The 144179-nt window shown below is 37.9% G+C and overlaps 13 protein-coding genes and 1 non-coding gene across 22 annotated transcripts; 1 reads left to right on the top strand and 13 right to left on the bottom strand.

Moving 5' to 3' along the window:
* Window positions 1–7768: 7768 nt before the first annotated feature.
* On the bottom strand, window positions 7769–26731 carry LOC128509498 (uncharacterized). 4 transcript variants are annotated; one of them, XM_053481260.1, is made up of 9 exons: window positions 26678–26731; window positions 25143–25218; window positions 9098–9445; window positions 8985–9017; window positions 8830–8865; window positions 8661–8696; window positions 8429–8539; window positions 8302–8324; window positions 7769–7867 (listed from the first exon to the last, which is right to left on the bottom strand). In XM_053481260.1, exons 2-9 carry the CDS (start codon window positions 25183–25185, stop codon window positions 7799–7801), a joined length of 699 nt encoding a protein of 232 aa, XP_053337235.1. In that variant the 5' UTR covers window positions 25186–25218; window positions 26678–26731; the 3' UTR covers window positions 7769–7798. The 4 variants fall into 4 exon arrangements, with proteins under 4 accessions (XP_053337235.1, XP_053337234.1, XP_053337233.1 ...); XM_053481259.1 differs by lacking the exon at window positions 26678–26731 and having other exon boundaries at window positions 25143–25267; XM_053481258.1 differs by lacking the exons at window positions 25143–25218; window positions 26678–26731 and adding an exon at window positions 9571–9628.
* A 362-nt stretch (window positions 26732–27093) lies between these two features.
* LOC128509443 (uncharacterized) lies at window positions 27094–28795 on the bottom strand. The gene is made up of 2 exons (XM_053481187.1): window positions 28183–28795; window positions 27094–28140 (listed from the first exon to the last, which is right to left on the bottom strand). Exon 1 carries the CDS (start codon window positions 28723–28725, stop codon window positions 28243–28245), a length of 483 nt encoding a protein of 160 aa, XP_053337162.1. The 5' UTR covers window positions 28726–28795; the 3' UTR covers window positions 27094–28140; window positions 28183–28242.
* Window positions 28796–38202: 9407 nt separating this feature from the next.
* On the bottom strand, window positions 38203–41761 carry LOC128509667 (uncharacterized). 2 transcript variants are annotated; one of them, XM_053481486.1, is made up of 8 exons: window positions 41677–41761; window positions 41115–41462; window positions 40999–41031; window positions 40863–40898; window positions 40710–40745; window positions 40475–40585; window positions 40366–40388; window positions 38203–39553 (listed from the first exon to the last, which is right to left on the bottom strand). In XM_053481486.1, the coding sequence occupies exons 1-8, from the start codon at window positions 41717–41719 to the stop codon at window positions 39452–39454; spliced, it is 732 nt and encodes a 243-aa protein (XP_053337461.1). In that variant the 5' UTR covers window positions 41720–41761; the 3' UTR covers window positions 38203–39451. The 2 variants fall into 2 exon arrangements, with proteins under 2 accessions (XP_053337461.1, XP_053337462.1); XM_053481487.1 differs by lacking the exons at window positions 40863–40898; window positions 40999–41031.
* Window positions 41762–47993: 6232 nt separating this feature from the next.
* Window positions 47994–50195, bottom strand: LOC128509469 (uncharacterized). Its single transcript, XM_053481225.1, has 2 exons — window positions 50031–50195; window positions 47994–48977 (listed from the first exon to the last, which is right to left on the bottom strand). Exon 2 carries the CDS (start codon window positions 48955–48957, stop codon window positions 48490–48492), a length of 468 nt encoding a protein of 155 aa, XP_053337200.1. The 5' UTR covers window positions 48958–48977; window positions 50031–50195; the 3' UTR covers window positions 47994–48489.
* A 3065-nt stretch (window positions 50196–53260) lies between these two features.
* LOC128509574 (uncharacterized) lies at window positions 53261–55150 on the bottom strand. Its single transcript, XM_053481350.1, has 2 exons — window positions 55021–55150; window positions 53261–54245 (listed from the first exon to the last, which is right to left on the bottom strand). The coding sequence occupies exon 2, from the start codon at window positions 54226–54228 to the stop codon at window positions 53752–53754; it is 477 nt and encodes a 158-aa protein (XP_053337325.1). The 5' UTR covers window positions 54229–54245; window positions 55021–55150; the 3' UTR covers window positions 53261–53751.
* A 4581-nt stretch (window positions 55151–59731) lies between these two features.
* Window positions 59732–61488, bottom strand: LOC128509576 (uncharacterized). Its single transcript, XM_053481353.1, has 2 exons — window positions 61340–61488; window positions 59732–60564 (listed from the first exon to the last, which is right to left on the bottom strand). The coding sequence occupies exon 2, from the start codon at window positions 60545–60547 to the stop codon at window positions 60071–60073; it is 477 nt and encodes a 158-aa protein (XP_053337328.1). The 5' UTR covers window positions 60548–60564; window positions 61340–61488; the 3' UTR covers window positions 59732–60070.
* Window positions 61489–70514: 9026 nt separating this feature from the next.
* LOC128509578 (uncharacterized) lies at window positions 70515–72396 on the bottom strand. The gene is made up of 2 exons (XM_053481355.1): window positions 72249–72396; window positions 70515–71430 (listed from the first exon to the last, which is right to left on the bottom strand). Exon 2 carries the CDS (start codon window positions 71411–71413, stop codon window positions 70937–70939), a length of 477 nt encoding a protein of 158 aa, XP_053337330.1. The 5' UTR covers window positions 71414–71430; window positions 72249–72396; the 3' UTR covers window positions 70515–70936.
* A 4248-nt stretch (window positions 72397–76644) lies between these two features.
* Window positions 76645–78215, bottom strand: LOC128509577 (uncharacterized). The gene is made up of 2 exons (XM_053481354.1): window positions 78068–78215; window positions 76645–77262 (listed from the first exon to the last, which is right to left on the bottom strand). Exon 2 carries the CDS (start codon window positions 77243–77245, stop codon window positions 76769–76771), a length of 477 nt encoding a protein of 158 aa, XP_053337329.1. The 5' UTR covers window positions 77246–77262; window positions 78068–78215; the 3' UTR covers window positions 76645–76768.
* Window positions 78216–85024: 6809 nt separating this feature from the next.
* Window positions 85025–86557, bottom strand: LOC128509575 (uncharacterized). The gene is made up of 2 exons (XM_053481351.1): window positions 86432–86557; window positions 85025–85692 (listed from the first exon to the last, which is right to left on the bottom strand). The coding sequence occupies exon 2, from the start codon at window positions 85673–85675 to the stop codon at window positions 85199–85201; it is 477 nt and encodes a 158-aa protein (XP_053337326.1). The 5' UTR covers window positions 85676–85692; window positions 86432–86557; the 3' UTR covers window positions 85025–85198.
* Window positions 86558–90650: 4093 nt separating this feature from the next.
* Window positions 90651–99818, bottom strand: LOC128509579 (uncharacterized). 3 transcript variants are annotated; one of them, XM_053481357.1, is made up of 3 exons: window positions 99515–99818; window positions 98943–99123; window positions 90651–91375 (listed from the first exon to the last, which is right to left on the bottom strand). In XM_053481357.1, the coding sequence occupies exon 3, from the start codon at window positions 91357–91359 to the stop codon at window positions 90883–90885; it is 477 nt and encodes a 158-aa protein (XP_053337332.1). In that variant the 5' UTR covers window positions 91360–91375; window positions 98943–99123; window positions 99515–99818; the 3' UTR covers window positions 90651–90882. The 3 variants fall into 3 exon arrangements, with proteins under 3 accessions (XP_053337332.1, XP_053337331.1, XP_053337333.1); XM_053481356.1 differs by having other exon boundaries at window positions 98988–99123; XM_053481358.1 differs by lacking the exons at window positions 98943–99123; window positions 99515–99818 and adding an exon at window positions 91728–91805.
* Window positions 99819–102733: 2915 nt separating this feature from the next.
* LOC128509248 (uncharacterized) lies at window positions 102734–103951 on the bottom strand. Its single transcript, XM_053480883.1, has 2 exons — window positions 103843–103951; window positions 102734–103476 (listed from the first exon to the last, which is right to left on the bottom strand). Exon 2 carries the CDS (start codon window positions 103458–103460, stop codon window positions 102984–102986), a length of 477 nt encoding a protein of 158 aa, XP_053336858.1. The 5' UTR covers window positions 103461–103476; window positions 103843–103951; the 3' UTR covers window positions 102734–102983.
* Window positions 103952–104596: 645 nt separating this feature from the next.
* Window positions 104597–108711, bottom strand: gatc (glutamyl-tRNA amidotransferase subunit C). The gene is made up of 5 exons (XM_053480882.1): window positions 108346–108711; window positions 106394–106444; window positions 105936–106105; window positions 105316–105419; window positions 104597–104824 (listed from the first exon to the last, which is right to left on the bottom strand). The coding sequence occupies exons 1-5, from the start codon at window positions 108604–108606 to the stop codon at window positions 104763–104765; spliced, it is 648 nt and encodes a 215-aa protein (XP_053336857.1). The 5' UTR covers window positions 108607–108711; the 3' UTR covers window positions 104597–104762.
* A 10-nt stretch (window positions 108712–108721) lies between these two features.
* trnak-uuu (transfer RNA lysine (anticodon UUU)) lies at window positions 108722–108794 on the top strand. Its single transcript has one exon. It is a non-coding gene; the product is annotated as a tRNA-Lys (tRNA).
* Window positions 108795–108857: 63 nt separating this feature from the next.
* sgsm1a (small G protein signaling modulator 1a) lies at window positions 108858–136752 on the bottom strand. Of its 3 annotated transcripts, XM_053480880.1 has the most exons (25): window positions 136494–136752; window positions 127857–127932; window positions 124992–125154; window positions 124677–124832; window positions 123857–123924; window positions 122869–123014; window positions 121620–121757; window positions 119908–120032; window positions 118981–119048; window positions 118351–118514; window positions 117407–117536; window positions 116863–116980; window positions 115802–115866; window positions 115498–115643; window positions 114780–114908; window positions 114488–114670; window positions 114258–114326; window positions 113038–114003; window positions 112661–112785; window positions 112368–112450; window positions 112182–112291; window positions 111994–112090; window positions 111393–111560; window positions 111214–111298; window positions 108858–110524 (listed from the first exon to the last, which is right to left on the bottom strand). In XM_053480880.1, exons 1-25 carry the CDS (start codon window positions 136566–136568, stop codon window positions 110506–110508), a joined length of 3672 nt encoding a protein of 1223 aa, XP_053336855.1. In that variant the 5' UTR covers window positions 136569–136752; the 3' UTR covers window positions 108858–110505. The 3 variants fall into 3 exon arrangements, 2 of the variants coding, with proteins under 2 accessions (XP_053336855.1, XP_053336856.1); XM_053480881.1 differs by having other exon boundaries at window positions 108859–111298; XR_008356024.1 differs by lacking the exons at window positions 108858–110524; window positions 111214–111298; window positions 111393–111560 and having other exon boundaries at window positions 111999–112090; window positions 112182–112289.
* Window positions 136753–144179: the final 7427 nt, after the last annotated feature.

Raw genomic sequence — 144179 nt, 5'->3', positions numbered from 1 at the left:
GGTCCATTAATTAGAACTAATTGTAATGATTTAAGTTAACAGTACTCAATATGTTTAATTACTTTGAGCATTAGGTTTTACAGTGTGGGATATGCTCCAGGCTCCATGAGATGTGATCATGACAGAAAGATCAGGATTGTCAGGAAGAGATTGCAGGTTGCTAATTTAAATTTTAATTTCTTATGTTTAGTGCAGAATATACTTTTGTGATAAAGACGTTATATATCCAGGAGTGGGTTGAGTGGAATATTTTGACCCAATATTTTTTTAGGGCTTTTGCAACTAGAGGACATGATTTCCTTCATGTACTGTCCTAGCCTTTTGTCTTCCCAGAATGACAGATAACGGAAAGGAGGCTCTTATCAGGTCTCCTCAAGGCCACACATTAGTAATAAGTTCAGATTTTTTTTTCCACTGTGTACATGCCATTTTTTCCTGCTATCTATTTGGTGTAGCAAACTTTAGGAACAAGGTTCAAGATGCCTTCACACAGTAATGGAGGTTTCTTGCATCTCTTGCATTCTAGTGAACGTAAAGAAATGCCTCAAGTATTACTCCAAAACAAACACTATGTTGAATTATTGTAATGCTATACTGTCTGACTGTTCAACTAGGTGCATAAACAAGCTTCAGTTAGTCCAGAATGCAGCAGCAAGAGTCCTCACTAGAACAAGAAGGTACAAGCACATCACCCCTATCTTATCCACACTGCACTGACTCCCAGTAAGATTTTGCATCAATTTACAGTAAAATACTAAAAGCACTAAATGGTCTCATGCCACAGTATCTGAGTGAACTAGTGTTTTATGACCCCCACCCCTACTTCTTGTTGTTCATGCTTGTCTATAATGCGTATTATGAAAACTACAGCAGGAGGCAGAGATTATAAGCAGGAGGAAGTCTTCCAATTAATATTCAGGACTCAGACAAAGTCTCAGTGTTTAAGTCTAGGCTAAAAACCAATCTATTAAGCCAAGCATTTTTGTAAATAGATTTATCTTAGGTAAAGGAGCAGATCTGCAGGACTCATGAATGTACTGTAGAATATTATGGAAAACTGGTACAGTATGTTTAGATGCTGTCTTCCTCACTCTCGTTGATCACGGTTTTTTGACAGTGGAGTGACTGGGTGCTTAACATCCCATGACCTGAATTTACTGAATGACCAAGTTATGATCCACACACATCTATGGATCTTTTTATTTTTTAACTCTCATGCTGTGTTTTGTTCAAGTCTGATTGATACAATTTTCTTTTTTATAAAGTGCAGTAAATTGTATTAATTTCCCAAGGGGTTTAATGACTTTATTCACACATGACATTTGAACACATAAAATAAATTGAAACATTTTATAAAAATGTGCTTGTTTTATGAAACTTGTATGCACTCATGGTGTCATTGAAAATGAACAGACAAGACTACAATTAGTGTATAAAACAGAGTTCAATCACATTTCTACTCTCCTCTCCCAAAAGTAGACAGTGAGGAGGGTTTAGAGGAGGAAGAGTTAGAGGTTGAGACCAATGCAAATTATAACCAGAGGAGAAAGACTCTGACACTGATGCGGAAGAAGACCCAGCTGAAGTTGTGGTCTGTGGTCAAACCCAATTCGCCATATCCCGAGTAGATGACACGAAGTCCTGTTTTCAACTTTTCCTCATAAATCCCATTGTAAATATTGTCAGGAACATGACAAACCTGGAGGGGAGAAGGTTTATGTAAAGACCTGGAATGAGGTCGACCAGGTGAATATTGAAGCCTATGTGGGTGTGTTGATTTTTTCTTGTGGTGTCTACAGATCCCACAACAAACCTGCATCCAGCTTATGGGTTGTGGACACACGGGTCAGGCAATTTTTCATGCTACAATGTCTGCAGACCTTCCAGATCTTGTTACGTGTGATTCGATTTAATGACCACTGTTGATGAGCATCTCGTCGGTTTTGATAAGGGTTTTTTGAACAGTATATACCAAACAAACCATCTAAGTATGGTGGAAAGATATGGGCAGCATGTAATTTGAAGATATGTTATACCTGGAACATGCAGGAAAACCGGCTGATAGACAGGAAGGAGGGGGGGGGGGTCAAGCATGATATTTGTATAATATTGCATTATAGTTTTCCCTGTGTACATTTGGCCTACTTTTGTTTTCAAAAAATAAATCCCGGGAACACATGCATTGTATTCAAAGTGACATTGATAGACATTTCAGTGAAGTACTTTGTGCTAAATAGTTAAATAGGTTTCATCTTAGTATTTGTTATAATTAAAATAATATCTTTCTAATGTTTTTTTTCCCCAAAAAACAATGAGTGGTATGAGCTCAGGTAAATGTGGCCTGCAGGACACACTGCAAATAGTTCAAAACTTGTAATGTTCACAAGCGCTAAAGTGGATAAAAATTTCTAATATAACATTAGATAATAATATATGTAAAAGTATAATAAAATAAAATGATTTGGTCAAAAGTGACAGGAACATTATGAGTGAGAGCCAAAAAGAAACGCAACATGAGAGTTAATGGCAGAGGCATATTCCAGGATTGTGAAAGAGCAGTTTTGGAAGCATGAGGAATCATTTTCACACATGAACTGGCCACCACATTGTGTGCTGTATACAAAGCTGAAGGTGGCTGAATGAAATCTCAGTGTGCAACATTTTTCCTTTGGCCAGGCCAGGCAGTGTATATATCGACTTTTTGATCATCATAGAAATCATGACTGATGTAAGCATGTTAAAAAGTATACAAGTTCAGTGTTTAAAAAAGCAGAATTGATCATGCAAAACATTTTTTTTTCCTGCTGTAGTTTATGCACATCTTCATCACTGGTCCAAAATGTTTTAAATTTTTCTACAAAGAACAGCAGCAGCATTCAGCTCTGGGTCCCATACACGAGCACTTATGGACATCACCATTTAAATCACATATCTATATTTTCTCGAATTTCTTTTTTAAATTATGAAATATGTTGTATGAACGTCCTTTTCTTACTATTTTCTTACTACTATTTTCCACTATTACTGTTACTGCCGTTCTTCTGCTGCTAAAACTGTTTTTTATTTGCAGAAATGTTTTTATATTGTGTATTTCACAATAAAAATACTAATAATAATAATAATCATAATATTTATAATATTATGTGAGGTGTGTTGTGTTCTGTGATGCTTTTCTGCTCACCGCAGTTGTAAAGAGCTATTTAGTTACTAAAGACTTCCTGTCAGCTCAGACCAGAGTGCTTAGTTTATTCTTAACATGGGTTCAGGCTGTTTTCTGTCTTAGCATCATTCTGTATAAACTCTAGAGACTGTTGTGTGTGAAATCCCAGGAGGTCAAATGAAACTCAAACCAGCAACAACAACCAGATCACAGGTAAAACTCACAGGGGTCACACTTCTCTCTCCCTGTTCTGAACATTAACTGAAAGAAATTCTATTTTACAGTTTTAGAACTGCAATTACTGTGAAATATATTTGAAAATCCTGCTTTTTATTGATGTATTTTACATTGATTTCTTTTTTTATTTCCATTTTATATATTATTATATTTATTTAACCTTTTTTAAAAACAATCATGTAAAAAATTACTTTTTTAACCTTTTCCAGATGTGTGTGTGTGTGTGTGTGTGTGTGTGTGTTTTACAGCCTGGAGAGTTCTGGGTAATTGAGTTCTCCCTCTCGACTCCTCTCCACTGCTGCCCCCTGCTGGCTGTCAGTGGTGTAGCGCGGGCTCCTACAACCTGACTGTTCCTGGATGAGTTACTGCTTAAGTGTCAAGTTTTTCAGGTCCGAGTTGGAAAGAGCAGTAGCTTCAACTGCCAAAAATTTTAATTACTTCATAAAATTACCCTTTTGTGTCTCCTCAAAAAACACTCTACTACATTTATCATAAAGAAATATATTGAGAATATTTGGAATGAATCGACAAAAAGACAGAATATTATTTAAAAAAATAATTTATGGAGTTATAAATGTTTTGCTTATTCTTTATTCATTAACATGGGAAAGGGTGCCCAGATAGCAAGGTGACATTGATTTAATGTTGAAATTTTATCAGAATCATAATTTTGGTTGAGGTTGATTATTCAATGCTAAATAATGTTGAATAAATGTTGAATGTTGATCAATGCAAGATCTTTGGTTTTGGAACCCATCCTCATTCAACAATGTAAGGCAAATTAAATTAACCAAGTGGATTTCTATAAAATGTGTATGCATGTGTTTCTGTATTTAAAACAGGTTCAAAAATTTACTGATTTACTGAAAAGAGATTTGCCATGCTTAAAAAAAAAAAAAAAATAATAATAATATATAAAAAAAAAAAATATATATATATATATATATATATATATATATATATATATATACTTGATATTGAGGAAAAAATTATTTGACGGTTAGTTTTGTGTATTTATCTTGCTGTCCAGTTTACTCACTTGAGAGCTTAATTCCTGTTTGCCGTTCGAATTTTGGCTTGCATTTAACATCAGAAGGTGACGGAGGGCGTTTTTACACTGTCGCCACGTCAGTATAATACACTCTACAGGCATGGGAATTTAATATGTTGTAGGCTGGAAGTGCCTGCCACTTACGGTGAAAGAATTTTGGCGATCGGACCTACGGTATTCTGTTGGGAAGCATTTGTTTAAGAGCTTAGTTCCTGTTTGCTGTTGTCTGTGTCTGACCCAGAGCAGTGTGCTTACCCCCCCCCCCCCTCCGCCACTGACAGGAGTTACTATAGTAACAAGTCTTCACAGCTGTTTATTGATAAACAGTCTCTCTTTTTCTCACTTAAATTTTAAAACTCAGCACTTTACTGTCTTTCGCATTTATCATGATGCTAATAAGCCACGTCCCTAGCAACCATTTAGAGCACCCTTCACAATTATGGACACAAGAGAAAGGCTGTGTGACTATTGGTTGTGTAACTGAAGATTGCACTGAGCAATATTGTGACACAGCCTGGAGATGGCCTGCACTTTCCAGAATTCTCCTGAGGTGAGTAACATTGGTTAATATTTTTACTTGCTACATGTAAAAACTAAATTTTTTAATTAATTGTAATGTACAAAACTCTGTAGACTACCCTTCCCATATATCAACAAAAGACAAAAATAAATAAAAATACGGCTGCATAACTATTGGTTGTGTACCTCAAGTTTTTGTGCTTCTGATTACCTCAGCAATATTGTGACACTGCCCGGAGACGGCCTGCACTTGCACTTCTGATTGGCTGAGCAATAGTGTGACCCTGCCCAGAAGTCTGCACTTTCCAGAATTTTCCTGAGGTGAGTGGTTTTTATTTACTTATTTTATTATTATTATATATTTATTCCTTTTTGATGTTGGTTTTCCCAAATATTTTTTCAGTGTTGTGTTCAGGTGATGAATATGTTTTCATTTGAATGATTCTCTTTTTTTTCCTCCTACAGTGTCCTGGAGCTCCAACACAAGGTTTTGATGGACAGAACAAACAACAAGAACAGAAACTGAGAAGGTCAGGGACAGAGGGGTTTTAGAGAAAAAATATTATTTGACGCTAAGTTTTGTGTATTTTTCTTGCTGTCCAGTTTACTAACATGCTTAGCTCATCATCACTGTTAATCGTAGTTTTACATTGCCATATCAATCATTACTGTTAATGTTGTGGTATTATTTATTAGTTTGCTGTTTACTTACTGTAGGTTTATTAATGCTAAATTATGTTTTAGGGGTTTATGAAGGTACTTTTAGTGCGAAACTATTAATAGGCCTTAGTAATTAATTCAGCATAATGAGAGAACGGGTATATTATTAATGTTGAACGCAATCATTAGCAAAGCCACCAACTTTATGTGCCCTTTACTGTATTTTAGACTGTAGAACCGGTACAAAAATTTCACACCTATCCTAATTTATAATGCACATAATTCATAATTGCTCATGTTTGCACTTATTTATTCTTTTATTCATGCAGTTCATTTAAATTTTAATTTATATTAATTCATATTCATATAATGTACAGTTTATGTTGTCATTTCTTTGCTCTCAAACTAAATGCAATGTAATAATAGGCCACATTAACAGTGCAGCATGCATCCAACTCTGGGTAAAAAGCTTATAATAAAATCATCAAAATAAGTCTTCATGTTAAGAATAAATACGCAAACAGTACGGTATCTGAGCATACGGATCGGAAATTCGTGGGTACGGTTTGTTTATCCGTGGCCACGATTTGTTCAACTGAGGGAAACGTTTAAGTATTTGTGAGTGCAGTCTATATCTATATCTTCTTTTATTTAATTTTTTTTGTCCTACAGATTTTTTGGGGGGTTTTTTTGCACATAATATAACAGACTACATTGTTACATTAAGTATATTTGTTTTCATAGCATTGAATATTTACATTGTAGGACAACATTTGCAGATTGTGAAATAACATGTATATTTAAAAAAAATCAAATGTGTGCATTGTACCTATGGAAGATTGTAGGAAATTTCAAAAATGTTGTATATCTGTACATTTATAAAAGTCACATTTCCAAAATTACCTTACCTTCTGTCATTCATAAACAACTACCACTTCAGGTTTTTAGAGCATTCTGCAGTTCTAACTTTTGGTTTGTTTTTCATTCTTTAGATGCCCTACAACAACAGCTGATTTGTTTGTCTTTGCTTCAACAGTTCAGAAATGGCTTCGTTATGCCCCAGAACAGCTGGGGGGAATTGCTTGTGGTGGAAAACCATAAGTTCAGACTTACTGCATGTCTTATCTGTTTTGCTAAGTAAATACATTTTAACTGTACTAATAATGTTTTAGTCATCTGTTGTGTTTCTGTCTTGATTGTTTCTATTTGCATTTGACTGCATTTTGCTGAGGCAGGTTGCAATTTTTATATGCAGTTAGATTCTGTTTTATAAATTTAGAATAAACAATCTCTTCTAATAGGTAAAGTCATTGTGGCATCCAGTTTATAATATTTTTGTTTGTAAGTTGTAGTGTGTTTTATTATATAGTTGTTTTATTTTAATTGTGATGTTACTTCCTGTTTAAATGGGTATGGAGCATAAATAAATAAATACGTTTACATGTAAACTGAAGGATGTTGAGTTACTGACTTTTTGTTTAGAAAAAAAGCTTTTCAGCCCTACATGGTCTCTGATGTAAAGAAATAAATCAAAACAGACATGATTTACTGTCATAGAATCTTGCTGTACATAAACCAAGACTAAACTATAATTGCTTCAATGTTAATTCAATGTAAAATAAGTGATTTAATTTAAGTTGAACAAACATTGATTTTATGCCCATTTTGATTTATTTTTCATCATTGAAATAACATTATTTCAAGGTGCAAACCTGATGAAAAATCAATGCTAAATTTCAACATTGATTTAATGACAAGTTGGTTGATGCCTAAATGTTGATTCAATGATGATTCAGTGTTGTTCTGCTATCTGGGTGAGGTTAAAAACTCTACTGAAAACAGCCACTAGAGGGCGGTAGATAAATGCTGATTTAACGTTTTTTCCCCTCCTGGCCCACGATGCTCACATTGCATTATATTATCTCCCTCACCCTGGAGGTGCAAGGCGACAGTGCTGTATTATGTTGTGTTGCGTTATGCTATGCTATGCTATGTTATGCTATGAATGTTAACTTGAATGTTATAAACTATTTAGTGCTTCCATTTATGGACATCTGTTCCAGTTATTTTTTATTTTTTTACTTTCTCTAAAGAATAAATAATATCTAACAATATCACATCATGTGCAGATATTTATTTATCCCACTGAAGAATCAGTTATCATGCTTTCATCATTTCCCTTTGTTTTTCTTTTTGGAGAAGAGAATTTCAGAATAATTCACCATGTCTGAGTCGGCAACCTGCAGGAACACAGAAGATACACAGAGAAAATGTATTTATTGAGCTGCTGTAATGTTTAATGGTACAACTGTAACTGTATTTCAGTAATGAACCTGGCATTTTAATAGCTGTGTTATATATATTGATAAAAAAATACTAATCACATCCCATATATGCAAATATAGAGAACTGTTAGAAATGTAAAGAATAATTCAAATAGATTTAGGACTGTTTTAGATAATGGAAATGTAAAATAATAATAATAATAATAAGAAGAAGAAGAATAACAATAATAATAATAATAATAAACAAATATGAACTGATACTTTTTTATATATACGTACAATATACATAACCTATATAACTTTCAATATTTCTACCCTTCTATAGAGTAAAACAGTGTGTGTGTGTGTGTGTGTGTGTGTATGTTTTTTTTAATTAGACTTAAATTTACCTTATTATCTTCTGCTTGAGCACCTAATGGAATGTTATTAAGATTAATTATTATTATTATTATTATTAGTAGTAGTAGTAGAAGTAGTAACAGTAGTTGTAGTAGTAGTGCGGGTGTAATAATTGACCTGTGTGAGTTTTTCTGTGCTTCAGTATGAGGATCAGGACACTGAGAAGAATTACACCCAGTGCACTAAACCCCACAATCAGCATGAAGGACACAGGAGGAGAGACTGAACCTCGGAGAGAAACATTAAAGAGAACATTTAAATAATTTAAACCGCATCATATTTTTATTTAATTAATTTTGATTAAATTTGACATATTATTTTAATTTGTGTGAGAACAGAAGTATTATACTTGTTGGTTTCTCCTCAGAAAGTGTCCTATTTGTGTCTTAAAAAAACAAAATAAATTTTCATTTTACAACCTGCTTTAAACCGGCATTATCTTTTCATTTAGTAAGTTATATTTCAACTAATGTGTTATGTAAATCTCTGTAAAAAAAAAAAAAAAAAAAAAATCATACTTATTTCTTTCCCCTTAGCAAATGTTTTTCTTTTGCCTTAAAAAAAAAAAAAAAAAACATTTTAAATTTACAACCTGCATTTATCCAGCATTATATTTCAATTTAAACATGGACAGTGCAGAAGTCTTTAGCAAAAAAATAAAAAATAAAAATACCTTTTGCTTCATCCACAGAAATTTGTATATTTCCTCCAGAAAAAAATAATAATAATTTAAAGTCAGTTAACTGAATAAACTTTTATATAATGACTGACTCTGTATAAATTTACCTTTGACTTGTAAAGAGGTCGAGGTGCCAAAGATCATTTTGTCCTGTTTCCTGAAGCTGCAGTAATAGAGTCCTGTATCAGAGACATTTACTGCAGTGATGGTGAGAGACGTGTTCTTGGCATAAACAGACATCACTATTCTCTCACTCTCAGTAAAGAATGTGCAGTTCTCTGATGGAGCCGATGGCAAAAACCGTTTGCACCCGATCAGAAGTGGGACTGAATCACACGTGTGTTTAAACCAGGAGATGTAGCCCGTATCAGCCAGGCCGTGTCGGCACCAAATACTGGCTTTATCTCCAACATCTGCCTTTAAAATTGAAGAGCACAGAGTCTCTGAGAGCAAACCTGCATCACAGAAACACACACACACACACACACACAAAGTCTATGTAAATAAAATAAATTTTTCATGCAAACAAGTAAGATAATACAAATTTGGTAAAGTGATCATTAAGCTCATTAAGACTTACCCATGACACAGAGAAACACAGGCAGAGCTTTAACCTGGTCCATTGTGTATCAGACGAATGACAAAGATGAAATGAATGTAAGTCTCTGGGCTAAACTAATGTTGGTTTATTTATATAAATGAGGGGTGGGGGTACATATTTACGCAGCCTGCAGAGGTTTGGAAAAAATGGCCCACAGAAACAAACTGCCCAAAATATATGTCCTTAGAATCTTTATAGTTTTTCTATGACAGCACATAGAGTCTATTTATCAGCTATTTTTTTAGAAACAATACAAAGACATCACACACACACACACACGCAAACACGTGTGCGCATATTACATTTCAAGTAGAAGGTTAGCTGACTTGATGATGGTAAATCAAATACACTGGCAAGTTTACTAAAAACACACTAATGAGAAATTAATAGATGCAGAGATATTTTTGAATGCATTATTATTACTATCTATATGTTATTTTTTTTTTAAGTACAATTATTTTATTACTTTATTTTATATGATAGCATTTTTAAGATCCTCTAGGTGCCAAGAATTTTATTTTCCAGTTGTTTTAGTTTTATAACAATAGGAATTATTTCAATCAACAATCAGACATTTAATTTTTTTATTGAACAGTGCCAAGTAATGCGTGTGTAAACCATTCAGGTGGTAAGAAGCTGAAGAACCACAGGTGAGTGTGTCAGTTCACACAGTTCTAACACGAGCATCATACATGCAAACATCCTGCATCTCAAGGCTGTGGTTGCGCAGCGTTCGAACGATAAAAATGGACTGTTGCTACTTACAGTATGATCGAGCTACAGCTTGTGGTTTTAGAGAGAGCGCTCCACATGACTACAAGACAGACCAAGAAAAAAACATAGCTGGTTATAAAAGAATGTTATTATTGTCTTCAAACATGAAACACGTTGAATGTATGTTTTGTCCATTAATCACTACAAAATATCCAATAACTAAAACTCTTATCTCTTCCATAATTATCCAGACCTTTGGGTCAGTCCTTCTCCCCCAATTGCTCAGTTTGGCCCGGCGGTCCAATCTAGTAGGAGTCTTGGTGGTTCCAAACTTCTTCCATTTCTGGATGATGGAGGCCACTGTGCTCATCGAGACCTCCAATGCTGCGGGATTTTTTTTTTATACCTTTCCCCAGATATGTGCCTTGATACAATCCCGGAGGCCTTTATACAATTTCTTGGACTTCATGGTTTGGTTTGTGCTCTGACATGCACTGTTAACTGTGGAACCTTATATAAACATGTGTGTGCATTTCCATGGACATCATGTCCAATCAACTGAATTTACCACTGGTGGCCTCCAATCAAGTTGTAGAAACATCTCAAGGATGATCAGGCAAAGGCCGTAAATACTTATGTACGTGTGATTTTTTTTGTTTGTTTTGTTTTTTATTTTGAATAAACTTATTTTACATTGTCATTATGGGGTATTGTTTGTAGAATTTAGAGGAAAATAATGAATTTAATCCATTTTGGAATAAGGCTGTAACATACGAAAATGTGGAAAAGGTGAAGTGCTGTGAATACTTACATCAGTAAGACAACATACATAAAAACAAGCCCAGATTAATTAATTAATTAATAGTAATAATCATACTAATAATACTAATTATTATTAATATTATTTTACTTTAATTATTATTATTATTATTATTATTATATAAAACGCTGTACAGAGATGTGGAAACATACACTTTTGATAAGAAAATGAACCAATTCAGACACACACATTAGAAATAAAAGTGATTTTAACATGCTTCTTAACAATATATCATATACATTAAACTACTGAATTGACCACTTACAATCAAACGTATGTTTTGGTCTTGGTATTAAACATAAGAGAACTTTATAATATCATAATAACACTTACTCACCCTTACTCATTTCTATACGGCTTTATCCTGTATTCAGGGTCGCAAGGGGCCTGAAAGCCTATCCCAGGAGACTTAGGGCATGAGGCAGGGTACACTCTGGATGGGGTGCCAATCCATCACAGGGCACACACACATACCCACACTTACACACTTATATCATAACAACAACAACAAAAAAATGATGAATATATAAAAAGATTTAAAGACTTTGGCCAAATACGTAAAAAAATTGCTTATGTAGAATTATGTAGAAAAAAAAATAAAAAAAAAAAATATATATATATATATATATATATATATATATATATATATGTATATATATATATTTATATATATAGGTTCATATATATAGGTTTTATATATATGCATAGAGGATTTCAGATTCTGCTCAGACTGTATCTAAATAGAAGGGTAAGCTGGCTGTATTCGAAGTGTCATTACTTGCACATTTAACATATTCTATATTTTACATATATAACATTGTATCCTATTGCGTTATGTAGCACAAAATGATAATGTAGGGAGGGTCACCAGTCCTGGCTGATCAACAGTTTTAGGAAGTGAAGAAGCAAGGCTCTTTCCTTAAAGTGAGGGGCGATTTTGTTGCAGTTTACGATCTTGTTAGTCTGCGACTTGTTTACAAGCTGCATTTTTCCAGTTATGTCTTTAATGACAAGCTCCAGCATATTCCTCACTTAATGACCTGTATGTAAAATAAAGTCAAAGATGATAGGAATTACATACATTTTATATTATACTGTATATTATATTATTATATTATATTATTATATAATACAATTATCAGCAATAAACCTGTTTCATCATCTTTTTACAAATGTGGCTAATAAGGAATTGAAACGTATATAGGAGCAATGTTTAGCATTATACAGTACAAATAGATGTGTATACAGATATCCATATTTGTTTTCTTTAGGCATTTTTAAAATTCATACGCTGAGTGCAGAGTTGCACAATCCAAAAAATGTGGAATTGGAAAGGGTTTTACCCGTCATGTCACCCAAGCCTTTGCTACCTAAAGTCATCACAAATAAAGTTTATTCATTTTCTCCAAAACTGAAATAGCTTGATAATAATAATAATTTTAAACTGTAATTAACCAATGTTGCATTTCCGGCACTATATTATATAAAATAACAGAGACTAATTGCTTTAGACAAATCATTAACCAGAATATTTTCTTTTGTATAATAATCAAGTTAAAGTCAGTAATTTTTACCTTTTTTTAGGTTTTACTTTGGATCAGTGACTTTCTAGTTTAGTGACAAACTAGAATATATCTAATATTTAACAGTACTTACTCACCCATCATCTTTATCCTGTGTACCGGGTAGCTGGGGGGCCTGGAGCCTATCCCAGGAGGCTGCATACACCCTGAAAAGGGTCTCAATTCATCGCAGGGCACACACTTACAGTCATAAGGTCATTCACACACATGGATAATTAGGAAATGGCAATTAGCTAAAAACATAAAAACATGCAGATTAGGAGGAAACCGGAGTACTTAGAGGAAACCCAAAGGCCTTCTAAAACCGATTTTCTACTCGTCTTTCTTTAAAAAAAAAACATTATATGCTTTCTTAGATAGATAGATAGATAGATAGATAGATAGATAGATAGATAGATAGATAGATAGATTTTTTTACATAAATGTTTTTATTTAATTATGTTTAATAAAGCAAATGATTTCCTCATATTTTATCCATCAACTCCACGCAGGCAGGAGATCATATGAATGGTGTCTCCAGGAATAATGTTGTAATCCTGCAGCTTCCTGCCACACTGGAGTTGCTGGCTATTGTGTATCAGCTGCTGCTGGTACTCCTTCTTGTTTACAGACCTTTGTTATCATCTGATCTACAGTTTCATCATCAGTGACATCATATGTTTTTATCTGTCCACTCAAATTATTTTACAAACTACTAAAATGGCACAGGATTCACAGAAATCAGCAACATCACTGTAGATCCTGCAGGCCATAATCACTCACGATCTTCTGGTCATTGTTAAGGATCTGCTCACTGCTGTCTGAAAGTTTCAGGCGTGATGCTCTTGACTCATAGTGAGGGGCAATGAGTTGCTTGAGGTCACTGATGGTGGCACTTGGCAACACACTCACAAGCTGTGTTCTTCCACTCATGTCTTTGATTGTGAGCTCCATCGGTTTAATAACCTGTGGGTGAAGACGATGAGAAGCAAATTCATGCAAATATTCTACCTCATGAAACGCTGTTTCTTAAAAAAAATAAGAGATAATTTGTCTCCACCTTCAACTGTGCACACAATCACTCACCAACACCACTTGCCGTTACAGGAACTCGGTTGGGAGTTATTGCCACATCCACTGTACAGTCCTGACCTTGCTCCAAGCCATTTCCACATGCTTGGGCCGTTAAAGGAGTTCCTGGGAGGCCAGCATTTCAGACTTAAGGCAGGCCGATCATGGCTCTAATGTACTGAGATTCTTCTTACATTGATGACATCCAAGCAGTAGTGAAATGCAGAGATAAGTGCATCAGTGTAACAGGGAATTATATTGAGAATGCCAGAAAAAGGTCATGTGGCCTGATGAGTCCAGATTAAGCCTATTCCAGCGCGAAGGAACATCAGGGTAATAAGGAAAGCACATGAAGCGGTAGAACCATCATGCATACTGGCCACTGTACAGAGTATTCCAGGGTATCTTCCAACATAGTGCAAATGAAACATTTAAAATAGAACATGTGACATAACAAAAACAATATTTTACTTAGAATCTAGGAACCTATGATTTAAACACATATCAAAACACATAAAAAATCTGTTTTAACAGCTAATATTTAACAGATTTTGCAGGATGCCAAGAACCATGCTTATCTTTCAACATAATGCAAAGCAAACTTAAAAAAATAATAATAACATGGAGTCCTACCCCAAGAACACGTAAAGCTACAGTGCCCTGCATGGGATAAACAGCTATGGTTGCTTATTTTTCTGGGGTGACGCCAATTGCAATAGTGACATCTAGTGATCAATACTACAGTAGTTACAGTCCCTTACATTTACAATCCGAAATTAAAAGCGAATTTACTCATCTGATAAGTAATAAAACTATATTTCATAAAGACAGTTCCCACATGAACAAGTTGACGAATAAGAGCTTAATGATGTACATTTTTTGCACAGACTATATTTTAGGCAGAAGAATCAGGACACTTAGCTCATGTGCAGGCTGATCCCGTGTCCCTACAGAATGATTCAGCTCATTGGCTGTCTCTTTATCTTGAATGAATGTTTATAGTTAGATAAACTGTGGCGTATCTGGCCTGTTGTGCATAAGCCAGGGCAAATCATATGAAATGTCTGAGCCAGATCTGGGCCAGTGTAGTTTTACTACTGTGCCTGATTTGGGTCAAGTTTAATAAAGTTAAAGGTTGAGCTGGCCCAGCTCTGGCACGCATTTAACTCTGATGAGCAGAACAGATCTGTGCCATATTTGTTCCGTTGTGCAAAATAGACTGGGCTAAATCTTGTTACCTGATCTGTAACAGATCTTGAGAAACATCTGGGCCAGAATAGTTTAGTTATCAAGTTCAAGTTTATTTGTCATATGAATGTCAACACACGGCCAACAATACAATGAAATGCTTGTTACAAGAAGGAACAGACATCATCTTCGCTGTATTGTTCACATCAAACCAAGCATAGTAGGTGTTAAGTTCACCTGGAAGTGTTGTGCTAAGTGGTGTCACATTTTTGCTTGCTCCTTTGTAATCAGTGATGCAGCACTCCACAGGCGTGACTATGGTGAGTGGACTCCACCCTCCCCTTGTACTCTCTCTTAGCAGCTCTGTTGGCTTTCCTGAGGTCCCACCTGGCAGCTTTGTATTTATCAGGAATTAAAGGCAGATGTCCATGCTCTTAGCTTAATGTGGATCACCTGATTCACCCACTGCTTTTGGTTGGGGTAGAAGCAGCCGGTGTATTTAGGAAAAAATGCCATCATTGCACTTACTGATACACCCTATAACAGAGTCAGAGTATTCATTGATGTTGCCATTGCCTGCATCCTCGAACATCTGCCAATCAGTTGTTTCAAAGCAGTCCATTAACGCCCTGTTACCTCAGTTTACCTTGTTTTAGCTTTTGTCTGTATGTTGGTAACAATAGAATTGAGCAGTGGTCTGATTTCCCAAAAATGGGCTGAAAGAGGGAAAGAGGTTTATAACAGTCTCTGTAAGGAGTGTAACAATGGTTAAGAGTATTCTCTCCTCTGGTGTGAACAGTAATGTACTGTTGATATTTTGGAAGCACCTCTTTTATATAAGCTCTGTTAAAGTCCCCCCCCCCCCAAAAAAAAAATAAAAGCAGCATCTGGGTGTGAGTTTTCAAGTCCGTTTATAACCTTATACATTTCCTCCAATGCTTGTGATTTATCAGCCTGTGGGTGGATGTAAACAGCTGTAAGGAGTACTGTGCTGAACTCTCTGGGGAGGAAGAATGGCCTGTAATGGACAGCAGCTTTAGGTTAGATAACCAGTGAGTTATTAACACACTAAAATTGTATTATATATATTGTATTAATATTGCCATCTCAGGGAGTTTTTTCTTGCCACTGTCACCGTCACCCTTCACTTACTCATCAAAGACATTTCATTCATCATTCATTCATTCATTTATCTCATTATTATCTAGACACATTCTTCTCACACATACACACTGTAATGGTTAACCCCTAGAGGGCGCCAAAGCGTCTAGTTTGTGTTCTTTTCTGTTAGTAGTTTTGTTTAGGTTGGACTTCGTGTCCCAGACTGCACCTCGGTCAGGTGACGTAAGGATTCACCTGAACCGAGGAAAGGCAATTAAGTTTATTATAAATAGCCTGACTGGAGCTCAGTCAGGCGTCTAGCTTTTGTTGCAATTGTTATATGATTTATGTCGGTGTGATTTTGTGTTGCTTAGTAAAAGCCATTATTAAAACGCCAGCTCGCCTCCTGCACTTATGCCACAACCACGCAGACACCGAATCAGGAATCGTGACACACACTTCCATAAATTTTCTTTTTTTAATTTTATTTTTATTTTTGTGAAGCTGCTTTGAGACAATGACAATTGTTAAAAGCGCTATATAAATAAAATTGAATTAAATTGAATAAAATGATCTGTTGGCCACGCAGATTTACCCATAAAGCACACTACGATGGAAAGTCAATCAATCAATCAACATTCATTTGTATAGCACCTCACAGCAACCTAAGTCGAACCAAGGTGCTTTACAGCATTAAAAGAAAATAACACACATAAAATTGTTTAAAAAAAACAAAACATGAAACTAAAAATATTAAAAGAAAAAACTAAATAGGTGCATAAAAAATGTTATTAAAGGGGTCATACAGGCCTACATGCACTATTTTAAGCTGTTTGGACTGAACTGTGTGTTAGGAGAGTGCGTACACAACCACTCTACGATGATAAAGAGCCGCCCAGTGGTTTCCTTTTTATTTATTACAATAACATGCCCCTTCTGAAATCAGGCCAATCGCAAATGTCTGTCGCCATATGACGCCACACCACAAGAGGCCGCTCCTACACTAGTTGATTGACACTGGTGTTTTAGCAAAGACCCGCCCCGAGTGAGAAGAAGCTGTCGGCCATTGTTTTTCGCCGCTGAAGCAATATGGCGCCTAAGCGAGTGTTGTGTACAGTTGTTGGGTGTAATAGCGAACACAGCAGTCGCCATTCACTACCTAGGGTTAGTGACCTAGGGTACCTACCTAGGGTTAGGTATCTGAGCCGCTGAGGACACAGTGGCTGAATTTAGTTTTTGAAGCTAACGTCCCCGCTGATTTACCTAAATGCGTTCATGTTTGCGCTAATCATTTTTCACCAGACTGCTTTATAAACGCGGGTCAATATGAAGCAGGTTTTACTAGAAAGCTGCTCCTAAAAAATGGATCTGTACTAACGCTTCATGTTCCTGATTCATCTTCACCAGGCTCAGTGAGTAATTTCTTTTTCTATGACTTTTTGCAGATCGCCTTTTCTAATAATCACGATGAATGCGGAGTGTAAGTTAACTTACACTCTCATAGAACATGGTTATGGCTTCTTCTCTATGTACATCCGTCTCTATATAATCCCTAATCGCCCGTTTATAATAAACAATGCATTAAGGTGATTGTCTAGTTGCAAACTGTGTACGTAGTCGGAAAACTATATTATGCTTACCTTTGTTACATTAGCTGGTTTATAACGATGTCTGTCGAAGATTAAGAAGTCATGTAAACACATCAGTAAACACATCGCGTCCGTATCTCTCTCGGTAAGTTTCTCCGCTTTATGTTGTTGTTGCTCGCGGCAGCGTTACAGCCTGTTAATTCATGCCCATGCAGTGATGAGAAAGACAAATCGAGTCGATGCATGTCCATTCTTTTAATTTCTGCGTTGTCAGGCGATATTACAAACTTCCGCGTAGGTTCCGTACTTAAATCAAACCAAAGAATACTTAAGAAAACAGGCTCAGGCTCTATATTCCAGCGTTTTCCAGTTTGGACTGCACTACCCACAAAGCACTGCGCTGTGGGCAATGCTTTGTGGGTAATGCAGTCCAAAGCATTGCCCGCACTGGACTACACTCCTGTGGCTATACCCCACGTGTGTTGTGAAGACACGCCCCACAGAACCGGGGGGGCGGGCTCAGCAGAGATCATAAGCATTTAAGGGAATATGCACTAAATAGGTTGCTGAGAACAGAGCTAGTTTTTACCAGTTAAAAGTAGTGGTTTTTTTACACAACCATTGAGAATTTTTAATTAAATATATTGCAAACTTTTCATTAGGACCCTAAAGATCATATTATCATTTACTGAAACATGTTTCTGGATGATCCCTTTAAATTAAGATAAATATATAGTGATGATAATAATTGTATAATATAGTAGTAAAAAAATGATAAAAAGGCATACTGTTATAAAATATCAAAAGCCATCCTGAATAAATGAGTCTTAAGTTTTGCTTTAAACAGAGGCAGGTCAGTAATACATCGTACTGTAGCTCAGGTGGAATGGTGTTCCAGAGTTTAGGACCAGCCACTACAAAAGAGCGATCAACCCACTGTTTGCACTTTGACCGAGGGACCACCAGTAGGTTTTGGTCAGCAGAATTAAAACTCTACTTTGTTGATAAAAGCTCACTGTCTTACACAAGTAAGAAGTGTACCTGAAGCCAGTAAATGGAAAACAGGATTGGTGTGATGTGATCATATTCACGAATATTAGTCAGCATACGAGCCGCAGCATTCTGCACAACTTGCAGGCGATGTAAACAAGCTTGAGTGACTCCAACATAAAGAGGATTGCAGTAGTCTAGCCGCGAACTAATAAAAGCATAAAATGGCTTTCTTCAGGTCACTCTGAATTGAAAAGGGCTTGACCTTTGCGAGGATGTGAAGATGGAAAAAGCCTGCCTTGACAGAGTCAATGTGGCTCAGAATCCTGGTGTTCACTGTCCTGAAGGCTCTCCTCACATCATGCTTAGACTTGATGAACACATTTCCCGTGTTGGCATCCTATTAGCATTAGCATTAGCTAAAATATAACGATTGACCTATAAAGCACTAAGTGGTATTACACCACATTACCTGCTAGTGTTTAATGATCTGCCACGCCTACTTCAATCAAAGAATGCAGGCTGCTTGTTAGTAACGCATATTATGAAAACTACAGCAGAAGGCAGAGCTTATGAGCAGGAGGAATAACCTTATAATTAATCTTCTGGACTCAGACCCAGTGTCAGTGTTTAAATAGGCTAAAACCCTATTTATTTATCCAAGTATTTTTGTGACTAGATGTGTCTTAGGTAAAGGAGCAGATCTGGGGAACTCATGGGGACATAGAGTATTAAACTGGTATGTTTAGAGGCTGTCTTCCCCACTCTCATTGATCACTCAGGTTTGTTGATGGAGAAGTGTTTGGTTGCTTTACATCCCACGACCTAAATGTACTAAATGACAGGTTATAATCCATACACATCTATGGATCTTTTTATTTCTTAATGCCACAGGCATATTCCAGCATTGTGAAGGAGTAGATTTAGAAGCAAAAGGAATAATTTTAGACATGAACTGGCGACCACATTGTGTTCTGTAAACAAAGCTGAATAATAATATTAATTAATTAATTATATACACACACAAATATGGAAAAGTGAAAAAAAAAATTATTTCCTTTTTTATTTAATTAATTAATTAATTTAAGAAATGACTGTTTAAACCTTCTCCATATATGCGTGTGTGTGTGTGTGTGTGTGTGTGTGTTTCTCGATAACGCACACTCTTAGCATGCTAAGAAGACTCATAAGATATATCTTAAGTTAAGTGATAATTTTTCTAAGTGTGTTCCCTGAACTGTCTCTTAGGAGTCTTCTTAAGTCGCTGCCTCTTACGTCCGACGTTACAAGGCGCTGTCTACAGTGAAGGCCTTGAATTAGCTGATATCGGTTGCTCAGGAATCGATTTTCCACTTATTTTGCATGACAACGTTAAGAGCGCTTTCTATGCAAATTAAACATGGCACTAAATTCTTCAAATAAATTTTTTTTCTACATGGGTTAACTTATCAATAGCATGCCACAAATATACAAATTAAATCACCAAACTGTCGCCAATATTTTCATGTAACCTGTAGTAGCAGTGAAACGAACCGAGTATACAATCATAGTTGATTGACAGACAGCTGACAACACTCTTCACCAGCTTCAGAAACAATGTGAAGCATGTCACGCGGAAAGATGGAAAGTAATCACAGCGCAAAAACTCGGGGGGAATCATGATAAACCCTACTTACGGCCATCGTGGGATAGGGGTATACCACCGCATAGGTGATATAGGGGTTTAAAGCATTATAATCACTCAGAAAAATGAATGGATGTGGGGTTTGAAACTCACAATCGACTTAATCAAATTTCATCATAAAATAAAACGTGTCTAAAGAAAAGTCCATCCAGTCATGGATGATGTCTAATGATCAATAAAACATATTTTAAACAAAAAGTGTAAGCTTGAGTTCTCTCCCTCATCTCCTATCCGCTGCTGCCCCCTGCTGGCTATCAGTGGTGTACCGCGGCCTCTTACAACAGATTGGAGATCAAAATAAGCAACAATACCAGGGAGAAAAATGCAATGAGCTCCCTGCTGAGAGTCTTTTAGAGAAATTTAACAATATGTGGTTGTTTGGCTGAGTTACTCTTAAGTGTCAAGAGCTTCAGGTCCGAGTTGGAAAGAACAGGAGCTTCTGTTAATTACTTCATAAACTTACCCTTTGGTTTATCCTCAAATAACACTTATGAGGTCCATTTATCATAAAGAAATATATTAAGAATATTAAGGATGCATCAACAAAAAGACAGAAAACTATTACCAAAAATAATTTATGGAGTTATTAAAACCGAACCCGGACCCTGTAGGTGCAAAGCGACAGTGCTAACCACTACACCACCGTGCCGCTTACATTATATTATATTATATTATATTATATTATATTATATTATATTATATTATATTATATTATATTATTTTATTTTATTATATAATATATTATTGTATATTATGCATTTTAATGTTATAAATGATTTAGGGCTTTTATTTATGGACATCTGTTCCAGTATTTTTAATTTTTTTTAGGTCTCTAAAGAGTAACTGATATCTGACAATGTCACATCACGCGCAGATAATTACTTATCCAACTGAAGAATACATAACTATGCTTTAATCATTTTCCTTTCTTTTCTTTTTGGAGAAGTGAAATGCAAAATAATTCACCATGTCTGAGTCAGCGACCTGCAGGAACACAGAAGATACACAGAGAAGATTTGAGTTGCTGTACTGTTTAATAAGGACTTTAAAAGGTTTAATGTTTAATAGAGACCTTAAAAATGTTAAAAGTGTATACTGTATCTGTATTTCAATAATGTGCCGGGCATTTTAATAGCTGTGTCATATGTTATAATAGCTGTTTATAAAAAAAAAAAAAAATTAAACCCGTACTAATGAGGTTACAGAGAACTGTAAGAAATGTGAAAAAATATAAAAATAGATTTAAGACTGTTTTAGATAATAAACACATAAAAATATAATAATAAAAAAAAAAAATAATAATAATAATAATCAAATTTAAACTGATACTATTTTAAAAAAGGATTATGTACAATACACATAACAAATATGCGTATTGTATGCGTATATATGTGTATATGTTGTTCAATGCAGTTTGAACAGAACAGAAAGTCATAACATTGCTGAGTTTAGATCTGACCACCTTAAGCAACCCAGAACATAACACAGTGGCAACTTTGTATGATGGGTGCATCGCTTCGTGTGCTTCCCTTCTTAACCTGACGCACCATATAACTTTTTTTTCACCTTGCTATTATTATTATTATTATAAGAGTAAAAATTGACCTGTGTGAGTTTTTCTCTGCTTCAGTATGATGAAGATCAGGACACTGAGTAGAATCACAGTCACTGCAATAAAGCCCACAGTCAGCATAAAGAACACAGCAGGATAATCTGAACCTTGGAAAGAAACATTAAAGAGAACATTTAGAGGATTTAACCACTCATTCAATTAAATTTGTTATCATTTTAGTTTGTGTAAGAACAGAAGTATTATACTTGTTGCTTTCTCCTCAGTAACTGTTCTATTTGTATCTAAAAAAAAGAAGAAGATTTTATTTACAACCTGCTTTAAACCCACATTATATTTTCATTAAAATGTACTGAAGTTTTTGTAAAAAAAATAATAAAAAAAAAAATATATATATATATATATATATAGTTGCTTTGTTCTCAGAAAACGTAAATAAAAAAAAAAATAAAATAAAAAAAAAAGTTTTAGTTTACAACCTGCATCAATCCAGCATCATATTTCAATTTAAACATGGACAGTGCAGAAGTCTTTGGCAGAACAAAGAAATACCTGTTGCTTCCTCTGCAGAAATTTTTATTTTGAAAAAACGAAACATCAATTTTATTTAAAGTCGGTTAACTGAATTAACTTTTATGTAATGACTGACTGTGTATATATGAGGTGCCATATAGGGCTTAAATTAAACTTCACTTATGCACACACATATGAAACACTTGCATAAACATATATGAAATAGTCACACATACATACACTTAACAAAAATATAAACGCAACACCTTTGTTTCTGCTTCTGCTTTGTTGTGGGCAGTATAAGGTACACCTGTGCACTACTCATGATGTCAGATCAGCATCTTGATGTGGCACAACTTTGAGGTGGGATGGATTATTAAGTGCTCACTATCACACATTTAGACTAATTTGTGAACAATGTTTGAGAGAAATGGTAATATTGTGTATCTGGAATGAATTTTAGATCTTTAAGTCCATCTCATGAAAAATCGGAGCAGAAACAAAGGTGTTGCGTTTATATTTTTGTTGAGTGTAATATACTACCAACTGCTCAAACAACTACATATGAAATGCGCACGCATACACGCATACATACTTTCCGCACATTCACACATACATACTTTCTGCACACACACACACACACACACATACATACTTTCCGCACACACACACTTAGAAGACGCGCGCGCACAAAGAAAACTGTATCGGTGTAGGGATCGAGTAAACAACAGATCTTTAGTTTAGCGGAAAAGGGAATGGATCATTTCCTATAAGTCGTTACATATCACTGGAGTGTGAAAAAAATTTAACTCGAAAAATAATTTATATTTTTATTATAATTATTATCGAGGACGACATCATATAAATAGGACACAAAAATTTACATTTTAATTTAATTAAGAAACCATTCGTATTATATAGGCTAGTAATCTGTAAAAATAAATAAATAAATAAATAAATCATGAAACTTAATCGAATAATTTATTTATAAACGTTTCAATATGTTATATATTTTTTAATGGTATCGGTTTTTGTTTCAATAAATATTCTATATCTAATGTAACAGCGACAGGTATCCGAGGTGCTTGTGTTACCATGGTAACGCAAGGAGGAAGTGATGTTGCATGGTGTTCTGAATGGTGGAATTTTGTAGAGTGAAGTTCCCTTATCAGACATTTCCTGCGCAGGGTGTAGGGAGTAGGGTGTAGGGAGTAGGGTGTAGGGAGTAGTAATTTCAATGTACAGTATATGAACTTCATTCTCCCTGATTAGTAGTAGCGTTTCTTAAATAGACCGTTAATGGACAGTTTAGAAGACAACGAGTGATTTATTTATCACCACAAAAGTGGGTGGTATGGAGGGTCGAAACAATGTTTGAATTTTCGATGAGTTAGTTATTGTTCATGTTAGCGAAGGCGAGGAAACACATTTCACAAAACAGTAATTGCTTCTGTTGTAGGATCCGACATATTAGCCACAGATTCCGTGCTTCAATTTTCTTTTTGCAAATCATCACCTGCGTTTTCTGCCGCTGCAATATTTAGACAATTATGTGGACAGTTTTGAATACGCCATGAGCAGTGATGATCATTATACTGTCCTACTCCGTCTTCTAAACTGTCCAACAGCAGACTGTTTACAAACCAGTACTACCGTTCAGGGAGAATGAAGCGAAAAGTCCGTCTACACTGAAATGACTTCCGGTTACACTGAGAATCTCATATGTGAATGTGCGTGAAGAGTTTGTATGTGTTCGCGGGAAGTATGTATCTGTGTGTGTGTGTGTGTGTGTGTGCGGAAAGTATGTGTGTGTGTGTGTGTGTGTGTGTGTGTGCGGAAAGTACAGTATGTGTGTGTGTGTGTGTGTGTGTGTGTGCGAAGAGTACAGTATGTATGTGTGTGCGTGTGTGTGCGCGCGCGCGCTCAGAGAGTATGTATGTATGTGTGTGTGTGTGTGTGCGCGCGGAAAGTATGTATGTGTGTGTGCGCAGAGAGTATGTGTGTGTGTGTGCGCGCGCGCATTTCATATGTAGTTGTTTGAGCAGTTAGTAGTATATACTGTATGTGTGAGTGTTTCATATGTGTGTGCATGAGTGAAGTTTGATTTAAGCCCTATACGGCACCTCGTACGATAAATTTACCTTTGACTTGTAAAGAGGTCGAGGTGCCAAAGATCATTTTGTCCTGTTTCCTGAAGCTGCAGTAATAGAGTCCTGTATCAGAGACATTTACTGCAGTGATGGTGAGAGACGTGTTCTTGGCATAAACAGACATCACTATTCTCTCACTCTCAGTAAAGAATGTGCAATTCTCTAATGGAGCCGATGGCAAAAACCGTTTGCACCCGATCAGAAGTGGGACTGAATCACACGTGTGTTTAAACCAGGAGATGTAGCCCGTATCAGCCAGGCCGTGTTGGCACCAAATACTGGCTTTATCTCCAACATCTGCCATTAAAATTAAAGAGCACAGCGTTTCTGAGAGCAAACCTGCATCACAGAAACACACACACACACACACACACACACAAATTATGTGTAAGTTAAAAGCAAGTGTGATATTTTTTTTTACTTTTAAATTTAACTTACTCATCTGTTTTAAAGTTGTGTACATTTAAAAAACAATTTTTTTTATTTGCCATTTTCAAAATAAATAAATAAATTTTTAATTGTATGATCACATAATAGATCTTGTATTCATATTACAGATATAATAAGAATTTAGTATCATGAGGATCATTAAGACTTACCCATGACACAGAGAACCACAGGCAGAGCTTTAACCTGGACCATTGTGTATCAGCCGAGAGACAAAGGTGAAATGAACTGCTGGGCGAAACTAATGCTGGTTTATTTATAAGAATTAGGAGGTGTATATTTATGCATCCTGGAGAGGTTTGAAGAAAAAAAAAAAAAAAGGCCCACAGAAACAAACTGCCTAAAATATGTGTCCCTATAATCTCTATAGTTTCTCTACACACACACAAACACACACACACGTGCACACGTACCATATTACATTTCAAGTAGAAGGTTAGCTGACCTGATGATAAATCAGATACACTGGCAAGTTTATTACAAACAAACTAATGTGGAATCAATTAATGCAGAGTGTACTTTTAATGCTTTATAATTATTATTAATATATTTAAAGGTACAATTGTTTTATTACTTTATTTTTATATAATAGCATTTGTATGTTAAGGGTGCCAAGAATTTTTTTTCAGTAATTTTAGTTTTATATGTAGCAATAGGAATTATTGCCATCAACATTTTAACATTAGTTTTTTTATTATTAAAGTAATTAAAGAGTGTGAAAAAGCGTCAGGTTATAAAAAGCTGAGGAAGCACAGCTGAGTGTGTCAGTTCCCACAGTTCAAACACAAGCATCATACAGTACGTGCAAACGTCCTGCATCTCAAGTCTCTGGTTGCACAGCGTTCGAATGATAAAAATGGACTGTTGCTACTTATGATCAAACTACAGCTTGTGGTTTTAGAGAGAGCGCTTCACATGACTATAAGACAGACCAAGAAAAAAACATAGCTGGTTATAAAAAATTTTATTATTGTCTTCAAACATGAATGTACACTGGGTTTTAAAGGAAAGCATTTCCTCATTTAAACAACATTAGATGTTAGTTTTGTCCATTAACATTCTATGTTGTCCACTACAAAAAACTCAATAATGACAAAATGATCCAAATAAGATTATCTAAATAATGTTATTCAGTTAATTATTCAGACCCTTGATTCAGTACTCTGTAGGAGGACATTTAGGACTTCGTTATAATATAGCTTATATATAACTGACATCTTTGTCTCTCTTTACACAGGCCTTACGGTTTTTGTAGTATATAATGTTTAATCTGTTATGTTTCTGCCTTGTTAAAACCTTGGGGGTTCCTCACAGTCTCTACTGCACTGAGCAGCACAGCTTATTAAACACTGGATTGGAGCAGCAGTGGGATGTCTGATGAGAATACTGTTGTGAAGTAGGGTTGTTCCGATTCCGATACTAGTATCGGAAATGCTGCCGATACCACAAAAAAATCTGGCATCGGTATTGGCGAGTATTTGAGTCCACGTACCGATCTGATACAATTTTCCTAAACATAACCTAGTTATTGCCATGCACACTCACGCTGCGCCGGCACTAGGACCCGAAAGTAGTACGGTCGCAATTCAGGACGCATAAAAGGAGACAAAATGGCGCATCACATTGCTCAGTCATTAAGTTACCCACGCTGGTTCCAACGCTCCGCATTGTATTCGTGAGTACTCACCTATTTTGGGTTTTTCATCCTCCCAAGTGTGTGTTTAAAACGCGGGTATATTTGTGTAAATACTTGCTTTTGCTCCAAGAGACTTCTAAGATTATTACACCTGGTTATCCTGCTGACTCGCGCTACTTCCGCGTTTGGGTTTACCGCTACACGGGCTAACTGCTAAGTCGTCTGTTTCACCCCGGTTAGTTCATGACAGTTATGCCTGCTAGCTTTGCTTAACGCTGCAAATCGAAAATTAATTGTTCAGTTATATAAATATGTAAAAAAAACTAAATACCTTTTTCAGTTTACAGTGTTAGAATTGTGGCTGCATTTGAAGTTTTTTTTCAGATGTTGAAGTGCAGTTTCTTTTTCAAAAATATGTAATACTGTTTAATGTATGTCAGATAATAAAAACACTCTAGTTCACTATATGTACTTGTTCATGTTTTATTAAGGGATAAATCTAAAGCACAGCATACAATAATTCTGTCAATTAATACAGGGCTAGTAGTATCCACAGCTGTTTATACGGATACACACTCGGGTATCGGATCAGTACTCGGTATCGGCCCATACCCTGAGCTCAAGTATCGGAATCGGTATTGGGAGAGGAAAAGTGGTATCGATACATCTCTATTGTGAAGGTCACAATGTTAACTACCACAAAAACCTCGGCTAGTGGAGTTGATTTGTTGAATTCCACAATATGCTGGGTTATTGAGGTTTCCAGGGTGACGTCCACAGAGTGATGTACTTTAGAGGTTACCATGTTGACCTCCACAGAGTGTTTGTCTAATGAAGTTACTAGTTTGACCTCCACAGGGAGCTGGGATAATGAGGTTGCCACACTGTGAATGGCAACATGCATCCTTATTAGCTGTAAAAAAAATCTTGAGCACCGTTGGATCCAGTGCTACTGCCATGTACATTATCTGTGACATTTAACATGTGGAGTAGACTAATAGATCTTTATGTCTATTTGAGTTATGTTGTGAGAGTATTTATTATCCAGCAGATGTCAGTGTGTGTGTGTTCAAATATAAATTGTTCAGTTTAAGTTTGAAAAAACAAACTTGCAGTTACACTTTTATGTATAAATTATGCATACAGTAGAAATCTATTTATTTTGATCAGTTATGATTTTATGTCATGTTTATGTTTAGAATTCTTAATAATGTGTTAACTGGGATCTAAACTAAACTATAATTTTTTTGTAGTTTTCTATATGTTAAATCTTATTAAAATAGGAGTAGTATTCAAGTTAGCAGCAAGAAAATACAAATAAAATCAACCCTAGATACAAATAAATAATGCATTACTATTATGTAGGGGAGTTTGTCAGGAAACATACAGCATGTACAGCAGACACTGAGAACATTACAGGGATTTTAAACAAAATTTTACATTAATAGAAAAAAATGAATAACAACCTAGAACAATATTTGGAAAAAATGACAAATTCAGATATAAATGTGTGTGTGTATATATATATATATATATATATATATATATATATATATATATATATTTGTTGTATTTTGCCATTTTGTTAAAGTGTTAAATAGGACAAAATAATGCCCTCATTTTTTTCCCCCAGAGCCTCCACGAAGACGGTAATTCTGGGAAATTGTGCTTCCTGGAAGAATATTGTAATCCTGCAGACTCCTTCCACGCTCAAGCCGCTGGTTGTTGTAGCTCAGCCACTGCTGGTCCTCTGGTGTTCGCTCTTTGTTGCGGACCTTTTTCATGAATTGATCGACGGTCTCTTCTTTAGTGATGTCATACGTTTTTATTTGTCCATTTAAATTCTTCATGAACACCTGATATGGTGCAGGGGGCGTGGAAATCAGCAGCATTACTGTAGATCCTGAGCTCAGGCCGTAGTCACTCACAGTCTTCTGGTCGTTTTCAAGGATCTGACCACTGCTTGCTGAAAGCTTCAGGCATGACGCTTTTGTCTCAAAGTGAGGGGCGATGCGTTGCTTGAGATCACTGATGGTAGCACTCGGCAACACACTGACAAGCTGTGTTTTTCCACTAATGTCTTTGATGACAAGCTCCATTGTAATACGCTATTATTGACCTGTGGGTGAAGATAAAATGTATGCAAATATTAGACACTTATTAGCAATGGCAACAAGCTTTAAAACAAAAGTAAGTAGCCCTTAAAAGACACCACTTTTTTAACCAGTTTTTTGTTTTGCAGGGTTTTTTTTAAATAAATAAATATAGGGCTCTGGATTGTGCAGTGTAGGGTGACATCCTTTTTTTTAGCACAGCCTAGGCAATATGATGAACTGAATTCTATTTCATTTTAACCAACTGTACAAACATGACTGAAGATAAAAAAAAATCCACATCAACTATTTTGTGTTGCTGGCACAGATCTGTGCTGCTTGTGTTTTAACAAGTAATGGAAGCTTACAAATATTGGTTATCATTCTATAAATAGTTCTGTACTATTATTATTATTATTATTATTATTATTATTATTATTAAGACATTTAATTATGACTCTATGAAATTAAAATTATTTTAAGCACATTTTAAGTGAGATATGTGACGCTTTTACTACTTTTATTATTTGTTAGTTACACAAATAGAAGAAGAAAAAATCACACACTAAATAACTGTAGTGTTAAATTTCAAATTTTTTTATCTACTTGCTTCAGAAAACCAATTAGATTTTACTGATAAAAATACAAAATTAGTCAGTCACTTTTATTTTATTTAATTTTAAGATTTTATTATGAATCAGTGACATTGTTACTTTGATACAAACCAAAATCTAGCTAATATTTAGCATTATATTTATTATTATTTATAAGTACACATTATTTCAAATAGAGCAAAACTTATTTTTTCGGTCCTCAGTATCTTTTTCCCAGAATCAAATGTGCCTGAACGTCCTTTCCAGCTGAACTGCAATATACTGTAAAACTTCACCATGGCTACACCCCTTTATTTACTGGATAACCAATGGGAGACGAGCATGAGAGATCGGAATAACTACAAGCCCCGCCTCCACAGTTAGGATTCATTTACTGTGTAGTACTCAGGAACTTTCTGTTTCCATTCAGCGCTCAGATGTGTTAGTAGAAACTTGAAAAGACCCTGCAGGGTGTGCTATTAAGCAAGACTTTTAACAAGACAGGGCTAATCGGACTGTTTCAGTTTTGGAAGGAAAAAAAACAACAGAAATTGGCATGACGCAAGAAAAATTAATGGTCTGGTCACGTGATGGGGAAAGCCCGCTCCTTACGTCACATCTTCTGAAAAGTTCAGTGTCATGGTGTACTTTGCATATTACACACTCAACCAGTAAATACTGTATACACACATAATAATTATTTTTCTAGGTTTAGTATGTGGTAATAGACTAAAATGGCTACATTTACCTCATTTTCAGATTCATTTTTATTTTGTTTGTTTACTTATTTGTTTGTCAAATGGCACTTTCAGTCATTTTTACTGCTTGTTGCAGCACAGCAACAGACTACACTTTCACACATTCAGTGAGAAGCTTCGTGTCCATATAAGTTTACATTAATGTAAAAAAAAAGTGTATGTATAATGCCTCAGTGGCAAAGACAAATATAGTTTTTTTGAGAGATGTGAGACATGAGCTCATGTTGGATATAAGATTCTATTGTTGGCTGTGTTAGCCTAAGCTCACCAAAAATTAAGATAACCTATATATGTATTGTTAAATGTTCCTAAAACGTTAAGACACTGTATTTTTTTTTTTTTTAAGTTAAGAGACTTTTTTCAGAATGATTTATCATAAATGTCACTTATTAACTTTATTTAACTGTATTTCGTTCTTGTTGAACATACTACAGGTATATTCTTTAAAAAAAATACTTTATTTAAACAGGAGATGCATTGTGTTTATCAGTTTTTATCATTATGATATGACATTTGGTTTGTTGTAATGTGCGTGTTTGATTATCTGGGACTAAACCTCTCCCCACTCCATGTGTAAATTATGCCTATTTCTTAGGTACAGCATCCTGGTTAAGTGAAGAAATGATTATGTAATGTTGAAAATGACTACACAGTAAAATAAGATCTGAATTGATCTAATTTATTCTGTTCATATGGTATAATACTCTACAGTGCCTACTGTACATACCTACAGGATTACACATTCAATATGACAATAATAAACATGCTATTTTTTGTTGTTGTTGTTGTTGTTGTTTCTTTTAGCATCATAAGGACTCAGATGTTTTGATTAACGCAATGCATTTACAGTAGCATGTCAGGCAGGGCTGGACTGGGACCAAAAAACGGCCCTGGCATTTTTGGCCAGCGCGGCCCACCATGATTATTTAAACAGTATGCTGAGGCACATGACACATCACAGGATATATGCGCTCACCGTTTTGTTTCAAACATTAAACCACACTAACCTGCATGGAAGCGAATAACCTTGGTAAAAAAATATTATTCATTATTATTATTGTTATTATACAGTCTTTTATTAGCGATCCCTTTTCTCTCTCTCCCTCTGTCTCTCTCTCACACACACACGTGAGTGACCTCCAACCCAGCAAGGATGAAGTTGTGCACAAAACTCATAGTCTACTATTAAATGTTTTTAAGTCTGACTGCAATAATTTGAGCATTTGCACAGTGTTAGCCTACAAATCCCCCAGATAGCTTACTATTTAGTGAAGATGTAGGCTACACTTAACAGTTTCATTGTTAATTCCATGGGCTATCATCATTCTGCGTGTGTGTGTGTGTGTGTGTGTGTAGGCCTATGTGTGTCTACCTAGAAATCCAAGGTCAGCCATGTCATTTAGATAACTCCAGGGGTTTATTTGTTGTACTGCGTGAAGATTGACAACAATTTCAATCAATCATGACAGACGTGAGACCACTCATTAATTTGATGTGGGTGGCAACGTAGCCTAGCCTTATTGGCAGACGGTTCATTTGCGAGTAGCAGCTAGGTAGGCTAGTGGTGCAGGTTGTCGACAAACACTCAAATGCATGAGTGACACACACACACACACATACCACAAAAAAGTCCTCTGTCTTTCCTACATAAATGTCCCTCCCTTCACCCTGCCAACATTTCGGCTACTTCTTACCGGACTCGTAGCTATTCTGAAGCCTTCTTCAATCTGTCCCTGCTGGGTCACGTCTCTCACCACCTCCTCCTCCGAATCAATTTTAATAGCTACTGCCTCTGCACTGTTGCTAGATGTTGATGGCCCTACACCAGCAGCTGCAATTGAACATGTGCACCCCTCTTGCTTTTTTCTGGTTTATCCATTGTTATAGACGGACTCATCTCAAACTCTGGTCGAACTCTAAATAGCAGATTTTGTCAAGGGGAGATGAGGGCGGGCCAGGACGGAGGCAGGGCGTGGCCTGAGATTTCATTGGACTAGCGCAATGTCCTTTAAGACAGTCAACCAACGGGCCGCGATTCGTGTCTTAGATACTCTATCGTTGCGGTAATAAATAAATTGGCCTAATAAACTTTTTAAAAAATATTAAATTATGACTGACAGCCCCAGACCAAAAATGTGCGTCGGCCCACTGGGCGGTGCCCGGTATGCCCTATGGTCAGTTGAGGCCTGGTGTCAGGTGATATTACACAGGTGTGATCACAGTTTGTGTTCCTGCTAAATAAAACCTCCTTTTTAAAAGCCCTGTTTAAAGTCAGAGTGCATTATCAGGGATACTAAGAGACCAGATAATTGTTCGTGGCATTGCTTTAGCCTTGTAAATTACAAATTGCCATTAACTTAGTGAATTATTAATGTGTAGTCAATTACTTGACATTCCTGCTTTGAGAGCTCTGAGTGATGTTTCCTGTGTGGAGACAAAAAAGGATAATCTTTACTCATAAGTATCAGTGGCAACAACAGGGCTAGTTTCTGTTTCGTTTTTATCACAGGTGTGCTGGAGAAAGGAAAGGGAGAGCAGGTATAACGGGAGAAGGGGAATTCCAGCCAAATCGCTTCACGTCACACAATCCTGAGTGAGCTGGGATTGGTGTCGTTGCATTTTCCGGGGCGTGAGAAGAGGAAGGTTGAATAATGCCAGTTGTCGGAGAATAGTCTGTGTGTTTATCACATTTAACACATTTTAGTAAATTGTTGTTGAAGCAAACATTTTATGTGCAACCAATGTCCATTATTATATTATATATTATATAATAATTTAATATATTATTATAATAATTCTTTTGACTATGTAAAGCTGCTTTGCGGCAATGAAAATTGCTAAAAGCGCTATACAAATAAAATTGAATTGAATTGAATTATTAAATTGAGTAAATCCAATGAGTAATTTTTTTCAGTGTTGGTTCATTTTAACTGAAATGTTGGGTTAATTATACCACACAAATAGGTTATTATTATTTCTTTATGTTTTACAGTGAATCTGTAAAAAAAAAAAATTCCCATGTCTATTAAACAGTTAAATTACTTTGATATACTGGTTTATTACAAAAAAAAACATACATATATGCAATAAACAACATTCTATTAAATGTTCATAGAAAAAAACTTTATTTTTCAAAATAAAATAAACATGGCTTTTGGGATAAAGCTCATATATATTAGTCAGACGAGTTTGTAAATAAATAACTACTTATATATTAGTGGTCTGCGTTGATTTTAAGCTAATTACTGAGGAAATGCATTGTCATAGCTGGGGTCATACTGGCACGTTACAATCACCCAAATATTAATACTTCCATCTAGTAGTTATCTGTACAGCTAACTGATAGAGTCACAAGCAACTTTGGTTAAAGAGGGCTACCTGGTTAGCTTACATGCAGCAGTCATATTTGCATACTTGCCAAAGGGGGAAAGGTGCAAGATATTGTTATAACTCGGGAGAGAGGCGGACGAGTTTTGACCGCGGAGTAAATTACTAGCTAGTGAAAAATGTCTCGCGTTACTTTGTTGTAACCCTGTTCCCTGAAAAGGCGAAAACGAGATGCTGCGTGAAAACGCTATGGGAATACTGTATCTTTTCGTGTTGCCGGTTGTGAAGCATGTGTGTACCAAACACGCCAAATTTTGGCTTATATAACCTCGGTCAGGTGACGTCATCTGATTAGATGCACCTGCAGGTTATAAATAGGAGTGAGCCGGCAACATTCCTCAGATTGATTGTCTGAACGGACGTCCGGTCACGTGGGCAGTGCGGCATTGGGACGCAGCATCTCGTTCCCGCCTTTTCAGGGAACAGGGTTACAACAAAGTAACCCCAGACGTTCCCTTTCAAAGGCTACACTCGATGCTGCGTGAAAACGCTATGGGAACGAGAGTACCAACGTCGCCGCACTGCGAGTGTCTGGACCCCGCATTGTGTAGCGTGTGCGCACAAAGCTGAGAGGTCTCAGAACTATGTCTGGGAAGCTGACTCGAGGACTCGTGAGCCCGGAGTGACAGGAACATCCAGACTATAAAATCTAATAAATGTGTGCGGAGAGGACCAGCCTGCCGCGTCACACACTTGTTGCAGGGGAATACCTCTTGCTAGTGCCATAGATGAAGCAATCCCCCTGGTTGAATGAGCCCTGATTCCTAGAGGCGAAGTGAGCCCACGCGCCTCATAGGAGAGAGCAATAGCATCTCTCACCCAATGTGACATGGTCTGCGTAGTAGCGGCCGCCCCCCGGTTGCGGCCTCCATAGCAAATAAAGAGCTGCTTTGATCTACGCCACTGGCAGGTGCGGTGGACGTAAATCCGAAAAGCCCGTACTGGACATAATAGGTGAAGTTTCTCCTGCTCCGAAGCTGTAAAAGGCGGAGGACAGAAGGCTTCAAGAACAACAGGGTGCATGTTTGAAAATGGAACTTTCGGAAGATAGTTCGGGTGAGGATGTAGAATGGCCTTGACTAGCCCAGGGGCAAAGTCCAGGCAGGATGGGGAGATTGACAAGGCGCGCAGATCCCCAATCCTCTTGAGAGAGGTAATGGCCATAAGAAAAACCATCTTAAGAGTCAGAAGCCTGTCAGGCGCTGACTCTAGCGGTTCGAAAGGAGTGTCAATTAGACCTTCGAGCACGATAGATAAATCCCATGACGGGGTCGTGGCTTTAGTGGGTGGCCTCAACCGTTTAGCTCCACGAATAAAACGGGCAACTAAAGGGTGTTTTCCCACAGTAATCGCCTCGATTGGAACGTGGCAGGCTGAGCTAGCGGCCACGTACGTCCTAAGGGTACTAGGGCACAAGCCCGAGGACAACTTATCTTGCAGGAACTTCAGCACTGAAACAATTTGGCAGTGGACTGGGTCTACCTGCTTTGTCATGCATCAACTTTCAAAAACATTCCATTTGAGGGCATAAGCTTTTCTAGTGGAGGGAGCTCTAGCGGCTAGAATAGTGTCAATAACGCTGGCTGGGAGACCAGCTTGACTTAGTTGGTCCCGTTCAGGGGCCAAACGTGAAGGTTCCAAAGCTCCGGTCGGGGATGAAATATTGTCCCCTGCGCCTGAGACAGAAGATCCCTCCTCACTGGAATCATCCAAGGTGAGCCATCGAGGAGAGATATTAGATCCGAGAACCATACTCTGGCCGGCCAACGGGGCGCTATCAGTAAGAGGCGCAAACCGTGTTGACGGACCATCGCCAGGACTCCCGGGAGCAGAGATATTGGCGGAAACGCATAAAGGCGTAAATTGGGCCACGTATGGGCCATCGCGTCTAGACCCAGGGGAGTTGGATGAGTCAGAGAGTAGTAGAGAGGACATTGTGCTGTCTCTTGGGAGGCAAAGAGGTCCACCTCTGCTGTAGAGAATCTTTCCCAGATTTGGCTGACTATGTCAGGGTGGAGTTTCCATTCCCCGTTTGTCACAGCTTGTCTGGACAGTAAATCTGCTCCCACATTCATGTGCCCTGGAATGTAAATCGCCCTGAGGGACAGGAACTTGTCCTGTGCCCAGAGCAGAACCTGATGCGCTAGCTCATTCAAGCAGCGCGAGTGCAGTCCGCCCTGGCGATTTATGTAGGAGACTACCGATGTATTGTCCACCCGCACTAGAACATGGTAGCCTCTCAGCTGCTGGAGGAAGTGCTGTAGGGCCAAAAATAAAGCCATCATTTCGAGGCAATTGATGTGCCATGCGAGAAGATGACCTCTCCAGCGCCCTTGGCCATCCAAGACCGCACCCCAGCCGGTAAGGGAAGCGTCTGTCGTTAGCATTTTGCGACGACAAGACGGACCTAGAGTGGGACCCAAGGTGAGAAACTGGGGTCTGAACCACAAAGAAAGGGTACGACGTCCTTCGAGCGTAACCCTTATTCGCCTTCGGGGATTGGCCCTTGTATGAAATCCCCTGGCTCTTAGCCACAACTGAAAAGCTCTCATGTGCAGGAGGCCCAAAGGTATCACCGTGGATGCAGCTGCCATGAGGCCTAAACATTTTTGGAAGTGATAAATAGTCACTTCCTGGTCTAGTCTGATTTCCTTGAGGGCGCTGAGGATGGATTCGACACGAGCGGGAGACAATTGTGCCCGCATAGTGATCGAATCCCATCTGACACCCAAGTATGTTGTCCTCTGAGCCGGAACGAGAACGCTTTTGGTAGCATTAAGTCTCAATCCCAGCGAATGGAGATGAGCTAGGACGACATCGCGATGTCGGAGCGCTAGCTGCTGAGACTGGGCCAGGATTAGCCAGTCGTCTATGTAATTGAGAATACGGATGCCCTGGAGTCGCAAGGCAGCCAGGACAGCATCCATACATTTTGTATATGTGCGGGGTGACAGAGCTAGACCGAATGGAAGGACCTGATACTAGTAAGCTTCTCCCCGGAAAGCGAACCTCAGGAACTTCCTGTGTTGTGGCAAAACTTTTATGTGGAAGTATGCGTCCTTTAAATCTATCGTCACGAACCAATCTTCTGGTTGGATTTGCGAGACAATCATATTGATGGTAACATCTTGAATCTGTACTTTTTGAGATTGGAAACCAGAAAGTAGCGACTGTAGTAGCCTGACTCCCTTTCTGGAGGAGGAACCTGATCTATGGCTCCCTTCTCCAGCAATGTCTGGAGTTCGGAGTTTAGCAGATGCGCTCTCTCCGGTATCACGGAAGTGTAGACCACGCCGTTAAACGCGGAGGGCGATGAGCAAGCTGAATCCTGTAGCCTTTCTCTACAGTCTTTACAGTCTCGGAACCGTCGCCAAATAGGCCGGAAGGTGAGACAGGGGCATCAAGGAGGAATCTTTTATCCTTGTCCTTGATGCCTGTCAGGTTTAACCACAGGTGCCTTTCAGCGGTCACCAAGGAGGCCATGGAACGGCCGATTGCACGGGCTGTCTGTTTAGTCGCACGCAGGGATAAATCAGTAGCCCGGCGTAATTCATTGAATGCGTCATGATTCAGTGTGCCGCTCGTGCTCAAATCTTTCAGCAGATCAGCTTGATACACCTGCAAAACCTGCTGCTTGGAATGCTTTCCCTACTAGGGTAGAAGAAGTTTTACATGGCTTGGAGGGAAGTGTTGGTTTCTTTAATGAGGATGATGTTCCAGGAGAGAGATAGCCCGCAAGCGTCTCTTCTATCTGGGGCATCACCACATAACCTCGTGCTTTTGCATCAACGATGTTTGAATAAAACGAAGTCGATGGTACAAAAATACGGGAAGAAAAAGGATTTCTCCAAGAACGAGATAACTCGTTGTGGAGGTCATCAAAAAATGGGAGAGAGCGGTGTTTTGGCTCCATCTCCTGGCCACCCGACAGAAATCTGTCATCTAATTTAGATTGTTTTGGGTGAGCCTGCTGCTGTGGCCAGTCAATATGCAGTCGTTCGACTGCACGCGTTATAACTTCAAGCAATTCCTCATATTCTCTTTCATCTTTTGAGGAGCGTTCTGAGGAAGCAACTTCCATTTCCACAGAAGCAGGAGAACGAGTCTCTTCAACACACCCGCGAGAAGCACCGGAGTGCGCTCGTGAAGTGGAAGGAGAGACATCGGGATCGGGGGAGAGGGCGAGAGAAAGGAGGGACTCCGTCTCTCGCTCCTCGGCCAGATCTGCTTGTGATCCCCATGAGTGCAGCGCGGCTCGTGGTTCCCTAAAGAACGCGAGACCCGCGCGAAGCAGCTTCATGGGGAGAAGATCACAGTGCTCACACTCTCCATTAAGCCCTTCGAGAGCGTGCTTTTCACCCAAACATTCGAAGCAGAATGTGTGCATATCGCCCTCCGAAAGGAAATTTTCACAAGGAGGGGGACATCTGGTTCTAAACTCCGCCATACTAACTGGTGAGTTTTATAGATTTAATTCTGCTTATTTTGTATTTTTGTTATGCTTGCTGACACACACACGCGCACAATGCGGTGAAGAAAAAGATCTGAGGAATGTTGCCGGCTCACTCCTATTTATAACCTGCAGGTGCATCTAATCAGATGATGTCACCTGACCGAGGTTATATAAGCCAAAATTTGGCGTGTTTGGTACACACATGCTTCACAACCGGCAACATGAAAAGATATTCCCATAGCGTTTTCACGCAGCATCGAGTGTAGCCTTTGAAAGGGAACCGGAGGGTTAGCAGGTCTGTATATTTGTGAGAGGGTCAGTGTTTTGTAACCCTAGCATTTTATTGTCTCAAACAGTGAGAATAATAAAGTTCTAATGTTAATGTGGTTGCTAACGCTAGCAACCTAACTAAATGCTAGCGTCATTCTTATACTACAGTTACAGTTTCGTACACCCTGCAAACATTCTACAGAGAAAGATAAAAAGCTCAGACATCTTATCCGTTTCGTTCATACACAGATGGGGTTCTTTGGCTAACTAGCAGCTATTGTCAGCTAAATTAATTTTACCTCAAACCAGCCTGAAAGTTTAAGTGTAACCTTAACACGGTAACAGTAATAAATCTCACATATAGTAATCATTTTTCAGTCATATGTGACTTATGTGAGTGAACATGTGTACACAGACCTTGTATTTAATGTCATTTTCCCTTAAATGAACCATCATCAGCGGTGTGGGAGCTCAAGAAAAACACAAAGCTCTGACTGACAGCCGCTGAATCCACCGGTGAACTTTGGGGGAGGAGCCAAGCAAACTTTAACCCAGCAGCTGGGTTACACAAAAACTACCCAACTCTCTGTAAATAACCCAGAAAAATGACCCAACAGAGGCAAACCAGCGCTTGGGTAGAAAAAACAACCCAGCGTTTTTTAGTGTGTATCCGCTGCTGCCCCTGCTGGCTGTCCAGTGGTTTACCGCGGCCTTTTACAACAAATTGGAGATCAAAATAGGCAACAATACCAGGAAGAAAAATGCAATGAGCTCCCTCCTGAGACTCTTTTAGAGGAATTTAACAATATGTGGTTGTTCCAGGCTGAGTTACTATTAAGTACCAATATCTTTAGGTCCGAGTTGGAAAGAGCAGGAGCTTCAACTGGCAAAACTGTTAATTACTTCATAAACTTACCCTTTTGTTTCTCCTTAAAAAACACTTATAAAGTCCATTTATCATAAAGAAATATATTAGGAATATTAAGCATGCATAAACAAAAAGACAGAACACTATTAACAAAAATAATTTAAAATAAACATGAACCAGCAACAGTGCTAACCACTACAGCACTGTGCTGCCTATATTATATTATATTATATTATATTATATTATATTATATTATATTATATTATATTATATTATGCATTTTAACTTTAATGTTATAAATGATTTAGTGCTTCTATTTATGGACATCTGTTCCAGTATATTTTTTTCTTTCTCTAAAGAGTAACTGATATCTTACAATATCACATCACGCGCAGATATTTACTTATCCAACTGAAGAATACATAACTATGCTTTCATCATTCCCCTTGCTTTTCCTTTTGGAGAAGTTAAATGCAAAATAATTCACCATGTCTGAGTCAGCAACCTGCAGGAACACAGAAGATACACTGAGAAGATTTGAGTTGCTGTACTGTTTAATAAGGACTTATGTTCAATAGAGACCCTAAAAATGTTAAAAATGTATACTGTAGCTGTATTTCAGTAATGAGCCGGGCATTTTAATACCTGTGTCATATACCGTATCATAATAGCTGCTTATTAAAAAAATAAACCCATACTAATGAGGTACTGTAAGAACTGTAAGATATTATTAAAGAATTAATTATTTCTATAATAATATTATATATATATTAATATAATATATATATTAATAATAATTAATAATTAATTATTCAAATAGATTTAAGACTGTTTTAGATAATAAAAACATGCAAATTATTATTATTATTATTATTATTATTATTATTATTATTATAACAACAATCAAATGTGAACTAATACTATTTAAAAAATTATGTACAATGCAAACAAATAACAAATGTGTATTGTAGGTATGTATATGTGTATATGTTGTTCAATGCAGTTTGAACAGAACAGAAAATCATAACATTGCTAAGTTTAGACCTGACCACCTTAAGTAACCCTGTGGCAACTCTGTATGATGGGTGCATCGCTTCATGCGCTTTCCTTCTTAACCTGATGCACCATATTACTTTTTTTCATCATGTTATTATTTATTTAACAAAAAAGGAGGCCAAAAAAAAGAAACATATTGGCACGTATATACTGTATAAAACTTTTAATATTTCTTTAAATAAATATTTTACCCTCTTATTGAGTAAATCTGTGTGTGTGTGTGTGTGGGGGGGGGGTTAAATTACTCTTAACTCTATTTACCTTATTATCTTCTGCTTGAGCACCTAATGTAACACAAAGATTATTATTATTATTATTATGTATTTTTTGTATTGTTGTTGTTATTATTATCATAGGAGTAATAATTGACCTGTGTGAGTTTTTTTGTGCTTCAGTATGAGGATCAGGACACTGAGAAGAATTACACCCAGTGCACTAAACCCCACAATCAGCATGAATGACACAGAAGGAGAGTCTGAACCTTGAAGAGAAACATTAAAGAGAACATTTAAATAATTAAAACCGCATCATATTTTTATTTAATTAGTTTTGATTAAATTTTACATGTTATTATTTTAATTTGTGTGAGAACATAAGTATTATACTTGTTGGTTTCTCCTCAGAAAGTGTCCTATTTGTGTCTAAAAAAAAAGAGGAAGAAATTTTCATTTTACAACCTGCTTTAAACCGGCATTATCTTTTCATTAAAACTAGTAAGTTATGTAAATCTCTATAAAAAAAAATAAATTTCATCATACTTATTGCTTTCCCCTCGGCAAATGTTTTTCTTTTGCCTTAAAAAAAACATTTTAAATTTACAACCTGCATTTATCCAGCATTATATTTCAATTTAAACATTGACAGTGCAGAAGTCTTTAGCAGAAAAAAAAATACCTGTTGCTTCATCCGCAGAAATTTGTATATTTCCTCCAGAAAAAAATAATAATAATAATTTAAAGTCAGTTAAATGAATAAACTTTTATATAATGACTGACTCTGTATAAATTTACCTTTGACTTGTAAAGAGGTCGAGGTGCCAAAGATAATTTTTTCCTGTTTCCTGAAGCTGCAGTAATAGAGTCCTGTATCAGAGACATTTACTGCAGTGATGGTGAGAGACGTGTTCTTGGCATAAACAGACATCACTATTCTCTCACTCTCAGTAAAGAATGTGCAGTTCTCTGATGGAGACGATGGCAAAAACCGTTTGCACCCGATCAGAAGTGGGACTGAATCACACGTGTGTTTAAACCAGGAGATGTAGCCCGTATCAGCCAGGCCGTGTTGGCACCAAATACTGGCTTTATCTCCAACATCTGCCTTTAAAATTAAAGAGCACAGAGTCTCTAAGAGCAAACCTGCATCACAGAACCATACATAAACACACACACACACACACACACACACACACACACACACACACACACACACACACACACAAACACACACAGAGACACTTTTTTTTTTACTTTTACTTTTAAATTCGACCCACTCATCTGTTTTGATTGAATGTGTTTGATTCAAATATAATAAGAATTTAGTAAAGTGATTAATAAGATCATTAAAACTTACCAAATACACAGAGAACCACAGGCAGAGCTTTAACCTGGACCATTGTGTATCAGACGAGAGACAAGGGTGAAATGAACTGGTAGGCGAAACTAATGCTGGTTTATTTTTGAAAATTGGGGGGGATGGGGGGCAGAGGTTTGAAAAAAAAAAAGGCCCACTGAAACAAACTGCCTAAAATATATGTCCCTATAATCTCTATAGTTTCTCTACACACACACAAACACACACGTGCACACGTACCATATTACATTTCAAGTAGAAGGTTAGCTGACCTGATGATAAATCAGATACACTGGCAAGTTTATTACAAACAAACTAATGTGGAATCAATCGATGCAGAGTGTACTTTTAATGCTTTATAATTATTATTAATATGTTTAAAAGAACAGTGTAACAAAGTAGAATTGTTTTATAACTTTATTTTTATATGATAGCATTTGTATGTTAAAGGTGCCAATAATTTATTTTTTTATATTTTAAGTAATTTTAGTTTTATATGTACAGTAGCAATAGAAATTATTTCCATCAACATTTTAACATTTGTGTTCTGTTATTGAATAGTGCAAAGTAATAAAGTGTCTAGCGTCAGGTTATAAGAAGCTGAGGAAGCACAGGTGAGTGTGTCAGTTCCCACAGTTCAAACACAAGCATCATACAGTACGTGCAAACGTCCTGCATCTCAAAGTCTGTGGTTGCACAGCATTCGAACGATAAAAATGGACTGCTGCTACTTATGATCGAGCTACAGCTTGTGGTTTTAGAGAGAGCGCTCCACATGACTATAAGACAGACCAAGAAAAAAACATAGCTGGTTATAAAAGAATGTTATTATTGTCTTCAAACATGAATGTACACTGGGTTTAGAAAGTATGCATTTACTCATTTAAAACACATTAGATGAACGTTTTGTCCAATAATCACAACAAAATACCCAATAATAACAAAAAGATCTAAATAAGATTATCTTCGTCCTAAGTCTTCAACAGAGTACTGAATCAAGGTTTTGGATAATTATCTTAATAAGATTATTAAGATAATTCTCCAAACCCTTGATTCAGTACTCTGTTGAAGCAGATTTAGGACTTGTTCATAATAATGCAGCTAATAAACAACTGATATCTTTACCTCTCTCTATACAGCCTTTACTGTTTTTGTATATAATGGTACATAATGTTAAATCTGTTATTTTTCTGCCTTGTTAAAACCTTGGGGGTTCCTCACAGTCTCTACTGCACTAAGCAGCACAGCTATTTAAACACTGAATTGGAGCAGCAGTGGGACGTCCAAAAAGAATACTGTTGTGAAGGTCAAAATGTTAACTACCACAAAACCCTGGGTTAGTGGAGTTGCTTTGTTGACTTCCACAATATGCTGGGTTACTGAGGTTGCCAGGTTGAGCCCACAGAGTTTTTGGCTAATGAAGTTACTATTTTGACCTCCACATGGAGCTGGGATAGTGAGGTTGCCACACTGTGAATGGCAACATGCTTCCTTATTAGCTGTAAAGAAATCTTGAGCACTGCTGCATCCAGTGGTACTGCCATGTACAGTATTTGTGGAACAAATTATCTGTGACAATTTAACATGTGGAGTAGCTTTCTTTAGGTTTATTCGAGTTATGTTGTGAGAGTGTTCATTATCCAGCAGATGTCAGTGTGTAAATTGTTCAGTTTCTGTTAGAAAAAACAAACTTGCAGTTACACCTTTGTGTATAAATTATGCATACAGTAGAAATCTATTTGTTTTGATCAGTTATGATTTCATGTCATGTTTACATTTAGACATCATTTTTTACTAATGTGTTATTTAATGTGTGAAAATTTTTTTAACTAAACTGTAATTTTTGTAGTTTCCTATATGTTAAATCTCATTGATTAGTATTTAAATTACTGTAGCAGCAAGAAAATACAGATAAAATCAACCCTAGATCCAAATAAATAATGCATTACTATTATGTAAGTAAGTTTGTCAGGAAACATACAGCATGTACAGCAGACACTGAGAACATTACAGGGATTTTAAACTAGATTTTACCTAAATGGAAAAATAAATAACAATCTAGAACAATACTCCCATATGAAGATGTAAAATGGGGAAAAAAATGACAAATTCAGATATAAATGTAGATATATTTGTTGTATCTGTCATTTTGTTAAAGTATTAAATATGACAAAATAATCCCCTTATATTTTTCCCCAGAGCCTTCATGAAGACGGTAATTCTGGGAAATTGTGCTTCCTGGAAGAATATTGTATTCCTGCAGACTCCTTCCACGCTTAAGCCGCTGGTTGTTGTAGCTCAGCCACAGCTGGTCCTCTGGTGTTCTTCACCATGGCTACACCCCTTTATTTACTGGATAACCAATGGGAGACGAGCATGAGAGATCGGAATAACTACAAGCCCCGCCTCCACAGTTAGGATTCATTTACTGTGTAGTACTTAGGAACTTTCTGTTTCCATTCAGCGCTCAGATGTGTTAGTAGAAACTTGAAAAGACCCTGCAGGGTGTGCTATTAAGCAAGACTTTTAACAAGACATCGCTAATCGGACTGTTTCAGTTTTGAGAGAAAAAAACAACAAAAATTGGCATGACGCAAGAAAAATTTATTGTCTGGTCACGTGATGGGGAAAGCCCGCTCCTTACGTCACATCTTCTGAAAAGTTCAGTGTCATGGTGTACTTTGCATATTACACACTCAACCAGTAAAAACTGTATACACACATAATAATTATTTTTCTAGGTTTAGTATGTGGTAATAGACTAAAATGGCTACATTTACCTCATTTTCAGATTCATTTTTATTTTGTTTGTTTACTTATTTGTTTGTCAAATGGCACTTTCAGTCATTTTTACTGCTTGTTGCAGCACAGCAACAGACTACACTTTCACACATTCAGTGAGAAGCTTCGTGTCCATATAAGTTTACATTAATGTAAAAAAAAAAGTGTATGTATAATGCCTCAGTGGCAAAGACAAATATAGTTTTTTTGAGAGATGTGAGACATAAGCTCATGTTGGATATAAGATTCTATTGTTGGCTGTGTTAGCCTAAGCTCACCAAAAATTAAGATAACCTATATATGTATTGTTAAATGTTCCTAAAACGTTAAGACACTGTATTTTTTTTTTTTTAAGTTTAGAGACTTTTTTCAGAATGATTTATCATAAATGTCACTTATTAACTTTATTTAACTGTATTTTGTTCTTGTTGAACATACTACAGGTATATTCTTTTAAAAAAATACTTTATTTAAACAGGAGATGCATTGTGTTTATCAGTTTTTATCATTGTGATATGACATTTGGTTTGTTGTAATGTGCGTGTTTGATTATCTGGGACTAAACCTCTCCCCACTCCATGTGTAAATTATGCCTATGTTTTAGGTACAGCATCCTGGTTAAGTGAAGAAATGATTATGTAATGTTGAAAATGACTACACAGTAAAATAAGATCTGAATTGATCTAATTTATTCTGTTCATATGGTATAATACTCTACAGTGCCTACTGTACATACCTACAGGATTACACATTCAATATGACAATAATAAACATGCTATTTTTTGTTGTTGTTGTTGTTGTTGTTTCTTTTAGCATCATAAGGACTTAGATGTTTTGATTAACACAATGCATTTACAGTAACATGTCAGGCAGGGCTGGACTGGGACCAAAAAACGGCCCTGGCATTTTTGGCCATCGCGGCCCACCATGATTATTTAAACAGTATGCTGAGGCACATGACACATCACAGGATATATGCGCTCACCGTTTTGTTTCAAACATTAAACCACACTAACCTGCATGGAAGCAAATAACCTTGGTAAAAAAATATTATTATTCATTATTATTACTGTTATTATACAGTCTTTTATTAGCAATCCCTTTTTTCTCTCTCTCCCTCTGTCTCTCTCTCACACACACACGTGAGTGACCTCCAACCCAGCAAGGATGAAGTTGTGCACAAAAATCATAGTCTCCTATTAAATGTTTTTAAGTCTGACTGCAATAATTTGAACATTTGCACAGTGTTAGCCTACAAATCCCCCAGATAGCTTAGTGAAGATGTAGGCTACACTTAACAGTTTCATTGTTAATTCCATGGGCTATCATCATTCTGCATGTGTGTGTGTGTGTGTGTGTGTGTGTGTGTGTGTGTGTGTGTGTGTGTAGGCCTATGTGTGTCTACCTAGAAATCCAAGGTCAGCCATGTCATTTAGATAACTCCAGGGGTTTATTTGTTGTACTGCGTGAAGATTGACAACAATTTCAATCAATCATGACAGACGTGAGACCACTCATTAATTTGATGTGGGTGGCAACGTAGCCTAGCCTTATTGGCAGACGGATCATTTGCGAGTAGCAGATAGGTAGGCTAGTGGTGCAGGTTGTCGACAAACACTCAAATGCATGAGTGACACACACACACACACACACACACACACACACACACGCACACATACCACAAAAAAGTCCTCTGTCTTTCCTACATAAATGTCCCTCCCTTCACTCTGCCAACATTTCGGCTACTTCTTACCGGACTCGTAGCTATTCTGAAGCCTTCCTCAATCTGTCCCTGCTGGGTCACGTCTCTCACCACCTCCTCCTCCGAATCAATTTTAATAGCTACTGCCTCTGCACTGTTGCTAGATGTTGATGGCCCTACACCAGCAGCTGCAATTGAACGTGTGCACCCCTCTTGCTTTTTTCTGCTTTATCCATTGTTATAGACGGACTCATCTCAAACTCTGGTCGAACTCTAAATAGCAGATTTTGTCAAGGGGAGATGAGGGCGGGCCAGGACGGAGGCAGGGCGTGGCCTGAGATTTTATTGGACTAGCGCAATGTCCTTTAAGACAGTCAACCAATGGGCCGCGATTCGTGTCTTAGATACTCTATCGTTGCGGTAATAAATAAATTGGCCTAATAAACTTTTTTAAAAATATTAAATTATGACTGACAGCCCCAGCCCAAAAATGTGCGTCGGCCCACTGGGCGGTGCCTGGTATGCTTTATGGTCAGTCGAGGCCTGGTGTCAGGTGATATTACACAGGTGTGATCACAGTTTGTGTTCCTGCTAAATAAAACCTCCTTTTTAAAAGCCCTGTTTAAAGTCAGAGTGCATTATCAGGGATACTAAGAGACCAGATAATTGTTCGTGGCATTGCTTCAGCCTTGTAAATTACAAATTGGCATTATCTCAGTGAATTATTAATGTGTAGTCAATTGCTTGACATTCCTGCTTCGAGAGTTCTGAGTGATGTTTCCTGTGTGGAGACAAAAAAAGATAATCTTTACTCATAAGTATCAGTGGCAACAACAGGACTAGTTTCTGTTTCGTTTTTATCACAGGTGTGCTGGAGAAAGGAAAGGGAGAGCAGGTATAACGGAAGAAGGGGAATTCCAGCCAAATCGCTCCCCGTCACACAATCCTGATTGTTGTTGTTGCATTTTCCGTGGCGTGAGAAGAGGAAGGTTGAATAATGCCAGTTGTCGGAGAATAGTCTGTGTTTTTATCCTTTGCCTGGTATTCTTTATTTGACACTGAAAATCTATCTTTAGGAATTAAACCAGGCACCATGTGAAATGAAAACACTCAGTAATCTTTGCTGAACACAAGCAGGTATAGAATAATCAGGACATGCAACGTGCAGTGGCTGATGGGAGGTGTAGCATAAACATGGTTCAAAATATAGGATGTGATCAGTGTGTGTTATGTAGTGCATGCTGGGAGCTTTAGTCCAATGCCACACATGTTGATCTTTTGGCACGTACCAAAAGATCAACATGCCCCAAGCTGGCAGATTCTTAAAAGTCAAAGTTGGGGACTAATTTGTGCATTTGTCTGGGGTTTATTCTTCCTGTGTTCATTATGTTTTTCTTGTCATTCATTTATATTGTCACCTTTCAATGGATGAGAATATTACATATTATTATTATTTTCTTGTAGTTTTATTGCCTTAAGATCAACAGTTCATATACATTTCATGTAATTACCTGAACTGGAAGTATTTTTTTTTTTAAGTTAACATATTTAATGCTTATTTCCTGGCCAAACCCAGTGAACCAACACAGTAAACCATCTTAAAACACATCCATTGTTATAATAATAATGATTTATTATTTATTTTAAGTTTATCATGATGTAACAGCACTAATATTTTTGTTTTATTAAACCATAACATTTTTCATTTAGAAAAGAGAAAAGTGAAAACATGGGAATAAATAAAGAGCAAATTAAACATTAAATATAAATTAACACAACTGTGAACATCAGACACAGAGCACATTACAGCCCTTATAAACAATAGATATAAACAATAGATAGATTTTAGATTAAATACATAAATTATGATGAAAAGCAACATTTATACAAGAACCAGTTTGGAAATACAAATTAAATGACAATTTTAACATGTTTATACACATTACTACCTGTATCTTTTTACTATCTATACTTTTGGACTTTCAACCCTAAAGGAAATTAATCATTTTTTAGATATTTTCTACTTAGACTCAAGCCCATGTTTTGGTCTTGGTACTAAACAAAAAGGAACATTTATTATGAATTAAAGATAGTTATGCATGCTGTTGAATAGTAAATGAATAAATAAATGAATACATACATACATACATACATACACTACATACATACTAAGGAACTATCAAATTGTCATTTCTTGGATATGCAACATAGGTGTTTTTTATTATTTTATAGTTATATTATTATTATTATTATAGATTTTTTTTTTACATATAGAGTATTTTGTCTTAATGTGTTCAGTAGGACAAAACATCTTCACATATTGTATTCCATCAGCCTCCACGCAGACGGAGGGTCATTTCAATGGTGTCTCCAGAAGAAATGTTGTAATCTTGCAGCTTCCTGCCACACTGGAGCTGTCTGCCATTGTGGATCAGCCGCTGCTGGTCCACTGGTACTCCTTCCTTATTGCAGACTTTTGTCATCAACTGGTCAACAGTTTCATCGTCAGTGACGTCATATGTTTTTATCTGCCTCTTCTCATTCCTTACAAACACCTGAAATGGCACAGGGGTCGCAGAGATCAGCAGCATCACCTCAGATCCTGAACTCAGGCCGTAATCACTCACGGTCTTCTGGTGATTGTCAAGGATCTGCCCATTGCTGGATGAAAGCTTCAGGCATGACGCTCTTGCCTTAAAGAGAGGGGCGATGAGTTGCTTAAGTTTGCCGATGGTGGCACCCGGCAGCACACTCACAACCTGCTTTCTTCCACTTATGTCCTTGATGACAAGCTCCATCGTTTTCTCCTAATAATGACCTGTGAGTGAAGGTGATAGAAGGTAAGCCTAGGTAAATATTTAACCTGAAATAACAACAATAAGCCAAAAACAGTCCTATGTTTTTGGACTGAAGCTATGAAATAAATGTCGTTAAAAAGTAATGAAAACGTGAGTACTGTTTAGCATTATATAAATGGTTCTGCATTTTAGGTTAAACCAGGTTAAATAAAATTTTTAGCGGAGTTTGCAGGGAGGCAGGCTTGGCAAAAAAAAAAAACACTGGATGAAATATGGCACTACATTGGGGTTAAAATAGGTACAATTTAAACATTTATTGTAGATATATTTGGTCTGATGAAATTAACACGTTAACATTTCGAAACATTGCTTGTTTAATGTGTTTAAAAACATTAAACCTGTTAATTGGGTGTCATTTTTTCCTTGCTAAGTCAAGTTACCATTAACATCATGGTAAGGTGTTCTTCTGTGTGGTAGTATACCACTGACCGCTAGGGGCGCACTCCGCAACTTCTACGATTCAGCATAATAACCAGTTCATATGTCTTTTCAGGGAATCGAAAATCGGTTTTTATCTTTCTTAAGTGGTATTCCTGTAGAAATTAATTAGAAGTCACAAGTTATATTTAAAGTAAAAACGTTATGCAATCAAAAATATAACAAACAATAATAAAACAAGAAATATTTTTATTGAATTTTATTATATTTAGTTTACTAAAAATTAGTTTTATGTCTTAAATTTCATTACCTGAGTTATCACAAATTAATTTATTATAAAACAGTGAAATGCAAAAACAGCGACTACATCTATTTAGGACACTGGTTATTTAATATACTCTACATCTTTTACAATCCTACTGTAACAACAGGTGAACCTGCCACTGAGAATTTCCTAAAGGTGTGTGTGTGTGTGTGTGTGTGTGTGTGTTGGATATAAGTTTAAAATATTTATAATATTTAGCATTATTAAGCGTTATAATATTTATTATTATTATTATTATTATTATTATTATTATTATAAAATTTTATGTATTACAGGAAATACACAACATTTAAACCAGAGTAAAACTTACCTCTTGGGTAGAAAACGTATTTTCTATCTTCAGTATTTTTTTCCAGAATCAAATTTGACTGATTTTCCTTTCCAGCTCAACTGCAATATAAGACTTCACTATGGCCACGCCCCTTATTTACGGAATAGCCAATGGGAGACAAGCGTGAGAGAGCGTGTTTTACTCAGGAACTTTCTGTTTCCGTTCAGCGCTCCGGTGTTAGTCAGTAAAGATGCTGCAGGGTGTGGCGCTGTTGTGTTTTGAAACCTCGTCTGTTTCAATTTTAGAGGAAAAAAAGCAATGATAATTGTGGTGACGTAAAAAAAAAATCTCTCATGACGTGACGGGGAAACCCGCTCTTATTCCTTATTCACATTTTATGGAAATTTCATTACTGTATAGACATATGTAATGATGATTTTCCAGTATATATTTTATTTTAGCTGGTTTGTTTGTTCCTCAGAATAACTTCAGACTGATTCCTTTTTGGTTACAAATAGTTCAAGTTCAAGTTCAATTTTATTTCTAAAGCACCAAATAAAACAACAATGTTGACCATAGTGCTGTACAGACAATAACACAATAAACAGCATGACACTAACGCCCTTCATACTTATCTTTGATCGAACGCTATCATAAAAAATATATGTCTTCAAATGGCTTTTAAACTGGCCAAGTGTAGGCAGGTCTCTAATATATGAAGGCAGGCTGTTCCATAAGTTAGGGGTGCGCGATCCCCTCTAGACCTCATCTCAGACCGAGGAACAACAAGACGTTTCTGTGATTGAGATCGTAATAATCTCGTTGACTTCTGTTCTTAAATTAGATCAGCAATATAGGTTGGTGCTAAACCATGTAAAGATTTAAAAACAAATAATAAAATTTTAAAATTTATCCTAAAGGTAACAGGCAACCAATGCAAAGCTTTTAACACCGGAGTAATATGTTCGAATTTGCACATGCTTGTAAGCAGTCTTGCAGCCGCATTCTGGACCATCTAAGAATTTATTTTAAGCACCATAATATAGCGAGTTACAATAATCTAATCTCGAAATAATAAATGTATGGATTACCTTTTTGGATAAAAAAGACTTTATTTTGGAAATCATCCTCAATTTAAAAAAGCTCGTTCTAACGATTTCATTTATTTGCTTGTCACATTTAGGTGCACTATCACAAATCATCCCCAGATTTTTTACATGATATTTTCTAAACTGGCACAAAGGACCCAGCTTAGATTCAACTGCGTTATCAAGTTCGGAGGGACCAAACAAAATCAATTCTGTTTTCGAATAATTTAGGCTCAAAAAATGTATAGACATCCATGCCTTAACTTCATTAAGACAGGCCAGCAATCTTTCTATGGCAGTGGAGTCATTTGACTTAATTGGGATTTACAGCTGTGTATCATAGCATAGCATAGCAGTGAAATGACACATTGTATTTACGCAGAATTGAACCCAAAGAAGCATATAAACAGAAAAAAGAAGTGGTGCTAAAACTTCTCTTGTGGAATGCCACACGATAAAGGTGATGAAATTGATGTACATTCACCCATACAAACAGAGAAACGTCTATTTAGGAGGTAGGACTTAAACCAATCTAAGGCATTTCCAGAGATGCCTACATGTTTCAAGCCAGAAAATCAGAATATGGTGGTCAACCGTATCAAACGCTGCTGTAAGATTCAGCAGCAATAGAACAGTCACATTCCCTTGATCGGTTGTCAAAAAAATATCATTAAAAACCCTCAATAACATGGTTTCTGTCCTATGGTGCTTTTTAAAACCCGACTGAAATACTTCACCGATGTGATTTTCATCAATAAATGACTCCAGTTGGGTCAGAACACATTTCTCTAGAATCTTTGCCAGAAATGGATGTTTTGAGATTGGTCTATAATTGCAAAGAACGCTCTCATCCAGATTTTCTTTTTTCAACAAAGGCTGAACTACAGCATGAATCTTTAGCATGTTTACAATACTCGGGCACAATCCCTGAGTAAGTAAACTTTTATTTATTATAGAAACCATATATGGGCCGACCAATTCAGTGACTTGCTTTAACAGAGGTGTCGGAATAATATCTTTAGGAGCAAAAGTAGACTTTAGCTTAAAAACATCGTTATCGTTAAAAATAACAATAGAAATAGGCTCTAGTTGCGATAGATTTGCAGTGATTTCTAGTGCATTCAAAGGCACATATGTACACTGCTGTGTATATATATATATATATATATATATATATATATATATATATATATATATATATATATATATATATATAGCTATTATAGCTATTAGCTATTATATAAATAGCTATTATCACAGTTAATATTAACCAAAATGTCCTCAGGAAGTTTCAATTTTGGAGAAATCCATTATAACTCGGATGTTATGAAGAAAGTGAAAGTTCAGTACATGAGATGGGAAAAGCCAACGCTATTGCATCACAGCTTCTGGAAAGTTCACTGCCATGGTGTATTTGTCAGTCATATGCATAAGATACACTTTTTTGTTATTTTAAAGGACAAATTAACATAGTCACATGTAAAAGTGTTATTCTACACACATGGTTACAAATCTCTTGAAGGATCCTGCCAATTGCCAATTATATAGTTGAGATTTCAAGGTTGAAACTATAAAAGACATCTAGCTGCTAGCTTTGGTTTTAGGCAATTTGCTACATGGTAATACTTTCTTATATGGTAGACCTACACAGTAATTTCAAGGTGAATAATTTTATTAAATTCAGTATTTTCATGGAAACATTATTTTATACATGACCTGCGTATACTACAATTTAATTAGAACTGATAGAACAGTCAGTCTTGTTTTGATTTGTTTTGCTTGTTTAACTATCAGCACTGTCGGAAAAGCAGGTTTACAGGAATGCAGATGTAGATTTAACCCCTTAATGAACAAACTAGAGGCAGAAAAACCCTGAGGCGATGCTGTGAGGATGCTAACTATGAGCTAATATGAAAATAGAACTATTCTGGGATTATCAAGAGCTCTTTCACAACTTCTGTGATCTCAAATGTTTCTTATTTGATTGGCATGTGTTATTACTATGTAGCATTACTGTGAGTTTTTTTCTGAATGTGTAATAAACCTGGACTTTAACAAGCTTTAATATCCATAAAGTGATGAAGAACAAAATATAATCGCCTAGAAATTTGTAAATTATACTGTATGTATCTCCTGTCACAGTCGGATCTTTTTCCAAAAAAAAGGTCAAAGCGATTCAGATGTTGTATAATTTTTTATTTACACAGATATAATTTAATAATTTTATGAACTATTGCAAAATAAACTATTATAGTTACTTAAGAAAAAAAATCAATACTTTTTATGTGATATTACATTGTGTTTAAATGTGACCTTATTTAAGCTACTTGTGCTTATAAATTATTTTAACAACACTAAATGTTAAAGCTAGAAAATATTTAACACTTTTATAAAAACTGGGAAAAGCGTATGTGTGTGTGTTTGTGTGTGTGTGTGTGTGTGTGTGTGTGTGTGTGTGTGTGTGTGTGTGTGTGTGATGTGTGTGTGTGAGTGTAAAGAAAATTTGAAATAGGAATACAGGAAAATACTGAAAAAAAGGTCCAAAAAGGAGAATCAGTTAAATTCAATGAAGAAACTCTAACACACTTGTATATATGTAACACATACAACAATTTGACTCGTGCTAAACATAATTTATAAATCTAAAATAATCTCTATGTGTTTCTGTCCCATCAGCCCCCACGCAGACGGAGGGTCATGTGGATGGTGCTTCCAGAAACAATGTTGTAATCCTGCAGCCTCATGGCAGACTCGAGCTGTCGGCCATTGTAGATCAGCCGCTGCTGGTCGATTGGTGTTTTGTCTTTCTGGTAAATCTTTCTCATCAACTGATCGACAGTTTCATCATCAGTGACATCGTATGTTCTCGTCTGCCCCTTCTCGTTCTTCACAAACACCTGAAATGGTACAGGTGTCGCGGAGATCAGCAGCATCACGGTGGATCCTGAGCTCAGGCCGTAATCTCTCACCATCTTCTGGTCACAGTCCAGCTGCAGGATTTGTCCATTGGAGATGGAAAGCCTCAGCCGTGAAGGTGGTGCTTTAAAGTGCGAGGCAATCTGTTGCTTAAGTTCACCAATGGTGGCACTCGGGTTCACGTACACGGACCACGTTTCTCCGCTCAGGACTTTGATGATGAGCTCCATCATATCCACTTCTTAATGAGCTGTGTAATAAACAACAAGCAAACAGATCAGATTAGTGCTGTGAACTAAAGGAAAACAGGGGCAAGGCTAACTGAAGTTTATAACCACCAATAATGCAGTTATGATTCTATTTATAACCACAGGAATTAAGTTCCACACCCCCGGCAATATAAGTTAGAAAAGAATACATTTTCAAAGATGATTTAAACAACAGAAAACATAGAAGAGATGTGAAAATCTGACTAGATCATTCAAATCAAGTGATTCCTGATTCAAAATGACCACCAGAAGATTTTACAGATACGCTGTGTACTGTAACATAGGCTCATTAGAGAAACATAACAGACAGCTGTCTCAGAAATCAACATGAGAAAAAGTACTCAAATTTCCTTTAGGATCAATAAAGTATCTATCTACTGTATCTATCTACTGTATCTATCTATCTATCTATCTATCTGTCTGTTATTTAGTGTAAACAGTTTAGTGTAATGTATCGTTAAAAAACTACAATGAGAAAAAGTACTCAAACATAGTACTTAAACATAAAATAGATAAGAGTAGCACCTCAGTGACAAGGACAATACAGTTTCTTTAGAGATGTGAGATTAATGTTGGACATAAACTTCTATTACTTGTTGGTTGAGTTGGCCTAAGCTCACTAAACACTCTGTAATTTTACTTCCGTGACTTTTTCAGATTCTGAGAATCATTTATCATGACAGTATTTTGTCCATATTAAACATACATATGTGTATATATTTAAAAACACATTATTTAAACAGAAGATAAACTTACCTTATTTTAAAAGCTGATGTGTGAATGTGTTCTCAAAAGGCTTTTTTCTCTTCGTGTCCACAGATAAAGGATACAAGTTCACACAATCCTCTCCAGCTGACTGCTCTACATAATATAGCCCCACAGCCACGCCCATTATTCAAATGACAGCCAATGGGAGATGAGCTCAAGCTCATATCCAGACCAATAGGAGAGCAGCACATCCCTCCCTCTGTTAGGTTTTGTTTTCTGAGTTTGACTCAGCCTCCTACTTTCGATTTCGAGACATCAGCTGAAGCAGCAGAAAAATCAAAACACATTGTGTGGTGAGGAAACACTTTCCCTCCCATCTGATACATTGTACTGATGATGATTGAACTGCATGTTTACCCCAAAATAATCCAATTATAACTATATAATAATAATAATAATAATAATAATAATAATAATAATTTGTATGTCTGGATACAAATCTACAGCGTACTGGTAAACTGATTTAGTGGAGAAATGATAATGTAATGTCGAACATGACTACACTGTACAATGAGATATGAGTTGATTTTCTAAATTTTGCCCCAGGGAGTACTTTATTTTGTTCATACTGTATGATACTGTATAGAGCATACTTAATTACAGGATTAAGACAAGCAATAAGTAAATAATAAACATGCTGGGTTTTTTTGTTGCTTTTGGCATCACACTAAAGCAGATATTTTTATCGACCCAATGCATTTATGGTGATGCATTTAGTATCAGATGATTTTACACAGATGTAATCACAGTTTGTGTTTTTACCAAATGAAACCTCACCTGTTCAATGGTCCAAAAGTCAGAGTGCATCATCAGGGCCACAAAGAGACCAGATAATTGTTTGAGGCATTGCTTCAGCTTTCGAAATTACTACCTGTCATTATCTAAGTGAATTATTAATGTGGTGTCAGTTATTACTCATAATTTTATTTCTCATCCGAATAGAATAAAATTATTCCAGACTCTTCAGACTGTCTAAAAAAACAAGTTGGCCATAATGTATTGTGTTTTGTGAGTGAGAGGCTCAGAAACAGAAGAAACAGCTCTATGGATCAATTAAAAAGCCAAAATGCTAGTAATTAAATTCCTTTTGTAAAACTGATATGTGCTTATAAGGTCAATGGAATTTATGGTTAAACACCCAGTGCTCCCAGTACATACAGTAAATTCAACATCCACCCTGACTCGAGCATAAATAAAGAACAAACTAAAGCTTATGTTACGTGCGGCTGTAGTGCACGTATGTGCGCGTGCGTGGCTGCTGGTGCTGCTCTCTCTCTCCCTGGCTTTCTCTCTCTCTTGCTCTCCCTGCTGCAGGAAGTCCCGCCCTGATTGAGCGTGTCGTGACGTGCGACGGGATTGGCTGGCCGTGGAGAAGCGCGTCCTTTTAACCGGGCTGGTGAAACCCGGAAGCGCGCGTGTTGGGAGTTGGAGATGTGTGTGTTGTGTCGGAGAGTGTACTTGCTATTTATTATAAAACTGTTGAGTCGCGCCGGTGTGTTTGTGGGTTGTACAGTATTGGTTTCTTTTTTCTGTTGTTTATATCTTTGTTTGGCTGTGGTTGTAAATATTGTAAATAGTTTTCGGTTTGGTTGTATATACTTTTTTTTGTTGGAAGCAGTAGGGGTTGGGTGCCATTTCCTTTAAAACCCTGTTTCTCCTGTTTTTCTGTGATAGTTAGGGAGTTAGGTTAGTTTATGTATTTTGTTTAAAGTTTTCTTTTTGATAGGTTAGTTAGATTGCGGGAGGAGATAGGGGGAAGTTTTGTTTATTGTTTTGGCCTTGGCCCAACCCTGAAGCCTAGAGCTTCCTGTGTGTGTGTCTGTGTGTGTGTAAAATAAAGACCACGCACTCTCTATCCTGTTGTAAAGGATTTCTTTTTTTTATTTTCTTCTTTGTTGCGGCCCTGAAACCTAGACTAAGGGGTCGTAACACTTAATAAATTAATATACTGTTTATACTCACTCACTCTCACTCATCCTCTATACCGCTTTAGCCTGTATTCAGGGTCTCGGGAACCTGGAGCCTATCCCAGGGGGCTTAGGGCACGAGGCGGGGTACACAGGGTGCCAATCCATCACAGACTGTTTATACTGTTTTTAATAATTGAAGTATTTAATAAGAACAGCAACAGAAACAGACAGATTGTTTAGTACAAATTAGTGGCAATGACAGGGTTAGTTTCTGTTTCGTTTTCATCACAGGTGTGCTGGAGAAAGGAAAGGGAGATCAGGTATAACGGGAGAAGGGGAATTCCAGCCAAATCGCTCCACGTCACACAATCCTGAGTGAGCTGGGCTTGTTGTTGTTGCACTTTCCAGGGAGTGCCAGAAGGTGGCTCAGAAGAGGAAATATCTCTCTCAGATTCACAGCTCTGAGAAACACACAATGAAAAACCGGCCTCCTTAAAGTCCCTTTGTGTTGTTTGGCTTCAGGGAGGGCTTATCACTATTATCTTCTGCTACTGCTACTCCATGGATATGGATAATAAGCCATGCAGTAGCTGGACTGTGTAGCTCCTAATGAAATGTTTCAATTTCTGATTTATTTTATACGTTTCATTTTTTAAAATATAACCATTAAACAGAATTGTTTATATTGATAAATTATTAATAAACAAACAAATAAAAGTCAGTAAAGTAACTAAATTTTACATTTACTTTTGTACAAAACAAAATATAGCTTATATTTGACATTGTTAAACTTTATTATTATTTTATTATTATTATTATTATTATTATTATTATTATTATTATTATTATGTACACATTATTCAAACCAAAGTGAAACCTACCTCTCACTCCACAGTATTCTTTTCCCCGATCAGATCTGAGTGAAAGGCCACGCCCCTTATTTACAGAATAATAGGAGACGAGTGTGAGGGAGCGGAATAACTACAAGCTCCGCCCCCTCCGTTAGGATTCACTCTTCGTGTTTTGTTCAGGAACTTTCTGTTACCGTTCAGCGCTCAGGTGTTAGTAAAAGCCAGAAAAGATGCTGCAGTGGCGCTGTTGTGCTTTAAAGTAAAATTTTAGACAAGACATCCTAGTTTTAATTTTAGAGGAAAAAAAGCAATGATAATTGTGATAACGTAAGAAATAATTTATCTCTGGTCATGTGACGGGGAAACCTGCCCTATTTCCTTACGTCACATCTTTTAGAAATTTCAGTGTCATGGTGTCATTACTGTATATACTGTATAGTAAAATGTAATGATGATTTTTCAGTATATATTTTATTTTATTTAGTTGGTTTGTTTGTTCCTCAGAATAACTTTAGACTGATTCCTTTTTTGTTACAAATAGCTATTATCACAGTTAATATTAAACAAAATGTTCGATAAACCCCATGAATTAAGATTTAAATAAATTATTTATTCTCCCATCCCAGCCTCAGGAAGTTTCAATTTTGGAGAAATACATTATAAGAAAGTGAAAGTTTAGTACATGAGATGGGAAAAGCCAACGCTATTGCATCACAGCTTCTGGAAAGTTCACTGCCATGGTCTATTGGTTATTTATACACTTAACATACACTACTTCTTTTGTTATTTTGGAGGACAAACCATCATAGTCACATGTAAAAGTGTTGTTTAACACACATGGTTACAAATCCCTTGCTGGATCCTCTGAAATTCAGTGAGAAGATTTGTTCTTTTTCTTGTCTAGTGTTAGCATTTTGTTCATATGTATAAAACAACAAAGTTTATTATTAATATAATTTGCCAATATGACCTACAAAGAGTTAAGACCATAAAAGACATCTAGCTGTTAGTCTGTCTTTGGTTTTAGGCAATTTGTTACATGTTAATACTTTCTTATATGGTAGACCTACACAGTAATTTCTAAGTGAATAATTTAATTGTTTTCTGTATTTTCATAGAAACATTACTTCATACATGACCTGCATATACTAAAATGTATTAAACTGATTTTTGTTTGTTTGCTCCTTTAACTATCAGCACTGTCGGAAAAGCAGATTTAAAGGAATCCAGATGTAGATTTAACCCCTTCATGAACAAACTTTAGTTATACACTTAACATACACACTTACTGTAAATTTCTGAGTAATAAGCCTGGACTTTAACAAGCTTTAATATCCAAAAGGAGATGAAAAAGGAAAGATAATTTGCTAGAAGGCTAAGTAATAATTATCTCCTGTCACAGTCAGATCTTTTTGCAAAAAAAGTCAAAGCAATTTAGTTATTGTATAATTATTTATTAAAATAAGTATAATTTAATATTTCTTATGAACCATCACAAAGTAAATCATAACAGTTTCTCAATTAAATAAATAAATGAATAAACATCAATCATTTTATGTGATATTACATTATATGTTTAAATGTTAACTTATTTAAGCTACTTGTGATAATAAATTATTCCAAAAGTACTCAATATTAATGCAAGCAAATGGATTACAATTTTGTAAAAATTGGAAAGTGTGTGTGTGTGTGTGTGTGTGTGTGTGTAAAGCCTTATTTTAAATCAGATTAAAAAGATTAAAAATAGGACAATTAGTAATAGGAATACAAGAAAATACTGAAATAAAAATCCAAAAAGGAGTATCAGTTGAGTGTATTTCAATTATGAAACTCTAACACACTTGTATAATTGTAACACATACAACATATAAATTATGATTAGCATGATATATATATATATATATATATATATATATATATATATATATATATATATATATATGTATAAGCCTCAGAAGATCATGTAAATAGTGCTTCCAGAAACAATTTTGTAATCCTGCAGCCTCTTTTCAGACTCGAGCTGTCGGCCGTTGAAAATTGAAAAAAGGGTCTGTGTGTGTGTGTGTGTGTAGTCTTGTTTTAAGTCAGATTAAAAAGATATAAAAAAAAATTGAAATGGAAATATAGGAAAATACTGAAAAAGGTCCAAAAAGGAGAATCAGTTAAGTTCATTTAAGAAACTCTAACACACTTGTATATATGTAACACATACAACACTGTGAATCGTGCTAAGCATAATTTATAAATCTAAAATAATCTCTATGTGTTTCTGTCCCATCATCCCCCACGCAGACGGAGGGTCATGTGGATGGTGCTTCCAGAAACAATGTTGTAATCCTGCAGCCTCATGGCAGACTCGAGCTGTCGGCCATTGTAGATCAGCCGCTGCTGGTCGATTGGTGTTCTGTCTTTCTGGTAGATCTTCCTCATCAACTGATCGACGGTTTCATCATCAGTGACGTCGTATGTTCTCGTCTGCCCCTTCTCGTTCTTCACAAACACCTGAAATGGTACAGGTGTCGCGGAGATCAGCAGCATCACGGTGGATCCTGAGCTCAGGCCGTAATCTCTCACCATCTTCTGGTCACAGTCCAGCTGCAGGATTTGTCCATTGGAGATGGAAAGCCTCAGCCGTGAAGGTGGTGCTTTAAAGTGCGAGGCAATCTGTTGCTTAAGTTCACCAATGGTGGCACTCGGGTTCACGTGCACGGACCACGTTTCTCCGCTCAGGACTTTGATGATGAGCTCCATCATATCCACTTCTTAATGAGCTGTGTAATAAACAACAAGCAAACAGATCAGATTAGTGCTGTGAACTAAAGGAAAACAGGGGCAAGGCTAACTGAAGTTTATAACCACCAATAATGCAGTTATGATTCTATTTATAACCACATGAATTAAGTTCCACATCCCTGGCAATATAAGTTAGAAAAGAATGCATTTTCAAAGATGATTTAAACAACAGAAAACATAGAAGAGATGTGAAAATCTGACTAGATCATTCAAATCAAGTGATTCCTGATTCAAAATGACCACCAGAAGATTTTACAGATACGCTGTGTACTGTAACATAGGCTCATTAGAGAAACATAACAGACTGCTGTCTCAGAAATCAACATGAGAAAAAGTACTGAAATTTCCTTTAGGATCAATAAAGTATCTATCTATCTGTCTATCTATCTATCTATCTATCTATCTATATGTCTGTCATTTAGTATAAACAGTTTAGTGTAATGTATCGTTAAAAAAATACAATGAGAAAAAAGTACTCAAACATAGTACTTAAACATAGAATAGATAAGAGTAGCACCTTAGTGACAAGTACAGTACAATACAGTTTCTTTAGAGATGTGAGATTAATGTTGGACATAAACTTCTATTACTTGTTGGTTAAGTTGGCCTAAGCTCACTAAACACTCTGTAATTTTACTTCCGTGACTTTTTCAGATTCTGAGAATCATTTATCATGACAGTATTTTGTCCATATTAAACATACATATGTGTATATATTTAAAAACACATTATTTAAACAGAAGATAAACTTACCTTATTTTAAAAGCTGATGTATGAATGTGTTCTCAAAAGGCTTTTTTCTCTTCGTGTCCACAGATAAAGGATACAAGTTCACACAATCCTCTCCAGCTGACTGCACTACATAATATAGCCCTACAGCCACGCCCATTATTCAAATGACAGCCAATGGGAGATGAGCTCAAGCTCATATCCAGACCAATAGGAGAGCAGCACATCCCTCCCTCTGTTAGGTTTTGTTTTCTGAGTTTGACTCAGCCTCCTACTTTCGATTTCGAGACATCAGCTGAAGCAGCAGAAAACCAAAACACATTGTGTGGTGAGGAAACACTTTCCCTCCCATCTGATACATTGTACTGATGATAATTGAACTGCATGTTTACCCCAAAATAATCCGATTGTAACTATATAATAATAATAATAATAATAATTTGTATGTCTAGATACAAATCTACAGCGTACTGGTAAACTGATTTAGTGAAGAAATGATAATGTAATGTCGAACATGACTACACTGTACAATAAGATATGAGTTGATTTTCAATATTTTGTCCCAGGGAGTACTTTATTTTGTTCATACTCTATGATACTGTATAGAGCATACTTACTTACAGGATTAAGACAAGCAATATGAGAATAATAAACATGCTGTTTTTTTTTTTTGCTTTTGGCATCACACTAAAGCAAGTATTTTTATCGACCCAATGCATTCATGGTAATGTGTCAGATGATTTCACACAGATGTGTGCACACATGATGTGATTGTGTTTCTACTAAATGAAATCTCACCTGTTCAAAGGCCTAAAAGTCAGAGTGCATCATCAGGGCCTCTAAGAGACCAGATAATTGTTTGAGGCATTGCTTCAGCTTCCGAAATTACTACCTGTCATTATCTAAGTGAATTTAGAATCCAGACTCTACAGACTGTCTCAAAAAACAACAAGTTGGACATAATATGTTTTGTGAGTGAGAGGCTCAGAAACAGAAGAAATAGCTCTATGGATTAATTAAAAAGCCAAAATTCTAGTAATTAAATCCCTTTTGTAAAACTGACCTGTGCTTATAAGGTCAATGGAATTTATGGTTAAACACCCAGTGCTCCCAGTACAGTAAATTCAACATCCACCCTGACTCGAGCCTAAATAAATGTAACCCTGCCGTGGGTAAGAACACACTTTGTTCGCTTATGTAAATCCAGTAAATATATACAATGCTCTATTCCCTTAAATGAACAACTCACTTAATATTATTTTAGGCTTTGAAATTCAAAAGAAACAAACACTTGCATACCAAGTAACACTTGTATTAGTTGAACAACAAAACATAGAAATCAATAACAATAACAGGTGTGTGTGTGTGTGTGTGTGTGTGTGTGTGTGTGTTTTATCAGTATAGGTGTATTACTGGGTGAATTAAGGATCACCAGTTCTGTCCATTCATTTCACGTTACTGAGCTCAGATCAGTTCCAATTCACAAGTTCCTTCAAATTCCAAGTAAACTAAGTTCCTAGAAAAAAAATAATTCCATAGGTCGTAATTGTACAGCCCTACCGAATACTGAATGTAAGGATGTTCTGCACAAACCAATCGAAGGTCACCAATTTAAGCTGGGTGGCTCGCCATCTTCTATCCAGAACAGAAATTCTAATGAACCAAAAAACCTGGCCTATATAAAAACAGGCACATGTATATCATTTAAATAGTTTGTCCATGAGCATTAAAACCAAATGCACAAATATAGAATTGCAATAATTCATAAATTTTTCTGAAAATCACAGAGAATAATGCACACATTTATATGATATACAATTAACTAAAATAGCCATTAATAATTCAAACACTTCCAGATAATTGAACAGATACTGTTATATGTGCTGTATTAATATCATCAATATAGATTGCAATGTTAAATTACAATACAGCAATTAACATTCACTATTACACACATGCTAACATGAAAATAACATGCATTTTATCAGTATTCACATCCAAAACAATGAAATTACAGTAATTGATGGTTAAATACAACATAAAACACAGAATATCTCAAAATATAACTAGCCTTCAATGTTACCTGTGATTATAAATCCGTACTCACCAAGATTCAATAAATGTTTTCCAATCCCAAACCAACAAAAATACAATTAACAATACTTTGGCACCGCTTCCTGATGCATAAGCTCCTCTTTTTCCTAATTTTGCACATTAGCAACAACAATTTGACTAAGTTTATTCAGTTTAATAGTTCTCTAATACTAGCTGACAATCTCCATTACAATCTCCCGCAGCACGCTTGCAGACACAGTCTGTTTTGGGCTGGGGGCGGAGCTTAAAATATTTAGCCAATCACCATTATCTATACAGGACTGCTCAACTATTGTTAGGCAGATTTCCAATTTCAAGGAAGTTATGTTATAATACAAAATCACAAAAATTCTATATAATAATATATTTACATTATTAATTATAATAATTACATTCCAATGAGAACTGAACTCTTATGGCGGTTACATAAAGAACCTGGCAATGACAGGGCTAGTTTCTGTTTCGTTTTCATCACAGGTGTGCTGGAGAAAGGAAAGGGAGATCAGGTATAACGGGAGAAGGGAAATTCCAGCCAAATCGCTCCACGTCACACAATCCTGAGTGAGCTGGGATTGTTGTTGTACACTTTCCAGGGCGTGCCAGTAGGTGGCTCAGAAAAGGAAATATCTCTCTCAGATACACAGCTCTGAGAAACACACAATGAAAAAACGGCCTCCTTTAAGTCCCTTTGTGTTGTTTGGCTTCAGGTTGAGCTTATCACTATTATCTTCTGCTACTGCTACTCTATGGATATGGATAATAAGCCATGGAGTAGCTGGACTGTGTAGCTCCTAATGAAATGTTTCAATTTCTTTATACGTTTCATTTTTTTTAATATAACCATTTAACAGAATTGTTTATATTGATAAATTATTAATAAACAAACATATAAAAGTCAGTAAAGTAACTAAATTTTACATTTACTTTTGTACAAAACAAAATATAGCTTATATTTGACATTTTTAAACATTATTATTATTTTTTTATTATTATTATTATTATTATTATTATGTACAAATTATTCAAACCAAAGTGAAACCTACCTCTCACTCCACAGTATTCTTTTCCCCGATCAGATCTGAGTGAAAGGCCACGCCCCTTATTTACAGAATAATAGGAGACGAGTGTGAGGAAGTGGAATAACTACAAGCTCCGCCCCCTCCGTTAGGATTCACTCTCTGTGTTTTGTTCAGGAACTTTCTGTTTCCGTTCAGCGCTCAGTTGTTAGTAAAAGCCAGAAAAGATGCTGCAGTGGCGCTGTTGTGCTTTAAAGTAAAATTTTAGACAAGACATCCTAGTTTTGACAAGACATCAGTTTCAATTTTAGAGAAAAGAAAAAAAAAAAATGATAATTGTGATGATGTAAGAAATAATTTTTCTCTGGTCATGTGACGGGGAAACCCGCCCTAATTCCTTACGTCACATCTTTTAGAAATTTCACTGTCATGGTGTCATTACTGTAATGTAATGATTTTTCAGTATATATTTTATTTTATTTAGTTGGTTTGTTTGTTCCTGTCACGATCTGGGTGTATTGGCAGGTGTTGAACGCCGTGGGCGGAAGGAGCAGGCATGGAGGCAGAGGGGTGGTGTAATCAAAAAAGAGTCTTTTTAATAATAATTAAACAAAATATAAATAAAGATACAAACAAAGAAACAAACAAACTTAAACGATACTTAACTTTGTGCTGACAGGGGCTCTCTGGTAAGACACAGACAGGGCAAGACACATAACACGCCCTGCGGCGAGACACATAACACGCCCTGCGGCGAGACACATAACACGCCCTGCGGCGAGACACATAACACGCCCTGCGGCGAGACACATAACACGCCCTGCGGCGAGACACAGAACAGGGGGACAAACACATAAGACACAAACGAGGCGTGGAGCTGAAACTGGACACTAGAGAGGAACGGGAGACACTAGAGACGAGACACACGTAAAGACGAGACGAGAGACCAAGAGAGGGACAGGACGAGGGCTAAAGACATGGCAATCAGCTAGGCATGGCTTTTAGCTAAACATGGTTAAGCTAAGCTTAACCATGGCAGTCAGCTACACATACACCTAGCTAAGCATGTCTTCAGCCCCAACATGCACTAAGCTATACTTACCTAATAGCTAAAACACACTAGGGAATAGGGGCTCAGAAACACAGACAAGGATACCCAGTGGCTAGGCGAGGCAGCCCTCCAAGACTAAGGGAGGCAGCACTCACAAGCTAGTCGTTACTCCCAAGCCAGGAGGGACAGCACTCTAAACCTAGGCACACTGGAACACTAGGGGTAGAGGAAACACAGGACAGCTAGAGACACAAAGGGGTTAAGGCTAGAAGCATGCTAGTTACTGTAACACAATATAGATCTTAGCTAAGCACGCTCCTAGCCCCACACACACCTAACTACTTACCTGCTCTAGCTAACCACAAGAACACAGGGGGACAGGACTGAATCAGCTCCACTAACACAGACACACAAAACATACATAGAGACATTGCCGGTAAGAGAGCCCAAGTCAACACAACTAAAATCAAAGTACAAACTAAACATAAAACTAAACAGAACAAAAGCCCACACATGTGACAGTGGTAATACCCAAAAATGCTCGACCCAGTTTCCCAGTCTAAACAGCTATTTATAGATTGGTTGATGGCTACCTCGGTTCAGGTGTGCACTGCATCACCTGACCGAGGTGCCTGCTGGGAAACTGAGTCGGCCAACAAAAACTACAAACTAAAAACAGTGACCTCTAGTGGAGGACCCTTACAGTACCCCCCCCCCTTAAACCGCTCCTCCGGAGCGCTATTGGTGGTCCCAAGGCACTTCCCTGGTGTCCCTTCACCCGACCCCGACGGGCTAGCTCCCGTAGTCAACTGTGTGGCGGAGGCAGCACCGGATCGCTGTTGTAGGCCGGGCGGAGGGGGCAGCACTGTATTGCTCTGAGAAGTAGAGCCCCTGAAGACAGTGCTGTGTTGTCCCCCAATCCGGGCGGCCGATGCAGTACTGGCTTTTCCTCCGCCATGCAGCGGTGGGTGCCCGACATCGAAGCCGGGTGTTAGACGCTGTGCTGGGGTGTCGCTCCGAAGGCGGTGAGCCTTGAATAAGGGCTACTGGACGAAGGTGGGGGCCTCCACATGAGGCCTGCTGGTGTTGCTGGGACCTCCCCGTGAGGCGCTCGACGACGCTGCAGCCGGGACCTCCCCGTGAGGCTCTCGACGACGCTGCAGCCGGGACCTCCCCGTGAGGCTCTCGACGACGCTGCAGCCGGGACCTCCCCGTGAGGCTCTCGACGACGCTGCAGCCGGGACCTCCCCGTGAGGCTCTCGACGACGCTGCAGCCGGGACCTCCCCGTGAGGCTCTCGACGACGCTGCAGCCGGGACCTCCCCGTGAGGCTCTCGACGACGCTGCAGCCGGGACCTCCCCGTGAGGCTCTCGACGACGCTGCAGCCGGGACCTCCCCGTGAGGCTCTCGACGACGCTGCAGCCGGGACCTCCCCGTGAGGCTCTCGACGACGCTGCAGCCGGGACCTCCCCGTGAGGCTCTCGACGACGCTGCAGCCGGGCCCTCCCCGTGAGGCTCTCGACGACGCTGCAGCCGGGACCTCCCCGTGAGGCTCTCGACGACGCTGCAGCCGGGACCTCCCCGTGAGGCTCTCGACGACGCTGCAGCCGTGGCCTCCCCGTGAGGCTCTCGACGACGCTGCAGCCGTGGCCTCCACGTGAGGCCTGAAGGGTGCTGCAGCCGTGGCCTCCACGTGAGGCCTGAAGGGTGCTGCAGCCGTGGCCTCCACGTGAGGCCTGAAGGGTGCTGCAGCCGTGGCCTCCACGTGAGGCCTGAAGGGTGCTGCAGCCGTGGCCTCCACGTGAGGCCTGAAGGGTGCTGCAGCCGTGGCCTCCACGTGAGGCCTGAAGGGTGCTGCAGCCGTGGCCTCCACGTGAGGCCTGAAGGGTGCTGCAGCCGTGGCCTCCACGTGAGGCCTGAAGGGTGCTGCAGCCGTGGCCTCCACGTGAGGCCTGAAGGGTGCTGCAGCCGTGGCCTCCACGTGAGGCCTGAAGGGTGCTGCAGCTGTGGCCTCCACGTGAGGCTGCCGCTTTAGTCCCAGCCCCCTCTGCTATGCCTTGGTCGGTCGAGCATTCTGTCACGATCTGGGTGTATTGGCAGGTGTTGAACGCCGTGGGCGGAAGGAGCAGGCATGGAGGCAGAGGGGTGGTGTAATCAAAAAAGAGTCTTTTTAATAATAATTAAACAAAATATAAATAAAGATACAAACAAAGAAACAAACAAACTTAAACGATACTTAACTTTGTGCTGACAGGGGCTCTCTGGTAAGACACAGACAGGGCAAGACACATAACACGCCCTGCGGCGAGACACATAACACGCCCTGCGGCGAGACACATAACACGCCCTGCGGCGAGACACATAACACGCCCTGCGGCGAGACACATAACACGCCCTGCGGCGAGACACATAACACGCCCTGCGGCGAGACACATAACACGCCCTGCGGCGAGACACATAACACGCCCTGCGGCGAGACACATAACACGCCCTGCGGCGAGACACATAACACGCCCTGCGGCGAGACACATAACACGCCCTGCGGCGAGACACATAACACGCCCTGCGGCGAGACACATAACACGCCCTGCGGCGAGACACATAACACGCCCTGCGGCGAGACACATAACACGCCCTGCGGCGAGACACAGAACAGGGGGACAAACACATAAGACACAAACGAGGCGTGGAGCTGAAACTGGACACTAGAGAGGAACGGGAGACACTAGAGACGAGACACACGTAAAGACGAGACGAGAGACCAAGAGAGGGACAGGACGAGGGCTAAAGACATGGCAATCAGCTAGGCATGGCTTTTAGCTAAACATGGTTAAGCTAAGCTTAACCATGGCAGTCAGCTACACATACACCTAGCTAAGCATGTCTTCAGCCCCAACATGCACTAAGCTATACTTACCTAATAGCTAAAACACACTAGGGAATAGGGGCTCAGAAACACAGACAAGGATACCCAGTGGCTAGGCGAGGCAGCCCTCCAAGACTAAGGGAGGCAGCACTCACAAGCTAGTCGTTACTCCCAAGCCAGGAGGGACAGCACTCTAAACCTAGGCACACTGGAACACTAGGGGTAGAGGAAACACAGGACAGCTAGAGACACAAAGGGGTTAAGGCTAGAAGCATGCTAGTTACTGTAACACAATATAGATCTTAGCTAAGCACGCTCCTAGCCCCACACACACCTAACTACTTACCTGCTCTAGCTAACCACAAGAACACAGGAGGACAGGACTGAATCAGCTCCACTAACACAGACACACAAAACATACATAGAGACATTGCCGGTAAGAGAGCCCAAGTCAACACAACTAAAATCAAAGTACAAACTAAACATAAAACTAAACAGAACAAAAGCCCACACATGTGACAGTGGTAATACCCAAAAATGCTCGACCCAGTTTCCCAGTCTAAACAGCTATTTATAGATTGGTTGATGGCTACCTCGGTTCAGGTGTGCACTGCATCACCTGACCGAGGTGCCTGCTGGGAAACTGAGTCGGCCAACAAAAACTACAAACTAAAAACAGTGACCTCTAGTGGAGGACCCTTACAGTTCCTTAGAATACCTTTAGACTGAATTGTTTTTTTTGTTACAAATAGCTATTATCACAGTTAATATTAACCAAAATGTTTGATAAACACCTTTAATTAGGATTTAGATGAATTATTTATTCTCCCATCCCAGCCTCAGGAAGTTTCAATTTTGGAGAAATCCATTATAACTGGGATGAAGAAAGTAAAAGTTCAGTACATGAGATGGGAAAAGCCAACGCTATTGCATCACAGCTTCTGGAAAGTTCACTGCCATGGTCTATTGGTTAGTTATACACTTAACATACACTACTTCTTTTGTTATTTTGGAGGACAAATTATCATAGTCACATGTAAAAGTGTTGTTTAACACACATGGTTACAAATCCCTTGCAGGATCCTCTGAAATTCAATGAGACGGTTTGCTTTTTTGCTTGTCTAGTGTTAGCATTTTGTTCATATGTATAAATCAACAAAGTTTATTATTAATATAATTTGACAATATAACAAAGAGTTGAGACTATAAAAGACATCTAGCTGTTAGTCTGTCTTTGGTTTTAGGCAATTTGTTACATGTTAATACTTTCTTATATGGTAGACCTACACAGGAATTTCTAAGTGAATAATTTAATTGTTTTCTGTATTTTCATAGAAACATTACTTCATACATGACCTGCGTATACTAAAATGTATTAAACTGATTTTTGTTTGTTTGCTCCTTTAACTATCAGCACTGTCGGAAAAGCAGATTTAAAGGAATCCAGATGTAGATTTAACCCCTTCATGAACAAACTTTAGTTATACACTAAACATACACACTTACTTTAAATTTCTGAGTAATAAGCCTGGACTTTAACAAGCTTTAATATCCAAAAGGAGATGAAAAAGGAAAGATAATTTGCTAGAAGGCTAAGTAATAATTATTTCCTGTCACAGTCAGATCTTTTTGCAAAAAAAAGTCAACGCAATTTAGTTATTGTATAATTATTTATTAAATTAAGTATAATTTAATATTTCTTATGAACCATCACAAAGTAAATCATAACAGTTTCTCAATTAAATAAATAAATGAATAAACATCAATCATTTTTATGTGATATTACATTGTTTAAATGTTAACTTATTTAAGCTACTTGTGATAATAAATTATTCCAAAAGTACTTAATATTAATGCAAGCAAATGGATTACAATTTTGTAAAAATTGGAAAGTGTGTGTGTGTGTGTGTGTGTGTGTGTGTGTAAAGCCTTATTTTAAATCAGATTAAAAAGATTAAAAATAGGAAAATTAGAAATAGGAATACAAGAAAATACTGAAAAAAAATCCAAAAAGGAGTATCAGTTGAGTGTATTTCAATTACGAAACTCTAACACACTTGTATAATTGTAACACATACAACATATAAATTATGATTAGCATGATATATATATCATATATATATATATAGATATATATATATATATATATATATATATATATATATATATATATTTATATATATATAAAAGCATTGGAGGGTCATGTAAATAGTGCTTCCAGAAACAATATTGTAATCCAGCAGCCTCTTTCCAGACTCGAGCTGTTGGCCGTTAAAAATTGAAAAAAGGGTCTGTGTGTGTGTGTGTTTGTGTGTGTGTGTGTGTGTGTGTGTGTGTGTGTGTGTGTTTGTGTGTGTGTGTGTGTGTGTTTGTGTGTGTGTGTGTGTAGTCTTGTTTTTAGTCAGATTAAAAAGATATTTAAAAAAATTAAATGAAAATACAGGAAAATACTGAAAAAAGGTCCAAAAAGGAGAATCAGTTAAGTTCAATGAAAAAACTCTAACACACTTGTATATATGTAACACATACAACACTGTGAATCGTGCTAAACATAATTTATAAATCTAAAATAATCTCTATGTGTTTCTGTCCCATCAGCCCCCACGCAGACGGAGGGTCATGTGAATGGTGCTTCCAGAAACAATGTTGTAATCCTGCAGCCTCATGGCAGACTCGAGCTGTCGGCCATTGTAGATCAGCCGCTGCTGGTCGATTGGTGTTTTGTCTTTCTGGTAGATCTTCCTCATCAACTGATCGACGGTTTCATCATCAGTGACATCGTACGTTCTCGTCTGCCCTTTCTCGTTCTTCACGAACACCTGAAACGGCGCAGGTGTCGCGGAGATCAGCAGCATCACGGTGGATCCTGAGCTCAGGCCGTAATCTCTCACCATCTTCTGGTCACAGTCCAGCTGCAGGATTTGTCCATTGGAGATGGAAAGCCTCAGCCGTGAAGGTGGTGCTTTAAAGTGCGAGGCAATCTGTTGCTTAAGTTCACCAATGGTGGCACTCGGGTTCACGTGCACGGACCGCGTTTCTCCGCTCAGGACTTTGATGATGAGCTCCATCATATCCACTTCTTAATGAGCTGTGTAATAAACAACAAGCAAAGAGATCAGATTAGTGCTGTGAACTAAAGGAAAACAGGGGCAAGGCTAACTGAAGTTTATAACCACCAATAATGCAGTTATGATTCTATTTATAACCACAGGAATTAAGTTCCACACCCCCGGCAATATAAGTTAGAAAAGAATGCATTTTCAAAGATGATTTTAACAACAGAAAACATAGAAGAGATGTGAAAATCTGACTAGATCATTCAAATCAAGTGATTCCTGATTCAAAATGACCACCAGAAAATTTTATGGATATGCTGTGTACTGTAACATAGGCTCATTAGAGAAACATAACAGACTGCTGTCTCAGAAATCAACATGAGAAAAAGTACTCAAATTTCCTTTAGGATTAATAAAGTATCTATCTACTGTATCTATCTATCTATCTATCTATCTATCTATCTATCTATCTATCTATCTATCTATCTATCTATCTATTTATCTATCTGTCTGTCATTTAGTGTAAACAGTTTAGTGTAATGTATCGTTAAAAAAATACAATGAGAAAAAGTAAACACTCAAACATAGTGCTTAAACATAGAATAGATAAGAGTAGCACCTCAGTGACAAGGACAGTACAGTTTCTTTAGAGATGTGAGATTAATGTTGGATATAAACTTTTATTACTTGTTGGTTAAGTTGGCCTAAGCTCACTAAACACTCTGTAATTTTACTTCCGTGACTTTTTCAGATTCTGAGAATCATTTATCATGACAGTATTTTGTCCATATTAAACATACATATGTGTATATATTTAAAAACACATTATTTAAACAGAAGATAAACTTACCTTATTTTAAAAGCTGATGTGTGAATGTGTTCTCAAAAGGCTTTTTTCTCTTCGTGTCCACAGATAAAGGATACAAGTTCACACAATCCTCTCCAGCTGACTGCACTACATAATATAGCCCTACAGCCACGCCCATTATTCAAATGACAGCCAATGGGAGATGAGCTCAAGCTCATATCCAGACCAATAGGAGAGCAGCATATCCCTCCCTCTGTTAGGTTTTGTTTTCTGAGTTTGACTCAGCCTCCTACTTTCGATTTCGAGACATCAGCTGAAGCAGCAGAAAACCAAAACACATTGTGTGGTGAGGAAACACTTTCCCTCCCATCTGATACATTGTACTGATGATGATTGAACTGCATGTTTACCCCAAAATAATCCAATTATAACTATATAATAATAATAATAATAATAATAATAATAATAATAATTTGTATGTCTACATACAAATCTACAGCGTACTGGTAAACTGAATTAGTGGAGAAATGATAATGTAATGTCGAACATGACTACACTGTACAAAAAGATATGAGTTGATTTTCTAAATTTTGTCCCAGGGAGTACTTTATTTTGTTCATACTGTATGATACTGTATAGAGCATACTTAATTACAGGATTAAGACAAGCAATAAGTAAATAATAAACATGCTGTTTTTTTGTTGCTTTTGGCATCACACTAAAGCAGATATTTTTATCGACCCAATGCATTTATGGTGATGCATTTAGTATCAGATGATTTTACACAGATGTAATCACAGTTTGTGTTTTTACCAAATGAAACCTCACCTGTTCAATGGTCCAAAAGTCAGAGTGCATCATCAGGGCCACTAAGAGACCAGATAATTGTTTGAGGCATTGCTTCAGCTTTCGAAATTACTACCTATCATTATCTAAGTGAATTATTAATGTGGTGTCAGTTATTACTCATAATTTTATTTCTCATCCGAATAGAATAAAATTATTCCAGACTCTTCAGACTGTCTAAAAAAACAAGTTGGCCATAATGTGTTTTGTGAGTGAGAGGCTCAGAAACAGAAGAAACAGCTCTGTGGATCAATTAAAAAGCCAAAATGCTAGTAATTAAATTCCTTTTGTAAAACTGATATGTGCTTATAAGGTCAATGGAATTTATGGTTAAACACCCAGTGCTCCCAGTACATACAGTAAATTCAACATCCACCCTGACTCGAGCATAAATAAAGAACTCACTAAAGCTTAATAAATTAATATACTGTTTATACTCACTCACTCTCACTCATCCTCTATACCGCTTTAGCCTGTATTCAGAGTCTCGGGAACCTGGAGCCTATCCCAGGGGGCTTAGGGCACGAGGCGGGGTACACAGGGTGCCAATCCATCACAGACTGTTTATACTGTTTTTAATAATTGAAGTATGTAATAAGAACAGCAACAGAAACAGACAGATTGTTTAAACAGGTCTTCATGTTTATTCTAACAAAGTGTCTTGCTTGATATTTCTGCTTTCAGAGCTCTGAGTGCTTCAGCGTGGCTCTTCGCTCCTCTCTCTTTGGAAGAGGGATCCTGTGTGGAGACAAGAAAAGAAAAACCTTTACTCATACAAATTAGTGGCAATGACAGGCCTAGTTTCTGTTTTGTTTTCATCACAGGTGTGCTGGAGAAAGGAAAGGGAGATCAGGTATAATGGAAAAGGGGAATTCCAGCCAAATCGCTCCACGTTACACAATCCTGATTGAGCTGGGATTGTTGTTGTTGCACTTTCCAGGGAGTGCCAGTAGGTGGCTCAGAAAAGGGAATATCTCTCTCAGATACACAGCTCTGAGAAACACACAATGAAAAACCGGCCTCCTTAAAGTCCCTTTGTGTTGTTTGGCTTCAGGGAGGGCTTATCACTATTATCTTCTCTTACTGCTACTCTATGGATATGGATAATAAGTCATGCAGTAGCTGGACTGTGTAGCTCCTAATGAAATGTTTCAATTCCTGATTTATTTTATATGTTTCATTTTTTTTTTATATAACCATTAAACAGAATTGTTTATATTGATAAATTATTAATGAACAAACAAATAAAAGTCAGTAAAGTAACTAAATTTTACATTTACTTTTGTACAAAACAAAATATAGCTTATATTTGACATTTTTAAACATTATTATTATTATTATTTTATTATTATTATTATTATTATTATTATTATTATTATTATTATTATTATTATGTACACATTATTCAAACCAAAGTGAAACCTACCTCTCACTCCACAGTATTCTTTTCCCCGATCAGATCTAAGTGAAAGGCCACGCCCCTTATTTACAGAATAATAAGAGACGAGTGTGAGGGAGCGGAATAACTACAAGCTCCGCCCCCTCCGTTAGGATTCACTCTCTGTGTTTTGTTCAGGAACTTTCTGTTTCCGTTCAGCGCTCAGTTGTTAGTAAAAGCCAGAAATGATGCTGCAGTGGCGCTGTTGTGCTTTAAAGTAAATTTTAGACAAGACATCCTAGTTTCGACAAGACATCAGTTTCAATTTTAGAGGAAAAAAAGCAATGATAATTGTGATGATGTAAGAAATAATTTATCTCTGGTCATGTGACGGAGAAACCCACCCTAATTCCTTACGTCACATCTTTTAGAAATTTCACTGTCATGGTGTCATTACTGTATGTATAGACATATGTAATGATGATTTTTCAGTATATATTTTATTTTATTTAGTTGGTTTGTTTGTTCCTTAGAATACCTTTAGACTGAATTGTTTTTTTTTGTTACAAATAGCTATTATCACAGTTAATATTAACCAAAATATTTGATAAACCCCTTTAATTAGGATTTAGATGAATTATTTATTCTCCCATACCAGCCTCAGGAAGTTTCAATTTTGGAGAAATCCATTATAACTGGGATGAAGAAAGTAAAAGTTCAGTACATGAGATGGGAAAAGCCAACGCTATTGCATCACAGCTTCTGGAAAGTTCACTGCCATGGTCTTTTGGTTATTTATACACTTAACATACACTACTTCTTTTGTTTTTTTGGAGGACAAATTATCATAGTCACATGTAAAAGTGTTGTTTAACACACATGGTTACAAATCCCTTGCAGGATCCTCTGAAATTCAATGAGACGGTTTGCTTTTTTGCTTGTCTAGTGTTAGCATGTTGTTCATATGTATAAATCAACAAAGTTTATTATTAATATAATTTGACAATATAACAAAGAGTTGAGACTATAAAAGACATCCAGCTGTTAGTCTGTCTTTGGTTTTAGGCAATTTGTTACATGTTAATACTTTCTTATATGGTAGACCTACACAGGAATTTCTAAGTGAATAATTTAATTGTTTTCTGTATTTTCATAGAAACATTACTTCATACATGACCTGCGTATACTAAAATGTATTAAACTGATTTTTGTTTGTTTGCTCCTTTAACTATCAGCACTGTCGGAAAAGCAGATTTAAAGGAATCCAGATGTAGATTTAACTCCTTCATGAACAAACTTTAGTTATACACTAAACATACACACTTACTTTAAATTTCTGAGTAATAAGCCTGGACTTTAACAAGCTTTAATATCCAAAAGGAGATGAAAAAGGAAAGATAATTTGCTAGAAGGCTAAGTAATAATTATTTCCTGTCACAGTCAGATCTTTTTGCAAAAAAAAGTCAAAGCAATTTAGTTATTGTATAATTATTTATTAAAATAAGTATAATTTAATATTTCTTATGAACCATCACAAAGTAAATCATAACAGTTTCTCAATTAAATAAATAAATGAATAAACATCAATCATTTTTATGTGATATTACATTGTTTAAATGTTAACTTATTTAAGCTACTTGTGATAATAAATTATTCCAAAAGTACTCAATATTAATGCAAGCAAATGGATTACAATTTTGTAAAATTTGGAAAGTGTGTGTTTGTGTGTGTCTGTGTGTGTGTGTGTGTAAAGCCTTATTTTAAATCAGATTAAAAAGATTAAAAATAGGAAAATTAGAAATAGGAATACAAGAAAATACTGAAAAAAAATCCAAAAAGGAGTATCAGTTGAGTGTATTTCAATTACGAAACTCTAACACACTTGTATAATTGTAACACATACAACATATAAATTATGATTAGCATGATATATATATCATATATATATATATATATATATATATATATATATATAAAAGCATTGGAGGGTCATGTAAATAGTGCTTCCAGAAACAATATTGTAATCCTGCAGCCTCTTTCCAGACTCGAGCTGTTGGCCGTTAAAAATTGAAAAAGGGTCTGTGTGTGTGTGTGTGTGTGTGTGTGTGTGTGTGTGTGTGTGTTTGTGTGTGTGTGTGTGTAGTCTTGTTTTAAGTCAGATTAAAAAGATATTAAAAAAATTTAAAGGAAAATACTGAAAAAAGGTCCAAAAAGGAGAATCAGTTAAGTTCAATGAAAAAACTCTAACACACTTGTATATATGTAACACATACAACACTGAGAGTCATGCTAAACATAATTTATAAATCTAAAATAATCTCTATGTGTTTCTGTCCCATCAGCCCCCACGCAGACGGAGGGTCATGTGGATGGTGCTTCCAGAAACAATGTTGTAATCCTGCAGCCTCATGGCAGACTCGAGCTGTCGGCCATTGTAGATCAGCCGCTGCTGGTCGATTGGTGTTTTATCTTTCTGGTAGATCTTCCTCATCAACTGATTGACGGTTTCCTCATCAGTGACATCGTATGTTTTCGTCTGCCCTTCCTCGTTCTTCACGAACACCTGAAGCGGCGCAGGTGTCGCGGAGATCAGCAGCATCACGGTGGATCCTGAGCTCAGGCCGTAATCTCTCACCATCTTCTGGTCACAGTCCAGCTGCAGGATTTGTCCATTGGAGATGGAAAGCCTCAGCCGTGAAGGTGGTGCTTTAAAGTGCGAGGCAATCTGTTGCTTAAGTTCACCAATGGTGGCACTCGGGTTCACGTGCACGGACCGCGTTTCTCCGCTCAGGACTTTGATGATGAGCTCCATCATATCCACTTCTTAATGAGCTGTGTAATAAACAACAAGCAAACAGATCAGATTAGTGCTGTGAACTAAAGGAAAACAGGGGCAAGGCTAACTGAAGTTTATAACCACCAATAATGCAGTTATGATTCTATTTATAACCACAGGAATTAAGTTCCACACCCCCGGCAATATAAGTTAGAAAAGAATGCATTTTCAAAGATGATTTTAACAACAGAAAACATAGAAGAGATGTGAAAATCTGACTAGATCATTCAAATCAAGTGATTCCTGATTCAAAATGACCACCAGAAGATTTTATAGATACGCTGTGTACTGTAACATAGGCTCATTAGAGAAACATAACAGACTGCTGTCTCAGAAATCAACATGAGAAAAAGTACTCAAATTTCCTTTAGGATCAATAAAGTATCTATCTATCTATCTATCTATCTATCTATCTATCTATCTATCTATCTATCTATCTATCTATCTATCTATTTATCTATCTGTCTGTCATTTAGTGTAAACAGTTTAGTGTAATGTATCGTTAAAAAAATACAATGAGAAAAAGTACTCAAACATAGTACTTAAACATAAAATAGATAAGAGTAGCACCTCAGTGACAAGGACAGTACAGTTTCTTTAGAGATGTGAGATTAATGTTGGATATAAACTTCTATTACTTGTTGGTTAAGTTGGCCTAAGCTCACTAAACACTCTGTAATTTTACTTCCGTGACTTTTTCAGATTCTGAGAATCATTTATCATGACAGTATTTTGTCCATATTAAACATACATATGTGTATATATTTAAAAACACATTATTTAAACAGAAGATAAACTTACCTTATTTTAAAAGCTGATGTATGAATGTGTTCTCAAAAGGCTTTTTTCTCTTCGTGTCCACAGATAAAGGATACAAGTTCACACAATTCTCTCCAGCTGACTGCACTACATAATATAGCCCTACAGCCACGCCCATTATTCAAATGACAGCCAATGGGAGATGAGCTCAAGCTCATATCCAGACCAATAGGAGAGCAGCATATCCCTCCCTCTGTTAGGTTTTGTTTTCTGAGTTTGACTCAGCCTCCTACTTTCGATTTCGAGACATCAGCAGAAAACCAAAACACATTGTGTGTTGAGGAAACACTTTCCCTCCCATCTGATACATTGTACTGATGATAATTGAACTGCATGTTTACCCCAAAATGATCCGATTGTAACTATATAATAATAATAATAATAATAATAATAATTTGTATGTCTAGATACAAATCTACAGCGTACTAGTAAACTGATTTAGTGGAGAAATGATAATGTAATGTTGAACATGACTACACTGTACAATAAGATATGAGTTGATTTTCTATATTTTGTCCCAAGGAGTACTTTATTTTGTTCATACTCTATGATACTGTATAGAGCATACTTACTTACAGGATTAAGACAAGCAATAAGTAAATAATAAACATGCTGTTTTTTGTTGCTTTTGCCATCACACTAAAGCAGATATTTTTATCGACCCAATGCATAATGTGTCAGATGATTTGCACACATGATGTGATTGTGTTTCTACTAAATGAAATCTCACCTGTTCAAAGGCCTAAAAGTCAGAGTGCATCATCAGGGCCACTAAGAGACCAGATAATTGTTTGAGGCATTGCTTCAGCTTTCGAAATTACTACCTGTCATTATCTAAGTGAATTATTAATGTGGTGTCAGTTATTACTCATAATTTTATTTCTCATCCGAATAGAATAAAATTATTCCAGACTCTTCAGACTGTCTAAAAAAACAAGTTGGCCATAATGTGTTTTGTGAGTGAGAGGCTCAGAAACAGAAGAAACAGCTCTGTGGATCAATTAAAAAGCCAAAATGCTAGTAATTAAATTCCTTTTGTAAAACTGATATGTGCTTATAAGGTCAATGGAATTTATGGTTAAACACCCCGTGCTCCCAGTACATACAGTAAATTCAACATTCACCCTGACTCGAGCATAAATAAAGAACTCACTAAAGCTTAATAAATTAATATACTGTTTATACTCACTCACTCTCACTCATCTTCTATACCGCTTTAGCCTGTATTCAGAGTCTCGGGAACCTGGACCCTATCCCAGGGGGCTTAGGGCACGAGGCGGGGTACACAGGGTGCCAATCCATCACAGACTGTTTATACTGTTTTTAATAATTGAAGTATTTAATAAGAACAGCAACAGAAACAGACAGATTGTTTAAACAGGTCTTCATGTTTATTCTAACAAAGTGTCTTGCTTGATATTTCTGCTTTCAGTGCTCTGAGTGCTTCAGCGTGGCTCTTCGCTCCTATCTCTTCGGAAGAGGGATCCTGTGTGGAGACAAGAAAAGAAAAACCTTTACTTTACGTTTCGTTTCCATCACAGGTGTGCTGGAGAAAGGAAAGGGAGACCAGGTATAACGGGAGAAGGGGAATTCCAGCCAAATCGCTCCACGTCACACAATCCTGAGTGAGCTGGGATTGTTGTTGTTGCACTTTCCAGGGCGTGCCAGTAGGTGGCTCAGAAGAGGAAATATCTCTCTCAGATACACAGCTCTGAGAAACACACAATGAAAAACCGGCCTCTATAGAACTTACAGGAGAATATTGACAGGATAAAATGAGGATATCATGGTAAAAAAAAAAATCCTATTATAGACACACTTAATGGATCTGTTTCTACTAATCCCCCCCAAAAAATACAGTTTGCAGTATTATCAATGTGCATAAATTCTCCAAATAAGTCCAACAAAGAAAAAAAAAATATATATATATTATTTATTTATTGTTTATGTGCACACACAATAGAGACCCACACGATTCTAAATGCTTCAAATGATTTTTGTATAATTGGTCCCAAAATATTACAAAAAGGCTATTTATGGTTGATCAAACCCCCGTGTATCAGTTCGTAATTACCTTTAGGCTCACTATAATCAATTCATTTTACTGTGGAATTACTATAGAATTCACCTTAATTGCTCTTAAAGGAAATAACTAAATGATGAGTATATGGCTGGTGATAATAAGCACAGATAACCTAATCATGTTAACAGGTTGTCCAGCTCACTATTATTAGACCAGATGCAAAGTAACTTATGCAACAGTCTGTGCATAAACAGATGAAATAAGCAACATACAAACCTGTAAAATTATACTCCTAAAATTATACTCTAAAAGGTTTATCTATTAAAATGTGTATGAAGCCTGCTTTGCCTTCCAAAGAACTCTTGCCCAAGAACTTGCATTTTCAGTTGGATTTTATTTGCACAAAAATGCTTTTTTATGTGTTGAATACGCTCTGGTTTATGCTTAGGCTGAATTGGATGTAGGTTCTTGTGTGAATGTGCTGCTCATGCTATACATGCTGTGTGTAAAATAAAGTACTCCCAGCCATTGCATTGGGCAGCAATTAAGCTCACTCGTCTCTCCAACATCCTTTCCGGCGGTAAAATGCTACAATATAAAACAAAAAACAAGTCCTCACAAAAAGCTTTTTCTAAATAATAATAATAAAAACAAAGTATAATAATATAAATAATAGTATAAATAATTTAACAATTTACTGTTTTAAACATAAAAATAATATACACATTAAAATAATATTCTTCCATAGTCAACAGGCATGCAAACTGACATTAGAAAAAGTAGAAAAAGTGTTGAACCCTCTCACCGGGAAAAGTGTGGGTGTTGAAACACCCACATCCCCCACGGGTGCGACGCCCCTGGACCCCACAGAAATCGATCAGGCGACTGAATATTTAGAGTCGACATTTCGCTATACCTTAGATAATGTAGCTCCAGTTAAAAGAAAAATTATTAGAGATAAGAAACTTGCTTCCTGGTATAACGATCACACGCGTACTTTAAAACAGACCGCTCAGAAATTAGTATGTAAATGGCGTCAAACTAAATTGTTAGTATTTCAAATAGCATGGAAGGAGAGCATCCTGAACTATAGAAAAGCTCTTAGTGTAGCTAGATCAACATATCTCTCCACTCTTACAGAAAATATCAAAAATAATCCTAAATTTTTATTTAATGCTGTAGCCAAATTAACCAGAAATAAGACCACTGCAGAAATCTCCACAACAACATCATGCAATAGTGAGGACTTCATGAACTTTTTTAATAATAAAATTGTAAATATTAGGCATAAAATTGAGGCTTTGAAACCGAACAATGTACTTAATGCAGATGTTAATCTAGCCATGTCAGACCAGAACCTAGAATACTTTACTCCCCTTGAAGAGAATGAACTAATTTCACTCTTCTCTTCTGCAAATTCATCAACCTGTATATTAGATCCTGTACTGACACATTTTCTTAAACAGATAGTACCAGCAATAACAGAACCCCTGTTGAGAATAATTAACTCCTCACTCAGCATTGGTTATGTTCCAAAATCTTTTAAATTAGCAGTTATCAAACCAATAATTAAGAAACCTGACCTCGACCCCTGTCAGCTGTCCAATTACAGGCCAATATCAAACCTCTCCTCTCTAAGATTCTGGAAACGATATATAGCGGAGCAGCTATGCTCATATCTACATAGAAATGGCATACATGAACTGTATCAGTCAGGATTTAGGCCTCATCACAGCACAAAGACAGCACTCGGTAAAGTAGAAAATGACCTCCTATTGGCCTCTGATCAGGGTTGTGTAACTATGCTTGTATTACTCAACCTCAGTGCAGCTTTTGACACCATTGATCATGCTATTCTTCTTCACAGATTAGAAAATGTAGTAGGAATTAAGGGTACAGCCCTCTCCTGGCTCAGATCCTATCTGACCCATCATTATCAGTATGAAGACTTAAATGGTGATTATTCTGCATGTTCTCTAGTGGAGTTTGGCGTTCCGCAGGGTTCAGTTTTAGGTCCACTGCTTTTTTCCCTTTACATGCTTCCTCTGGGCAACATAATCCGTAAGCATGGTATTAGTTTTCATTGTTATGCTGACGACACACAGTTATATGTCTCAGCAAAACCTGATGAGAAAAAACAGCTTACTAAAGTTGAGCAATGTGTGCAGGACATAAGAAATTGGATGCTAATTAACTTCCTTCTGCTTAATCCGGATAAGACAGAAGTTCTAGTCATAGGACCGCATACAGCTAGGAGTAAAATTTTGGATCACACTGTAACTTTAGATGGCCTTTCTGTTCCATCAAGTGCAACAGTAAAAGACCTTGGTGTGATTATAGATTTCAGCGTTTCTTTCGAAGCTCATGTAGATAATATTACCAGGATAGCAATCTTTCACCTCAGAAATATTGCCAGGATAAGAAATTTATTGTCGCTAAACGATGCAGAAGAACTAGTTCATGCTTTTATCACCTCTAGGTTGGACTATTGTAATGCCTTACTGTCTGGTTGTTCAGCTAGGTGCATAAATAAGCTTCAGCTAGTCCAGAATGCAGCAGCAAGAGTCCTCACTAGAACCAGAAAATACGAGCACATCACGCCTATCTTATCTTCACTGCATTGGCTCCCTGTAAAATTTTGCATTGATTTTAAAATACTACTTTTGACATATAAAGCATTAAATGGTCTCGCGCGGCAGTACCTGAGCGAACTGCTAGTGTCTTACGAACCGCCACGCCTACTTCAATCAAAGGATGCAGGCTGCTTGTCAGTACCGCATATTATGAAAAATACAGCTGGGGCAGAGCTTTTTCTTACAAAGCCCCAAAATTATGGAATAGTCTTCCAAATAGTGTTCGGGACTCAAACACAGTCTCAGTGTTTAAGTCCAGGCTAAAAACCTATTTATTTAGCCAAGCATTTTTATAAATAGATTTGCTTCAGGTAAAGGAGCAGATCTGGGGGACTCATGGATGTAGAGTATTATGGTGAACTGGTATGTTTAGATGCTGTCTTCCTCACTCTCATTGATTACTCAGGTTTGTTGACGGTGAGGTGATTGTTTGCTTTACATCTCAGGAAGCCCTCATGTTTGTGTTTCCTTCTGGCTCTCCCTTTTAGTTATGCTTTCATAGTTAGTCCTGCCGGAGTCTCTGCTTGCACTCTACAATTAATATACATTCACATTATACATTGTGTAACTGTGGCCATACCTAACTGCCATCTCTCCTTTTCTTCTCTTCCTTCCCCTCTTTCTCTTTCTTCTCTCCCCCTGTCTCTCTTTTTCACTCTTTCTCTCTCTCAGTCGAGCTACACATGTCGTTCCTGAGCTGTCAGTGATCCAGACTCCCTCTGCCCTCCGGACCTGTCTGACCCATCCTGGTGCCCCGCTTCTGATTGGAGATCTCATCACATGAATGCGCCGTGTGTCTCTCTGGGATGCGTCTGGTGTCTGGGGATGATTCTCTCTACCTAGAAGATGGTTCTGGCCTCAACTGGTGTTGGCAACTGTATCTCTGGGGACTTGACAGTTCGATAGTTCAGGACTGGAACCTCCTACAAGTCTACCTGAGTCTTCAATAACTACCTGGACTCCATATTAACATCAATTAACATCAACTGTTATAGCTGAACTGCCTGCCACCTAACACACTGTATAAATGCAGATCATTTCCTGCTTTCTGTTTCACCCAAATGAGGATGGGTTCCCTGTTGAGTCTGGTTCCTCTCAAGGTTTCTTCCTATTGCCATCTCAGGGAGTTTTTCCTTGCCACTGTCGCCCTCGGCTTGCTCACCAGGGACAAACTGACCATTTTTATTCATACACATTCACATCTCATACAAACTTAAATAATTCTTTTGATTGTGTAAAGCTGCTATGCGACAATGGCAATTGCTTAAAGCGCTATAAAAATAAAACTGAATTGAATTGAATGTTATAAAGGAATTTTACACAGGAACACAGGAATTTTTAAGTGAATAATTTAATTGTTTTCTGTATTTTCATAAAAACATTACTTCATACATAACCTGCGTATACTAAAATTTTATTAAACTGATAGAGTCAGTCTGATTTTTGTTTGTTTGCTCCTTTAACTATCAGCACTGTCGGAAAAGCAGGTTTACAAGGAATCCAGATGTAGATTTAACCCCTTCATGAACAAACTTTAGTTATACACTTAACATACACAATTTTTGTTTGTTAAGTGTAAGGTGACATAATCCTGCTGTGAAGATACTCACTTTGAGCTAATTGGAAATATAATTATTCTGGAATTATGAAGACCTCTTTCACAACGCCTGTGACCTCAAATGTGTTTTATTTGTGAGGAGAGATTGGCATGTGTAATTATTATGTAGCGTTACTGTAAATTTCTGAGTAATAAGCCTGGACTTTAACAAGCTTTAATATACACAAGGAGATGAAGAAGGAAATATAATTTGCTAGAAATTTGTGAAAGGCAAAGTAATAATTATCTCCTGTCACAGTCAGATCTTTTTGCAAAAAAAAAAAGTCAAAGCAATTCAGTTATTGTATAATTATTTATTAAAACAGGTATAATTTAATACTTCTTATGAATCATCACAAAGTAAATCATAACAGTTTCTCAATTAAATGAATGAATAAATATCAATCATTTTTATGTCATATTACATTTTTAAATGTTAAATTATTTAAGCTACTTGTGCTATATAAGTCAAAAAAAATCTCTATGTGTTTCTGTCCCATCAGCCCCCACGCAGACGGAGGGTCATGTAAATAGTGCTTCCAGAAACAATTTTGTAATCCTGCAGCCTCTTTCCAGACTCGAGCTGTCGCCGTTGAAAATTGAAAAAAGAATGTGTGTGTGTGTGTGTGTGTGTGTGTGTGTGTGTGTGTGTGTGTGGTCTTGTTTTAAGTCAGATTAAAAAGATTTAAAAATTGAAATGGAAATACAGGAAAATACTGAAAAAAGGTCCTAAAAGGAGAATCAGTTAAGTTCAATGAAGAAACTCTAACACACTTGTATATATGTAACACATACAACACTGTGAATCGTGCTAAACATAATTTATAAATCTAAAATAATCTCTATGTGTTTCTGTCCCATCAGCCCCCACGCAGACGGAGGGTCATGTGGATGGTGCTTCCAGAAACAATGTTGTAATCCTGCAGCCTCATGGCAGACTCGAGCTGTCGGCCATTGTAGATCAGCCGCTGCTGGTCGATTGGTGTTTTGTCTTTCTGGTAGATCTTCCTCATCAACTGATCGACGGTTTCATCATCAGTGACATCGTATGTTCTCGTCTGCCCTTTCTCGTTCTTCACGAACACCTGAAACGGCGCAGGTGTCGCGGAGATCAGCAGCATCACAGTGGATCCTGAGCTCAGGCCGTAATCTCTCACCATCTTCTGGTCACAGTCCAGCTGCAGGATTTGTCCATTGGAGATGGAAAGCCTCAGCCGTGAAGGTGGTGCTTTAAAGTGCGTGGCAATCTGTTGCTTAAGTTCACCAATGGTGGCACTCGGGTTCACGTACACGGACCACGTTTCTCCGCTCAGGACTTTGATGATGAGCTCCATCATATCCACTTCTTAATGAGCTGTGTAATAAACAACAAGCAAACAGATCAGATTAGTGCTGTGAACTAAAGGAAAACAGGGGCAAGGCCAATAATGCAGTTATGATTCTATTTATAACCACATGAATTGAGTTCCACACCCCCGGCAATATAAGTTAGAAAAGAATGCATTTTCAAAAATGATTTAAACAACAGAAAACATAGAAGAGATGTGAAAATCTGACTAGATCATTCAAAGCAAGTGATTCCTGATTCAAAATGACCACCCGAAGATTTTACAGATACGCTGTGTACTGTAACATAGGCTCATTAGAGAAACATAACAGACTGCTGTCTCAGAAATCAACATGAGAAAAAGTACTCAAATTTCCTTTAGGATCAATAAAGTATCTATCTATCTATCTATCTATCTATATCTGTCTGTCTGTTATTTAGTATAAAAAGTTTAGTATAATGTATCGTTAAAAAAATCCAATGAGAAAAAAAGTACTCAAACATAGTACTTAAACATAGAATAGATAAAAGGAGCACTTCAGTGACAAGGACAATACAGTTTCTTTAGAGATGTGAGATTAATGTTGGACATAAGCTTCTATTACTTGTTGGTTGAGTTGGCCTAAGCTCACTAAACACTCTGTAATTTTACCTCAGTGACTTTTTCAGATTCTGAAAATCATTTATCATAACAGTATTTTGTCCATATTAAACATACATATGTGTATATATTTAAAAACATTATTTAAACAGAAGATAAACTTACCTTATTTTAAAAGCTGATGTATGAATGTGTTCTCAAAAGGCTTTTTTCTCTTCGTGTCCACAGATAAAGGATACAAGTTCACACAATTCTCTCCAGCTGACTGCTCTACATAATATAGCCCCACAGCCACGCCCATTATTCAAATGACAGCCAATCGGAGATGAGCTCAAGCTCATATCCAGACCAATAGGAGAGCAGCACATCCCTCCCTCTGTTAGGTTTTGTTTTCTGAGTTTGACTCAGCCTCCTACTTTCGATTTCGAGACATCAGCTGAAGCAGCAGAAAACCAAAACACTGTGATGAGGAAACACTTTCCTTCCCATCTGATACATTGTACTGATGATGATTGAACTGCATGTTTACCCCAAAATAATCCAATTATAACTATATAATAATAATAATAATAATAATAATTTGTATGTCTAGATGCAAATCTACAGCATACTGGTAAACTGATTTAGTGGAGAAATGATAATGTTATGTCGAACATGACTACACTGTACAATAAATTTGAGTTGATTTTCTAAAGGGAGTACTTTATTTTGTTCATACTGTATGATACTGTATAGAGCATATTTACTTACAGGATTAAGACAAGCAATATAAGAATAATAAACATGCTGTTTTTTGTTGCTTTTGTCATCACACTAAAGCAGATATTTTTATCGACCCAATGCATAATGTGTCAGATGATTTTACACAGATGTGATCACAGATGTGTGCACACATGATGTGATTGTGTTTCTACTAAATAAAACCTTACCTGTTCAAAGGCCTAAAAGTCAGAGTGCATCATGAGGGCCACAAAGAGACCAGAAAATTGTTTGAGGCATTGCTTCAGCTTCCGAAATTACTACCTGTTATTATCTAAGTGAATTATTAATGTGGTGTCAGTTATTACTCATACTTTTATTCCTCATCCAAATAAAATGGAATTAATCCAGACTCTTCAGACTGTCTAAAAAAAAAACAACAAGTTGGCCATAATGTGTTTTGTGAGTGAGAGGCTCAGAAACAGAAGAAATAGCTCTGTGGATCAATTAAAAATGTTACGTGCGCAGGTCGAGATGGATCCAAGTGCAGTGGAGCAACTTTAAGGAATTGATTATGTTGGATGTGGGATTTGGAACTGGCTTGGCAGTGGTTTTCTTTGAAAACGGGTTTGTAGCTGGAGCGCTTGCTGCGCTGTGTTGGGGAGCTGCGTGTGCAGAGAAAGGGAGAGAGAGGCGCGAGAATGCGGAAGCGCCGTGAGCCGGCGAGAGCGCTATGTGTGTCCTGCGCAGGAATGGAGAGCCGGCGACAGGGCTTTGCGTGCAGCGTGACTCGTGCAGGGATGCGGAGGCGTGGAGAGCCGGCGAGTGAATGGAGACGTCGCACAGGTTGGTGGCTGATTTCGTTAAGCTTTCTCGTGGTCGGGGGCGAGCAGAGTTCGGTGCCAGAGAGACGAGGGAAAGTTCGTGATCCGAGTTCGTAGTCGTTGAAACAAATCCAATGGTCAATAACAAAATCCGTGAGCGTGGGAATCAAAAACATGAGACAATGGCGAGGTCGAGAAAAAACAAAGCGTGGTCGGTAACAAAGAGTCAAGGCATGAAATAAACGCTGGAGAATTGGGCTATGGAAGGCACACAATAATCTGGCGATAAGGTGGTGTTAGTGTGTGGTTTAAATACGTAAGGGGAATGATTACAGATGGCACACAGGTGTGTGGAAGGCGGAACGTGAGGTGGTGAGATGTAAGGAGAGGTTGGGAACGTGGAACAGGAGTGTTTATGAAATCATGGTGGAGCTGTGGCTTGGCGGGTCGTGACAAAAAAGCCAAAATGCTAGTAATTAAATTCCTTTTGTAAAACTGATATGTGCTTATAAGGTCAATGGAATTTATGGTTAAACACCCCGTGCTCTCAGTACATACAGTAAATTCAACATCCACCCTGACTCGAGCCTATATAAAGAACTCACTAAGGCTTAATAAATTAATATACTGTTTATACTCACTCACTCTCACTCATCTTCTATACCGCTTTAGCCTGTATTCAGGGTCTCGGGGACCTGGAGCCTATCCCAGGGGGCTTAGGGCACGAGGCGGGGTACACAGGGTGCCAATCCATCACAGACTGTTTATACTGTTTTTAATAATGAAGTATTTAATAAAAACAGCAACAGAAACAGACAGATTGTTTAAACAGGTCTTCATGTTTATTCTAACAAAGTGTCTTGCTTGATATTTCTGCTTTCAGAGCTGTGAGTGCTTCAGCATGGCTCTTCGGTCCTCTCTCTTTGGAAGAGGGATCCTGTGTGGAGACAAGAAAAGAAAAACCTTTACTCATACAAATTAGTGGCAATGACAGGCCTAGTTTCTGTTTTGTTTTCATCACAGGTGTGCTGGAGAAAGGAAAGGGAGATCAGGTATAATGGAAAAGGGGAATTCCAGCCAAATCGCTCCACGTCACACAATCCTGATTGAGCTGGGATTGTTGTTGTTGCATTTTTCAGGGCGTGCCAGTAGGTGGCTCAGAAGAGGAAATATCTCAGGAAGCCCTCATGTAGCTACTGCTACTCTATGGATATGGATAATAAGCCATGCAGTAGCTGGACTGTGTAGCTTCTAATAAAATGTTTCAATTTCTGATTAATTTCTGATTTATTTTATACGTTTATTTTATACGTTTTTTTTTATAACCATTAAACAGAATTGTTTATATTGATAAATTATTAATGAACAAACAAATAAAAGTCAGTAAAGTAACTAAATTTTACAGTGACTTTGATACAAAACAAAATATAGCTTATATTTGACATTATTAAACTTTATTATTATTATTATTATTATTATTATTATTATTATGTACACATTATTTAAACCAAAGTGAAACCTACCTCTCACTCCACAGTATTCTTTTCCCCGATCAGATCTGAGTGAAAGGCCACGCCCCTTATTTACAGAATAATAGGAGACGAGTGTGAGGGAGCGGAATAACTACAAGCTCCGCCCCCTCCGTTAGGATTCACTCTCTGTGTTTTGTTCAGGAACTTTCTGTTTCCGTTCAGCACTCAGGTGTTAGTAAAAGCCAGAAAAGATACTGCAATGGCGCTGCTGTGCTTTAAAGTAAAATTTTAGACAAGACATCCTAGTCAGTTTCAATTTTAGAGGAAAAAAGCAATGATAATTGTGATGATGTAAGAAATAATTTATCTCTGGTCATGTGACGGAGAAACCTGCCCTAATTCCTTACGTCACATCTTTTAGAAATTTCACTGTCATGGTGTCATTACTGTATGTATAGACATATGTAATGATGATTTTTCAGTATATATTTTATTTTATTTAGTTTGTTTGTTTGTTCCTTAGAATACCTTTAGACTGAATTGTTTTTTTGTTACAAATAGCTATTATCACAGTTAATATTAACCAAAATGTTTGATAAACACCTTTAATTAGGATTTAGATAAATTATTTATTCTCCCATACCAGCCTCAGGAAGTTTCAATTTTGGAGAAATCCATTATAACTGGGATGAAGAAAGTAAAAGTTCAGTACATGAGATGGGAAAAGCCAACGCTATTGCATCACAGCTTCTGGAAAGTTCACTGCCATGGTCTATTGGTTATTTATACACTTAACATACACTACTTCTTTTGTTATTTTGGAGGACAAATTATCATAGTCACATGTAAAAGTGTTGTTTAACACACATGGTTACAAATCCCTTGCAGGATCCTCTGAAATTCAATGAGACGGTTTGCTCTGTTGCTTGTCTAGTGTTAGCATTTTGTTCATATGTATAAATCAACAAAGTTTATTATTAATATAATTTGACAATATAACAAAGAGTTGAGACCATAAAAGACATCTAGCTGTTAGTCTGTCTTTGGTTTTGGGCAATTTGTTACATGTTAATTTCTTATATGGTAGACCTACAGTACACAGTAATTTCTAAGTGAATAATTTAATTGTTTGCTGTATTTTCATAGAAACATTACTTCATACATGACCTGCGTATACTAAAATTGTATTAAACCGAACAGTCAGCCTGATTTTTCTTTGCTTAGCTCGTTTAACTATTAGCACTGTCGGAAAAGCAGGTTTACAGGAATCCAGATGTGTGTATATATATATATATATATATATATATATATATATATATATATAAAATATTAATCTCCTGTCACAGTCAGATCTCTTTGCAAAAAAAAGTCAAAGCAATTCAGTTATTGTATAATTATTTATTAAAAGTATAATTTAATATTTTTACGAACCATCACAAAGTAAATCATAACAATTTTTCAATTAAATAAATAAATAAATTTAATAATTTTTATGTGATATTACATTATATGTTTAAATGTTAACTTATTTAAGCTTCTTGTGCTAATAAATTATTTCAAAAGTACTAAATGTTAAAGTATATATATAAGTCTAAAATAATCTCCATGTGTTTCTGTCGCATTAGCCTACACGCAGACGGAGGGTCATGTAAATAGTGCTTCCAGTAACAATGTTGTAATCCTGCAGCCTCTTTCCAGACTCAAGCTGTCGGCCATTGTAGATCAGCCGCTGCTGGTCGATTGGTGTTCTCTCTTCTGATCTGATCTTCCTCATCAACTGATCGACGGTTTCATCATCAGTGACATCGTATGTTCTCGTCTGCCCCTTCTCGTTCTTCACGAACACCTGAAACGGCGGAGGTGTCGCGAAGATCAGCAGCATCACGGTGGATCCTGAGCTCAGGCCGTAATCTCTCACCGTCTTCTGATCACAGTCGAGCTGCAGGTTTTGTCCATTGGATATGGAAAGCCTCAGCTGTGAAGGTGTTGCATTAAAGAGCGGGGCGATTTGTTGCTTGAGTTCACCAATGGTATCACTCGGGTTCACGTGCACAGACCGCGTATCTCCACTCAGGACTTTGATGATGAGCTCCATCATATACACTTCTTAATGACTTGTGTAATAAACAACAAGCAAACAGATCAGATTAGTGCTGTGAACTGAAGGGAAACAGTGACAAAGATAACCACACCCCAGCAGTATCAATTAAAAAGGACTGCATTTTAAAAGACAATTTTAACAACAGAAAACATAAAAGAGATGTAAAAGTTCAATTAGATATTTCTAATCAAGTTATACGGGATTCAAACTTGTTCAAACTATTTACCATTCAATTCAATTTTATTTGTATAGCGCTTTTAACAATTTACATCATCACAAAGCACCATTAACCTTTGTGAATCTGTTTCTGAATGAACATACAATATTATTTTAAAACACATTATTTAAACATAAGATAAACTTACCTTATTTGAAAAATTAATGTATGAATGTTTTTTAAAAGGCTTTTTCTCTTCGTGTCCTCAGGTAAAGGATAAAGGTCCGAACAATCCTCTCCAGCTGACTGCACTACATAATATACTGTAGCCCCACAGCCACGCCCATTATTCAAATGACAGTCAATAAGAGATGAGCTCATATTCAGACTAGTAGGACTCTGTTAGGTTTTGTTTTCTAAGTCTTACACAGCCTCCTACTGTACTTTGCATTTCTGGATATCAGCTGAAGTTCCCTCCAATCTAACACATTGTACTGGTGATAATTTAACTGCATGTTTACCTTAAAAAGACCCAATTGTGACTGTATAATAATAATAATAATAATAATAATACAGTGGTGTGAAAAACTATTTTCCTGATTTCTTATTCTTTTGCATGTTTGTCACACTTAAATGTTTCTGCTCATCAAAACCGTTAACTATTAATTAAAGATAACATAATTGAACACAAAATGCAGTTTTTAAATGAAGGTTTTTATTATTTAGGGAGAAAAAAAAACTCCAAATCTACATGGCCCTGTGTGAAAAAGTGATTGCCCCCTTGTTAAAAAACAACTTAACTGTGGTTTATCACACCTGAGTTCAATTTCTGTAGTCACCCCCAGGCCTGATTACTGCCACACCTGTTTCAATCAAGAAATCACTAAAATAGGAGCTACCTGGCACAGAGAAGTAGACCAAAAGCACCTCAAAAGCTAGACATCATGCCAAGATCCAAAGAAATTCAGGAACAAATGAGAACAAAAGTAATTGAAATCTATCAGTCTGGTAAAGGTTATAAAGTTATTTCTAAAGCTTTGGGACTCCAGCGAACCACAGTGAGAGCCATTATCCACAAATGGCAAAAACATGGAACAGTGGTGAACCTTCCCGGGAGTGTCCGGCCGACCAAAATTACCCCAAGAGCGCAGAGACAACTCATCCGAGAGGCCACAAAAGACCCCAGGACAACATCTAAAGAACTGCAGGCCTCACTTGCCTCAATTAAGGTCAGTGTTTACGACTCCACCATAAGAAAGAGACTGGGCAAAAATGGCCTGCATGGCAGATTTCCAAGGCGCAAACCACTTTTAAGCAAAAAGAACATTGAGGCTCGTCTCAATTTAGCTAAAAAACATCTCAATGATTTCCAAGACTTTTGGCAAAATACCTTGTGGACCGACGAGACAAAAGTTGAACTTTTTGGAAGGTGCGTGTCCCGTTACATCTGGCGTAAAAGTAACACAGCATTTCAGAAAAAGAACATCATACCAACAGTAAAATATGGTGGTGGTAGTGTGATGGTCTGGGGTTGTTTTGCTGCTTCAGGACCTGGAAGGCTTGCTGTGATAGATGGAACCATGAATTCTACTGTCTACCAAAAAATTCTGAAGGAGAATGTCCGGCCATCTGTTCGTCAACTCAAGCTGAAGCGATCTTGGGTGCTGCAGCAGGACAATGACCCAAAACACACCAGCAAATCCACCTCTGAATGGCTGAAGAAAAACAAAATGAAGACTTTGGAGTGGCCTAGTCAAAGTCCTGACCTGAATCCTATTGAGATGTTGTGGCATGACCTTAAAAAGGCGGTTCATGCTAAAAAACCCTCAAATAAAGCTGAATTACAACAATTCTGCAAAGATGAGTGGGCCAAAATTCCTCCAGAGCGCTGTAAAAGACTCGTTGCAAGTTATCGCAAACGCTTGATTGCAGTTATTGCTGCTAAGGGTGGCCCAACCAGTTATTAGGTTCAGGGGGCAATTACTTTTTCGCACAGGGCCATGTAGGTTTGGATTTTTTTTCTCCTAAAACCATCATTTAAAAACTGCATTTTGTGTTTACTTGTGTTATCTTTGACTAATAGATTAAATGTGTTTGATGATCAGAAACATTTTGTGTGACAAACATGCAAAAGAATAAGAAATCAGGAAGGGGGCAAATAGTTTTTCACACCACTGTAAGTAAAATGAGCTCCGTAATGAACAATCTGTAGATACCAGCAGAAAGGAAATCTACTTGACATGAAGGTAGTGTTAAATCAGTAAACTCGGCATGATCAGGATATGATTTGAAGTCCTAGGATGAGCACCAGATCATATTAATGATTACCACAGCTCTTAGACGCAGTCCTTGAAGCTCTTAGATCACGGGTGCAACTTTGCCTTCAACATTGGTGGGGTGTTTGAAATCTCCACACATTAAACATGCAGTTTTTAAACATGTTAAACATGCTGTTTTTGTTGCTTTTAGCATCACACTGACTCTGATATTTTTTTATCATCACAATACATTTACAGTAATGACGCATTTAGTGTCCGGTGATTTTACACAGGTGTGATCAATTTGTGTTTCTGCTAAACGAAACCTGCTAATTATTTGTCGCATTGCTTTAGCTATGGAAATTAAAACCTGCCATTATCTAAGTGAATTATTAATATGTAGTCAGTTATTACGCGTATTATTTAATATGAACAGAAACAGACAGATTGTTTAAACAGGTCTTCATGTTTATTGTAACAAAGTGTCTTGCTTGATCTTTTTGCTTTCAGAGCTCTGAGTGCTTCAGCATGGCGCTTCGTTCCTCTCTCTATAGCACTTACTGCAGAATATTGACTGGAATATTACTACTACTAAGAATAATAATCAGCGTACTAACTTTTTTTACTTATTCATTGTCCATCTGTAGTCCAGACTGATTGTTCTGAAGTGAGTATTATGACATGTTTGTTTCCTGACTAAATGTAATTTACAGAACCCAAGGACACAGGAGTACTTTTATACTGTATATGTAGCAGTTACAAAACAACCCAGCTAATATGCATTATAAAATAATGATGCTTTTAAAGTTTAGGTAAGGTAACTGAGAAATGCTTGCATAAAAAAACTTTGGTTCTCATGATACTGTTTTTTATAGGTTTTAACCCTGTGTCAAGGTTTATGAGATGTGCAGCTGACCTGCGAAAACCCTCCCTCTTAGGTCCAGTAGATAATTTTCGATGTTTTAAAGGTCCTACACATTATATTTTTCATTAAATTTTAATATGATCTTAAGGGTCCTAATGAAAAGTTTGTATTATACGTTAATTAAAAATTCAAAAGGATTGTGTAAAAAAAACACTACTTTTACCTGGTAAAAACTAGCTCTGTTTTCAGCAACCTGTTTCAGTACTGTTTCAGTGGGTAATGCAGTCCAAACTGGAAAACTATGGATTATAGAGCCCGAGCCTGTTTTCTTCAGTCGTTTTTGGTTTGATTCACTCTAAAAAATAAAACTGTGCTGTACTCAATTTTTTTGGTGAAACATTTTTACACTTAAAAATATTGAGTAAATATAAAAAAATATAAAAATTATGTAAAATATACTTTGTGAATTAAGTACAAGTCAGTAAAAAAATTAAGTAGACCTGAATAACTATATTTAGTACAATGATGTACAAAATTGAGTAAATGTAATGAAAATCAGAAGTTAATGCAAAGTGAAAATGAGTAAAATAATTGAGTAGATATAATTAAAATGGAAGGTAGAAGATACTGAAAATTATACTATTATTTAACAAACAAATGTGCTACATTTACTTAATATTTTAACTGAATGAAAGAAACAATACACAAATTACCATTTTAATTAAACATTTATTTGCCAAATTTAACAAGACATGAAGTCTAAACTCAACCTGGTTTACTTTGCAAATGACATGTAACAGGATCATAAACAAAGAGCTGGATTTATCTTATTAGTAAACAGTCTCAGAAACAATACTTCTGCTACAAGTATTATACAGTTAACATGAGGAAAGTAGACTTTTGTATTAGAATCTAATGAGTCACATTTTACATCTGAAAGATTGCACACCTTCACACTTCAGTTTCCTGCAAACTGTGGGATCCATACAAATGTGTGTGCAGACCTTCTTAAATCTTAAAGAAGCAATGACAGTCTAAATGAACACAGGACACTAAATATCATCACCAACAGTACCATGCTTCACTCCATAATGATCGAAATTCCTTTTGATGATGCGACAAATGCACACAGTTTACACCCATCCCATAATGCTGGCACCTGAAAAAGGAACAATAGTATACAAGTAAGTACAAGTGTGACTGTTACTATAAAGTCTACCAGACTGGTAAAATAGTACTTCCGTTCAAATACATTAAAAAGTATGTATTTGAATGGAATATATGTTAATATACATCACCACACTGATCTACGAGAGGTGTTTACGTCAAAGCGCGACTTGTGATGAAAATTCTCTAAAATGAAGACGTAAAACTGATTGGATTTTCTGTAGCGCATTGCTGGTAAAATTCCGGGGAACATTCCAGTGGATTGCTTTTACACAAAACAGACTGCTTCGATCACCAAAGGCATTTTGCTCTTACAGAACAATGCACAACCTCATACATAGAGAAAAAAATATAGAGAGAAATAAAGGGAGTGTTCTGTTATTCTGCACAATCAACGGTCCCGCTTTGACTTGAACGTCCCTTGTGCATGTTTTTGTCCCTTGTATAAAAATGATACCCAACTTTATTTACACATGACTAGTATATTCCACATACTAAAATCTAGTATATTCGAGTGGAAAACTTGTATAGTCTAGACTTATTATAGGTAAAGTGAAATATTTTAAGCCTTGTTTTAATTTCTATCTTTAATTCAATGGTTACACATTTAATACTTCTGTAACATTTAAAAAGTTGACATTTACCTCCTGTTTTATCTCCATTCAACTTCTCTTCATTAGTGGTGTTGATGCTGTGAAAGAGATATAGAAAATATATAACATGTTTCACACAAACACACAAAATCAATCAGTTTTAGTTTCTTTTACTTATATATCACAACATACATAACATTTCACTTCAATATTTTAATTTCATTTTACTTTCTCCTAATTATAATTCTGAAAGAAATGTTGTATTTTCACTAAAATCGTTATATTTCATAGCTTTAGTTACTAGTACAGTACTTAGCACATTTATTTTATAACATCTGCTGCTGCTTGCTCAGTGTTTAATCATGATAAAAATACTCACATACAGTAACGGGTAAAACACTGCCAGAGTCCGGACACTGCACCTCATTTCTGCTGTTTAAACCTGCTTTGGTCCGCGTTTCCTCCTTAAAGTGTCGGAGTGACCGAGCAGACTCGCGGTTCAGTGTGTGAGGTGTGTAATGTTACACATGCGGTAATTATTTGAACATGTTAGTTTTATATCCTCGCCACAGTGGCGGTAGGCTGCGCAAAATCACCGCATTTGGCGGGAGAAATTCAAATATTGCGGCACAACCGCCGCCGTTTACACCGAGAAACCCGGACATGCACGCGCTCCTGCTCGGTGTTAAATCTCTCCTTTTACACCAGATTTTAAGTGTCTGTATTAACGCCGCTTTAGCTGAGCTGTTCGGTGGTTGGAACAAACAAGCTAAATCACTATGAACCCCAGGACTGGCCTGTTGCTAGCTATCGTTAGCTCTGGAGCTCGGCTGTGACAGGATTCAGAACAGTAGCTCACACCCTATAAAGTTGTGTGTGCAGGCAGACAGAGTCATTATTACAGTAACTTGTGTTAGCTGTTTACTCACCAGGATTTGTAAGGAGTGTTCCAGAATGTTCCAGGTGCTTCATGTCCATTCTCACATCTTCACAGCCTTCTTGTCTCTGATGTTACACCAGACTTCCCATGAGCACTTGCACAGGGCAATTTACTCAATTATTTAAGTTTTTGTTGTTAAACATAAAGAATATTGAGTTGGAATGAGTGATAATTGTAGTTCTTGAAACTAATCAGTACAATTACTCCATTAACAGATATTTTGATTGAAATGTAACAAAAAATATTAAGTGCATGTTAAAAATATAATTAAGTTAGTCAAATGCTGATTTTCACTAGTGAAGTAAACTTAAATTATAGTGTAAATTTAAGACAAAATGAATAGTTGTTTTCTTAAGCATTTATTTTGATTTGTCTAACTCAAACAATCATGTATGTGACTTTTAGAGATTTTATTAAGGTAACATAACCTTTTTATAATTGTGAAATTTACAAGGCCACAGAATCATTTTTTAGAGTGTTTAAGTACGGAACCTACGCGGAAGTTTGTAATATCGCCTGACAACGCAGAAATTAAAAGAATGGACATGCATCGACCCGTTTGTCTTTCTCATCACTGCATGTGCATGAATTAACGGGCTGTTGCGCTGCCGTGAGCAACAACAACAAAAGCGGAGAAACTTAACGAGAGAGATACGGACGCGATGTGTTTACTGATGTGTTTACATGACTTTGACAGACATCGTTATAAACCATCTAACGTAACAAAGGTAAGCATAATATAGTTTTCCGACTACGTACACAGTTTGCAACTAGACAATCACCTCAATGCATTGTTTATTATAAACGGGCGATTAGGGATTATATAGAGACGGCTGTACACAGAGAAGAAGCCATAACCATGTTCTATGAGAGTATAAGTTAACTTACACTCAGCATTCATCGTGATTATTAGAAAAGGCGATCTGCAAAGAGTCATAGTAAAATAAATCACACTCACCGAGCCTGGTGAAGATGAAGCGGGAACACGAAGCGTTAGTACAGATCCGATTTTTAGGAGCAGCTACCTAGTAAAACCTGCTTTATATTGACCCGCGTTTATAAAGCAGTCTGGTGAAAAATGAGTAGTGCAAACATGAACGCATTTAGGTAAATCGGCGGGGACGTTAGCTTCAAAAACTAAATTCAGCCACTGCGTCCTCAGTGGCTCAGATACCTAACCCTAGGTAGGTACCCTAGGTCACTAACCCTAGGTAGTGAATGACGACTGCTGTGTTCGCTATTACACCCAACAACTGTACACAACACTCGCTTAGGCGTCATTTTGCTCCAGTGGCGAAAAAACAATGGCCGACAGCGTCTTCTCACTCGGGGCGGGTCTTTGCTAAAACACCAGTGTCAATCAACTTGTGTAGGAACGCCCTCTTGTGGTGTGGCGTCACAAGGCAAGGCTTTTGCGATTGGCCTGATTTCAGAAGGGGGATGTCACTGTAATAAACGAAAAGAAAACCACTGGGCGGCTCTTTATCATCGTAGAGTGGTTGTGTACGCTCTCTCCTAACACACAGTTTAGTCCAAACAGCTTAAAATAGTGCATGTAGTGCTGTATGACCCCTTTAAGCAAAATATAGATTTTTCTAACCTGCATACATGTCAATCAAAATAATTTGTTGGGTTTCGCCCTTACATGTCCTCCAGAATCCATCGGTTCCACACCTTCTGTATCGACCACATGGAGCTGATCGGCGAACCGAATTACTTTCTCCAGACACAAGAGCGAGTCTCTCCAACTTGTCCACAAGGTCTACAGAGACTTTAGTAGACTACAGAATGAAAATGAAAACATCATCGTTAGTATACAGAGGGAAGCATGATAGAAAATGTCACGTGATGCTAAAGGCATTTCTATGATATATGACATACATTATGATTACCTGTATTTTTACTAGTAGTAGTAACATTAGGTTTACAGATTAACCACCATCAAATAAGTTTACAAATGATGTTTCCAAATACTGTTATACCTGCAGCATGAATCTGTGCATTCTGTGTAATTATATCTCTATGACCTGTGGTGTGTTGGAGTGAACTCTGGTGAACTTTCTGGCTGAACTGTCATGATTTCCTGTCAGTAACTGTCAAGAATATGTTTAACAGTTACAGTTACTTGGGCAGAGAGCATGTGAACTGTATGCTGTATGATAAGAGCCTTACAGGAGGAAGCTGGCTCTCAGCTACTGGCTCCCATGTGGGAAACTGTGGAACCTGAAGAGAAACACAAACACAATCACACAATCATAATACTAATCACAACAATGTTAACAGTTAACACTTTGCTCTAAGGTGACTGGTTGTGAAAACACACAGCATGTAAAACAGAAACTAATTTAGGGTTGCCACTTCCCTGAAACAGAGGGAGGGTGGGTATGTTTATTTGTATTTTGTTTTTTTGGGAGGGTGGCACACAGTTGGTTTTACGCCACGGTTTATTACCACCCAGAAGTTTTCAACCAGTCTGACCTGAACGCCCCTCCTATATATTTCTCTTTAAATAATATGTTTTTGAGCTGTTTGAGCTTGTAAGAAATCATAGATAGCATGTATGTACCATTATACATAAAACAGAAAATATTATTTGCTACTCATTTTGATTAGCTAAAGATTTATATTTAAAATATCCACAGTGTATCTAACAGTTATTGCAGACTGATTCGCCTGATTACACAGTGTTGCCTGATTACTAAGTTCTGTTTTGTGTTTTGGCATTTGTTTTGCTCTGAATTTCACTGTGTATAGTGCTCTGGACAACCTCTTCTTCAGGCGCCCACAGAAGAAGAAAAAATATTTAAAAATATTAAAATAATAATTTGCCTTGACATGAAACACATGAAATTATATTCAGTGTTATGTAAGCTAGTGACACAGCAAGGCAGGTTACACATTAATTGTTAAATGTTGCCTATTTTACTACAAAATTATTTAACACTGTTCTCATTAAGAGATAACAGCTGCAAGTCTTTACATTCTACCAGTTTCTCCTTTTCTTTACTCTTTGGGTACCTAATGGCTTCAAACTGTTCTTATTTAAGGTTTTCATTTGATAAGTAAACACACTCCCAATTAAGCATCAAGACTAAACCATTTCCCCTCTTTGGTTTATTCGGTAGCATTTCTTAGTAGTGACGGGTCGTTCATGAACAATTGGTTCTTTTTGAACGAATCTTTAACGTGACTCGTAGAGTGATTCCTTCATTTTCTACTGGGCGTGCATGCGCAAATCAGGTTATGTACAGGAAACAGAATTGCGCGATTCTTTCTAAATGACTCTTCTACTAGTCGTTTGTTCTTTTGTCACCATGACTTCCATAGACACTATGCAGTGCAGTACACAGGAGAGCAGAATCCCCTGCATCAGCCTGTGTGTGTGTGTGTGTGTGTGTGTGTTACAGTATAGACTAATCAGAAACTCCTTGAACTCCCTTTGTGTTGTTTGGCTTCATGGTGGGCTTATCACTATTATCTTCTGCTACTGCTACTCTATGGATATGGATAATAAGCCATGCAGTAGCTGGACTGTGTAGCTCCTAATAAAATGTTTAAATTTCTGATTTATTTTATACGTTTCATTTTTTTCCATATAAACATTAAACACAATTGTTTATATTGATAAATTATTAATGAACAAACAAATAAAACAAACATAATTTAAAGTAACTAAATTTTACAGTGACTTTGATACAAAACATTGTTAAACTTTATTATTATTATTTTATTATTATTATTATTATTATTATTATTATTATTATTATGTACACATTATTTAAACCAAAGTGAAACCTACCTCTCACTCCACAGTATTCTTTTCCCCGATCAGATCTGAGTGAAAGGCCACGCCCCTTATTTACAGAATAATAGGAGACGAGTGTGAGGGAGCGGAATAACTACAAGCTCCGCCCCCTCCGTTAGGATTCACTCTCTGTGTTTTGTTCAGGAACTTTCTGTTTCCGTTCAGCACTCAGGTGTTAGTAAAAGCCAGAAAAGATGCTGCAGTGGCGCTGTTGTGCTTTAAAGTGGAATTGTAAACAAGACATCCTAGTCAGTTTCAATTTTAGAGGAAAAAAGCAATGATAATTGTGATGATGTGAAAAATAATTTATCTCTGGTCATGTGACGGGGAAACCCGCCCTAATTCCTTACGTCACATCTTTTAAAAATTTCACTGTCATGGTGTCATTACTGTATATACTGTATAGTAAAATGTAATGATGATTTTTCAGTATATATTTTATTTTATTTAGTTGGTTTGTTTGTTCCTCAGAATGACTTCAGACTGATTCCTTTTTTGTTACAAATAGCTATTATCACAGTTAACCAAAACCAAAATGTTCGATAAACCCCTTTAATTAGGATTTAGATGAATTCTTTTTTCTCCCATCCCAGCCTCAATAAGTTTCAATTTTGGAGAAATACATTATAAGAAAGTGAAAGTTTAGTACATGAGATGGGAAAAGCCAACGCTATTGCATCACAGCTTCTGGAAAGTTCACTGCCATGGTCTATTGGTTATTTATACACTTAACATACACTACTTCTTTTGTTATTTTGGAGGACAAATTATCATAGTCACATGTAAAAGTGTTGTATAACACACATGGTTACAAATCCCTTGCAGGATCCTCTGAAATTCAATGAGACGGTTTGCTCTTTTGCTTGTCTAGTGTTAGCATTTTGTTCATATGTATAAATCAACAAAGTTTATTATTAATATAATTTGACAATATGACCTACAAAGAGTTAAGACCATAAAGACATCTAGCTGTTAGTCTGTCTTTGGTTTTGGGCAATTTGTTACATGTTAATACTTTCTTATATGGTAGACCTACACAGTAATTTCAAGGTGAATAATTTAATTGTTTTCTGTATTTTCATAGAAACATTACTTCATACATGACCTGCGTATACTAAAATTGTATTAAACCGAACAGTCAGCCTGATTTTTGTTTGCTCCTTTAATAATTAGCACTGTCGGAAAAGCAGGTTTACAGGAATCCAGATGTAGATTTAACCCCTTCATGAACAAACTTTAGTTATACACGTAACATACACTACTTTTTTTGTGTTTGTTAAGTGTAAGGTGACATAATCCTGCTGTGAAGATACTCACTTTAAGATAATTGGAAATATAATTATTCTGGAATTATGAAGACCTCTTTCACAACGTCTGTGATCTCAAATGTGTTTTATTTGTGAGGACAGATTGGCATGTGTAATTATTATGTAGCGTTACTGTAAATTTCTGAGTAATAAGCCTGGACTTTAACAAGCTTTAATATACACATGGAGATGAAGAGGGAAATATAATTCGATAGAAGGCTAAGTAATATTTATCTCCTGTCACAGTCAGATCTTTTTGCAAAAAAAAAGTCAAAGCAATTCAGTTATTGTATAATTATTTATTAAAAGAAGTATAATTTAATATTTTTATGAACCATCACAAAGTAAATCATAACAGTTTTTCAATTAAATAAATAAATAAATAATTGTAATATTTTTTATGTGATATTACATTATATGTTTAAATATTAACTTATTTAAGCTACTTGTGCTAATAAATTATTCCAAAAGTATTAAATGTTAAAGTATATATATAAGTCTAAAATAATCTCCATGTGTTTCTGTCGCATCAGCCTCCACGCAGACGGAGGGTCATGTAAATAGTGCTTCCAGTAACAATGTTGTAATCCTGCAGCCTCTTTCCAGACTCTAGCTGTTGACCACTGTAGATCAGTCGCTGCTGGTCGATTGGTGTTCTTTCTCTTTCATATATCTTTCTCATCAACTGATCAACGGTTTCATCATTAGTGATTTCATATGTTCTCGTCTGCCCTTTCTCGTTCTTCACGAACACCTGAAACGGCGGAGGTGTCGCGGAGATCAGCAGCATCACGGTGGATCCTGAGCTCAGGCCGTAATCTCTCACCGTCTTCTGATCACAGTCGAGCTGCAGGTTTTGTCCATTGGAGATGGAAAGCCTCAGCTGTGAAGGTGTTGCATTAAAGAGCGGGGCGATCTGTTGCTTGAGTTCACCAATGGTATCACTCGGGTTCACGTGCACGGACCACGTTTCTCCACTCAGGACTTTGATGATGAGCTCCATCATATCCACTTCTTAATGACTTGTGTAATAAACAACAAGCAAAGAGATCAGATTAGTGCTGTGAACTGAAGGGAAACAGTGACAAAGATAATAGAAGCTTGTTATAAGACAAGGCTAATAATGCAGTTACAATGCTATGTATAACCACGTGAAATAATTACCACACCCCAGTAATACCATTTAGAAAACACTGCATTTTAAAACACGATTTTAACAACAGAAAACATAAAAGAGATGTAAAAGTTCAACTAGATAATTCTAATCAAGTGATACCGGATTCAAACTTGTTCAAACTTTTTACCATCAACATTTTTTAATCTGTTTCTGAATGAACATACATAAATATTATTTAAAAACACATCATTTAAACAGAAGATAAACTCACCTTATTTTAAAAATTAATGTATGAATGTTTTCTCAAAAGGCTTTTTCTCTTCGTGTCCTTAGATAAAGGATACAAGTCTGAACAATCCTCTCCAGCTGACTGCACTACATAATATAGCCCCACAGCCACGCCCATTATCCAAATGACAGCCAATAGGAGATGAGCTCATATTCAGACCAATAGAAGAGGAGTACAGCTCTCCCTCTGTTAGGTTTTGTTTTCAGTAGCCTCCTACTGTACTTTCCATTTCCGGATATCAGCTGAAGTTCCTTCCCATGTGACACATTGTACTGGTGATAATTTAACTGCATGTTTCTGTTTACCTCAAAATGACCCAATTGTGACTGTATAATAATAGTATTAAGTTAAATGAGTTCTTGTGTTTCCTGTGTAGATACCAGCAGAAAGGAAATCTCCTTGACATGAAGGTAGTGTTAAATCAGTAAACTCAGCATGATCAGGATATGATTTGGAGTCCTGAGATGAGCACCAGATCATATTAATGATTACCACAGCTCTTAGTCGCACTCCTTGAAGCTCTTAGATCACGGGTGCAACTTTGGGTTCAACACATTAAACATGCAGTTATCAAACATGTTAAACATGCTGTTTTTGTTGCTTTTAGCATCACACAGACTCTGATATTTTTTTATCATCACAATACATCTACAGTAATGACGCATTTAGTGTCCGGTGATTTTACACAGGTGTGATCAGTTTGTGTTTCTGCTAAACGAAACCTGCTAATTGTTTGTCGCATTGCTTCAGCTATGGAAATTAGAACCTGCCATTATCTAAGTGAATTATTAATATGTAGTCAGTTATAACTCGTATTATTTAATATGAACAGAAACAGACAGATTGTTTAAACAGGTCTTCATGTTTATTGTAACAAAGTGTCTTGCTTGATCTTTTTGCTTTCAGAGCTCTGAGTGCTTCAGCATGGCGCTTCGTTCCTCTCTCTTTGGGAGAGGAATGTTTCCTGGGTGGAGACAAAAAAAAAAAGGAAAGTCTTTACTCATAACTATTAGTGGTAATGACAGGGCTAGTTTCTGTTTCATGTTCATTACAGGTGTGCTGGAGAAAGGAAAGGGAGATCAGGTATGAAGGGAGAAGGGGAATTCCAGCCAAATTGCTCTACGTCACACATTCCTGAGTGAGCTGGGCTTGTTGTTGTTGTTGCACTTTCCAGAGCATGCCAGTAGGTGATTCAGAAAAGGAAATCAAAACATAACACTATCAGTTTACTTGTGTTGTAATGCCTAGAAGTCTACATCTAAAATAAATTAAAGTAAAAGATAAGGTTTTGCTTGTTAGTTTATTTTTTCAAGCTCATTTGGATATTACTCAGAGTTACAGTAAGCACACATAAAGTAAATCTCTCATTTTATATAAATAAGTTCAGTTAATTTATTTGGACCCAAACAGAACACAAGGTGTTTGAGCATGTGTGTGTGAGATGAGTATGCTGACCTGGAGGTGCTACAAAATATTCCTCCTCTGTGCATCTGGAAAGCCGAAGAAGATCCTCTGCACAGTTTCCCTCCGTCACCGTGTCTTCTCTCAGATACACAGCTCTAAGAAAAACACAAAGTCAAACTGGCCAGTTATAGCACTTACTGCAGAATATTGACTGGAATATTACTACTACTAAGAATAATAATCAGCGTACTAACTTTTTTTTACTTATTCATTGTCTATCTGTAGTCCAGACTGATTGTTCTGAAGTGAGTATTGTGACATGTTTGTTTCCTGACTAAATGTAATTTACAGAACCCAAGGACACAGGAGTATTTTTATACTGTATATATAGCAGTTACAAAACAACCCAGCTAATATGCATTATAAAATAATAATGCTTTTAAAGTTTAGGTAAGGTAACTGAGAAATGCTTGCATAAAAAAACTTTGGATCTCATGATACTGTTTTTTATAGGTTTTAACCCTGTGTCAAGGTTTATGAGATGTGCAGCTGACCTGCGAAAACCCTCCCTCTTTGGTCCAGTAGATAATTTTTTACGTTTTAAGCAAAATTTCAATTTTTCTAACCTGCATAAATGTCAATCAAATATAATTTGTTGGTCTCGCTCTTACATGTCCTCCAGGACAGAATCCATAGGTTCCACATCTTCTGTATCTACCACATGGAGCTGATCGGCGAACCGAATCGCTTTCTCCAGACACTCCACGCCTTCCTGACTGCCAAAATCTACAAGAGCGAGTCTCTCCAACTTGTCCACGAGGTCTACAGAGACTTTAGTAGACTGCAGAATGAAACATAAAATGAAAACATCATCGTAAGTATACATAGGGAAGCATGATGAAAATGTCCCATGATGTTACATAAAGGCATTTCTATGATATATGACACATATTGACACATATTATGATTAACTGTATTTTTACTAGTAGTAGTAACATTGGGTTTACTGATTAACCACCTCCATTAACTGTCATGATTTCCTGTCAGTAACTGTCAAGAATATGTTTAACAGTTACAGTTACTTGGACAGAAAGCATGTGAACTGTATGCTGTATGATAAGAGCCTTACAGGAGGAAGCTGGCTCTCAGCTACTGGCTCCCATGTGGGAAACTGTGGAACCTGAAGAGAAACACAAACACAATCACACAATCATAATACTAATCACAACAATGTTAACAGTTAACACTTTGCTCTAAGGTGACTGGTTGTAAAAACACACAGCATGTAAAACAGAAACTAATTTAGGGTTGCCACTTCCCTGAAACAGAGGGAGGGTGGGTATGTTTATTTGTATTTTGTTTTTTTGGGAGGGTGGCACACAGTTGGTTTTACGCCACGGTTTATTACCACCCAGAAGTTTTCAACCAGTCTGACCTGAACGCCCCTCCTATATATTTCTCTTTAAATAATATATGTTTTTGAGCTGTTTGAGCTTGTAAGAAATCATAGATAGCATGTATGTACTATTATACATAAAACAGGAAATATTATTTGCTACTCATTTTGATTGGTTAAAGATATATATTCAAAATATCCACAGTGTATCCAACAGTTCTTGCAGACTGATTCGCCTGATTACACAGTGTTGCCTGATTACACAGTGTTGCCTGATTACTAAGTTCTATTTTGTGTTTTGACATTTGTTGTAATTTTTGCTTTAAATTTCTCACTCAAAGCAATGCCTGCACTGTGTATAGTGCTTTGGGCGACCTCTCCTTTAGGCCACACAGAAGAAAAAAAATAATAATAATATTACAATAACAATTTGCCTTGGTTAGTACATGAAACACTGGATATTCAGTGTTATGTAAGCTAGTGACACAAGCAAGGCAGGTTACACATTAGTTATTAAATGTTGCCTATTTTACTACAAAATTATTTAACACTGTCCTCATTAAGAGATAACAGCTGCAAGTCTTTACATTCTACCAGTTTCTCCTTTTCTTTACTCTTTGGGTACCTAATGGCTTCAAACTGTTCTTATTTAAGGTTTTTATTTGATAAGTAAACACACTCCCAATTAAGCATCAAGACTAAACCATTTCCCCTCTTTGGTTTATTCGGTAGCATTTCGTAGTGGTGACGGGTCGTTCATGAACGATTGGTTCTTTTTGAACGAATCTTTAACGTGACTCAGAAGAACGAGTATCTCGGAGAGTGACTCCTTCATTTTATAATGGGCGCGCATGCGCAAATCAGGTTATGTACAGGAAACAGAATTGAGCGATTCTTTCTCAATGACTCTTCTACTCCGAGTCGTTAGTTCTTTTGTCACGTGACTCCCATAGACGCTATGCAGTGCAATAGATTCAAAAGTAGAGAGGTACATTTCCTAAAAAAATGCCTGTGAGATAACAATGGTAATGTTTTGCAAGCACCACTAATAATAAGCCTGTGAGATAATAATAGTACGACAAACGACACGGGACTAGTTACGCGCCAAACTTTTGTACGGAAGAAGAAGAAAAAGAATAAGAAACCTGTGAGATAATAATAGTAGTGCTTCGCTTCGCAAGCACCACTAATAACGAACAACTCAGACTAGAAGATATAAGAGGTGAGCTACTCATTCTGGTTATTATAATATGTCCTATTTAATTACTGGAATTATAGCCAAGGGTTTTGTATGTAGATTTATTAGGGGTCTGTTTATTGAAAATGTAACATTTTACTTTATTTCTGATCAAAAGAACGAAATGACTAAATGACTCAAAAGAAAAGATTTGTTCATTTTGATAAACGAGATTCAAAGAACCGAGTCACTAAAATGATTCAAACTTCCCATCACTAGTCCAAATCACACGTGAAAAATGCGACGTGCGAATAAGCGTCAGAATTGCCGAAAACGTTATCATCGGTTCAATAAGGAACACGTCTTTTAGTTTCCGAATACGGGACGGTTCAGTTTTTTTCCCTGGACGTTTGACAATCATACTAAGTACAACAGATTGTATAATGAAGCTAAGAAAATTTAAACGTTACCTACATTTTGACTGAAAGCACATGTTACTGCAACTTACCCTTGAAGCGAACCCAGATTGACTTGAGCTCGTCCAGCGGCGCCACCTCGCTCTTTTGGCCCAGTGAGACGCACCGTGTGCGGGGAGCTCCTCTAAGACACACCGAGGATGTGAAGGCCGCAGCGGCGCGGCTGGGTTTAACCGCCGCAGTGTGCACGTGGTGATCTTCCTCGTTTGGGTTATGGCGCTAAAAGCCGAGGATCGCAGTAATTGTCCAGCAGCACAAACTAAATTATATCTAACACCAGCGCTGTGAGACATGTCTGCTCATGAAGCGATAAGCCCTCGCGAGATCATGGTGAGCTGATCGTAGTTTAGCAGATGAGCGGGTGAGTGTGCTCTATTTGTAGAGCCGCATATAACATGTACTCTCGAAGCCCGGATAGCTCAGTCGGTAGAGCATCAGACTTTTAATCTGAGGGTCCAGGGTTCAAGTCCCTGTTCGGGCGCTAGTACTTTTTATTTTCTACAAGATTATTATAATCATACACCCACTAAAAATAAACATCATGTGTGGTTCTCCTTGTCATATTTGGCTCTCATAATAATAATAATAACAACAACACCATTTGATTTTATAGAGGCACATATATCATTTAATCATAAACCACATGAAACAAGTTTAGCTTTTACATACAAAAGCCAAGACAAAATTAGTGCGCCGAGATATAAACAAATAAATAAACAGCGCAAAGCAAGATGTACAAATAACACATTTCTTTCGCTATCATGAAGCAGCTAGTTTTCACATTTTTTCCACTGATATCCAAAGCATCACGATAAAATGCCACTTTCACACAGGAGCAGAAACGTCAGGCGAACACACCGCTTAAAAGAACTGTTGATGAAACAGTGGACATACTGCACTAGTCAACAAAATAGAGGAGATTTCAGTTTGGGTTCTATTCAATTCTGTAGACATGGCCATAACCCAGCTTCACTACACTCTCTGCAGTCAACACCGCTAATCTATTTTAAAGATTCTGTCTAGTGAAGATGACTAAAACATTTTATTTATATCATTTTGCTCCAGTGAGCAACAATAAAATATCACTAAAAGTACTTTGGTAGTTTGTTGCAAGTCTAATGTTCAGATGCCACTCATGGCTTAGTGGATACAGATTTTCCAAAAGTCTGACCCTGACAGGCATATCATTGTAATTCAGGTCCTGAATAGATAAAAGGCAGAGGGCAGATGCCCTAAACTTGGACTCAGGCAGCACCAGTGGGGCACACAGACTAGCAGAAACACAGTTAAGGCCACGTTGTAAACAGTAAGTTACTTCAGTATGCAAAAATAAATAGGAAGCCTTTTTATATGCTTTAATATATTTCCATTTACAAAAAAAAAACATTCTCTACCACCATGAATCATAATATATATTAAGATTGCTCTATGTAATAAATATATAATAAAGATTTTTCCTTAAGCACAAATAAGCTTTTGTTTTGTGTTACAGTCACAGTAAAGTGAAAAACCGTGGAAGTTCACATACAGGGCCTTGCATAAGGATTCAGCCATGTTGTACAGTGTACTTGGAACTAGGCTACATGCAGACCATCTTTTAACATTGAGTTTGATAAATCATTACCAATAATGCATATAATATGGAAGAAGGGTGGAACAATCTTGGGGAAGCATCGCTGGTCTCTTGTTGTTTATCTGAAGAATCCCTTCTTTTACCAAACATCCACATTCAGATGGTCATGATTGTTTCATGTCCTTTAGATTTCTTAATAACACAGGAGCTTTGTGAGGGTTTTTTATTTTATTTTTTTAACCTTGGTCTTGGAATTTGATACCTTATGATGATTTTCCTTTAGATATGGCTTCTTCCAGGAACACATGTACTTACACCAAGATCACATGACATGTTCATTTTATTTGCACCCAACTTATATTAATGTTTAAATGCATTTTATTTGTTCCAAGTAATAAATGTGACAAAGCTCCAGGGGGCGAATACTTGTGCAAGGCTCTGTAGGCTACTGTATGCCTTACAGTGATACGCTTAACGTTGGCAAACAGATGAAATACCGGCTGTGGTGTGTTCGATAACCTGATTCTGGAACGATGTCTCACAATAATACGTACATACCTGTATGTTATAAAACGCAACACTAAATATCATTACTACTGGTTTGAAGGCTGGAAGGAGATCAGACTGAGAACACGTTTCTGTAACACAGTGTTAAAGCCAAACCTTAATGAAGCACCAAACTACATAAATATTAACAGAATGCTGTGGAAAGTTATTGAAGAAACACACAAGTTGATAACAGACGTGCAGCTGTGGAAGGGAACGAAGTGAGCCGAAAGCTTTACTGACTTGGAATGTGTGATGGGATATACGTATATAAGTATAATCGTGGTTTAATAGCAATCGATAGCTATTACCTGTTACTTGCAGTAGAGTCATACTTTAAAATGTTAAAGACACCAGTGGTGCAGCGGGTGGTGTTGCTTTCTCACAGCTTCAGGGTCCCTGTTTGATTCTAAGCTCTTTGCATGTATGTGTGTTATGTGGAGTTTCAGCAGTGATGATAACCCTTTGACCCTATGACATTTTTATACTTACATCCTAGAAACATGCCAATTTGTTCCCCAGGGGTGAATAGATATGTATGTTGCCCTTTGGTCCTGGGATAGATCCCAGATCTTCCATCCTAGCCCGGGATAAATTGTTTGCTAAAGATGAACGAATACAATAGCAGCATTTTCTTATGATTGTAAGAGATAAATAATTCATAAGATAAATGCTTGGATCTGAAAGGTTCTCTTGGCTGTTTCTTGTCGAGTTTAATGCAGTAAGCACTAATGAAATGTTTTGGCACAAAGACTGACGAAGGGCGCTGAGTTTGTGTTACTTGTTTTCGATGAGCATCTGCACTTTGCAAACAAGCTCTCGAGCCAGCTCCAGGATCTGCTTCACGTTATGATGTTCAGCCATTTCTGAAAAAAAAAAAAAAAAAAACATTTATAAGCCCCACCACTGGGTTTTAAACATCGTATAGGCTTGTGTGAAGTTTTAACTTTGCTGTGATACCATTGAAAAACTTGATGATGTCAGTGAAGTCCATGTTATTCTCCAGGATGATGTCTCTGTAGATCTCAACGAGGGCTAGAGCAATGAACAGGACAAAGTGGCTAGAGGAGACGTGCTTAGCAGCCCAAATGCTCTCCCACACTGCAAACACGTCATCATAAACCAGCTCTGGGGATAGAGACAGAAAAACAACACACCAGAGAGTCAGTAAATCATAAGCACAAATCACATTTCACCGAGCTGAAAAGGTTTTCATCTTTCTTCATGCCGCAGTAAGTTCATCCATTAGTTTCCCTTGGTTTTAGCGACCCCTATAGAAATCAACAGGAATTTTAAAAAAGTTAAATAATCACCACCAAGGGAATAATTTTGGCTTCAGTTGACCAGGTTTCTCCACTGGTTTAACTGCCCTCAAAGCTCTCGCCACTAAAACCAGTCTTATTTTACAAAGCCTTAATGATCTTATCACATTTTTTGTGAACCTTAACAGGATGATTCATGTTTCAGAGAAGAAAAAAACTCCCGGTTCTCCAAACGTATTGACATGCTATCTCTCTCACAGCTCTCAGATTTGAATCGGGATTTGCAGATTTTCCGTTACCTCGTTTGAAGTCCAGGAGAAACCAGCGATAGCAGAAATAAAAGTGTGTGTAGTCGCCGTTCTGATGCATTAGCTCGAAGAGCTCCGAGTCCAGGATCTGGAGAGATGGAGAGATTTGATATGTTTGATATTGGAAATGTAACATGGCACAAACGAAAGGCTAAAGGGTGCTTTGCAATCAGGATCACCTGGATGAGAGACCGCATGTTGGCGAAGTGAGTGTCCATCGCCCCTCCGTGAGGAAAGTTCTGATTCATTCGCTTCATCAGTTCAGTGAAACAGCTAAAGGCAAGAGCCTCTGTGAGAAAAAAAAGTGTTAAAAAAAAGTAAACCACTGATCATTCAATAAAAAAAAAAAAATCATATACACTCACCATCATCAAGGATGACCAGCAGAGGAGCAAGAAGGTCACACATCCCCTGTACGTACCCGATCTCTAGATGCTGCCAGATGTAACTGTAGATGGAGTGTAGCCATCAATTATTTAAAAATAAATAAAAACTGTGACTCAGTTCAGGTTTGTTTGGGCTGATTATTGATTATGTAATTAAATACACTATATTAATGTAAATTGTGGCAATGTTAGAATCTAGACCTCTGGCTCTGCTTTATGACACCATTACGGATCCAAACAAAATTCCAAACAAAATTCCACCACTGGCTCACCTGCACATGATATTGCGGAGCTTCTCCAGGTTAGCTGGCGTGAAGTACCAATAGTTCCTGTCGCACCGTTGCACATCCTTGTCGATACGATGCAGGTTCAGAGTGTACAAGTCCAACAGCTCCTGCTGCAACCACCATGCAGTACAGTTTAACCATACAGTACTGTCAACCTGTTTCTGTTATATAACATGTTTATGTGAAGCATTTGCCGTACAAGTGTCTATGAACGAGCTGTTACTATAGAAACAAAAACTTATTAACACAAAATCAGAATTAGCAGCCAATTCAGGATGTGATCAGATTTTGTATGAACTACTGTATTAGGATGTGAACGATGCGTGCAGTTTAATGCATTTAATTATAAATAAGGCTTGTACCGAGTAAGTCGGTCTTGTGGAGGGAGGATGTGAGGTGCTGGTGTTCTTCTCACTGGCCTCAGCATGTGAATCGAACTGAGAGTAATCATTCTCCATTTCAGGTAGAAGTGCCTCAGTGCCTTCCTGAACATGCACCAACCGGGCCATGGGAATGTCCTCCATCTCGATGGCTGAGGGGGATTCGTCGGAATCTGTGGTGGGTGTCTCTTTGCTCATTTCACGCATGCTGAAGGCTTCAAACACAACAGGCACTACGATCTCCTTAACCACAGAAGCGCACGGCATCATGACCTTCTTCCTGACCGTCTCCATCTGATCTTTCTCCTTAACCCGGCTTAGACTTTGAGCCTCAGGTGCCGACTCTTTCTCTGGTCTTGAATTAGTTTGATTCTTAGACGCTTTATATGTTTGGATTTTCTCGGTTTCATTGTTCTTTATGGAAACAGAAGCATTTATGATCTCAGTCCCTGTTGTCTTTAAGCCTCCTGGACTGGATCCTGTCTCAGAGCTTTCACTTTGCTCTCCTGTTGAAATGGACACCATTATTCCAGACTTTTCCTCCTCTTTATTTTTTTCTGCTTCTTTGACCTCTTTGTCCTTTATCATTTGAGGTCCAATACCTTTCAGACATTCATCAGCTTTTGAGAGGTCTCCAACCTCTACCTCATTACACTTTTCTTGCCCTGCAGAGCTTCTCGGATCAAACACTTCCACATCAGGAGCTGTGTTGGTTTCCTCCTTCTTATCATCCTCCATGACGCTATCCTGGATGGACGCTTTGGTTGACATCTCCTGTGCGCTGCTGTCTTCTATGCTGAGAGATTCAGACAAGCCCGAAGTGACAGAGAAGTTTCTGGAAGAGGGGTGACCCGAGTCTGAGCCATTGGAGACTTTGGGGAGGAGCTTGACTTCATTGCTTTTGGACTCTACATCAATCTGTTCAACCTCGTCCACAGACTCGAACACCTGAAGGAAAAAGCCAAAGGGAAGCCAACTACTCAAGGGGAAGGGGCTTTGGGGGATGAAAAACTAGCAGGGGTAACGTGGGGACGGGGGAATACCTGTTTAGATTTAACACTGCAGAAATATGTGTCTATATTTGGCCACAAAATTATGTCTCAGAGTTGAAATCAATTTCGAGTTGACTGTTCAAAAAAATTAACTGTTTTACAAGCTATTAAACCAAGACAGGTCAGTCAGATAAATTTTGGATGATTTACCTGTGTACTGCTACTGGAGTCACTCTGCAGACGAGCTCTCTGCCTCTCTGAACTACAGCTCTGAGAAGACTAAAGACAGAGAACATTTTTTAAATAAAAAATTACATCGAGAGATCATAAGGAACTAATGAAGAAAAATTCAGTGTGTGGCCACCAGGTGTCAGGTTTATATCAGAAAATGACTGAGGACAAGTCCAGGCACTGATGTTTGTGCGTGTCACAGTGTGTACCTCATTACTGATGGACGAGTCACGATGCACCACCCTTGGACTGTTGCTGTCCATGCTGGCCATAGATGAGCACTTGGCCAAGGCTACAGCATGCTGTTCTTTTTCACGCTGCTTCACGATGGCCTCGCAGCCCAACCACTCGCTCATCGTCTTCTCGTAGCACGCCCGCACCTTGTCGTCCACCTGCAGGGGTCAGTGTTCATAGTAGGAGACCCTTATAGACAGCCTGAGTTAAGCCCCGCCCCTTTTGGTTAAATACATAAAGACGTGAGCCGCAGATCCAGATACTGACCTCTCTCCTCTCCTTCTCAGACATCCCGAACTGGTAGTGACCCAGCAGAAAGGGCCAGACCTCCTTACGTAGAGAGGGCTCAATTCCTCCAAAATATACCAAGCGCCAGAGCTCTTGCTCGTCACAAACCTTTACAACAGGACACATTGAATTAGAAAGAAAAAGGTCAGATGGTAATATTTGTCTGACCAGACATTACAGCTGTATTGATTCCAAAAGCCTGCATCCCATACCGAGATTATATAATAAAAATCTGACTATTGAACCGACTGAGTCATGAGAATAGGTAAACAACAAAGCACGCGCTAAACTGTGCCCATACAACTGGCATTGTTTGGAACACTCATAAAAATGACATGTGGTGTTTAGAGACAGCACTTTGAGCCCCAGAGGCTCTGCATTAATCATTCTGCACATATTGTGTGTGTGTGTGACTAATCATGGTGATAAATATGCATAAGCGATCCCAGCTACGCTGCGTATGCTGATTTGGGATCAGTTTCACGATGTAGTGAGCGCGGGCTTCGTCAATATGTGCATGTGTTAAAATGCAGGAGGTGACTGAGTGTGTAGGTGAGCACATGGGAACAAGCTTGTGTCTGAGGCTGTCTAGTTTACTATAAAGAGACGACACAGTGTTTTAGGCCTTGTGTGTACGTATATATAAAAATGTACGAATACTCTGTGTGTGCTTATGTGGGTGTGTGTTTATAGATACACTGCAGTTTTGCAGGAACTTGTTCCAGACCAGCGCAGTGAGACCTCCGTATGCGTCGCACGGCACATCAGGCATTACGATTGTGTGATTGACGAGAGCTGAGAGGTGCGTGCGCACCGTGGACAGGTGACGGCAGTACGCCAACCCTATGAACAGACAAAAAGACAGATTTGTTTCACAGTACTCGTGACTCTATTAGAAAATATTTCAGTGTGTTGCCACATCATCAAAATACACAGAGTACACTCTTGGATAAAACTGAAGCTGTGACTGAATGCTGTGTTTGGGTTTATACAGTACATACAGCCATAGAACGCTCTGGAGATGATCTGATTCTTCATGTTGTCACAAAGAAGCTTCAAGGGAGCTCTGCAGAAAAAATGACATATTATCACCACCATCATCATCATCATCACATGGCATTAGACAACCTGGCCCACCAAACAAATTCAGGATCAGTTGGGTAAATTAAACTAGTCTATTTATGAGGGAAATGCACAAGTCCTCCACTAGAGCAACCGAGCAATAATGTCAACTACATCAATTCCAAGTCAAAGACATTTATATTCAAAGAATTATAATATACACAGGTTTGCTCACTCACTCATCATCTATACCACTTTATCTTGTATTCAGCGTCGCTGGAGGCCTGGAGCCTATCTCATGAGACTTAGGCCACGAGGCAGGATGCCAATCCATCACAGGGCACACACACACACACACACACTACAGGCAATTTGGGAATGCCAGTTAGCCTAATCTGCAGGTTTTTGGACTATAGGAGGTAACCGGAGTCCCCAGAAGAAACCCACCAAACACGGGGAGAATATGCAAACTCCATGCACACAAAGACGGTAATCGAGTCTGGCCAGGAATTGAACCCAGACCCTGTAGGTGGAAGGTGACAGTGCTAACCACTACACCACCTGTTTACTTATTTCTTTTTTTTACAGAGACAACCCAATTTATATGTCATAACTAAGATAGATGAAAAAACAGCGTGTTTCAATTTTTTGAACTCCACAGCAGTGCTGAAAGAAGATATATTCACTGATCATGCAAAAGAAATACACTCATTTGCAAAAATGCTTTTAAAGGGTGGAAAAAAAGTCAGCCGGTTTTTAATCGACACACCAGTGACTAAATGACTGCTAATTAGACCCGTGCTCTAAAGGCGAAACACGCTATCACGTCGCGCGTCAAGCTTCCACTAACAAGAGCTGTAGCTGCAGAAAGGATTTCAGGTCTCGCTGAAAAGCATAAGTCGTTCATAATCGCTTCAGGATATTACTCCTAAAGTGGTCAAATCTGTCTCCGTCAGCGTCTCACACACGTCCTTTATCTAGACTTTAACTCCCACTGTACCTCTCGTGATTGCAGCTGTTAGGCGACACTGAATCCGAGAAGCTGGCCTGAGAACATGAGGACTTCCTTGGCGTCGGCTGCCAGATGTTCACCCCCTGCTCCGTCAGCTCTGAACCAGCTGGAACACACACGGTTAACGCAGAAGGTGGCAGAATTACTTTTCATGCTCTTAGAAGAGTAACACGTTAATGGTGTAAGTGGTACAGCTGCTAACAGGTTTATATGAATGCGCTTGTTCTAATACAGAACGCTGTTGTTTCTATAGCAACAGCTTATCCACAGGGATTATGTAATCATTAACTGAGTGCTGTGGTGTAGACAGAATAAAACACTCAGAATGTGCTCCGCTCTTACAGATTATTCCAATAGCATGAGTGTTTTATTATATCAGTCCATTTATCTTCTCATCTGTCAAGTGATTTTCAGAAAAGTGAATGTAAATGTTTTATACATATTTAAAAACTCCAACACATACCACACTCACACACACACATGCGCGCACACACACACACACACACACACACACACAATCACACACACTGACCAAGCTCAGGCTGGCTGTTGGGGAAGACAATGCGGAAGACGTAATCAGTGGCTTCGTCCTCCTCCTTATCCGAGACCGAGTCCACCGATCCCTGAGCTCCTCTCTTCTTCAGCTTAGGAAAGACTTTTCCCTAAGAGAAGAAACACGCACACACATTATCTCAATACACATTATCTTAATCCTAACAAGTTAATTGTGACAAAGAATCTAACAAAGAATAAACCCCCCAGAAGCATCAATAATCCTGGATGTCTATGAGTTTTATAATTTGATTAAACTCATTAATGATCAATGCCTGATTTGTTTTGAGCAGCTAGAATCCTTACATGTTTTACAGGTTTACAAACTACTACTAAAAGTCTGTAATAATTGCTAAAATATTGTGTAAATTGTGTTGTTTGTATTGTTTCTAGGGCTGCAACAACTGATAAAATTGATAATTATCGATAATGAAATTCGTTGCCAACGAATGCTGTTATCGATTAGTTGGGCTGCTCACGTTACTGAGGAGCTCAACCACAAGATGCACAAATACACAAAGATACACACAGATACACAGCCGCTCGCGCAATGGAGGTTACATAAGTGTCTGCAAGAAAAAGCGTGCGTCCCAAGTCCTCCAAGGTATGGGAGCAATTTACATTAAACGCCTCTAAGAAGACGGTAACCTGCACGCTATGCAAGACCGAGCTTTTATGGCATGACAGTACCGCAGTCACGAACCACGAACACTTAAAAAGAAACATGTTGGTGTTACGGATGGCGAAACATCAGCAGGGTCAGTAAAAAACTGTATCTCTTCATCATGTAAAAGTTGTATAGTTTAAGTGCTTTTGTTTAAACTGTTTGCTAACTTCGGGACAGCTTCCAGCTGCAGACAGATGTGTCATTGTCCAGCTCAGCAGCCCTGAATAAAATGAGGAAGGGGTTTTTGCGTAGCTGACCTTGCCCCTTTGGGACCACAGTGGGGGGTCGAGTTGGCCGTGAGGCAGCAGGCCGTTCTCCAGGCACGACAGGAACTGCAGGAGATGGCCGCCTTGTGGAAAACGGAGAGGAGGTCTCTGGATGCCATCCTGGTTTACCAGAACTATGGTTCCCCCGCTGTCCACTGAAACACACATACACACACACACCGTGCACAACCAGTGTAAACCATTCCAGTTAAAGAGAGGAGAGGAGTTCTAACCTCATCCACCTGCATAAGTCAACCTGAATAAAATTATCTCCAGAATTTTAAATGCAATCCAGCTTCAACTGGGTCTATGTATGTTTTTTAATAAAAGCACAGCACATTCTCACAACCCCTCTCCAGCCTCTTTCAACACTCATGCGCACATCCTCTTCCTGCAGGCTTTGTGTCTGTGTGTATAGAGTTATGAATGAGCATGTAAAAGTCTGACTCAGGGGGTTTAATTAAACCCACGCAGCGGCTTACTTCATATCTGAATCCTCTAATACCATACATATCGCAGTCATCACGTTTGGATCCTCAGGTTAGAAGCACTAAGCACTTGGGTTTAATGAAACCATGTCATGGCTAACTTTTACACAGGAGTAATAAGGCTGTAACGTACCCTGCTGATGACAATGCAGATACACAATCTCCTCCAGGCGGATGGTCATGGCGTAATCCCAATACACACTGTAGCGACAATAGCAAAACACACACACACAAGATCACAACATCATTAGGATCAGACAGCTGATTAGCATATTCATGGTGTCAGTTATCAACACAAGATCCTCAGAGAGAACAGAGCTAAAGAGCTAGCAGCTAGGAGGAAGATGTAGAAAAAAAGCTAAATGTGTGAGTGTGTGTAAAGTGCAACATCTAGCTCACTTTCTCACACACACAACACACACACATCCTGATTTGACAGCTCTGAGAAATTAGTTTAATCTCTCAGCACAAGCCTTACGGCTGTAAACACACTGCCATTCATAAATAATGAAAGAAAGGAGAATTGTAAATAAGTCTCCTTTTATTAATAAAAGATAAATAAGTCTCGATCCACACCTACCAGCATATATATTTTACTTAATTGCTTTAATTTCCTTTGATTTGTTACTGTGGTGAATAAAAGCGGAAAACCTAAATGGCTAGTCATTAGTTAGCATAGCTTTGCTGCGTCGCTCGAGCCAGGTATCCATCACAAAGAGACGTTTAGGTGCAATAATTCTATAAAATTAAATGAGACGAAACTGGATCAATGCATGTCCTGGATGAATGCATTATCACCCTGTCTCACTCCTTGGAGTTTTGTACTGCACCTTTAAAGGTTTCATATGGTACTATTGTTATTTGTTTAACAAGTGAACACAGATCTTAAACACTCCACCAAAGTGTGTGTGTGTGTTAATGCTCTAGCTGAAATACCCGTCAGATATGAGCTCCTTATACGAAGTCATATTAAATATATTAATATGTAACTATTAATATGTAAATGTAAAAAAGTGAATAGGTGTCCTTTAAATCAGGACACTGGTTTAACTGGCTGTACCTCCTCTCGTATTCCAGCTCTCCCACAGAGCCGTTCATCAGCTGATTAGGCGTCCACTTCAGCGCCATGGTGTCACCCGTTTGGTGCAGAGACAGGTACCCCGGGATTGCCTCCATGTCGTCTCTCTGTACACACAACAAGAGTGAAGAAACGCAAACGTGCTCGAGTACCGAAAGATCTGAAGGTGTATCAGGCAAAGAAGTGGTTAATGCTGCACTTCACTACAATAACATAAATATCACCTTTAGCTGTTTCTGTTATAGTTATAGCTGTTACTATAGTAACAATTCTGTATCTTTTTAAAATCGTTTTTAAAACAACAGCACATTAATATAAACCTGTAGCTTGTGGCTGCACTACTGTCTAAGCTGCTGCTGTAGAACATTAATCAATACCTTTAGAATGAACCATAGAATATATATATATATATACACACTCACCTAAAGGATTATTAGGAACACTATACTAATACAGTGTTTGACCCCCTTTCGCCTTCAGAACTGCCTTAATTCTACGTGGCATTGATTCAACAAGGTGCTGAAAGCATTCTTTAGAAATGTTGGTCCATATTGATAGGATAGCATCTTGCAGTTGATGGAGATTTGTGGGATGCACATCCAGGGCACGACGCTCCCGTTCCACCAAATCCCAAAGATGCTCTATTGGGTTGAGATCTGGTGACTGTGGGGGCCATTTTAGTACAGTGAACTCAGTGTCATGTTCAAGAAACCAATTTAAAATGATTCGAGCTTTGTGACATGGTGCATTATCCTGCTGGAAGTACCCGCAGAGGATGGGTACATAGTGGTCATAAAGGGATGGACATGGTCAGAAACAATGCTCAGGTAGCCCGTGGCATTTAAACGATGCCCAATTGGCACTAAGGGCCCTAACGTGTGCCAAGAAAACATCCCCCACACCATTACACCACCACCACCAGCCTGCACAGTAGTAACTAGGCATGATGGATCCATGTTCTCATTCTGTTTACGCCAAATTCTGACTCTACCATTTAAATGTCTCAACAGAAATCGAGACTCATCAGACCAGGCAACATTTTTCCAGTCTTCAACTGTCCGATTTTGGTGAGCTTGTGCAAATTGTAGCCTCTTTTTCCTATTTGTAGTGGAGATGAGTGGTACTCGGTGGGGTCTTCTGCTGTTGTAGCCCATCCGCCTCAAGGTTGTGCGTGTTGTGGCTTCAAAAATGCCTTGCTGCATACCTCGGTTGTAACGAGTGGTTATTTCAGTCAAAGTTCCTTTTCTATCAGCTTGAATCAGTCGGCCCATTCTCCTCTGACCTCTAGCATCAACAAGACATTTTCGCCCACAGGACTGCCGCATACTGGATGTTTTTCCCTTTTCACACCATTCTTTGTAAACACTAGAAATGGTTGTGCGTGAAAATCCCAGTAACTGAGCAGATTGTGAAATACTCAGACCGGCCCGTCTGGCACCAACAACCATGCCACGCTCAAAATTGCTTAAATCACCTTTCTTTCTCATTCTGACATTCAGTTTAGAGTTCAGGAGATTAAGGCTTGACCAGGACCACACCCCTAAATGCATGGAAGCAACTGCCATGTGATTGGTTGATTAGATAATTGCATTAATGAGAAATTGAACAGGTGCTCCTAATAATCCTTTAGGTCAGTGTATATATATATATGCTGGTTATTAATGTGCGTGTGCATGTGTGTGCACTTGTGTTACCGGCTGTACGAGCACGTTGTTCTTGCCAAACAGCAGAGTAGCTCTGGAGTTCTGGTGCAGAGACTCCACATAGTCTCTCGCTGAGGGAGACGGAGTCGGACGCTCATCAATACTGCTGCTCGAGTGTCTCTTCTGGATCTACACACACACACATACACACACACACGCACACACAAACACACACAGTGATAAATATGACAAGTGTTTCAATAGCTTTCTCTAGCCACACACACACACACACACGCAGGGTCACATATTTGATCAAATATTACTTTGGTCCAGAATGACTCAGCATTAGAGTAAAAGAGAGGTTTTGTGTGTGTGTGTGTGTGTGTGTGTGTGTGTGTGTGTGTGTAATGGAGTGCCATCTATGTGGCCTCAATCAGAATCTGCTCATGACTGGCTCCGAGCCCAGTTCTGTGTGTGTGTGTGTGTGTGTGTGTTTGTGTAGGTGTGTGTGTGTGTGTGTGGTGCCCAGCTACCATGGCCACAAGGTTTTAACCCTATGTTTGCACTGGCACACTTCTTGTGGGCGTGGCCTATCCAGACCTAAAGGATCTTCAGAATATTATGCAGGTAGTTTTAATGTTCTGGCTGATCAGAGTGTATAATACATGTTCAGCTTAGATTAGCCAATACACACTAAGAATCTCAGCTTCTCACTGAGAGAGAAAGGAGGAAGCAGTGCACGCTATGAAATGTGCCTTCAGTTCAGGCATCTTAACGTTCGGTGAGACTCGACTGCACCCTAGGGCGGAGAAGAGGAAAGGAATGTTATTAAGTTCCCCCGAAACTGTGACCTTATCAGCCACGAGTGTGTCACGCTGCACCTCACGCTATTTAATTATTAGCCAGTGTTTGCCTTTTTCCTCCACATGCCTTCAGCTCTGTTTAAATAAAGCAGGAGTGGAAGGATCGGCTTATAAAGACCAAATCTGATTTGTGTGTGAGTGTGTGTGTGTGAGTGTGTGTGTGTGTGTGTGTCTGTGAGTGTGCGTAAACAAGAAATAACAAGGCTAAAGTCCTTCCTTGCAGTCTTATAAAAGGTTGTAGTGGATAATTAAGGGTTATTCAGTGTCGTGCAAAAGTATTCGCCCCCTCATTCAGTTCTACGCTCTGTAGTGGACACGCAGTCAGTGCGGTGTAAGCTTTAGAGTACGCTACTGAATGTTGTGTTGAGTATCTACTACTGAATCTTGTGTTGAGTGTGTGTTAGACAGAGTGTGTGTGTATTTGTAATGACACTCACACACAGAGCGGGCCTCTTAGTGGGCGAGTCCTGTCTGTAGTGCGCGCTGTGGATCCTGTGTCTCTGCACCAACTCGTCTGCCGAGGGGTCCGTCCAGAAATGATCGGCCGTCTTCATCTTAGTGTACTCCAGCGCACATGGACCCACTGAGAGTGAGAGAGAGAGAGAGAGAAATGTGAAGAGGAGAAGAAATAAAGCGCTCAAAGGTAATGCAAGCAGAACAGTGATGCAGAGAAAAAAAATTAATGAAAAAAGATGAAAAGATTGATAAAAGAGACATGGTGGAAGAAAAGGAGAAAAAAGATGACAAGGATGGAGGGAGAGCAGGAGTGAAACAGATTAAACAGAAAGATAAGAGAGAGATGGAAATCTCTGTTTAAAGCAGGACCGTCAGGCAGAATTAAGGGAGATGAAAGGACAACTGGGGAGACAGATAAGGAAAGGACAGAGACATAGGGACATATGGGATTAGGAGATAGAGGATAGATGGAGATAAAGAGAAGGAGAATGACAAGCGTGAAGATGAGCAACAGACTGATGATGGATGGAGACAAATAAAAACTGAGGCAAGTGTAAAAAGGGTTAAATGAAAGACTGAAGTAAGGGAGACAAGAAGAGGACACAGGAAGACTGGAAGAGATGGAGATCAATGGAAAGAAAAAACGACAGAAAAAATGGCAACATAGAGGGGGAGTAAGGGATTGACAGAGAGACAGATGGAGAGACAGAGGGACAGAGAGATGGAACAGAGACAGAGTGTGAAAGACTGAGAAATAGATGAAAATGAGGTATAGGGAGACTAAAGGGGGAAACGGAACAGATGGACAGAGACATGAAAGAGAGATGGAGGAAGTGTGGAAATTTAAAAGCTGTATAGAGATGGAGAGACACGGAAAGTCTGAATATACAGTAACAGTGATGCTGGTGAAGAGATGAAGAGACACATGAAGAGATAGAGGTGAAGACAGATGGAGGGAGAGAAACACACCTAAGAGAGAGGCGAGGATGGGGCCGTCCACTGGGTCCATAAGCACCGCCTCCTTTTCATAATACTTACTGAAATCATAACATTGTTATCAGCAAGTATCTATCCATTCGTCTATTAATTGATTTATCCATTCATCAATCCATCCAACATACACATGTCCATTTATCCAACCATCTGTTCATCTATCCATTCATTTGTCCAATCATCCATTCACCAATCTTTCCATCCATCCAAGCATTCCTCTGTCCATTCATCCATCCTTCCATGATCTGTTAATCCATCCAAGCATCCATCCATCCGACCATCCATCATACATCAATCCATTCATCCATTCAGTGATCCATTGCTCCATTTATCTAGCCTTCCAGTAGTCTATCCATCTATCCATCTGTCCGAACATCTGTCTAATCATCTACCAAATATTCGTTAATCCATTTAGTTGCCCTATTTATCCATCCATCCATGTATCCATCGGTTCATCCATCAAATCCTCCATCCATCCATCTTTCTACTCCTTTATTTTATAACAGCATTTGAAGCCATTTCTGTACTCCTCTATCTGTCTGTCTCTGTCTGTCTCTCAGTCTTTGTCTCATTGCCTGTCTCTCCTTCAATATGTCTATCTCTTTGTCCCTCTCTATATTTCTCTCTCTCTCTCTCTCTCTCTGATTCACTTACTCCCACATTTCCTCTCACTTGATCTTTCACCTCCTCTTTCCTTGACTCACACATTTCTCGTTTGACCTCCTTCATTTCCACATCTAATGTAATTTCCTGCTGTCTCTCTCTCTCTGTCTCTTTCTCTGTCTCTGTCTCATACCTGCTGTTCTCCACCAGGTACAGGACGATTTTGTCGAGCACTTTCTCTATGAGAGCTGTGCGGATCCAGAGGTGCCGAGCGGCCTGGGACGAGAGGCCGGGGAGACGAGGGGGTAGTTTACGAGACGTCTCACTGTACGAACCCATCTGAGCTCTCCTACACACACACACACACACACACACACACACACACACACACACACACAAACAGAGGAAAAGAAAGGTTATGGACAGTGCGTTTATGAACCAGTTATGCACATCTGCGTGTGTGTGTGTGTGTGTGTGTGTGTGTGTGTGTGTGTGTATTCCCTCTCACTTGCTCTCCAGCAGCTGCTCCAGTTCCTGAGCTTTGCGGCAGAGTTGCTCGGCTGGAGGGAAACTCTTCCCCACTTTAGTAAACAGAGCTGCTACTTTGTTACTGCGCAAAAATCCAGCAGCTCTCCGCTTCAGGCCATGTAGCATACACGCCTCCACTGCAGCTACACACACACACACACACACACACACACACACACACAGTGAGAAACGCATTCAGGTCTAAGGGTAAGTGGTCAATTACACACACACACACACACACACACACACACACACACACACAATGAATGAACATACTGCATATGTTCGTTCAGAATACTGAGGCACAGACTCACACTGAGTGCTACGTGGCAGAGTTTGTGTGTGTGTGTGTGTGTGTGTGTGTGTGTGTGCCTGTTGACTCTTGGGTCAGGTGGGGGGGGTAGTCTGTGTAACCATGGCGACCACCTCCGACAGAGTACACTCTGTGAATCATTTTCCTCATCACTGCACTCCAAGTCTGTGTCGCTCTCTCTCAACTCTATAAGTGTATGTGTGTGTGTGTGTGTGTGTGTGTGTGTGTGTGCGTGTGCGTGTGTGTGTGCTGTACATATATGTGTGTTTCCAAGGAATGCCACTTTCACTTTACTCCTCTTTATTCCTGGTCTGGCTTTTTCATCAACCCCCCCCCCCCCCCTCCTCATTTCCTCATGTTTATCCCCTTATCTTCCTCAGCTTCATTTCCCCCTCTCCATCCCATAATATTACTCCTCTTCCGCCTCCTCTTCATCCCCTTCTCTTCCCCTCCATCCTCCCCTCATCTTCCTCTTCCTCCTCTTTCTCCTCTTCATCCGCTTACTGTATCTCCCTCTTCTCATCTATACTTCATCTACACAGAGCCAAACACCACTCAACACCAAACTTCAACAGTATGCATGGACACACACACACACACACACACACACACAGGTGTGGCATGTGCTTTTTCTCCACTGTAAATCAGACGCACTAACCAATCAGGAGCATCTCTGAACATGTATGTAAAAAAGAGGGAAAGAGAGAAAAGAAAAAAAAAGCATAAGGACAGAGACAGGTGACTGAACTGAGTGAAGAGTGAGAGAGAGAGATTGAGAGAGAGAGAGTGTGTACATAAGGGGGGGCATAAGGGAGTTACCAAGATAGAGTGAAAGATATCAGTTTATTACAGTTTATCAGCTGTAATATCCACAGGAATGGGAAATGAGTGAGTGTGTGTGTGTGTGTGGGGGGGGGGGGGCTGCTTATTAAAAACACAGGACTAATGTTTGTTCCCGCCCTGTGTAACCATGGCAACGGAGCTGAACAGTGATGGCGGAAATGGTGAGGATGCTAAATTTCTCTCTGCGTGTCTGTGTGCGTGTGTTTATGTGTGTGTGTGTGTGTGTGTGTGTGTGTGTGTGTGTGTGTGAGAGAGAGAGAGTAAGTGAGAGACGGAGGCAGAGACCTCGTCTGCTACTGATGCAGCGTGCGATTCAGACTGTTCAAGTACAAAACCGTTTCAGAAAAAGCTTGTGGAGAGGAAGAGCAGAAAGATAGAGAGAGAGAGAAAAAATGGTGTTTAAAAAATAGAAGAGTGCATAGTGAGGAAATGATAGAAGAACGAAGGAGACATGAAAGGAAATAAAGGAGAGAAAGGGATAAATGAAAGAGTGATGTAAAGTAAGAATGAAAGTAAGATGGATGTAAAGAAAAGCATGGGAAGTAAAGCAGGAAGCACCAAAGGAGAAAAGGAGATGAAAGAAAGGAGAAGAAAGAAAGGCATGATGGGAAGGAAAAGATGGAGGAGAGAAACGAACAGAAGGAGGAAGGAAAAGTACAAGACAGCAAGAAGACAAGAGAGAAAGTGAATGAAAGAAGAGAGAGAAAGTTTGACGAGATAAACGAGAGAGTGCATGTGATCAATGAGTAAACACCATGCTGTGAGAACACACACACACTTATACACGTGCACACGTGCACACACACACACACACACACACACACACGTTACAGTATTCCTCCTAGAGCGCTGATCACTGCTCCGTGCAAATCCTTTTTCCCCCAGAGATTCACGTCTGTAACTATTTTCATGGTCAGTGACCCCCGTGCTAATGAGTGCACTGACACACTTTAGTTTACCCTGTGTGTGTGTGTGTGTGTGTGTGTAGGAGTTGCCGTGACATAACACTCTCGCTGAAACCTGTGCGTCGTGACAGACACGTTGACAGATCTGCTGTGTTAGGCGCATGTGTGTGTGTGTGTGTGTGTGTGTGTGTGAGATAGATCCAGTGTCTAATATGGTGTAGTTCCCCATAAAAACCAGCTCTGATCAGTGAAGGGATGTACTCCACCTCTCTGTCTCTCGTGTTTAAGTGGCTGGTGAGTTTTAACTTGGCTGTTTGTTTTTTCTTCCTTTTTAAAGAAGGATGAAGAGTTTCTGATAAAATCTCTCTCTCTCTCTTTGTCTATCCCTCTCTCCTACTCTCTTCTTCCTCAGCACTCAGTGTGACGGATGCTAATTCGCATGTTCCTCCCAAACCCCTTTAATCACTGCTGAATCCGGTGGGAGGAGAGAGACTGAGAGAGAGAGAGAGAGAGAGAGAGAGAGACAGAGACAGGAGAGAAGACACATTGTGCATCTTTTGATCAAATCATCAATCCACTTCCTGAATTCATTATTAATCTCCAAATCATCAAAAGCCCTGTGCTCTGACTGAGACACACACACACACACATACACACACATACACAGAGACTAAGAGTTAAAACAGAAAAATAAATCCCAAAGAACATCTTCAGCGTCACTGTTTCATTTCTGTCTCACTGTCTCTGCAACTGATCGGCAACGTTATCAAACATGTCCTCTTACCGCAAAAGGAGACGATGTGACTGCTGTCTTCGTGGACAAACTTGCGTGTGACTGCTTCCTCCATGATCTGCTTTACCTGTGAAGCCAAACAAAGAGAGAGAGAGAGAGAGAGAGAGAATTACAGGATGTCCTTTGGTATTATTACGTTCAGGAACATCTCCTTATGTTGGTTCAGCTGGTCAGGAGCGAAGAACACCATCAAGCTAAAATCCTGATTGTGCGAGATTAGTTTAGGAACTAAAAACAAACAAGTTTTTTAATGCTGTTTGGAGACCCAGAGAGGTTCATTATGTCATCCCTGCACCTTAAGGAACCTTGAGTCAAGGATTCGGGTATAGAAATATGTGGAGCAACATCTAGATCAGAACCCCTGAGCACCTCAGGTGAGCTCTGTGGACAGAAATGGACAGATCCTTATGATGCTGTAAAGAAAAACCTGAGTTAAGTTATTAATGAGAGCAATATGCATCAACAGGAACTTTCGTAACTTTCGTAGTTCCTCGTAGTTCCTCGGTTCCTGGTAGTTCCTGATGTCTATGCTTGATACAGGAGATGTCTCAGGATATCTCCTCAGGAACCCAGTTTCTGGTAGTTCCAGACATCGCCTACATCAGGCCTGGAGTTTCTGGTAGTTCCTGATGTCTCAAGCGTACACTTTTCGAATGGATCTAACCCTTGTAGTGTTGAAGTCAGCTAGCAAGTCGGTGCCTAGATGTTATCGACGGAACTGTTTACAATGGAAAATCTTCTCAAGCAGGGAAGTAAAAATTGGATCCAGCTGCTGGACAAGATGGGCTGCAGGGTCATAGGTGATGAAATCTCCAGCACAATTTAGATTTCTTGAACGTGTGTGTGAGATGATCACTTGTCAAAGCCCAAGGGAGGTGGTTCGGCTTTCAATTGGCATGTTTACGCGTGAATCAGAGTCATGGTGTGAAGGTTTAATATTTTTTCAACTAACACTGCTTTCCTTTTCTAAAGAACTCGATTAAGAAGCTACATACTCCTGAGTTCTGAGCACAATTTCATTTAGCAGCCTTTATAAGATCTAGACTTTTGAACCTGCCGAGTGTGAAGGTGGACCTCAGGCGTGAATCTACTATTAGACATAAAAGAGCACGAATGAGTCACAATGCAGGTGTGAAAACAGCGCACAATGGGAGCTCAGTCTCCTCCGTCACCATAATAATGTCTCAACTGCGTGAGAAAAATAGCCGGATCGATGAGGCTTAAAGTCGAATGTGTTTCACTTTACTATAAGAAGTTTTGTGTGTGTGTGTGTGTAAGGGGATTGATTTGTCCTTCTGGTCTACAGAACACTGATAGCTACCAAACATCTGGTGGTTCTCCAAATGCATCGAGACCCTGAACAGGAGAAAGCAATTACTGATCACTTTTCAGCTCAGTAATAAGAAGTGCTAAAAATTTAGTGGTTACAAAGGTGTCTAGACGTACTTAAAGGACAAGCAGGAAGTGGGACACGGCTAATGAGAGAAGTCCAGAGCAAAGCGCAGGACAAAGATTCGACTCGAGCAGGAAGGTCATCACCACGGGCAACAGGCCTGAGTCATCGTCACTTAGTTATCCTCTTACAAACTAAAGCTGAAGCGTCAGGGGTTATGAAGTGGGTCTGATCCCGTGTACGACAGCAGTGTAGGAGGACAGCCGTACGGACGTACTGTTCGGTTTAATGGTCTCCAGTTTGGTCAATGGTCTCCAGTAGGGCAGCATCTAGTCTGGGACTAATCAAAGATCTTGTCATGATGTCCAGGCTGTGAAAATGCTCACTCATCTCATGAACTGCATCCAGTCTCAGGCTGGAGTGCTCGTTAGCGCTCGACTGCCTCGTTTCAAGAAAAAGCTTTGAACCCCGAGACCTAAAGATAAGTGTGTTATCATTCCTGGCTAATAAAAATAAAACGGAGCATCATTACCAGCATTAGGCATTATAATTACTGTTTAATTATGGCTTAGCACATAGGACGTACACATGAGTGGAAATGCAGTATCCATTCCAAGCACTGAGGGCAGTGCGCTGCCTAGAGCGAGTCGTGAACGACGTGAAAACACTCACGATCTCGTTAAACACACAAGGGTGTGTTTGCAGAGAAGGAATGGATTATTAAATTTGCAATACCATAGTAGAGGCCTTTTAAAAAATCACTAAACTGAGAGAGAGAGCGAGAGAGAGAGACACAAAGAAAGAGAGACAGAAAAGTAAAGAACAAAGAGACTGAGACAAACAGGCAGAGAGAGAAAGAGTGCTAAAGAGAGGAAAACTTGAAAAAATAAAAAGGCAGACACAAACAAAGAGGCAGAAAATGTGAAAAGGAGGGAGAGTAAGAGGCAAAGAGAGACAGAGAGACACAGCAGAGAAAGATAGAGAGGAGCAGAGTGAGAGAATATAAGACTAAAGAAAAGAAAAAAAGAAATAAAATTATAGACAGACAGACAAAACATGAAAGTGAAGAACAAAAAAATTGAGAGAGAGAAAGCAACACATAGAGAAAGACAGAGACAAATGGCATAAAAGATACAGACAGACAGAAATGAGAGTTTTTTTTTTACAAAACCTTTATTTACAGTGATCGATGCTGAGTGCTTGAACACAATAAATTGCTAAAAATGTGAAATGAGGAAGAGAGAAGTAAGTAAATAGATATATAAAATCAAATTAAATAAACTAGTCATCTCTCAGTAAAATCATCTGTAAAGTGCTGTTCCTCATCTTGTAAAGTACAAATAATGCCTCTGTTACTCCACTGCTGCTTAAAGGTCTCTGGGTTTTTCATCGCTCTGTAAAACCTGAACTCATACCGGAACACGGTCTGGACCTGACAATACAGCGCCGACCTGCACTGACCTCCGGACCCGCTCACATGCGCTTCAAGATCGGTTTTACACGATTTCTCTCCTGCACCCGGGATAAAAATTATTTTTGAATATTTTAAATTAAGAAAAAATTAAGAATGTGCGTTAAAATACTGAAAAACCCAGTAAGTTCTATATAAAACAAGTGAAAGATGAACATGTGTTTGAGGATACAGGTATATTGAGTAGAGGATCCATGAATTACATGTGGGGTTCATGTTGCTAAAGAATATCAATAATGCAGCTAATAATCTTTCATGAAGATTGATTAGACTCGTCTTTATTATACCATGCATTAAAATTAGACCAGCTATTGATAAGTTTAGATTCGTGCTGATGACTCTCATTGAGATTGGACCAGCTGATTTGATTAGACTGAGTATAAGTTAAGGGTAAGGGAAGATTTTAATACCTTAGTAAAAAAAAAAAAAACTAAATAAACTAACAAGTGATTAGAACAAATGATTATACCAGTCATTGAGATTAGACCAGTTATTAATTTGGTTAACTCAGATTAGATTAGATTAGATTAGATTAGATTAGATTAGATTAGATAGATTTCCAGTTTAGGGTAAGCACAGATGACAAGGTGTATTAAGTGGATCACATACAGTATACAGAGTTCGCTCATGTTAATAGCCTTGATGCTGTTCCTGTACGATAACTGCCTGCTCGCTCTGTACAGGGTCAGTGCTCGGCTAGGACTGACCATCAGCGGGAGGCCAGACCAAGGTCAGAGAGAGAGAGAGAGAGAGAGAGAGAGAGAGATGCAAAGAAGCACAAATAAGAGCTCACTGAAAAGAAAAAAAAATAATGGAGAGAAAGACAGAAACAGGAAACAGAAAAAGACAAAGACATAAGTTGAGGCATATGAGCCAAGACAAACAGAGAAACAGAGACACTGAAGCAGAGACAGAGAGAGAGACAAAGAGACACAAAGAAAAACAGAGAGAGTGAAAGAGAATAAATTACCACAATCAGCTTGGGCCACTGCTTCAAGCCACCAGGGAATAAATCAATAATCAGAGAGAGAAAGAGAGAGAGAGAGAGAGAGAGACACGAAAGAGAGAGAGAGAGAGAGAGAGAGACGAAAGAGAGAGAGACAGAGCTTGCAGCTGATTTAAAGAAAGGTGGCAGCAGATAAATATCAGGCTGAGTGTGAGTAATTACACCATTTACACCATGTTCATTTAAATCGAGCAGAGAAGCGTGCATCTGCGCTTTCTTACACACTCTCACACACCAGGAACCAAACAATGAAGTGTAACACATGCACACACACACACACACACACACACACACACACACACACACACACCAGAGTTTTGTAATAAGATTTGTGGTTTTCCTCTTCATACGGATATAATCATCTGACCTCATCCCCAGTCTGTACTTGGCTGCACCACAGCGCTGTGGAATTCTGGATTCTGATTGGTCAGAAGGTTTACACAGGTTTGTCTCGATGTGTTCGTTCTAAAGCACTACTGTTTCTATAGTAACAGCTCAATCACCAGGACCAGTATGGTGAAAGGAGTCTCCAGTGCCAGTGCTTTGTAACAGTCAGAGGTAAAGCTGTGTGTGTGTGTGTGTGTGTGTGTGTGTGCGTGTGTGTGTGTGTGTGTGATAATTCAGCTGTAAGCTCTTCTTCATTCATGAAGCAACCAATCCAGCTTGACGAAACGTGCTTCAGTAACTACCTGCTCCATTCTACTACACGCTGAGACAGAGCTCTGCTCACACCTGGCTGTTTCAGTCACTCAAACAACTAACGACTGAAGATGAGACAGAAGAAAAAGATAAGTAAATAAGCTACAGAGCTCTTCACACTCCATCTGTTTATACTGTGCTTTAGATATATGCATGAACGGGTCAATATGGAATACATTTACCACACACACACACACACACAAAGAGAGGGGGAGAAAAGATGAGTCACAAAAAAGCATTTGAGACCTGATTTGCATAAATCCATAACGAAGGCGGAGTCTGCATCTATTGTCATCATTAACAGTAAGACTATTTAAGTAAGACTAATTACTAATTAATTTGTAACAAAGTACAAGAAGCATTAATCAGATATTAACATGCAGGCAAGTATTACCTCTCTAATGATCAGACTGGGAATTGATTGGATGTTATAGTGAGGTGTCGTCTATATATGGACATAAGTATACTATTATTGATTAGAATACCTCTTAAACAAACAATAAATTAAACAAACAATTTATTTTACTTTTAATTAAGTTTAGACAAAATTAGGTTAGATTAGATTTGATTAAGTGATAAATTTAAGGTATGTGGTGTTGAGAATGCACAATTTATTCGGTATTGCAAATTATTGATTATACCACACATTGAGATTAGACCATCTTTAGATTAGATTAGATTAGATTAGATTAGATTAGATAAACAGTTTGATAAACATATTATTAAAAGGTATATTAAGTAGAGGATTCATGAATTACACGTACGGTTCATGTTGCTGAATGAATATCAGTAAAGCAGCTTATAATCTTTCATGATAATTGATTAGACTCGTCTTTATTATATTTAGTCTTGATTATACCATGCATTAAAATTAGACCAGCTATTGATAAGTTAAGATTCATGCTGATGACTCTTATTGAGATTGGACCAGCTGATTTGATTAGACTGAGTATTAGTTTAAGGTAAGGCAAGATTTTAATACCTTAGTAAACAAAACGGTAAACTAAATAAACTAACAAGTGATTAGAACAAATGATTATACCCGTCATTATCATTATTATTATTTTGTTAACTCTAATTAGATTAGATTAGATTAGATTAGATAGATTTTTAGATTAGGATTAGGAACATAGATGACAGGGTGTTATGATACATACAGTATGATCTAGAATGATAACTAATCATATCCAGTATTGCTTATACTAGTATGTGACATTGGATGAACCAGTGACTGAGTAGTTATTGATTAGATTAGATTTATTAGTTTAGGGTAATAACTGATTAAAATATCTACTGTATATATTATACTAGAGCACTGACACTAACAAATGGTTAGATCCAGCATTGATAATACCAGTCATTCCCTTACACAAAGAAAATATATTTCTTTATATATTAACTGTCAATATATTGATAATTTAGCGTTCAGATTTAAATATATTCACTGTATACATAATAATATATTGTATTAATATATTTCTATATATCGGAAAAAACATTAAAATTAATGCCGCTTTTCATATATTGAGAAATATATTTAAACAGATATCTTAATGTATGTAATTTTATATTTAACAATATACTTTATAATATATTGAATTTAATTAAATAGATCTATTTCTTTATATATTTTTACAATATGCTTATGCAAATGAGCCATAAACAAGACCATAGTGAGATTAAAGCCAGATATTAATGAGATGCATGAAACACAAATGAGAAATATTATAGGTTTATTGAACATATTAAAAATCCTGAATTAACAGCATACAGTAATAACCCACAACAATATAAAAAATGTTTACTAATACCACTAATTTATAAATTGAGTCCAGAACTCCAGAATTCACCTGCAGTTTCTTTGTTGAGATTTGTGTTCTCCTCGAAGGTTTCTGAGGTGGCATGCGTCTGAAAAGAACCCAGTTAAAGCAAAGTTTATATAGTTACCAAGATAGCCTTTACACAAACAAACATATTGGTCTTTATTTATAAAATATAATTAACTGATGTCCATAAAGTTACATGTTCTGGTAACTACTGTTAAACATTAAAGACTTTATAATCATGCAGTGACATTTACTTAATATTTTTAAAAAGAGAACAGGTAAAAGTAACTTAATATGTCAAACCACACTGGTTAACTTAGGAGGAGCATAATAATAATAATAATAATAATACTGTAACCAGCTGACTGATTTTACCTTAAAAAAAAACAAAACAAATAAAAAACTAAACAACAACTTTCAACCACACTGGTGTTAGTTACCTAGAAATGCTAATTCACATGCTAAACCACCCACAGGTAGAATTTGAACTCCTTTTATAATAAAAAAAAAAAAAAAAAACATAAGCTGTGTAATTTTTTAGCTAAAATATACATGTTTTTTGACCACAGACTCTGTGGTTTTAACTTTTAACATTTTTTTTTTTTACATTCTATCATTATTTTTAACATTCTGACTCCTTGTCAATAATAACTGTGCACTAAATTTTAAATTCGGTGCAAAAAAGTAAAACCCACCTTTACTGTCAGCTTTGTCTCCTTCTTGGTCTTCATCTTCATTTGATTTGCGGCAGGTAAAGTAGGTGGTGCAATACAGCCACCTAAAGGTCTGGATGAATGATGATAAAGTGGTTTTGCTGACTTGAGACCGAGGCCTGGCGATGCCCTGCACATTTCTCTAACACACTAGCCACTTGAACATTTTCAGGCTTAGAGCATGTGTGGGAGAAATTGTGGAAAATTATGTCTTCATTAGAATCTATATGTACTGTAGGCTTAATTGGGTTGGCCATGAGAAAATGTTGAACATTCAATCATAATTGTATACTTAAAAATAGGTTTGGCCTTAAATGATTAGTGTATACAGAAATCACTGAACACAAACATTATCTCATTGCTTTACTTTTTAATTAAAAAAATAGTATGCATATTTTGTTTTTTTATTGGTAATGCCATTTATACAGAATGTTAAGTAAGTTTGCCATTTGCCAGTGTAACTTTAATAAATTCAATATTATTTAATAAATAAGTTTCAATTGTGTTTTAATAAAAACAATTATGAGTATAAATATATAGTTTTTTTGTCTGCATTGCAATATATGTATCCTTACATGATCCATTCATATATGCAATATATAATAAATAATAATATGATCCATGCAATATATTAATAAATAGCACTAGTTTCCTATACTGTATATGGAAATGTATTATTTAATATATTGCATTATAATTTTACAATATATTGCCTTTTTCCTTAAGGGTTGTTTATTTTAGATTAGATTAGATTAGATTAGATTAGATTAGATTAGATTAGATTAAATGGATGATCAGAAAAGCAGTAACAGAGGGATATTATATGCTTTGTGTCGACTGGCAATACAGATGACTATATTGATCATCCCAGGTGTTGAGATTAGACTACCTATTGATTAGATTAGATTAGGTATGGATTTAAGGCTAAGTGGTTTTATGGGAATTACTAAAAAGACCGGCTAATGAATAGTTAAGGTATTGAATGGACTATTTATTGATTACATACAGTATTGATCAGACCATGCATAACCTGGCTTGGTTTCAACAGATTACGCATTAACTCGAGTTAGTAGTGATCAGACCAGGCACTACTTTACTAATATTTCATAGTAGATCAGACATTATACATTTGGTTCAAGCTAACAAGATGTACAGTGAGTACTAATGTTAAGACTTGGGTTTAGACCAGGATTGGATTAGATTAGACAGTGATTATACATTAGAGGTAGTAGCACATGTGACATTGTGGAGGTAAAATTCATTCTGTGTGTGTGTGTGTGTGTGTGTGTAGCCGACAGGAGCACTATCTTGAACAGCACCCATTTGGGATGTATATATACACCTCCCTATTGGACACTGAGTGCACTGCATGAGGTGTAAATCTGTCCTGTTCCTCAGCCTGTGTAGTACACCTCTATAATGACTGATGAGCGGTTTGTAACGTGACCCTGTATGTATGCATGTATGTTTGTATTTATTTATTTATTTGTTTATGGATATATATTTTAATTCTCACTCACCTCCTTCTTGGCGTTGCGGAGCAGCCTCTGACGCGTCTCGGCTTCTGCATTCGCCGAAACCCGTTGAAATGACATCACGCCAGTTAATTAACTGCAATTAAACTTAGAAGAAGAAAAAAAACCCGTACAGAAGCGCACTTTTTTTCCCAGTGAGAAGGACAGGAAGGACAGGAAGGGCAGAAAGTCCCGCTGATTACGACGCGATGGTTTCCTCCTCACCTGCCGCGGTTGCCATGGTTCCAATGGCTCGAGCCCAGCTGCGCTCGCGACTCCCGGATATTCTGAACAGATAGAACAGGAGCGCGCGCGCGCGCGGGGCTCGGGCGCTCCTTAGATAGGCCACGCCTTTTAAACAGACAAGCACCCTGAGGGTCTCATAATGATTTATATATAAATATATATAAACATTGTAGTTTTTGTTTTTGTTAATGTTATGGTTTCTTATAAGGCCTTGCTTGAATGATGGATTTTCTATGATATGCCTAGTTTTACCAATTCAGTCTCACAACAATTTCATAAAGGAAATACATGCATATATACTATAACAGTAATGGCATATTAGAATTAGTGCATTAATACAGATCAATGACACTAGCAGGTCTGCTGTCTTTGAAAACGAATCAACACCTTCTGACACAATTAGCATACAGAATCATAGAATCCATTAATCCAATAATACACTGATCTTCCATAACATTATGACAACCTACCTAACATTGAGGAAGTCCCGCCTTCTGCAACCATATCAGTGATGCGCTGTGTGTATTGACACCTGTCTATAGAAACAGCATTAACCTTTTCAGCTATTTGAGCCTCTGAATCACTTCTATTGGATCGGACTATGCGGGCCAACCTTTACTCCTTATGTGTATCTATGCACATGAGCCTTGGCTGTTCATGACCTTGTCGCTAGTTTATCAGTTTCCGTTGGACAAGTATAAGGATTTGGTCAACTTTGACAAGAGCCAAATTATGATGGCTACACAACTGGGTCAAAGCAACTTGAGAACTGTTGCTCTTGACCAAGATGTCTTAGACTGCTGTGGTCAGAACCTTCCAGAAGTTTTTCCAAAGAAGGAAAACCGATAAACCAGCCAGAGGGTCCTGGACAGCCAAGGCTCACTGATGCACATGGGGGAGCGAAGGCTGGCCCATGTAGTCCAATCAAATAAAAGAGCTACTGTAGCTCAAATTGCAGAAAGGGTTGTGTTTGAAAGGTGCATCACAGAGTGATTTTCTGATTTGCTGTTTTGGTAGCAGAAGTGGGATCTACTCAATATTAGGCAGGTAGTCGTAATGCTATGGCTGATTGGTGTATATGTATTATATTGCATTATAAACATTCTCCATTATGCACTTTTTCACATATGGAACTTACATGCAATCTGTTATACATTTAGACTCTGGATGCCTTCAGAAGTCTGTGGTTCACTAACAGTTTTACAAGGTTATGCTGGTTTCTTGTCTCCCACTGAGATTTTGTGTTAAAATTGCTTTTTGTGGCCCACGGCAGAACCTGTGTGAATCCTAAACTGATTTCTGGAGTCATAAATGCACAGCTTAATCACCTTTGTGGCCAGAGAGCATCCTCAATTTGGGCTTCCTCGGATACTGTGTTATGCTTTAAAATGCAGTTATGATGGGAAAGAAATAAAGGCCAGAGCACATTCTCCATTAGTGTGCTAGACCTCATCACCTCTGAGATGCCAGAGCCATATGAGCATCAGAGCAGTACCATTCACCTAAATGAGAACATAGATGATGTGAATATCTGAAGCCCCACAGTTTCACTCCATCATCTTCACAAAATGTACCACTAGACCCTGTTAGTGTGAGTATATTCAAGTTGCATTCGTCACATGAAGCTCATCTAAGTGTTATGGCGCCCCCTTGAGGAGAATCATCAGTTGGCTAAATAGGAGTGAATGACCTATAAAGCCTTTCCCTACTACTGTACTTTATATCTAAACCCTAAAGTCAGTGGATCTTCCAAGGCCAAAAAACTACATTACCAGAATTACCTTGTATTGTAAATTATATTGGTCCTTTATAAGTTTAAGGGTTCCATTAATATTGTGTTTGTTTTTACATCCAATATTAGTATTTATAAACAAATCTTAATCAAATCATTTTCATTTTGAATCTTCATTTTCAAGTATTTTCATTTAAATTCTTGTATGAAGTGTATAGACAGATCCAATGAAGAATAAATGAAGCAGTATGAATGTTCATTATTATGGACACTGCTTTAAAGTGAGCTGATTAGGAGCAATTATTTGAGCGAGGCATGATTCATAATAAAGGTCATGCCCGTCCAGAGCACAGGCTCTTATGCCAAGGACTGAAGAACCCTCTGTCCTGCACATTCTGCTGTTTTTTTTCTGGTTCTACACAAGAAAGGTTGTTGAATTAAATTAAATGTGGTGTGTTTTAAGCTGGAAGTTAAATGGTTTCATAGTGGTTGGCAGTGTGGCCTCACACCTCCAGAGTCAAGAGTTTGAAGCGAGTGTTTTAAACCATTGTAGCTACTGATTGGTTCATAAATAAATAACTATTAATTATGAGTTCCACTGCAATATTTTTCATTTGAAAAAATACAGAGTAAAGGCAGTTCGTCGAACGCTGATGTCATGCTCAATGAGAAGTACAGATGGTGGGTATGACTGATGGCATGTTTCCATTCATGTGAAATCAAATTACCCAGAATTCCATTTCAGTCACATCATTACCCTGAACTACATACAAAAAGGAAATAATTTAAAGCTTTGCTCTTCTCAGACCTACATAATGAATGAAAGTCCAGTTGTCATGCAGACCGCATGACAACATTTGTAAAAGAATGGGTCACTCTCAGGAGCTCAGTAATTTCCAGCATAGTACCTTAATAGGATGCCACCTGCACAATAAGTCCAGTCATAAAATTTTAGTGGTATTATAACAAAGTGAAAGCAATTGAGAACGACAGCAACTCAAGTCACAGAGCGGGGTCAGCAGATGCTGGGTCGCATAGTGGTCACCAACTTTCTGCAGAGTCGATAGCTACAGACCTCCAAACGTCATGTGGCCTTCAGATTAGCTCGAAAACAGAGCTTAGAGATCTTAATGGAATTCATGGAATTTCCATGGCTGAGCATCTGCACCTTTGTGTTTATAGAGCATCCCCATTTTGGACTTCCTCAGATACTGTGTTATGCTTTAAAATGTAGGTATGCCAAGCCTTACATTAGTGTGTTGAAACTCATCACCTCTGAGATGCCAAAGCCATAAGAGCAGTAGCATCAGAGCTGCACTATTCACCTAAATGAGGAAAAAGATGATGTAATACTTGAAGTACTACAGTTTTACTCCATCATCTTTACAACATGTACCACGAGATCCTGTTAATGTAAGTATATTCCAGTCGCTTTGGGCCTGTGTGTGAAATTAAAAGAACTACCAAGGGAAAAATGCATTTAATGTTGTTAATCCGATAGTGGCCGCTAGGGGGAGCGTTTCAGTAAGTGCTTTTTTAAATAAGCGGCTGCATGTGTGCGAGTGTCCGCTAGGGGGAGACTTTCAGTAATCGCTTTTTAAAATAAGCGTCTGCATATTTGTGAGTGTCCGCTAGGGGGAGACTTTCAGTAAGCGCTTTTTTAAATAAGCGTCTGCATATTTGTGAGTGTCCGCTAGGGGGAGCCTTTCAGTAAGCGCTTTTTTCAATATGCGCTGAATGTGTATAAATGTCCGCTAGGGGGAGCCCTTCACCTACTGAATGCATTTCATACAATCACGCTACAGTTTGATCGGATTACTAAATAAAGTAATATTTATTGAATACATAATTAAATATTTAAGTAATAAATAATAAAAAGTAATTATTAATAAAGTAATAGAGATATCAATGAATGGATGTTAAATCGTAGACAGATGAACGGATACAAAGTTGAGAATATATTAAATAAATTAAAGATCCAAACAGTTTTACATTTAGTTAACTCATTACACAGTTACAGTGATAAAAAAAATTTTTTCATACATATTGTGTTTTAAATGTTTGTTTTATGATTTTTCACAGGAACATGACAAGCTGTGTGATTTGCTGTGTAAGTCTTATCCCTTACATAATATAATAACCTACTCTCGACTAATAAATGACCAGTTTATTGTTTACATTTTACACATTTTGCACAGGTCTTATAAGGAATATTAGATTTGAATTTAAACTATTCCACGTGTGTGATAAAAGATGAAAGAAAAAAAGAGAGGGATGAAGCGAACCTTGTCTGACAAACCTTTTGGCTTTCTACAGAAGAGGGTCAGGAATGCTGGGCATTATGGGTAGGAAGTGTGGGAGTTATGATTGACAGGTGTGATCAGTCAGGTACGGCTTAGCCTGAGGGAAGAGCTGTCAAAGAGATGAACAAGTGAAGGGGCGAGAAGGTAATTGAGATGGACACTGTGCAACGGTGAAAGTACAGTAGACAGGCCACATCATGGTCTCTCTCACACACACACACACACACACACACACACACACACACACACACACACACACACACACACACATAAACAATATCTATGACTTAACTACTGTTTTATATTGAATGTGTTATTGTTTTACAGCAGTGTCTCTAAAAGTGGAGAGAAAACACAGCAGCTCTCATCCACACCAGCATGAGATCCGACTCCAGCATGTGTTCAGGAAGGAGATGTAACTGAGCGTGTGCTTCGAGCAGATCTACACAGAAAATCAATACACTTGAAAAGCAAGAGCCTTCTGATTTTACTCACTGTGATTTTATTTCCTTTTTCTATTCCATCGTTAACAGATTCTTAACAGGAATATAAAAGAATATTTATTACAGATACGATCACTGGTTATATTAAAGCTCGTCTACATTATTCATAGATTATAGAAAAGACCAATTAATTGATGCATAAAGTCACAGGATGCCATCCTTGCTCTTGGAGATCCTTCTGTCCGGCTTTCATACATCTGATTCAAACAAGGAGGACCGATATTCATCTGATTAGTCCGATCAGGGGAGCTAGAATGAGTCAGTTCCTCGAGTCAATACTTTTAAGTAAAACACTTTGGCAAAAAGACATCTGAACTGTTCATAAGTGTGACTCTCAGCTGTGTGAAGCCTGTACTATAAACCAGGAGGCCATTAAGTGTGTTAGGATAGACCACGAGAATAAACATGCAACAGTTAGACGAAGAAGATGAATTAACATGAACTGGTTTAAAAATAACAGCAATGAATCATCTGGGAACCTTATTGTTTAACTGAGTAAAATAAATTTAGTGATTCATTAGAGTCATATCTCTCATCACTTCCACTGAAACGTGCATGAGGACAGTTTCTCAACTCATCTTCTCTATCATTAGCCAGTAAAGTCACTCATGGCCTGATATGGTCGTATTTCCTTTCACAAATGTGATTGTGAGCAAGAAAGCTGTTATCAAGTGGAGGATATGCAGGTGAATAAAAAAGCACTTAGAGAACCTATGGCGTGAACGTGACACTTATGCAGCTTTTCTACAGACTCTGCGACTGATCTCGTCTGCAAAGGAAGTGCTTGATGATGATAATGATGACGATGAAGAAGAAGATGATGATGATGATGATGACGATGATGTCGTGTCCACTGTCGCTAAAATGCTACATGATTGACTGCAATAAAATAAAAAATGATAAAACGCTACTTATGGGTGGATGCTACCACTAAGTTAGTAAGACTGGAACATTAGAAGTCTGAAACCTTTCGGCTGTCGATGCAGTGATGCGAAATCACATCTCACAGTCCTGTATATTTAATATTACAAGCTTTTCTGATGACAGCCTGTATTCTCGACTGTTTTAGATTGGATTTTGGCGCTTAGACAAGTAACCTTGGCGATATTTGCTCAAAAAAGCTGTTTGTGATGAAATTGGAATCAAATTGATCTGATTTTATATGATTAGGGGAAAAAACTTTTAGCTGTTATACAATAAACTGCTCTCGTGGGAAAAGTCCTGAAACCATGGTGGTGATTTATTTTTCTTTTTAATCCTTTTTTTATGTGAGTATATTAAATTGTAATGTAGGAATTCTAAAGAGTAGTCTATGGTGAATTATCCAATGACATTTATGATCATGTGATTGATTGGAATGATAATTAGTATTGTTGCTTATGACAATAATTTAAAAAAAGAAGCAATCCCGGTTTTAGGAAATTTTATTTCAGATTTTATCCAAAATGAGTCATAACCAGGGTACAAAGTGCCAGTAAGCAAAACGTCTAACATCAGTGAATCAGCCATCAACAATTTAAATAAGGAGAAATGCCATTCTACACTCCTAACCCACATACAGCTGTCAGGCATAACATTATGACCTCTTTCAGGTGACTTGAACTACAAACTGGTAACAGGATTGTGAGCATCCAAGGTTCACCCATGACCATACCTGTCTGCCCAACCTGTCTGATCCCACAAAAAAACAATGCAAGACAAATCACAGAAAAGAAAAACCACTACTGACCCAGATAGAAAGGCATCAGAGCCCACCACACATGGGGCCCAGCAGAAGAGCAGCAAGAGCCCAAGGCCACCAAACCAGCCTTCAAACGCCTCAGTTCCCAATCTGATCAAGCCCCATGGGACGCGCCGGACAAACAAGTCCAGTTCATGGAGGTTTCGACCCCAGAACCACGCAAGCCACCAAGCACTAGAGAAGCGAAGGTCATGCCCTCTGCCCTTTACACCCTTCACTACACTAGTGAGTGAGAAGATTCATCTTAGCAGAGTTAATTACACATCCAGTGGAGAGTGAGATTATGATAAAGTGCTAATTGGAAGGCGATGGAGGATTTGAGGCTTAGGTTTGAAAATCTTTTATTCGCCTTCTTGCATGCAGTAGAGAGGGGAGGACCACTCTAACGGCAGAAATGCAGAGACACAGAGAACTGCCATGCTGAGCTGCTCATCAAGAAAATGCTTTTGGGTTTCATTTATTTACTTATTTATTTGTTATATTTGTGCATAATAAATTTTACTTCAGTCAGTATTTTCATGCCATTTTGGTTCGTGAGAACAGAGGATACTCTTTCTTCAAGTTCTATCTTGAAAACAGTTGTTTGTTTGATTGTGTGTGTGTGTGTGTGTGTGTGTGTGTGTGTGTGTGTGTGTGTGTGTGTGTGTGCCTGCGTGTGTGTTTGTGTGTTTGTGTGTTTGTTTGTTTGTCTCTTAAACTTCCGAAGCATTTTTTCAAGAACCTTGTTTTTGCTTGTTTGCTTGCATAGATTATTATGTTTCACTTTTCATGTTTTCACGATTCAATATCACCACTGTTGAATTCTAAGGATTAAAATAAGGAATAAGGAAAGTATGGTTCTGGTAAAAAACAAAACTGACACTTTGTGGTGATGATGATGATGATGATGATGAAAAATTACCCATTCCCCTTCACACTGCTCCTATAGACTGACCACATGTACTCACTCACTCATCGTCTATACCGCTTTATCCTGTATTCAGGGTCGCGGGGGACTGGAGCCTATCCCAGGAAACTTAGGACATGAGGCGGGGTGCACCCTGGACAGGGTGCCAATCCATCACAGGGCACACACACCTTAGCCTAACCTGCAGGTCTTTGGACTGTGGGAGGAAACCGGAGTACATGGAGGAAACCCACCAAACACGAGGAGAGCATGCTAACTCT

The sequence above is a fragment of the Clarias gariepinus genome, chromosome 21, assembly GCF_024256425.1.
Source record: "Clarias gariepinus isolate MV-2021 ecotype Netherlands chromosome 21, CGAR_prim_01v2, whole genome shotgun sequence".
In the NCBI taxonomy this organism is placed as follows: domain Eukaryota; kingdom Metazoa; phylum Chordata; class Actinopteri; order Siluriformes; family Clariidae; genus Clarias; species Clarias gariepinus.
This window is presented reverse-complemented; position numbering and strand designations above follow the sequence as displayed.

Coding starts and splice junctions, on each gene's coding strand:
- LOC128509498 (XM_053481260.1), bottom strand. CDS start 25,185: ATGGTCCAGGTTAAAGCTCTGCCTGTGGTTCTCTGTGTCATGG. Junction 9,446..25,142: donor TGTGGTTCTCTGTGTCATGG/GTAAGTCTTAAT, acceptor TCTGTGATGCAG/GTTTGCTCTCAGAGACTCTG. Junction 8,866..8,984: donor TTCTGTGGATGAAGCAAAAG/GTATTTTTATTT, acceptor TTTTTTTTTAAG/GCAAAAGAAAAACATTTGCT.
- LOC128509443 (XM_053481187.1), bottom strand. CDS start 28,725: ATGGAGCTTGTCATCAAAGACATTAGTGGAAAAACACAGCTTGTCAGT.
- LOC128509667 (XM_053481486.1), bottom strand. CDS start 41,719: ATGGTCCAGGTTAAAGCTCTGCCTGTGGTTCTCTGTGTATTTG. Junction 41,463..41,676: donor TGTGGTTCTCTGTGTATTTG/GTAAGTTTTAAT, acceptor TCTGTGATGCAG/GTTTGCTCTTAGAGACTCTG. Junction 40,586..40,709: donor TTCTGAGGAGAAACCAACAA/GTATAATACTTA, acceptor TTTCTCTTCAAG/GTTCAGACTCTCCTTCTGTG.
- LOC128509469 (XM_053481225.1), bottom strand. CDS start 48,957: ATGGAGCTTGTCATCAAGGACATAAGTGGAAGAAAGCAGGTTGTGAGT.
- LOC128509574 (XM_053481350.1), bottom strand. CDS start 54,228: ATGATGGAGCTCATCATCAAAGTCCTGAGCGGAGAAACGTGGTCCGTG.
- LOC128509576 (XM_053481353.1), bottom strand. CDS start 60,547: ATGATGGAGCTCATCATCAAAGTCCTGAGCGGAGAAACGTGGTCCGTG.
- LOC128509578 (XM_053481355.1), bottom strand. CDS start 71,413: ATGATGGAGCTCATCATCAAAGTCCTGAGCGGAGAAACGCGGTCCGTG.
- LOC128509577 (XM_053481354.1), bottom strand. CDS start 77,245: ATGATGGAGCTCATCATCAAAGTCCTGAGCGGAGAAACGCGGTCCGTG.
- LOC128509575 (XM_053481351.1), bottom strand. CDS start 85,675: ATGATGGAGCTCATCATCAAAGTCCTGAGCGGAGAAACGTGGTCCGTG.
- LOC128509579 (XM_053481357.1), bottom strand. CDS start 91,359: ATGATGGAGCTCATCATCAAAGTCCTGAGTGGAGATACGCGGTCTGTG.
- LOC128509248 (XM_053480883.1), bottom strand. CDS start 103,460: ATGATGGAGCTCATCATCAAAGTCCTGAGTGGAGAAACGTGGTCCGTG.
- gatc (XM_053480882.1), bottom strand. CDS start 108,606: ATGTCTCACAGCGCTGGTGTTAGATATAATTTAGTTTGTGCTGCTGGA. Junction 106,106..106,393: donor CTGAGAGCCAGCTTCCTCCT/GTAAGGCTCTTA, acceptor TTCATTCTGCAG/TCTACTAAAGTCTCTGTAGA. Junction 104,825..105,315: donor ATATTTTGTAGCACCTCCAG/GTCAGCATACTC, acceptor GTCTCCACCCAG/GAAACATTCCTCTCCCAAAG.
- sgsm1a (XM_053480880.1), bottom strand. CDS start 136,568: ATGTCATTTCAACGGGTTTCGGCGAATGCAGAAGCCGAGACGCGTCAG. Junction 114,909..115,497: donor AGTTCCTGCAAAACTGCAGT/GTATCTATAAAC, acceptor CCTGTTGTAAAG/GTTTGTGACGAGCAAGAGCT. Junction 114,671..114,779: donor CTGAGAAGGAGAGGAGAGAG/GTCAGTATCTGG, acceptor TGACCCCTGCAG/GTGGACGACAAGGTGCGGGC.